Below are 142274 nucleotides of genomic sequence, written 5' to 3'. Positions count from 1 at the left end.
GCCACACAGAGTTGCATCTAACATTAACTGAATAAATAGACCATAAAGAGAATTCCCAGGTCCAGCCACCACACACATGGGTGCAGATCGAAGGGGGAAACCTAATAGAATTTGTTGCTCTGAGACAGGCACAATTCCACATGATGTATTTTCAAATTCTCTTCCATAATGTTTGGTTTTCATGCTGAACAGTAGGGGTGATAAGGGGGAAAGGCCCCCAAGGTTGGAAATTAACCCAGGGCTTCTACACAGGCACATGGCCAAACTCAGTGTGTGAACTCAAAATGAAAGCCAAGGAGCTGAACCAGGGAAAGGAGGGGTAAGTCAGAGTCCATTCAGGAGTGAAATGTAGACTTGACCCAAAATAGCTGTCATGTTCAGAGTCCGGATTAATCCTCCTGTTAGTTTATTGACATCTATGAAATTGATTCTCGCCACAGAATCACAACCTGTGGCCCTGGCATTGCAGTCGATAAAAAGCGTGACTGGGAAGGCAGTAGAAAGCAGCTGCTCCAAATATTTGCAGAGGGACACTGTAGTGGGCTTTGCTGAGGTTTACGTGTTCTCTCTGGGAAATGTTCCTGTGCATTCCCAGAAAGTAAAAGAAAGGGAGAGAGGGGAAGGGGAAAGTGGGAGGTAGCATTATGTGGGTAGAGGAGCTGGCAGGAAGGCCAGGAGAGCAAGTATTGTCTCCTCTCACAATCACCGTGGAAGCCTGGCCCCACTTTAAATTCCTTTCCTCACTGCAAACCCAGAAATTACTCCACACTCTTCAGATGAGGGGCTCTGTAGTAAAGAATCTGCCTCCCAAGCAGGAGACCTGGATTTGATCCCTAGGTTGGGAAGATCCTCTGGAGAAGGAAATGGCTACCCACTCCAGTATTCTTGCCTGGAGAATTTCCTGGACAGAGGAGCCTGGCAGGCTACAATCCATGGGGTCGCAAAAGAGTCAGACACAACTTAGAGAATGAACAACTTCAGATGGGCCCCACTGTTTGGTCTAGGAAGAGCTTCCTCCCTTGATCCTCAAGTTCTTCATTTGGAAAAAGAACTGGGAAGGGCACATCCCAAGGGGCTGGTAGAGACTCATGTTGACAAGGAGAACTGGGACAGGCTTGTGTCAGCCTTGAGCTACACAGCTCTGCTCATCCCCAATCAGGCTGCAGTTGACCAGGCTTCACTGCAGGCCAGGAAGGAAGGGGCCATCACATGAGCACCAAGCTCCTGCTGAGAGCAGAAATGACGGTTCTCCTGGATTCAGTGTTGCAGCCCCAAGGCCCAGCATCCCTCAACCCACCCAGAGCCTTCCCAGGAAGTCCAGCTGGGCACCAAGGTTGCCAGAGCAGTCAGAGTTCCCTGGTCCCCAGACACAGAGGCTGGTGGAGTTTTTAGAACAACCATGCTCCAGGATAGAGCATGAACCTGCCTGCATGTGGTTCTGACTGGTTGGTACCTGGCTCTGTAAGTGAAAGTGCAAGTGTTAGTTCAACTGTGTGACCCCAAGGAACCCATCAGTCTCCTGTGTCCATGGGATTCTCGAGGTAAGAATACTGGAGTGGTTTGCCATTTCCTTCTCCAGAGGATCTTCCCAACCCAGAGATAGAACCTGGGTCTTTCACACTGTAGGCAGAGTCTTTGCCACCTGAGCCCCTATTACGCTGAGCGTCACCCCAAAAGTGCAGGGTCTGGCAGGGAGATTGGACTGAACCTACTACGTCCAGCAGTAAAGCAGACCGCCTTGGCTTTGCCACACAGGAGCCCAGATTTCCAATGACACAGCTCTTAGCTTCCTTATACCCTAGCCTCGGGGGACCTGGTGGGCCAGGACCAACTCCAGATCCATAACCCTGCAGGAGCCTAGACCCTCTCCCATGTCTGCCTCATCTTCAGCACCTGTTGTGCAGCCATCACAGAGGGATCACCTCTCATGGGGCAGCAAGTTTGGGCACATCATTGAGGCTCCCCTGGCTGGAGCAGGCTAGCCTGCTCTGACTGTCCACTGGGATTTCTGACCTCACTGTAGTTCCCAGAATCAAGAGCCTGACTGATCACGGCCTGCTCTGGGTGATTTGTACATAGCACCGTGGCCACCTGTGTCCTCATCTGACCCTCTCCAGCCCCTAGTCCAAGCTCAAGCGCAGATGGAAGGTTCCAGGGTGTGGGAACCTCAGGGAGGTCTTGCAAACTTCCCAAACACTGCTTCTTCTTCTTCCATGATCAGAACATGGAAGGAGTTGAATGTCCCAAGTCTCAGCATCACACCCTGGGAAGGCCCTTTACTCCCTATGACTACTCCTGCAATCAACCTCCTGCCCTTTTGGTCCAGACGTCCAGGCTCAGGGCAGCATGAGGACAAAGGGTAAATCCATCCCAGCCCTTGAAGGCCCACGGGAAGGACGCCCCTCTGGAGCAAGTTGCTCAGGCCCTTCTAGCGTTGCATTACTACCCCCACATCTGCAGGGTGCAGCAGAAGCGGGCGGAGGGGCATATTCAGTTTGCAAAACCAAAAGCGGAGTGGCCGAGGCAGCCCGTAAGGCTGTCCTATTCAGTGTTGCCTCTGATGCCTCGTCAGGGATCTTCCCAAGTCTTTCTGATCACAGGCAGTTTATTGCCCTCGGCTTCCAATATTTTTTCCACGGGCAACGCTTGGGCAAAGCTTCTAGGGCAATGTTCACAGAAGCAAAGGGCCTTTGAATTAGAAAATCACAGGCCGTCAGCCACTGTAAGTGGAGCCAAGTAAGTTTGTCTCCACGGTGATGTTTATTTTCCAGCTCCCAGGATGAGGCACAGGCTGCTTGGATGCTCCAAAGCAAACAAAGGAAAAGGATGTGGACGGAGGCGCACACAGCTCACAGGAAGTCTAGGGCACCTGGCAGAGGGACAGGAAACTGCTTCCCCTCAGGGCAGAACCACTAGCTGACACTGAGAAGACTTCTTTCCTTCGCATTCATGGGGCGTTAGCTCAGAGAACAAGGGACTGGGTCCTCGGGTGAACTCATCTGATACCTGCCTCCACTCTCCAAGCCCCTCCTCTCGCCTCTCCCTGCCCACTCCTCCCTCCCTTCTTTCCGTGATTTAATGTCTCAGCTCCCACGTCTAGAGGTGACTGCAGAGGCCTCACCCACTGAGGCCCAGGCTCACCCACTGAGGCCTGAGCTCACGGCAGGCCAGCTTGGGCCCCGGCCATTTTCAATTCCCTGTCCTCTTCCTATGACCCAATTGCAAGAGTTTCACAGGTCCTGATCTAGCGTCATCCTGCTGGTTTCTCCCCACAGCCCTCGGTGAGTATTAGTCCAACACAGTAGCCACTAGCCACATGTGGCTATTTAGCTTAAGTTAAAAACTCAGGGGACTTCCCTGGTGGCACAGTGGGTAAGAATCCACATGCCAATGTAAGGGACACAAGTTTGGTCTCTGGTCTGGGAGGATTCCACAGGCCACAAAGCAACTAAGCCAATGTGCCGCAACTACTGAACCGACGCTTAGATCCCGCCACCCACAACTACTGAAACCTGTGCCCCCAGAGCCCGTGCTCCACAACAAGAGCGGCACTGCAATGAGAATCCCACGCACTGCAACACAGAGTAGCCTCTGTTCACAGCAACAAGAGAAAGCCCATGTGCAGCAACAAAGACCCAGCGCAACCAAGAATAAATAAATAAATAATTATTTTTAATATGCGATTTTTCAGTCACATTTCACGTTCCCTATAGCCATGTGTGGCTAGTGGCTGCCGAGGTGGATAGCCCAGACACAGAACACTTGCATCATCACAGAAAGCTCTATCGGACAGTGCTGCCCAGGGCCTCAGGATATCTTAGGGGCTTCTTTCACTAAATGCCTTCCCAGTTCTTCCCAGCTCTTCCCTGCCACCTGCAAGTCTGACAACCAGAGAGAAATAGAAAGGCCATCTTGTTGGAATCAGACAGACTGAGTTTAAATCTCTGAAACTTGGGAGCTGAGCGACTCTCAGTATCTATGAAATGGTAAAAATCATGGACCTGAGCAGATTGATGGGAGGATTGAATGAGCATGTTTAAAGCACCTGGCAGAGAGAAGTTCTCAAATGTATTGTTGTTGTTCTTATTAATAAGGCAGAGAGCATCACAGGGCCGAGGCCCAAGTCTGGCTGGTGGATGTAAACGCGGGCACAGCCACAACTGGGAAGCAAGGGCCATGCCAGAAAGAGTCTCGAGGAGTGTAGATCTGTCTCGGCCTCTTGGGGATATTTCTATGTGGGGTGCTATTTCCTCCTTGGATTGATTTTATATCAGTTGTTAGGAGCTTTCCATTGTTGCATGTTTTCTGAAGCCTGTCTCTCCCTCGGACACTCAGCAGCTGCCACTGGAAATGCCATCAGTGAGTCATGGTAAAAGTAATGGTGAGCTGCTAGGCCAGCTGGCTATCGAGGCGGCCATGGGGAAACCCAGAGGAACTTCCTGGTCTGATCATGAACTGCTTATCAATTTGACCTTGGCCAACCTGCCCACTGTTCCCTCTTCTCCCAGTGCCCTGTCCCCATGGTGACAGGGTTGCCGTAGACCAAATGAGGTTATCGAGTCAACATTCATTTCCTTGTGGGTGTACCTATGTCTGGCCCCCCTGGAACCTGTTTCTGCATGAAACTTTAGACACTCAGCACACATGTTGTCTGAATGGCTGATCATAGTAAAATCCTGTTTAGAACTATGCTCTGCACTTTGCAAAAATGGGTCAGGATGATTAGTGCAATAGATAAGAGAGCCTAAAATAGACCCTCTTTTATTTTTAACTTTGTTCTACTCTCTGAACTCTAAAGATTTTCCTTAGAAAAATCCAGTCCGTGGTCAGTACCAGGGGTCCCCATTCCTTTTTTGTCAAGCCCACCCCCTTAGCACTCCTCTGGGAACCCCCAATTGCCAAGTTCTGTGCTGGTGGTACATCCTCAACCTCAGGGACACATGTGCAGTTGCCGTCTTTGCAGCGTAAGACAAGAGAGGAGGGGCTGGCACCCCCAGGTGCGTCCCTTCTGGGTTGTGTGCACTGCCCTCACTCAGCAGGGCTGCCTGTTCTCCAAATCCTTGCCACTGGGCACTAGCTGGGGGTGGGCCTGGTCCAAACATCTTGTCTAGTATCCACCAGCCTCCCAGCATAGAGGAAGTCTTCTCACAGTTCCAACAATCCAAAGAGCTTAGGAACTGCTGCTTCCCACAGGGCCTCCAGCTTCCTGCCTCTGTCCACCCAGACTTTCGTTATGCCTTCTTCCCATCCTAGATCTGCTCCAGTGGCCTTAGGGGCCTCCCCTTGTTCCCCTGGCATCCAGCTGAATTTCCTCTCATTCCTGCCATGTCCCCCAGATCCAAAGGTTCTCTTGGGGAGATGAGGAAGCTGGTCCCTGTCCCTCCCCACTGGGGGAAACCCAGCCACTGACTCTTCACATGGAGTCTTTGAACCCTGTGGCTGGAAGGCACCCTCTTGGCCTGCAGGGCTCCTGCCTATACTACATCGGCCCCAAGCATCACTGTTGTTGTTCAGTTGCTAAGTAGTGTACAACTCTGTGATCCCACTGGCTGCAGCACTCCGGGCTTCTGTCTTTCACTATATCCCAGAGTTTGCTCAAACTCATGCCCATTGACTTGGTGATGCCATCCAACCATCTCATCCTCTGTCATCCCCTTCTCCTGCCCTCAACCTCAGCATCAGGGTCTTTTCCAATGAGTCAGCTCTTCGCATCAGGTGGCCAAAGTACTGAAGCTTCAGCTTCAGGATCAGTCCTTCCAATGAATATTGAGGATTGATTTCCTTTAGGATTGGTTGGTTTGATTTTCTTGCAGTCCAAGGGACTTTGAAGAGTCTTCTCCAGCACCACAGTTTGAAAGCATCAATTCTTTGGTGCTCAGCCTTCTTTATGGTCCAACTCTCACATCCATACACAAAGCATCCTACTTCTTTACAATAGAGGAGGTTCCCCTCATCAGTTCCAGCCTTGACTGTGGGCCACCTCTAGTGACATCCATGAGGATTATCTTTTTGTTCTGTGTGCTGAGAATCTACAACCAAGAGTCTAAAGCCAGAGTTTCTGATTCTGCCCCTTCGAAGCCTATTATTGTCTGATGATGTGGGGGTGGTATGCCATGATGGACAGCATTCTATCAGTTGAGGCCCAGGCCTCTCTTCCACCCTGTCTTGTGAGATTTCTGTACCTTTTATTGGGGACTGTTTTTTTAAGGACCTCCTCTGGTTTACAACAGAGTCACCAGGGCCACAGTTTTGCAGGAGAACTACATAGCATCTTTTGAGCTTTAGGGGGCCTGGCACAGTGCTAAAACATTCTGTGAGAATTTTCTCATTTCTTCCTCTCAACCATCTTACAGACGAGAGAACTGGGGTTCAGAAGTGAAGTTACTTTACCCAGTCATGGCACACTTGGGTCCAACCCTACTTCCATGATGCCACACAACCCTGGCACCCACCGCCAATGCTCTCCACGCAGTGTCCAGGAGTCATAAGAGTCCCCAGAGAGGCCTACTCCCCTGCAGCCCCCATGACACCACCTGGAAGGGTGAGCGAAGTGGGCAGTAGAGCAGGGCTGATGCCCTGCAGGAAGGTGCAAGATTCAAAGCCTCCAGACAGCATCTGCAGGACAGTGATATGTCATGTACACACAGAGTCGCTCTAGTGGTATAAGGACATGGAAGCACTCCCGGCCAAAGAGGGGGATCAGAGGAGACAGTTGTCCCAGTGGCAGGACAGGAGGGTGGTGATCACCGCCTGGCTCTGGGCACCGACCTGCCATGCTTCTGTGTGTGCTGGCCCAGCGTCTCCCCACCACCTCAAACCCACACCTGAATCCCTGAAGGGTGAAGCCAGGGCTCTGCAGGGGTTTCCTCTGATGGAGCAAAGGGAAGGGCTAGTAAGGAAGGCAACATCTGGAGAAGGTGGAACCAGATCGTCTGACTTTGTGCAGGAAGGGCCTGCCTCCCTTTGAGCAGCAGTGCTCCCCAGTCCCTGCTTACCTCGACCTCTTACCCTCACGCTTTTGGCCATGTCCACCCCAGTGTGGGCTGCTCCACCCTCTACTGAGGCCTCTGGGTGGTCCATCTTTCCAACGCCACTGAACAGCAGCCCCCACTCAGGCCCTGCTGGGCTCCAGGGCCACCCACGCCAGCCTCCATGACTTGCTGCATCTGTCAGCCTGTTTCTCCATGCTCGGGGCTCCCCAAGGCCTGGAACAGGGCCAAGCTCAGAAATATCTGATAGCAGGAAAACAGTGGGCTGGGCCAAGGGCCCCGTCCAGGCCTGAAGCAGAGGTATCCCAGGACAAGTTTGGAGCCCTGCCAGGTGTGGTCACAGAGCAGGCCTGAACAGGGTGTTCTTCAAGCTCCCTGCTGTGTCATAAGCAGGCCAGAAAAGCTCAATCAAGATTCTGGTTCTGAGGACTTCCATGGGGGTCCAGTGGCTAAGACTCCATACTCCCAGTGCAGGGGGCCCAGGCTCAATCCCTGCTCAGGGAACTAGATCTCACATGCCACAACTAAAGATCCTGCATGCTGCAACCAACACCTGAATAAATTAAAAAAAAAAAATCCTGGCTCTGACAACTAACTTGACCCAAACACATCACCTCTCTGAGCCTCGGTTTCCTCAGCTGCAAGATGGGACAATACCAGTTCCAGCCTCAGAAGCTGTGATCAATGAACTCTTAATTTTGCAAACAACCACAAGCCACCCCCCAACCCCAGGACAGTGTGAATGTGATCAATCATAACCAAAGCCCTATAAAGCAGGGCAGGTCCACGTATATGTACAACGGTAAAAGAAACTTCCTTGTCAAGGAGAATCTGACACTTTTAGCTGGAAAGAGGCCTCAGAAATCCTAACTGTAACCCCCTCACTTTGATGAAGAACCAGTGTGGCTCCACCCAGGCGCTCCCACCTCTGCCTCCCTCACTGTGGCAGATCAGCCCACAGGAGGCAGAGATTCACTCTTCTCTCCCTGGAGGTTAAACTGAGGGGAAGCAATCTGCCTTCATCTCAGATCCGTGCCTCAGGGGACACTGCCCCCACCCGTCTCTGTAGATCCTTGGCATCATCCACCTATGGCAGAGACCCCCAGTAGCAACTGGAACTCCTCCCCACCGCTTCTCCCCTTGCCGGGCACTTCAAGCCACTGGGGCTCATACTTCTGTGACAATGGCGAAATTCTCATTTTCCTCCTCCAAGTACCTTCCCATCTTCTGTCGCCCACACTCTTCTGGCCCATTTCCAGGGGGCTCATGCTTCTGTCTTGCCCAGGTCCCAGCTCAAATGAGGGCCAGACCTGGAACCCATGGCTTCCCCCATTCTGGGCAAGGAAAGAGGCTGATTGTGATTTTCTGTCGGCCTGGGCAGAATCCAAACAAACCTCTTCTCTTGTCCAGATTAAACGATACCTCCTACTGGGAACTTCTGATGTAGCTGGACGATGCTGAGGAATTTATTATCTCACAGTTTCAGAGGTCAGAAGTCTGAAATAAGCTTCTCTGGGCTCAAATCAGTGTCAGCTGTTTGTCACTCCTTCTGGAAGCTCCAGGGGAGAATCCATTTCCTTGCTTTTCCTAACTTCTAGGGACTGCCTATATTCCTTGGCTGATGGTGCCCTCCTCCATCTTTAAAATACATCACTTCTGCTTTTATCTGCCTGTCTCCTTCTGCCACCTTTGGCGTTACTACTTCCTCTTACAAGGACTGTTGTAATTACATCGGGCCCCCTGGATAATGCAGGGTAATCTCTCCAGGTGAAAATCCTTGACTTAATCACATCTGCAGAGTTTCCTCTACCACGTAAGGTAACGCAGTCACAGGTTTCAGGGATGAGGGCATGAACACCTTTCAGGGGCCACCACTCAGCCCAGGTAGGCAGGTCACTTAACCCCTGAGCCTTGGTTTCATCAGGTGGATGAACAAATGCCCACCCCCAGACTCATGTGAGTCAATTCAGAGGTGCCCTGGCATGTCCACGGCCCAGGAGTGGAGGCTGAGTGCTCAGTGCTGGGCCTCAATCCCTGGCCAAGCCAGAAAGGATGGTGCCTGGGAGACGGGAGGGAACTGCGAGGGGTTTGGGTCTGGTTGCTCCCTCCGACATGACTTCACTGGGGAAGGTGGGGGAGCCCATCCGCACTAACAATGTCAAGTTGGTCACAAGTTCCCTGAGCCCAGTGCTGGACACGGAGGGCATAACTGCCCAGTGGAGTGGGTCTGATAGCCCATAGGGGCATCTAGGGATCCTCCTCCTTCTTCATGCTGCCTCCAGGTAGTCACGAAGTCCTGTCAATCTCCTCTCTATCGACATGTACACACTGCTATATTTAACATGGATAACCAACAGGGACCTACTGTATAGCGCAGGGAACTCTGTTCAATGTTATGCGGTAGCCCGGATGGGAAGGGAGTCTGGGGGACAATGGATACACGTATATGTATGGCTGAGTCTTTCTGCTGTCCACCTGAAACTGTCACTGTTAATTAGCTATACTCCATTATAAAATAAAAAGTTAAAAATCTCCTCTCTAAATGCCTGTCAAGCTCCTTCCCTCCACTGACACAGCCCACTAGAGTCCCATCCCTGCTCCCCTGGCTCATCACCACGGCCTCCTCTTGGCCCCACGGCCTCTGGCCTCCCCCTCCCTCACCTCCCACACGTATCTCCCTGAACCGTCATTTCAAAGCATAAATCTGACCCTGCCCCTCCCTTTTGTGGTTCCCCCACATCCTTGGGTAGAAGCCCAAGTTTTCTACCCTGAGTTACGTGGTCCCTTCCCACCTTCCCACCGGCTCCAGATGTCAGAGCCACAGTAGGCAAGCGGCAGACATGTGAGGGTAGAACCGGGAGTGGAGGGTGGGGGGCGCTGCAGAGGTGGTGCAGGGCCAGGCCTGACCAGAAGGCCCCACGTACAGGCACAGTGGGTTTCAACACGCTGGAAGGTGCCAGCCGTGGGCTACATTGGCTCCCCGTTAACTGAGGTGGGCCAGGGGGTGGGCACCAGGTAGCGCCCAGCCAGGGAGCTCTTGGCCTGGACCTAACTCAAATGGGAAATGGCTTCTGAGTACTGGCTATTATTTTGAAGTCTGGAAGAACAAGCAGGAAGTCTTTTCTCTGCAAATGATTCTGGTCAAACCCCAGGGATGAGGAATGCCCACGGGGGCCTGGCCAGGCTGAAGGCCAGGGCTTGCTAGGGGAGAGACTTGGTGTCTTCTTGCATCAGCTAAAGACATGGAGAGTGAATCCAGGGCCCCCGCATACCTGAGCCACAGCCATGAAGCTTAATTAATGCTTGCAAAGTACTCGGAGGCCTTGGCTGAGAGGCCTCCCGTGAATGCAGAATGTCCTTATTAATCACTGCCGCAGCGCCAAGTGGGATGGCCAGGGGGGCAGCTGCCTCCATGCCCAGAACAATGGACGCAGCAGAGCAGTTAAATTGTGATTCTGAAGAGCGGTCCTGATCAGCTGGCTCAAAAGCAGCTCAGCCAGGGGAGGCAGGCCTGTGTGGGCACCACTTAACTCACCTGGCCGTTATCTCCATGCATTAAGTAGAAGCAGTAGAACCTCCTATCCAGCTGGGCCGGGATCACGGTGAAGTGCCACTTGTCCTGGTAACCAGGCTGTACAGCTTTGCAAGGGTGAGACCAGCTCTGTACCAGGCTGGGTATCTTTGGGCAAGTCCATCAACCTCTCTGAGCCTCAGTTTCCTCATCTATAAGGAGTGATAATAATAATATCTTCTCCCTTATAGGATTGTGAGATTCAAATGATATAGTACATGAAAAGGCCTCGTGCCTACAGCAACGATATCAATAAAGCTGGTAAGGACACTATCACGTGTCAGGCACCCATCTAAACACATCCCATAATTAGGCACTGAGCCCCATTTTATAGATGAGGGAGCCGGGCACAAAGAAGTCAAGCGACCTCCACTTTCCCACGGCCAGTGAGAGGTGGAGCTGGCCTTCAGACCCAGGCAGTCTGACTCCAAAGTCTGTTCTCTCTCTGACGCTCTGCTGCCTTTATCATTGTTGTCATCATCCTTGTTTGAGGAATAAGGCGGTGTGCTTCATTACCACCACCACCATCACCGTCATCATTGCTCGGGGTAAATGCACCAGCCACTGCTTGAAAACTGGACCCTGAGGCATCTGCTATGTCGAGCACGGGGGAGGGTCCCTGGTCATCTCTGACCCTCTACCTGCCATGGGAAGGGAAGAAACTTATTGAGATGGAGGTGAAGTATGTGGGTTTTCTCACTCATCAAAATTCTGGAGGTGCAAGGAAATGTGTAGGTAACAGGTTTTTAAGAAAAAAAGTCAATAGATGCTAAAGAGACTGAAAATGAAGCTCTGCCCCACCTGCTTCCTCAGGCTGTGCACTGAGGGGGACAGACAAGGGGCTGCCTGTGTGTGATAGAGTAGGACATCCCTGGTTCCCCAGGCATCAACTGTCCCTCTGCACTGACTGATCCCAGAAAGGAAGGCTCCTGAAGCCTGACCTGAAGGGTCATCAACCCTCAGCCTCTCCCCCTCTCACTAGTGGCCATAGCACCTCAGTGGCAGCTCCTCCCAGATTCACCTGGCCCCTCTCAAGCCAGCCTCAGGGGTGTGGCCTGCTACCCCTCACCCTGGAGTAAATGCCCAGCCAGGTACTTGCTGGGCCCCAGCCTCCGCCTACGTCTTTGATCCTCTCACCCTTCCTGAGGTCTGCTCCTACAAAAAGACCAACCGGGGCTTCCTCTGTGCCCACCTGCTCTCCATCCTGCCCTCACACCATCCCCGTGTCCTCCCTAAGAGGATGCACCCAGGAGGCCTGTCCTAGACCTGCCTGCGGGTGGTTCCTGCTCCATACACCTCACCCCCAAGAAAAACTAGCATCTCCAGTTTCACACCCAGTTCTGGATGAGCTCCAGGCCAAGGGTCAGGTCCGTGTGGCTTTTACAAGGGGAAGAGTCAGGGACCTGTTGACCTTAGGGACAAATAAAAGATTTTCCCAAGCCACCACCCTCTTGAAATGGGCTTTTCTGTTCCAATACAGGTTCCAAACTGGTTTGCAAGATGAATGCGTGGCACGCAGGGAGTGAGGGCAGACTACAAAATGCTCAGAAACCCTCCGAAGCTGGCTGGGGGAGGGGAATGTGGTGGGGATGTTATTCTTCACCTTTTCCACTTGCCTTTTGGGGAACGTGTCCCTGCAGGAAAGTAAGTCTCTCACCCGAGGGAAGATCTCAGCTTTAAAAAATTAAGTGCAATTTTTTTTTATATCAAGCAGTTATATTTAAAGTATTCAAAAGCCTAGATTTACATCGTCTTGGTTAAATTACTCATCACCAATCTCTCATCTACAACCTTTTTTTTTTTTTCATTTTCTGAAGGTTCAGTTTACATGAAGAGGTTCTAGTTTTTCTCCAGTCAAGTATGTGCTCATTTATATCATGAGTGTTTTAACTGTGTATCCACCTGCCTGGATAAACAGTCTGTGAACATCTCCACTGGCCCTGCTACTGGTCCACACAGTCTGCTGGGAGCTGTGGATGCCTGAGTGGGCATCCTTCTTCCACAAGAAAGTGTAAACTCAAGGGCCCAAAAATGCATCTTGGTTAACAGCCAGCATGTGACAGGGAGTAATGAAGGAGATCAGATTACCTGGAAGGACAGGTTTGCAAGAGCAACACAATTTCATTTAAAAAGTGTTATTAATGTCTTCCATTTATTGAACAATTGATATGTATTAGCCATGTGTTTACTGTATGCATCTTCAAAATAACCTGGTGATACAGGCATCAGGCCCACACTCTGGCTGAAGAAACCATGGTTCAGAGAAGTTGTGACTTGGCAAATGTCCCACCTGATAACCAGCAGCCAGGTCTGTCTGACAACACAGCCCTAATGCTGTGTGTATGTGCTTACTCATTTACACCTCACCTCGTTCCAAACAGACATGAAGGCAACTCTGAGAGAGTTGCATGATACGGCAAAGCAACCCAAATAACAATACTGAGGAAGGTGTGTTAAGGGAACTCAGAAGGTACCAGGGTGTCTTGCAACACACAGAATGGGCTCCAAGCTTCCTGCAGCCAAAGCAGAGAAAGCCCGATCGTGAGCCCAGTTGTTGATGTTGGTGGCATAGCTACAAATCAAAGACAGACTAGGTCTTCCCTGACCTAGTGGCTCAGTGGTAAAGAATCTCGGGTTCGATCCCTGGTGTGGGAAAATCTCACATGCCTCAGAGCAGCTAAGGCTGTGAGCCACAGCTGTACAGCCTGTGCTCTAGAGCCTAGGAACCCCAACTACTTAGTCCATGAGCTCCAGCTACAGAAGCCCGGTGCTCTGGAGCCCGTGCTCCTCAACAAGAGGAGCCACTGCAATGAGAAGCCTGCACACCGCAACTAGAGAGTAGCCCTTGCTCCCTGCAACTAGAGAAAAGCTTAGGACAGCAACAAAGAACCAGCACAGCCTAAATAATTGTTTTTTTTTTTTTTAAAAGCCCAGACCAAGGGCCCAAAGCAGCACAATTTTTTCTGACTTCTAGTCCAAAACCATGTATCTCCCAAGCAACATCTTAGGAAGGCTTGAGTGTAAGAACAGAACATCCGAGATGCCTCAGCAGCCCTGACGCAGCCCTGACACAGCCTGGCCAGGCAGGCGGCTCTGGATTGAGAGTTTGGGAGTGCGGTGTGTGCTGGGTCAGCCCTGCCTCTCTCTGAGCTCAGCCACGACAGCTCTCTTAGACTGGGTTCCCCGAGTTGTGTGCAGACTTGACAGAGAGTGCAAGGAAGAAAAAAAGGCAGGACCGAGCAGAGGGAGAAACTGAGCTTGACTGCCGTTGCACCTGAGCTCTCTACAGTTCTCCAGGGAACTCAGGAACTGAGATGGCCCCTCAGAGTTGTCCCAAACAGTGGCCTAAGGGCCTGGGCTTGGAGCCTCTCCCCCTCAGCAGGTCAAGGCCACAGGCCAACCTCTGGGAAGGGGCTTAACCTTGAGAGATGTAAGTCACCTCCCCCGAGGGCAATTCTAGGAAGGGAAGTGGCTGAGAGACAGTCCCAGCTCCATCTAGGGGATGGTGGTGCCAACCCTGAAGACTTGGCTAGGCAGACCCCACAGCAGCCACTGCACAAAGCCCCTGGGTACAGCCTTCGTGACTGAGTGCCCCAGCACTCCGTAGGGAGCTCTCCCGCCACAGAGCTCTTGGAGGGGACTGATACATCCTCCAAGGACACAGGCCTCTCGCCTGGGCTTGGACAAAGCGGACCCTGGGACCAGCCAAGGCGTCCCGGGAATATAGCATTGGCTGTGCTCTGACACACCAAGCAGACGGTGCTGGAGCCCCTGGGGCTGCTCAGGTTACGTGGGCAGCAATTAACTTCAGCCTGGAAACTGCTTAACACCCACCAAAGGTACACCTACCTACACATACGCAACTTCAGAAAGTAAAGGTCCATCAAGCACCCGCCTTTAGCAGTATTATTGTTTCCTGGTGAACTTGCCAAGGTAAACTATTTGCTAAGCATACGAGGAGGAGGCAGGGTGAGTTGGGTGGTGCCGGTGAGAGGAAACCTGCCAGGGCTGGGAGAAGGCAACAATGGCCTGAGGCTTTGCAGTTCGCTGGTGCCGTGCTGCCTGAGAGAGTCAGGAGGGACTGGGGGCAAACCCTGCTGGGGCAGCTGCAATGATTTGGGAGGCAAGAGTGGGGCGGGAATGTGGGCCTGGGACAGCTGAGGGTCCGAGGCCCCGGGGAGGGGTAGACGAGAAGGGCCTGGCAGGACACAAGAGAGAGATGAGGGCGGAGAGGAGCAAGGCAGAGCGAGAGAAAAGAGTTCAGCGAGGAGTCCTCCCTGATTGGGGTCCAGCAAGGCAAGAAGGGGATTGGGATCACCAGGCAAGAAGGCGACAGCAACCTGGAACCTGTCTTAATGGAGGTCTGCTCTTGGAGCCCCGCAGAAGGCAGAATCCACAGCTCCATTCAGGTTCCACTTGGTTCTGCCCAGCCTTGCATAGCTGCCCTTGCGGCGCAGCTGTTGTTGGTTTGAAGTCGATTCAATGAACTCTTTAAATAGCTGCCCTAATGGATAATCAATCATTTCAGAGCTTTAATACTAAATCGGGCTGTTGGACACATCTGGGGGCAAAGCTGCTGTATCCGAGCCAAAAACAGCCCTTTCTCTTTTACTTTGCAAAGCAGAGTGTGTCACGTTAAATACCTAATGGCCTAAGACAGGTCCCTGGTGACCTGAAATAAAGCTGAAGAGGTAGATTCTCTCTGAGAGCCTACAAATTACACACATAATTTGCAGATCTTTTAAGATTAGGCTCTTCATTGAAGAGCCTAAAGGACAGTAAAATAGAACCTCATGTTAATGTTTAATATAAGCATTTGCTATAAACATTTTTTAAGTCAGATTAAAATAATATAAACACAGTAGCCCTGGTTACATTTTAATCTAAATTAAAAAGATTCTGTCAGGGAGATAATTTAAGATGTGGGATAAAGTTTCCACTGAGAGATATCCTGGAAACTCCCAAGGAGCCCACCTTGAATCTTCTCTCCAGGAAAACAGACCATCTACAGAGCTAGCTGAAACCACAACATGAACCTTAGCATTGCTGGCTGAGCCAAATCCACCTCAATCACCCACAGGTTAACCCAACCAGGAACCCAGTCTCTAAGGCAACCCTCTTCACGGCCCTGACCCCTGCAGACTCTCATCTCGGGGTTCCCTGGACACCACACTCTCCCAGTCACCCTTCTTTCCACTCCTTAGGCTTCTCCGTGGAGTCTGTTTCCTTAAGCTTGATGTCCATCATTCCTGGAGCTTGTCCTGGCCCTCTTTAGGCCTCACCCTATACCCTCCCTGTGAGATCTCATCCACTCTTTGGCTTCAGTTACTGGCCACCTGTGAGCCGGCCTCATCCGCTTTTCCACCTCTCGCTTGACTCTCTCCCTTACTGTGCACGTCTATGTTCCATGGCACCTCAGTCACCGGGATAACCCTCAGGCACCTCGACTTCTACCTGCATGACTGACTCACGATAAACACCCACATCCACACCACCTCTTCCCGTGCTCTCATCCCATACTGAGCCCTCACATCTGTGCAAGTGGCCAGGCCTCCTCCCAGGCCCATCTGTCCCTTGCCCTCCATGTCACACCACCCCACCAGCTCTCCAGATTCATCATCTCTGCTTCCCCTGCCACCATGTCCTCGGGTGACTAAGGCGACCGGGTCCTGCTTCCTCTGAGTCCTTCCCCTCCCGCAGCCCGTGTGACCTTTGTAGAACACAAAGGAGGCATGCCACTCACTCCAGCTGATGGCTGTGGGATCTGGCTGTGGCCAGCCTCGTCTCCTGCCACACTCCAGTTGGCTGGAGCCGAGAGCCAGCACTCTCGTCTACAGATTTCGGCCCATGCCGTTTCTTCTGTTTCTCTGTGTGTGCTCTGTCATGTCCAGCTCTTTGCAACCCCATGGACTGTAGCTTGCCAGTCTCCCCCATCCTTGGGATTTCCCAGGCAAGCATACTGGAGTGGGTTGCCATGCCCTCCTCCAGGGGATCTTTTTCCCAACCCAGGAACTGATCTCCCACATCTCCTGTGTCTCCTGCACTGGCAGGCGGATTCTCTACCACTGCACCACCTGGGTTCCTACTTGGACACAAATCAAGAAACAAAAGTCAGCTCCCATATGTGGGAGCCTCCCACGTCTTGGAGGGTCTGCCACCAGGAAACCTGACTGCCATCTCCCAGATGCCATCAGTCAGGGTGCTAGTGTGGGAGAGAACAGGCTGGGCCTATTTCATGAGCAGGGCTGCACAAAATTGACCAGACATGGGGCCTTGACTTGATAAAGAGGGGACACAGCTGTTCCTTATCTCCCCAAAAAACACCCTTAAAGATCTTCTCCAAGTTTTTAATAAAGAGGAAAGCCAGGATTTTCCTGTCCAGGCTGAATTTTCAAGATACTCTATCATTCCCCCAACACTTGCTCAGCTTCACAAAAGCAGTTAAATTACCAAGTGCCCTTTAAAATGTCCTCGTGATGGGAATCTCATAGATACTTGTTTATCTTCTAGCTGCAAGGTCACCCAAGTCCATTTGGCAGAGCCCATCAGAGTCTAGGAATGTCCGGGGGGCCAGACGTGGGGAAGAAGGCCAGAGCAGGGGATTTGTCTCTGGGCCAGGCCGTGGTCCAAAAGCAGCCTCCATACTGCCAGCAAGCCAGGCCAGGACACACTTGTCTGCCTCTCAGGTGGAGAGCATGGACAGGCTAGTGGGAAGGTTCTCAAAGGCCCACAGGCCTGCACCTTGCCAGGCAGCACCCAGGCCACCAAGGAGAGCACTGAGACCAGGGCTCTTCGCCATTCTGCAGGTGAGGAAAATGAGGTTCAAGGGGTGAGGGTACTCACTCCAGGCTTCTGGTGTGGAGCGGCTGGTCAGAGATTCTCAGCCAGGACCCCAGTCTGCACGGCCCAGGCTCCACCTATTCAGTCACTTGCATGTCCTTGAACTTAAAAACAGAAACTTAACACACATCAGGGAGAGTAAAGAGGGGGTTATTATTATGAGCTGTTTCTGAAGGAGGATTAAATCCCTTTGGGGATCCATTTTAATACACCTCCACGTTTTCGTGACTAGCCTGGATTTCTGAGTCCACTTATCTTTTTATAGTTTGACCTTTACACAGGAAAAACCTCAGTGATTACGGAGATGGATGTATTTTTCTGAATGATTAGGGAATGAAAAACACAGCCTGTCAGCATTAGAGTCCTTCAGGAGTGATCTTCCCTGGAGGACGGGGTTCACAAAACCACCCCTTATGACGGGGCTCTCGCAGCTGCGATTTGTCTTTCAACTGCAAACACCTCGCTGCTCATGGTCTGCCCGTGGAGAGAAGGCAGGAGGCTTTGTCCCAAATTCAGGGGCAGGAGCAGGACTGGTTCCCCCACCACCACCCCTCAGACTTTCCAAGGCTGTGGAGGCTGAGGCAGGAACATCGGGCCCCACGTTGAGCGGATGGGGCAGTGCCAGCATCAGCAGTGCCCCAGAGGGCATCACCTGGGCTCCAGCCCAGGAGGCCCACTTGTTGTCAGAGAGCAGGCTTTCCACACACGCCCCTGCCAGGAAACTGCAGGAAGCCGAGGGTGACGTGGAAAAAGCATTAGCAGTGTGTCTGGGACAAATCACTTCAGCTCTGTTTTCTTTTCTATAAAGTGGTAAAGATAATAATTACTTGCAGGACTGTTAGGAGGTAAACGTATTTAGGTTGGTGAATATACAGTCAGGTTTCCCTGGTGACTCAAGTCAGTAAAGAATCTGCCTGTAATGCAGGAGACCCAGGTTCGATCCCTGGACTGGGAAGATCCTCTGTGGAATGAAATGGCAACCCACTCCAGTATTCTTGCTTGGAAAATCCCATGGACAGGGGAGCCTGGCAGGCTATCGTCCATGGGATCACAGGAGTTGGACACGAATTAGTGACTGAACCAGCATACACAGTAAGCACTCGATAAACGGGGTTTCATTCCCTGCTCAAGAGCCTTAACTTTTAAAAGCACTTCCTAACACGTACCATACACTGCCCTGCCTTCTTTTTAAAAAAATTAATTTTTATTGGGGTATAGATGATTTGCAAGGCTGTGTTAGTTTCTGCTGTATAGCAAAGTGAATCAATTATACATATATCCACTATTTCTTAGATTCTTTTCCATATAGGTCATTACAGAGAATTGAGTAGAGCTCCTGTGCTATACGGTAGGTTCTTATTAGTTATCTATTTTATATACAGTACTGCGTATATGTCAATCCTAGGCTTCCAATTTATCCCTCCCTTCCTCCATGGTAACCATAGGTTTATTTTCTACATCTGTGACTATATCTGTTCTGTAAATAGGTTCCCTTGTACCTTTTTTTTTAGATTTAGATTCCACAGCTAAGTAATATCATATGATATTTGTCTTTCTCTGTTTGACTCACCCCACTCAGAATGATAGTCTCTGTTGTCCACCCGCATCTCTGCAAATGGCATTTTCACCCTTCTTTATGGCCGGGCGATATTCCACTGTGTGTATGTGCCGCTTATTCTCTATCCATCCCTCCATCGGTGGACATCTGTGTTGCTCCCATGCCCTGGTTATCAGAAACAGTGCTGCAGTGAACACTGGGGCAATAATACATGCATCTTTCTGAGTTGCCCTGCCTTCTTAAGCAAAGGAGATGGAATATTACTCCACGATGTCTTCATAACTCTAGGATCCTCTTTATGAAAATGTGGCAATCATACACTATCAGTCTTTAGTGGGAACCGAGAGCTTGGCCAGGCCAAGGCCTCCCCATCATGATCTCACACGTTAGAGATTTGCACTGCCATTTACCTTGTGCTTTTTTCTCTTGATTTTGATTTTTTTTAAAAAAATTGAAACCAGGTTACAATGTTGATCAGAACTGTGTGTTATATAAAAGCAAGTCAGCTCTGGGGGGGAAGGATGAGGGAAAGGATAGTTAGGGAGTTTAGAATGGACAGGTACACTCTGCTATTAAAAGGATAATCACTCTGTTAAAAAAGGATAACCAACATGGACCTACTGTGTGGCACATGGAACTCTGCTCAACGTTATGTGGCAGCCTGGATGGGAGAGGGGTTTTGGGGAGAATGTATGCCTGTACATGCATGACTGAGTCTCTTTGCTGTTCACCTGAAACTATCACAGCATTTTTAATCTGCTATATCTCAATACAAAAGTTTAAAAAATAGTAAAATAAAATAGCCTGAATTGGAAAAAAAAGCAAGCTGGCTCTGAGTGAGGGTTTCAGGGTCCTCCCCTCTTATCGGGGGGCAGTGGCAGCCATTATGACTGATTACTTCTGGGTTCACAGCTATGTTTGGGGATTTCCAGCCACTGGGAATCTGTTGAATGTCCTGATCCTGACCTTTTATATGTTTGGTGTTAGGTGGTCTGCTCACTTGTGGGACTTGAGGGCTGTCACCCAGGCTGTGGACTTTCTTCCCGCCCATGCCCAAGGGCTGTGTCTGGCAGCCAGGAATGGCAAATATCATGGCACTGGGGCACTGGGCTAGTGAGGACTCATGGTTCTATGAGGTGCTATGAGGGGAACCTTGACTGTCAGTAAAATGTTCCTCTGTGTCCTCATCATCCCCTCATTCCTCGTAATCTGCATGTCATCCCCATCGCTCTGCCATTCCTCTCCAGCACAGCTCTGGCCCTGTCGCCCCAGCCTCCACGTGACGCACTTTCCCAGCGATCTCCTGCCTCATCTCCTCCCTCCTGTCACCTCTTCTAGATGCATCTCGATGCATCACTGCTTCGAGATGACAGCCCTCCCCACAGCACTACCTTGGCCTTGTTTCTCCGCTCAGCAAATGCCCCTTTAAGTCGCTCAGTTGTGTCTGACTCTGCGACCCCATGAACTGTAGCCCGCCAGGCTCCTCTGTCCATGGAATTCTCCAGGCACGAATACTGGAGTGGGTTACCATGCCCTTCTCCAGGGGATCTTCCCAATCCAGGGACTCCCGCACTAGAGGCAGATTCTTTACCATCTGAGCCAGCAGGGAAGCCCCTTGGCTCTTCATAAACTTCCTGTTGCAACCAACCCTCACCAGCCTCCTGCCTCTGTGGCTTCCTCGGTCCAGGCCCATATTTGCAGCTGCCAGTCACCTTGAATTCATCATGTCACAGAACACACTTCCTCCATACCCTTATTCCTACTCAAGGCACACTGGCCTCCCAGCCACCCTGTCTCCAAACCTGGTGATCAGACTCCCGAATTCCCTGGGTCTGCACATCACTTCCACTTCTACCCCCCAACTCCCACCCTCTGCACTTCCTGATAGCCATCCACCTGCCCTGGGGTCTCTGGGGTATCAAAGCCCCTTCCCGTGGGTACTACCAGGACAGAGCAGGGAGGGAGCTTCATTTCACAGAGTCAGAAGTTGAGATAAAGGTTGGGGCTCACTTTAGTCACCCAGTTGGTTTTAGAAGGATGCTCTACATGTTGGCTGTGCCTTCCTCTGCTGCTGCCTCCTCCTCATCTTTCATCTTTACCCATTGTCACTTCCACCTACCCCACCTTGCTTCTTGTGGGTGGCCCAGCTGGCCATCAGCTCAGCCTTAGTCCAAACCCTGCCCTTTCCTCTCTCACCCATCGCTCCCCACACCTCCGTCTGTGACTGTAGGGGAGGCAGAGGTGACTAAGCCAGGAGTCAAGACAGGGGCTTGACTGGGCCCCACAGGCCTCCATCCTGAACTTTAGCGGTCACATTGGCAGAGGATGGTGAAGGCTGTCAGGGAATTGCCCTCAGATTCCAACCCTTGGCCCCTACCTGGTCAAGTAGCATGACCCCTGTAACTGGAGCTCCCCACTCCAACCCCACAGCAATGCCCCAGTACCAAGTGCCCGAGGAGTTTGTGTGGCCTCTGGTCACTGGATTGAGGTGGTCCTGGCAGGAAGACAGGCCTCCAGGAGCAAGGGGACTGGGTTGACCCTCCCCACAGGTACAGCCACCCGAGGGACGGCACACAGGCTGGTGCTGTCTGGACACTGCCTGCACCACCCCCACCCCACCCTGCCCCATGACCTCAGGGGCATTCAGATCTTAGGCCAGTTCAGCCACATGGTCTCCTCCTGCCACTTTCTCATTCTGGTCTCTCTTCACACCTTCATGCTGAGCAGCCCCCAGTCTCTTGTGGCGGCTGCCAAGCTGGCCGACAGAATCCTCACTTGGGCAGAACCCCAGCATCTGCTGCGGAGTCTGAGCGACTCCTGACGGCACATTTCAGATGCCATGGTCCAGCTGTTAGGAGTCCTCACTCTGCCTAAACTCTCTCCGTCCACTGCAGACTCAGGGCCCACCCTTGCAACCAATACCGCTATCACTGTTTATTTTACCTGACTTACTTGTTGGCCCTTCCTCTGGCTTATAAGTTCTTTTCCATGTCTGGGCAACTTTGCAACTAACAAACAAAAGAACTAGGACCTACTCTAGTATTTCCATCCATGGTGGTAGAGAAACAGATAAAATGATTCTCAGTGGAACCCTGACCCTGAAATCTGCACCCGGAGCCTGTGGAGCAGGGCCTAATGCCTGTGGAGCAACACTAACGCCAGCCCTCGTGGGGCATTTGTGTGTACGGCTCTGTTCTGTGAGCCTTCTCTGGGGGCCTTCACAGCACTCAATTTGCAGCCCTCAGGGGACAGGCAGGGCAGTCAGAGAGCCCCACTTCTCTCACAGGGTCAGCCAGGCCACAACGCTTCCCTGAGTGGCTGATAACCTCAGCGTCTCCTCCATCGAGGGAGTGAGGACTTGCAGGGACGGAACTGGAGGGTCCTTCAGCCTCCAGGGGAGGGTCACCGGCACAGTAAACCACAGTTACGGGAGCCTTGGCTCCAAGCCAGATACTGCAACAGGACTTCGAGAGGCCTTTACCTTCCGGACCCCTTGATCCAGTGTTACTGAGCCACTATGCCAACCCCCGCTTCAGAGATGACCCCTGCCATCCTGCCCAGACAAGTGCTCCGACCTCAGACACAACTGCCCCCACAACACACACCCAGTGTGGGACCCAAGGGACCCACACAGCCTACCCCAGCCACAGGCCACATCCTGCTGGCAGAGGCATCCCCCTTCCTGGGGGCTTGACGTCCACATCATAGCCTCCCGAGTGGCGCCCCCAGCATTCCTGACCTCAGGGGCTTCCATGAGACCCTGCCCGTCTGAGCCCAGGGCTCCACCCTGTGGCAAAATCATTCTCTGCAGGGCCAAAACGAGCCCTCGAGGGACTCCTCAAAGAAAAGGGTGAAACAGAAAGGCTCTTCAGAGCGGCAGGAATCTGCACTGGGCGACTGAGGATAAAAGGCGGCTGCAAACTAGCTGGTGGAATGTGGTGCCTGTTCGAATCTCACCCTAAAGCCTGCTGGGAAGACAGCTAGAGACAGGTCAGCGCTGTCACTGAGGGTCCCTCCCCCACCTCACCGCTGGGAGGGCCACAGGAGAACCGACACAGCCTGCAGAGCCCTGCAGGCAGCGTTCTGTCAGAAGGGCCACAACGGAGCTTTTGAGAAAGAAGTCCAGCCTCACAACTGCACCCACTCATCCAACTCTTCATAACTACGTGCCCCCTGCCCCACCCCGGCAGGTCCATCCAGGAGTTCTCCACCACGAAAGCTGTCAGATTTGACCGCGGCCCCTGAGAGTTGGGAAAATGCTCCCACTAAGTTGCTCCCATGAACAGTGGTTGGCATTTTATGATACGTTTCCCATTTTTAGTTTGTGAGCTATTAGCATCCAACTCCATCCAGCTGAGTGGCTGCTAGGAGCCACTATTAGGACTAGGCGTCCCGGCGTGTTGGGACTGTGTCCTTGCCCTCCTGAAGTTCTCAGCCCTGGAGAAACAGAGCCATGGTTGAGTTCTTTATGTGCACGATGTACCAGGCACTGGTACAGAGAAATAGGACATGGCCTCTACCCAAGGACAGGCCAGGCACACCAAATGCCTGGGTCCTGGTTATGACCGTGGCTCACTCACCACTGAATTGATTTATTTAACAATAAAGTGACTGCATCGGAGCCACCCCAGGTTCACCCACCCAGATCTTAGTGAAAGCATCAGTCATTGTTGCCTAAGCTTTGCTTCTCACCCCAAAATTTCAAAATCCATCCTTCCTTTTCCAGATATTAAAAAAAAATCTTTCCCCCCATTTTCACAGACGTTTCCTCTGCCTCTTACTTTTATAAATTCACAAATAATCAAATACTCGTGAGTTGACATGCTTTGTCCTACACGTAGCTGAACCTATGTAATTGATTGCTTTCCCTCTTCACCTTGGATTCCAGGGAGTTCAGGTTTAAATTTAGAGCTTGATCACAGAAGGTTAGTCACTGGAGTTAGAAATTTTGTATTCTCTTTTCTGACTGGGTTTTAATTTCCCATTTCTATTTTAATAACTTCACTGTCATATCTTTTGTTATAAGCCTCCAAAACCCTTTTTTGATAAGAGGCAGAGAACGAACAAAGTCAATTTCTAAAAGGCATATACCCTCCAGGTATTCTTTCAAGAGGTTATTGATCATTTAAATTATCCTTTTCTGAGGAAGATGGCTTTAATTTATACCTATAAGGAGCATTCTCTGTACTTCCAGCATGCTGTCTCAGATGTGAATTTTATAAATTGATGAGGACTGTTCTCATTGCCTACATTCTGTTTTCCCTAAATGCCTTTAGTAACCTGTGTGTGAATCAATGCAGCCTGCCAAGCTCCATTTATGATTAAGCATTAATTATAATATGCCTGGCCCTGTACCTCAAAGGTTAATCTCAAGCCAAAATGTGTGTCCCCTTTCATCTTTTCCTGACCAACCCTCTGCCTCCTATCTGGCCCCCACACTCCATCCTCACTGGGAAGTAATCGGAAGACCATGTTAATGAACAAACAGCCTGGAACACCCATCTGATTTTAGAAGATTTCCCGCAGGCGAACATTAAATCCTGTGTCTACCACCAACCTCCCCCCCCCACCACCACCCCATGCTCTGCTGTGCTGCTTTGAGCGACTTTCATGCCTAACAGCTGATTCTGTTCAGCAAAATGTTTGTAAATGTCAGTGGCCGTGTCTCCTCCACGCTACGGTGAGCTCCCGCCCCCTGAAATTGTGTTTTCTGAAGCTTTTGTGTCTCCTAATGGCGCCTGGAACATTTTGAACATGATAAGGAACTCAAATAAAATGAACAATAAGCGTTCCCAACCAGCTAGAGCTTTTGACGAGGCCCTTAATGAAAACACTGAGCTGCATCAACGTGTGATAAAGGCAAACATCTGGAAATGCCAGCAGCAGATGTCCGATCCTGCTGAGGCTGATGAATGGGCACCAAGCTCTGTGGGGCTCAGCTGGGCCTGCTGCTACCTCAGCGACAGCCGTCCCCCTTCCCAGGGCACCATCTGGGCTGGAGAGAGCTGAGAATGCCAGCATGCCCACTCATTAGCCTGAGCCACCCCAGTCGACCACCGAGAGGGGATTGTGCCCAGTCTCCAAGGAAGAGGAGGGGCAGGTTAAATGTATCGTCTCTTTCACTTTTCCATTTCACGGAAATATATTTTCTAGATGAAATTGTTAACTATACCATAGGCACCATCAAATAGCACTAAGTGATAACTAAATGCTCAGAAGGCTGACGTGTATAGTGTTCCAAGTGGCTCTCTGATTTATTACCTAATTTAGATAAACGGCAAATAGTGGTATCGTAATAGCCCCCTTTTATTCTGGTTTACGCCTCATTGTCTCTGGGTGTAGAATAAGACATGAATCATCAGACAGGCCCCATGGGAAGAATGGCAGACGGGCTAAGAGCACAGGCTCCAGCATTAGACCCATGGGGCTTAAAACCCCAGCCCCACTGCTGAGCAAGGGCTAAAGCCATGACTGCTGAGGGCTTCTGGGATGGGACCAGGGTTAAGTACAGAGTGAGGTGAACCCCTTGGCCCCATGTCCAGCATAAAGCATGGGCTCCACCTGTGTTGGCTGTTTTTAAGTCTTGGATTGAGGGCTGAGGGATGACTGGATCTCCACTCTCAGAGGTGAGGGGCACTTGAGCCCCCAAATTGTACACAGCGCGGAAAGGGTATGAACCAGGGGTTTTACTATGAAAGGGTAGCCCCTGTGGAGTGCCATCCTGTGGCTGAGATGGCATCTCTCCAGGGCCCTGGCCATGTTTACTTACACTTCCGAAAGAGGAAAAGGCCTTTCAGGCTACATGTTTTGCTCCAAGTCACTATTTTCTTCAAGGAGTATAGTTTGGCTCCTCATGATGAGAGAGGAACATAAGGCCTCCCAGACAGAATGACTTTGTGTGTCTCCTTTCATGAAGGAGGCAGTCTTGGGAACCATGTGGTCCTGCCATGGGGACAGAAGACACAGGGCAGCCAGGAGTCCTAAGGATATAACCCCAAACCTTTATCAAAACACCTGCCTTGGGGGGAAGTAACCTCGCTGTCTCTACCCATAGTGCCTCAGATGTAGGTCTCTACTAAAAGCTACACATTCCAGAAATAAGTTAAAAATCAAATCATCAGAAGAGGGAAATCCCATTTTCTAAGAGTTACCAAGTGTCTGGGTAAGAGCCAGGGTCTCTCCCAGCCAGGCCCACAGGCCCTCACAAGTCTGCACACATGTGACCAAGGTCACAGCGATTGCCCCACTTCTGGTGTCGCCAAGAACAAGGTCTCCTGCAGAGTGTTCCAAGTTGCTGGAGGGGCCCCGCCAAGTATCCGTGCCTTTTCATTTCCAATTCAGGCAGAGAGCTTTCTTGTCTATGCTCTATTCTTGGAAACAGTGTTTCAGGCTGTCATGATCCCCCTGATTCTGTACTGGGCTGGGCTGTGCACAGCCTCTGTGGGCAGGAACCTCATGACAGGTGGGCTAGAGACACAGGTGCTCGCCTCCTGCTCCTGAGGGACTAGACTCGTCGAGCAGTCCCACTGCTAAAGGTTCCCCCCCACCCAGAGTCTCCTCGTGCCCCAGCCTTGCACACTCACCCTTGCATCTGCTGAGCTGTGATCATGGGTAGTCCAGGAGGAAACACGGTAACCAGGCCAGGGATGGCCTGCTGCCCCTCATCCCAGGACTCTTCCCTGCAGAGTGAAGCCCCTAGGTGTTCTGAGAGTTCCTCAAGGGCCTCGGCCCATTCAGTCACGAGCATTCTGTAAAAATGGGGATCTTCTCTCCTCCACTTGGGAGGATCCAGTGATGTATCCTTCAGGGTGCTGGCCCAGCCTTGGGGCTGAGGGAAGCCGGGGTGAATTATCCTGCAGACGATCAAACATCAGCAAATCCACTCTAATCCATTTCATTTAAAACTTTTGTTTTCCATAAAGAATTAAGCTAGGAAAGAATTTAATCATACCAAATCCACTTCCAAAATGGTTACAGATTCCATAATCAAGAGTAGTGATTAGGGAAAAAAAAAAGACTTAAAAAACTCAAAAACCCTGGATGTTGAGAACTCCTGTTTGGTACCTAACTGATCAAAGCAGCCTTCCTGACTCCAAGCAGTAGCCTTCCTCTGGGTTAGGAGGAGAAAGACAAATGGAGGGGAGATCAGGACACTTTTCTTTACACAGAAGGCAGTTCTGACCTGCAGCAAATTTGCACTGGTGTCTTCTATGAGCCTGATGACTCAGTGGTAAAGAATTCTCCTGCCAACGCAGAAGTCCTGGGTTGGATCCCTGGGTTGGGAAGATCCCCCAGAGAAGGAAATGGCAACCCACTCCAGTGTTCTTGCCTGGAAAATCCCATGGACAGAGCCTGACGGGCTACAGTCCACGGTGTCACAGAGTTGGACACGACTGAGTGACTAAACTGTCCTGGGTGATCATGGGGAACAAGACAGACACAGTCCCTGCCTTGATGGGTGTCACCTCCTGTTGGAGGAGGAAAGACAATACAGAACTGCACACTGTGTGAAATGGTGATATTCGGGAAAGGACAGTGGAGCCAGGTAAGGGCATAGAGAGTGGTGGAAAGAGTGTTATTTTATATAGGTGGTAGAGGCCATGTCAAGGAGATGATGTTTGAGCAGGGACCTGAATATAGTGGACAGGTGTGCTGTGTGGATAGCCCCTGGGACAGAGGCAGTGGTTACAAATCTCATCTCCAGCTTCAAAGAGGCAAGACTAGCTCCTCATCATTCCAGGAACAAAGCCTCCTCACCAGCAAGTCAGCAGAGCTGGTCTCAGTCCCAGGGAGCCATTCTTGCCCTTCCCAGCATCTTCCTGGAAGCCTCCTAATTCAACACACACTGGCTTCCAGGGGAATGATGTGCCAACTTGGGGGTGAGTCCTGGACTGAGATACCAGCATCCGAAAGGAAAGGCTCTACCCAGCCATTGCCTTTAACACTCAGTTACAGCACCCACTGGGCTGGGTAACCAGTCAGACCTTGGGAAGGCCACCCACACCATCCACCACCAGCATGACCACGTCTGCCGAGCTCACGTGAGCCCTGCTCTGCGGGGCTCCCACGACCGGAGCCAGAACACTACGGCCCAACTGAGAAATGATTCCAGCCTAAGCTTGTCCTCTTACTCCTCGTGCTCAGTTGTATCTGACTCCTCGCGACCCTACGGACTGTAGCCCACCGGGCTCCTCTACCCATGGGATTCTCCAGGAAAGAATACTGGAGTGGGTTGCCATTTCCTTCTCCAGGAGATCTTCCCTACCCAGGGATCGAACCTTGCATCTCCAGCATCTCCTGCACTGGCAGGTAGATTATTTACCACTGGCACCACCCGGGAAATCCTCAGCTTGTCCTCAGATGGTGACAAATGTACCCTCCAGGATCAATCCCAGGCCCACAGCCCTTAGCACCTGGATGCAGTCCTCGTCTAAGGCCTGGTATATCTCACACCACCCCCATTTGATGGGGGAGAGACACTGAGGGTGCTGTATCACTCAGGGCTCAATAGTGGTAGGCAGCACCATACAAGCATGATGGCATGAGATATTTATTATAGGAGTTAGACCTTACCAACTGTGAGAGCAGCTGGGGAAGCACAGTCCTAAAGAGGGACTTGACAGATCAGAGGAAAGTCGCTAGCTGGCCCCGGTGTGGGTGGAGAGTGTTCTTCCTTGCAGAGGGGTCTAGAAGGCAGGCTTCTGCAGCAAAGGGAGGCTGGGGTAGGAGTCTGTGGAACGTTGTTGGCTCTTAGTGGCCACCACCTCTGTGAGCTTGCAGAGAAGGGTCTTGGATCACTCCCTGGTCGTCAGCTGGGCTGGCAGTTGGGAACAAAGTGGGGACCAAAATTTCAGTCTAATCTGGAAGTAACAGATCCAATCAATCCTCACTAATCTGATTATGATCTGGCCTATGTGAATCCCAAACCACCAGTTAGCAGAGAAATTCTTTCCCACTCAGAGCTGGTCAGACATTTTCTATGTCCACGAACTCCATGGCTGAGAATTTTATAATCCTCAGGCACAGAAAGGGAAGGGCCAGTCCCATTTACTGGCTGATCTCCCAGCTTCGGTTTTGAACAGGGCAGTGTTCCAGGGGTCTAGGCACCTCTGTCAGGACTGGAAAAATGAGACCATAGCAGGATGAGGCTGCAGGTGTGCACGTGGCCAGTCTGAAAGTCACCCCCATCTACATTCGGGACACATGACTGTGTATACCTATAACATATGGCACTGAGAAAGTTTCTCTTCCACTTAATCTTTTTTAAAGCTCTCAGAAAGTACTGGTTGGTTCTTCTTATGAGTCTAATCCAACCATCACTGTTGTCTAACTCACTGGACCAGCTTCTGTATCTTGATAAATGTTGATAGAGTCTCTCCATTGAATTAGCAGCTGATTATATCTGATTTACCCTTTAACAGGGTTAGGTCCATTTCCTGGCATGTAGCAGGAAGGCCTGATGGTCACCAAGCTGATCACGATTGCTTCTTAAATTGCAGTCCAGATGGGTCACGCTATCAGGTCCCCCAACTAAAAAGGACAGCCAAGAGGACCTGGGCAAGACTTGACAAGAAGCACCATGGCTGCCAGTACCTCCATAGAGCCCTTGACCCTCACCCAGGACCACATCACCCCTGATGCTAACATCTGAGGGTGCCCCCTTCCAGAGACCACTTGCCAAAGGCAGGAGGTGAGACCAGGATGCTCTGTGACAGGATAGATTGAGAAGCTCTCTGGTTTCAGAATCAGATGGACCTGGGTTCAAATCCCAACTCCTCCCTTGTGATCTCAGGCAGCGTGCTTTACCTCTCTGGGCCTCAGTTTCCTCATCTGTAAAATGGTTAACAATAGTAGTTGACCTGCTACGATGTCAGATGGGGAGGTGTGGCGATGTCAGGAACTCAGCCTCAGACCCACAAAGCCGACGGCTTTGCAATATCACAGGCTTCACCGACCTGCTGCGTTTGTAACAAGGCGCTCCTCTCTGGATGTGGTCATTTCAGAAGCGATGTCGATACCCGGCTGCTGGTCAAGTCCTCTGATCAGTAAGGACAGGGAACTGGGCAGCCTGGGCAAGAAGCAGCCAAGTGGGCTCTGAGTCATCCAGGAGCCACGGGGACCACCATCTTCCCCCAACAGTGCAGTCAGCTATGTCTGGGGGAGTCTGGGCCTGGAGGGTCCTGGTATGTCAGTGTCCCCAAGATGGAATGGATATCATTTAGCTCTTCTGACTCTGTGGGACTAGAAGGGGTCCCCTCCACTCCCCCTCCCCTCCATCCCATGTAGCAGCCATGGTGGGGAGAACTGGGGTGGGGGGGACTCCACTGTCATCCTGTTTACATACAAACCTGTGGGACCAGGGACCAATACCCATTCAGGGGATGACATATGTATAGTGCAGCATCAGGCCACCGGGCAGCAGAAGCTGGCCCCTTCCACCTCACCCTCCCCACCTCCACCTTGAACCCAGAGTAGGAGCCCAGCTAGACAGAGAGGCCAGAAGTCCCCACCTGGGGAACATGAGCCTTACCCTGAAGCCCAGCCAGGCCTGATTTTGAATCCTGAAGTGACACCCCCCCACTCTGCAAACCCCCATCCAGGTAAATGAAAGCGTTAGTCACTCAGTCATGTCCAACTCTTTCTGATCCCATGGACTATATATATAGCCCACCAGGCTCCTCTGTCCATAGAATTCTCCAGGCAAGAATACTAGAGTGGGTAGCCATTCTCTTCTCGAGGGGATTTTCCTGACCCAGGGATCAAACCCAGGTCTCCCACGCTGGAGGCAGATTCTTTCATCTGAGCCACCAGGGAAGCCAGAGGGACAGGTTTCTTCCTTCAGTGGTCAAATGAGAGGCCGACAGCCCAGGCAACTGGGGAGAAGCTTCGAGGCCTAAGGAGGCCTGGGCGATCTGTTCTGTCTGTTCTGAGCCAGAAGCTACAGGCTCGGTGTTTAAAAACATTTGAATCAACAGAGGAACTGTTTATCAATATTTAAAAAAAGAAATGTAATTAGAGGTTGGCGCACCCTGAGGGCTCCAGGCCATATATGTCAGAGTTCCTTGATCTGGAGCCTGGGGGCGGGGGGGTGGGGGGAGGACAGGGTGAAAAGAGACCACAGACATGGGCTGCTATACCACAAACCCCACTGGGCAGGGCTCCCAGTCGAGGCTGATGAAAGCCGCCGTGGTTGATGAAATGGCATTTCACATGTGTCCACATTTTTCTCTTCTAGGTGGTTTTTCTTTCTAAACTTGGGAATATGGACATTCTATTTTAAAGACACTAATTACTGTCCAATTTTAATGTAACTAGTACGAACAAAAAACCCCAACTTTGAACCAAGGAAAGGAAACAAAAGTAAATTTATGGGGTGATTCCATGTTCACATCCCTCAAGACTGCCTGTGGACATTTGTCTAACGCATTTATTTCTGGTCAAGAAAAGTGAATACCTGGCATTTTGGTAGTGGTTTCTGGAGAACGAGCTGAGGGCTGGCTGAATCTGCCTCGGAGACGCCAGCTCGGGCCACCTCAGGCCAGGATGCCTCCTCCAGGCTCAAAGAGGTAGTGTGAGGAAGGTAAAAATAGAGAGGGACTCGGCAGCAGCTTTGACACACGGTTTTCTCATCCCAGGGACTGCCACGTAGGGCCCTCCTGTTTCAGCTATTCTAAGGGAAACAAAAAAAATAAAGACTATCTGAGAACTAAATAAAAACAGTGCTATATCTTAGCTTCCTTTTTTTTTTTTTTCTTCTGCATTCTTCCGCCTTTTCCCAAGTGCTCTTTTTGGCTCCTCTTTCCTCACTAAGCCAAAAATGGGATAAGTCTCCAGGTCTGTCCTTGACCTCTTTCTTCCCTCCCACTGCCTTCCTCAAGAATGGTGTCTACAGCTGTGGCTTCAGCTTGGGGTCCACGTGGCCACAGCCCTGCACGTTCCAGGCACTACCTGCCTCTTCAACAATCCCCCTCCCACCATAAGACCCCAACATCCTGCAACCAGATTTGGCATCTCCCTCTGGAGGGTCACACTTGGGGTTCATTGCTGCCCCCATGTGTCAGTCCCCTTGGCCTTATCAGTATGCAGGTGGCTAGGTCCCAGCCCCTTCCAAGCTCACCTGGGAGGCAGGGCTGGGAGCTTCCACAGGAGGCCCTAATACTGAACACTGGGGGAAATCAGGAGCGCTTCCCTGAGGAGGAGACTTTTCAGCTGAGGAGCTACCAGCCAAACAAGGTGGGGCGACTTCCAGCGCGAGGGGACAGAGTGAGGAAAGACCTGCCCTGAGAGAGACAGGGACCACAAAGGAAAGTCCTCCTCCATAAGCAGAGGAGGAGACTAGCAGAGAATGAATTGGGAAAGGACAGTGGGCTCAGGGCAGGGATTTTATTCTGGAGGCAATGAAAGTGTGTTAAGCTTGGAAGGTGCTCAGGTTTGCATGCAGAAAGATCACTTTGGTTTCTGGGTGAGAACAGATGGTGGGGGGCCAGGCTGAAGGAGCAGGTAAGATAAACTGAGCTTGGCCAGCATGTCCCCTCAACCCCTCCCTGGCCCCATGACTAGAGCTCTATCTGGCTCCTGCTGGCTCTATCCTTCCGAGCCTCACCAGCTGTCTGTCCAAGGCAACAGCCCCATCCACACTCTGGTGCTAAGTTCCCCAGGGACAGAGGATGAGGGCATCAGAGAGGGGAAGGTGGAGGCTACAATGCTTCCCAGACTCCTGGGGTGTTCGTCCCTGGACTGCACATGCCTCTGTGGCATTAGGGAGTCCTGGGTGGGGGGTCAAAACCTGAGCCATGAGGGGGCCATCGATAAGTCCTCCCCACAGAGTCTGGGCTCTGCAGCTCTCTAGCTGTGTGACTTGGACATGTCACTTACCCTCCTCAAGCCTCTGTTTCCCTCTCCAAGTATGGAAACAATAATACCCAACCTTCTCATACTGTTCAGAGAATTAAACAAGTGGTTCTGCATGCAATATCCTCAACACACTTTCCGGCCCACGGTGGGTGCCCCCTAAACGTGGGCGATGGTAATGGTGCGATCTCAGTCAGCTGCAGGAACTAGGCACTGCCACCACACACGGGAGTTCACATGGGTCCTTTCACCTTTAAGGCAGCCTAAACAATGCACTAGTTCAAACAGTGGGGAGTTTTCTCACAGCTCCTGCTGTGCCACCTGGAATATACAGAGGGAACTGAACCTTCTGGAACTTCCGGAACTGAACCTGGCTAGAAACCATTTTATTATTTCAACCAAGGTTCCCTGAGTGCCTCTCAGAGACTGGCTCAGTGCTTGCTGCTTTGGGGGCTCTGGGATGCCAGCACAAAGCCCAGTGGGGGTGCAACTGAAGGGAGGGGCTTGAGAGCTGCAGTGCTGAACCTTAGAGGCTGGGTGCCAGGTAGACCAGCCGGGGAGGGTGTTCCAGATACAGGGGACAGCATGTGCAAAGGCACAGAGGTGTGAAAGAGCATGGCATGTTCCAGGAAAGAGGAAAGCCACAGGTTGAGGCCATCCAAATGAATCATGGCAGAAGTGAGGCTGTGGAGGGCAGGGCCCCTAAATCAGGCAAGGGAGGCAGATTTTCTGGGTGTGGAGGGAGATTTGAGGTGCTGGCCAAGGGCGGGAGGAACTCAGATTGCTTGTGGTGGGGATCACGGGCTTGGACTTGGAGCGTGAAGGCACCACACGTAGGCTTGGGGACTGTGCCACCATGCTGGCAAGAAATGAGGAGGCCTAAGTGGAGATGACAGCCAGAGAAAGGGGAAGCAGGGACTGAAAATGGACCACAGAGCTGGGAGGGACTGCCTCCAGACGGGACAAGGTGAGGGAGAGGAAGAGGCCGAGGAACAAGTCTCTGCCCACAAGACTGCAGGGAGGGAGCAGGGAGGGCGGGGCGGGGGGGTGCGGTGGTGGTCCCTGGAGGCAGGACTCTGGCTGCTGCCTTCTCTCCACTGCTTTCAATCTCCTCTCTTTCTCTCTTCTTTAAGTGCCACCAATAGGAAAGCAAATACTTTTTAAATTGTTTAATATATTTCCTTGATTTTCAGTTCAGTTCAGTTCAGTCGCCCAGTCATGTCCGACTCTTTGAGACCCCATGAAATGCAACATGCCAGGCCTCCCTGTCCATCACCAACTCCCAGAGTTTACCCAAACTCATGTCCATTGAGTCAGAGATGCCATCCAACCATCTCATCCTCTGTTAACCCCTTCTCCTTCTGCCCTCAATCTTTCCCAGCATCAGGGTCTTTTCATGTTTTTACTACGTTTTCTATTTCTTCCTCAAACAGAAAAGCAAAATTACTCACACATGAGCATTCATGTGCATGAATCTCTTGATGTTTATGTTCCCTTGATGTATTAAAATAAAAGTGGGGGGGGCATCATTTCAGGCACCAGGATGAGGTTTGCCAACATCCTTTGGTGCCCAGCTGGCCCTGGGTGCCCTCCCCTCACCACAAGAGAGCCCAGGCTGGGGGCCACAGCCAAGCTCATTACTCAAGGGCTCGAATGAGACCCTGACATTACAGCTCTTTGCCTGTGGGATCTGCCAATCTTCCCTTGAAACCAGAGGGCAAGTTTTCAAATCCCAGGACGATGACATTTTGATAAAGTTAAAAAAAAAAACAAAACTGATTTCACTTTGCAAGACAAACAGCTAATAAAACAAGATCTTTTTTGGTAACCACCCATACAGCAATCAATCTGTCACTCGGAAGGCTGTTTCCTGAGAGGTGTGAAATAAGGCCACCCTGGCGCGCTATGGGAACAGAAAGCCCCCACCCAGAAGACACCTGCCACCCCAAAACAGGGAAACAATCCAATTTAGAGCACAGGAAATACACAGCTAATTAGCTGCTCAACCAATACTGACTTTTGAAAGACGAGCAGGAGGTATCTTCCAGTGTTTACATGCAGCCACTCACACGTCATGAATATATCTCACCTCTGTTTCTTTTCAACTCCATTCCTATTGGGAACAAAGCAAAAAAGCATTTCCCACCCTGGGGGCTTGCAGACTGAGCTGCACCAGGGAGCTGTTCTGTGCTGCAGCCGTTCAAGTAAGAACTTGAAGGGTCAACACCAACAAATATCAAAAGGACAGGTTTTAGTTATAAAATGAATCCCCTCTGTGCCCATCTGAGGTCAGAATCAAGACCCTCTCATTCACTCCATCCTCCCATCTCTGCTTCATGTTTCTTCCACCTTTATTTTCCCTTAGCCCTAATTTTCTCACTCCTTAAAAAAATAAAATAAAAAAACCTTAGTACATTGCACATAGAACATCTTTTCAAAAACAAGATGCGATAAGCCTTAGTTAATCAGAATCTCCCTCAAAGCAGCTCTAACCACACAGTTCTGAGTTAAACTTGGAAGGGAAGCAGTTACCACAAGCTAGGTGCTGAGCAGCAGTGTCTCCACACAGTGGGCCCTCAAGAAACATCAATTAACTTGTTTTTTCGATGATGGAATCTGCAAAGCCTCTGGAGCAAGTAAGGCAAACTTAGTAGTAACTACTTTGAAAGAAATACATGACCAAAATACTATTAACGGGAATGGATCACAACAACAACAACAACAAATGGCTGTAATTCCATGACTATAAAAGAACTGAAAACATCTGGATGTAGCAGTTTGCATAACTGAAACAACAGAACAAAGGAAACAGTGATGTTGAAGATAAAAGAAAACATCCAGCCAGAAATGGAGACACAGAAAACAAAGAGAGGCGTAAATAACTGATTTGAAAAATGGGAAATGGGGTCGAATCCCCCAAAATAGGAGAGAGAGTGATGAATGGGGTGGGGTATATGATGAGGGAAACATCTGGAAAGAAATAATACAAGAAAAGTTTCCAAACATGAAAAAACAGTTCAGCCTAGAACTAAAGTACACACACTGTGCCTTTCAAGTTTGACTCTCAAGGAAAGAAATAAACATTTGCCAGTTATATTTTTGAATGATAAATTATCTGGCAAGCTGAAATGGAGAGAGGGTCTTTTGAAATTAAAATGACAAAAGGACTCACATCTTGAGAGCTGAAGCTGAACCTAACGGGAAAATGTGCAATTCTACCCATATATTAGTTATGCTCTCAAACAAGATTTGCTCTGTTCAAGTGAAAAGAAGAAACAAACTCCTCTCACTAGCCACACCTAGTAGCTACTCTAGGATACGTCTGCATCCCCTCTAAGGTCCCAACCAAATGCACAGACCAGCCATCTCAGCTTGCCTGTCCAGCCATGCCTCTTCCCTTATCTCTGTTTTGGGTTTCTAGGGGTAACTCCTTCACCAGAGTTCAGTCAAGACATTTCCCCGAGGCCAGCAGTTGCTCCCTACCTTCACCTCAAGGGGTTTCTGCCAACCCAACTTAGTCTCAGGTCTGCAAGAAGTCTGACTCTGACACTCAGCTAAAGGGTTGTGTGACTGTGTAAGTTACCAAACCTCTCTGGGCTTGAACCTTGTTGACAGTAACCTGACTCCATCATCATCATGTGGATAAATAAATCAGCCTCTTAGGTGCTAGAACCTTTGCAAACATTATTTCTGAACCTATGAAGTCAGTGTTATTATCCTCATTTTAAGAAAGTAGAAACCGAGACTTGGTGAGATGCCCTGCTTGATGCCCACTACTTACTGGTCTTGGGAGCAGGTCCATCCAACTCCACAGTTGGTTCTGCTGCCCAGGCAGCCTGTGTCTCAGGACAGGAAGAGGTATCCAGGAACCCGGACCAAGCTCCGTGTGTCTGGGCATGTGGTCTCACTTAGAGCAGCACGTCCATCAGGGGTCATCCCAGGTGCTGGTCTGTGGTCTAGGGGCCTGTGGGCTTGAGGGTCACGGTGGACAAGCAGGCAGGCGCGTGCTTAGGACCACTGCTGGCTCGGCAGACACTGCCTGGCTGTGCTGGGTAAATGGCCCACTTTCCATGCCCGCCCCCCCCAGACCCTCCCACTGCCTATTTAAGCAACAGGCCCTGACTCCACTGGCCCCAGACACCGCCAGCTTCCGGAGCTAGGAGAGCAGTGCTGCAGGCCTCGCTCACTCGGGATGAAAGGTCCTTCTGTTTCACCATTTCCTACCGGTGCGTTCTGAATAATGATGCTGAGCTGGGTTGTAGTGGGAGCTGATTCTGCTCGCCTAGGAGTGTACTGAGATGTATAACTGGCAGAGGGAGGTTCTGATTGAATTTTTCCCATTTCTAATCCCTGACTTGATGTGATCTTATTTTCAAAGAGGGAGAAAGGCTGCAGTTTGTTAAAGGACAGAGGGGAGCATATTTCAAAACAAGGTCTGGCTCAGAATACTAGTGCTCTGACATGTTTTTCTTTTGAGAAAAGAAAAGGTTCTGTAATCTCAAGGTTGCAGAGATTCCACTTCCCCTCAGGAAACCCTCCCTAAATAGTTAGTTCCTGTCGATTAATTTTATTAAAAAAAAAAAAAAAAACCACACAGGGGATTTTTCAGAAGAGTCTGGTAGGGGAGAGATGCTATACAGCCTATAGGGGATAGTATGGGGAACATCTAAGGACAAAGACCCTCCTTAACAAATCTCTCATTGAGAGATGAGGTGGGAGCTCCTCACTGCTCGCGGAGAAGGCACAGGTTGGGAGAGCCGCACAGGCTGGGATGGCTCCGGAGAGGGATGCCTCTTTTATGTCCACTTCCAGATGCGTGCCAGCCTATTGTCTAGGGGCAGGTCAGCCCGATGAGAGGGTGAAAGAGAGAGGTGAGGGTGGGTTGTCAGCTTACTGAGGGTGAGGAGGCTGGCGTCCAGGGCACAGGGGACAAGGCATCCCCTGGAGGCCAAGACAGTAGGCCATCCTCTAACCTCCCGGCAGGGTGGACTCCCGACACCATAGGTGGAGAGGGAAGACTGGGAAGGAAATAAGCTCATCAGGAAACTCAGGAAAAAAAGCCAGGAAATAAGCCAGGGTGTCCACATGGAAACAAGGGCCCCCTCCTGCACAGTGAGGACCTAGGGTTCCTCCGCTTCTTTCTTCCCATTCTGATCTGGTAACATCAGTCCCTGTGCTCACTTGGTCCCAGCCATGACCATCCAAGACTCTGTAGTGACCCCCAGTGTTACAGGGGAGGGGGCATCTGAGGCTCAGAAGTTAAATGACTTGTCCGAGACCTTTCAGCCGGCTAGAATTCTTGTCTCACTGGAGCTTTTCGAGTGGAACCCTAATCAGGAGGTCGCCAACTATTTCCCAAGTGAGAAGACACACCTTCCAGCTTCACTCAGGCTTGAGGGCAGAGGGCTTGGGACACAAATTTCAGGTTCCTCTGAAACAATTTGGGTGATTTGCAAAGTAAGCGTAACTAAAGGACAGTGGCTGGTCCACAGGGACCCTGGGGAGTGAATGACTTGCGCCGACGGGCAGCAGGACTGCCTTGAGAAAGTGGAAGACCAACGAGCTCCGCGCGGGGTGCGGGCTGGGCGGAGCCAAAAAGCAAGGGATCCAGCTGGAAAGTCGGGGGCGGGACTTGCGGTTGGAAGGAGGGACTGAAGAGCTAGGACTTTGCCTGAGGCCAGGGGGCGCGGCCAGAGGGCTCTTGCCTAGGGCCAGGTTTCAGGAGGCGGGGCCAGAGAGTCAGTCCAGGCAGTGTCCCAGGCCCAGAGGCCGGGACCAGAACCCGGGGCGGGTCCGGCACCTGAGGCCGGGCGGGGCTAGAACGGCGGGGCGGGGCCAGAGAGCGAGCCGGGGGCCCAAGAGACCCTCCTGGGGAGTGAGTGTCAGCCCGCCCTATCCTCCGACTGGGTCAGCAGGGAATGCGGGGAGCCCGTGGCTTCGTGTCCAAAGGTCTCCGCGCACACGAGTGCCCTCCCAAACGGGCCCCCCTCCGAAGACCCCACTGGGTTCACGAAGTGTCCGCGCCGAGCCTTCCCTCTGCCGGTCTGTCTCCTCCACTCCTTATCTGCTGCCAAAAGGCTTCCTCCTCCCACCCACCCCTGTCTCAGTAGCCACGGTCCTTCTTTTTCCGGGTCTGGGTTCAGCTCTCCACCCCTCCTCCCCCCGCCCTCAGGTATCTCGTCAGGCTGAGATTATACAAAGCTCCTGGGAAGAGCTCTGATTGTTCTAGCTTCAGTTATCAGATCAAACCCTGGCCCCACTGCTGACGCTCTGAATTTGCCTCTCCCCGCCCCTCACCCAGCACAGCTCTGGCCTGGTCTGGGTCCAGCTGTTCACATGGAAGCCTCATGCCTCCCACCCACAGAGTCCTCCCCACCTGTCAACCCGCATATCCCCAGCCTGTCTATCCCACAAACCTCCGCCTGCACCCCTTCTGGCTGAACTTCGTGGGGACCGCGGGGCCCACACCCTCTCCTTGGCGACGTGGAGGGTGTGGCCATGCCTCCTGCACAGGTGCGGCCCCTAGGTCTTTGTACCTGGCTCACCTGTACTGGGCTGCTCGGTGACTGTTGAGTTCCGGGCACTTCTGTGAACCATTCATTTCTTTTCAGGTCCTTGACTCCGAAGTGAGTGCTCCCTCTTCTGCCAGAAAAGACTAGAAGCTCCCAGCGGCGCCTCCTCAGGTATGAGGGGCTTCTGGAAGGGAGAGGGGGATGGGAGAGGGCACTTCGGGCCTCCCTTCATAGATTACTTATTCACATTTTATATAAAGAGGTGCTGTCTGAGATTGAGATAAGGTTCTGCTTCTTGGATAAAAAGTTTGAAAACACAGCTCTAGGGTAAGCAGTATGGGGCAGTTTGCTCCCATTCTGAACCCATCCTCGTGGTTCAGTGCCTGCAGAAGGGTGCATGTCTGACACACGCAAATCTATGGAGACTGAAAATGCAAACTCCTTCAATAAGGAGGAAAAAGATTGAGGCAGTATTTTGCAAAAATGAAGGAATACAAATAAAATATTCTGGAAAATATAATCAGGTATCATTTCCCACTGAACTATAAAAAAAATTTTTTTTTAATGCTAAAACCTGGAGCTGGCAAAGATACTGTGAAACAGGCACTCTCAAATGACCTTCAAGAAAAGCAGTGTGGCAATGTGTATCAGAAGTTTTGAACTTTACCTTGTAATTGTAGTCTTGAATCCATCTCAGAGAAATAATTCAAACCATTGGAATAAAAGTGGAAACCAGAAACACAGAGACCCCTGGAAAGTTCGGAACCTCAGTCCAGTAGCCAGGACAGCAAGATCATTTTAAGAAGCTGCTCCCTCTCAAATACGCATGTCAGATGCTTTTCTGGTTTCTGGGGAGGTCACCAAGCTGGGGGAAGGGAGATATGGGGGTTCAAGGTGATGGTGACTAGATGGAAAAACAAAAAGGGAGCTGGATGAGGCTGGCAGTTCACATGGAAGATTACTGCGGTCTTCACTAAGGGATCAGTGGGGGTAGGTGACAAATGTAACCTTCAGGAACTGGAGAAGGGAGGGGTAAGAACAGGCAGGACAAGGGGGATAGTGTGGTGAACTTGTCCCACAGGTAGAGGGGCTTGGTGCTGGACAGCGCTCACTTGCATATTTTGCATGAGTTTGCATATCATTTGTATTTAATCTTGGTGGAAATGCAGAGAGGAAAGGAAAATTGAGATCCGGTGACCAGGCTACACCGCACAGGGACTGTTTACTTTTCTGAGTTTCAGTTTTCTCGTCTGTAAATGGAACCAATGGTATCTGGTTGGGGTGGTTGTACCGTGTAGATGCACCATTCAGTGTCAAGAGCTCATTCTGGGAGGTGCGTTCTGTGCAGCATCAGCTCAAGTTGTCCCATGAGGTGGATCTGTTCTGCCTCTCTGAGGCTCATTTCTAGTATCCCTCATGTCTCTGCCGTGGACAGGTTCATAGCCCCCGACCGACCCCACCCCCTGCACAGAGAGAGAGCATGGAAGGGAGGGAGGGAGAGGATGAGTTTGAGGTCCTGATGGGCCACCCTAAATGAATTGGATTGCTGAAGCCACCCAGGCCTGAAGGGGGCAGGGCTGTCACCTGTCAAGTCAGTCATCAGGGGTTCTAAGTATCTGCCTACTCTGTGCCCAACATACCGGTGATGGGATATAATACTGAGTGCCTACAAGGGGGAAAAGGAGCTCAAATTCCCCAGGACTGGAGGTTGAAGTGGGTGGCTGAGCTCCCAAGCAGGTGGGGTCACCATGTGGGCAGGGTCCCTGGCCCTGCAAAAGCCTCATTGGGCCACACACAATAAGCCCTCCCTCCCTTTGTGTGAGGGATGAGATTTGCCAATGTTGCTCAAGCCTCCCCTCTCAGTTCTGTGTCTAGTGTGGCAGATCTGAGCATGTGGGAGGCTGGTCATCCTTCTGGTGTGCAGCCAGCACATGGGCAATAAATGCACAGAAACTGCCAGCTGTCAGGAGAGAAACAGCTCATTTCAGCCTGGTCAAAGGTCTCTAGTTACCCCTGGGGCCGCAGAAGAGGGACTGGCTGGTTATATGATCATCGTGACTTCCAAACCCTGAGCGCCTCTGCTGAGGCTTTTGCACAGATAATAGCTGAAAGGAACCCACCTCAGCAGAGGCATGGAGCACAGGAAGGGCTTGGGGGGAAATTGCGCAGGTTGGGTGGTGGGGGGCATGCCCTGGGACTTCAGAAGTAGGCAGGGTCACTGAGCAATCAGGCTGCTGGGCCTGCCTGCTCTTTCCTGCCAGGTGCATCTCCCTGGGGTCAGCAAGGACCACTAAGAGTTTAGTAAGCAAGCAATGTGGTCCAATGTGTAGTTTAGAAAGATGCCACCAGCTGCCACAAGGACCAAGAAGGGAGGCCAGCTCCAAGACCAGGTGATGGCTGTCACAGGGTCTAGGTGGGACAAGGTGAGGCCTGAATTGGGTGTGGCCAATGGGAATGGATGCTAGGGATTAGGGAGGCAGAACCATGGGCTGGTGAGAGGCAGGGGTGGGTATGGAAGAGGTCCAGGAACCTAGGACTACTCAGGAGACAGAGCTGGTATTGGGGAAGTGGAGGAAGACAAATGATAAACTTTTAAGGGAAGATGGAGAGCTGGTCAACCACTTAAATTCATGGGACCAGAGATCAGGAGAGACACCTGGGAATAGGTGACCCACAAAAGATCAACCAAGAGAAGAAGGGGCAGGGGAAGGTACAGCATTTCCAGGGGGTGGGCCAGGGAGGAGGGAACAACAAAGGGCTCAGAGAAAGAGCAGTCCCAAGGGCAGGGAGGGAATGAGAACAGAGGTCCAGGACCAGCGGGAAGGGCTGAGGGACAGATGAGGAGAAGCAGCTGAGCTGTCCCATTGGGCCTGTATCTTAGAGCAAATCTGGTTGAAACTGCATAGACTGTTTTCTCAGTGGTGCTGACCTCTGTTCTGGAAATTTTCTTTCCAAATCTCTACCAGAAAGGCCAGTAAGACACCCTGTCCACCTTCTGTCTAGCAGTGCAGGGAGGGTGCAGGTACCCTAAAGTTGGGGGCTGCCCAGACTCCCAGCGTACCAGAGGGTCACAGCCAGAGGGTCACTCAGTCCTCCCAGAGCACGGCCAGCACGCACCGTGTGTTCTCACTATTCTGAGACCCAGGATGGGATGCTAACCAGACATTCTAAGCACTTAAGTGAAACAAACCCAATGAGGGTAAACTGCAAGTGAATGCATTGGAGCCCCCTCTCAGGGCCAGTTTCCACGGCTGCCCCTCCCCTGGTGTCTCCTCCTGGCCTGTAACCTGGGTCACTGTGGCCAACAAGGTGCAGGCTGGCAGGCCGGACTCCTGAGTGTCCCTGTCTTCCTCGTGCCTACTCACAGTTCTCTCCACCTCACCTCCCTCCCTTGCTCACTGCTTGCTCCACCCACCACCCACCACTTTCCTGTCTCCATCTAGAAGGACACCCCCACACTCAAATATACATACCTAGAAAGCAAGGCTCTGCCCCCAGGAATTCTGGGGCAGAGTGAAATACCCCAAGAAGTAAGGGTGCTGCCTCTGACTCACAGGGATGGAAGCCAAGCACCCCCAGCCTCCCGCCTTGACAGTTGCTGCCCTGCCCCTGCTCCTGCCCCTCCAGCCCTGGCAGGCACCATCAGCCAGCAAGACCTGACAGCGCCTGATCCCTGGGCTCTGACCCCACCAAGCTGCTGGCTTCATCTCCAAGCTCCCTCTTCCGATCCCCTGCAGGCCCAGTGTGGGCCCTGGGACCAAGCTGGCACACCTGCTGTGCAGTACTCTGGCCCCTCTGAGACACCCATCGCCTTCACTCACAGCTTGTGGGGCAGACCTAGTCACTCGATCCCAGCCAACTGCAAGGGGACCAGGAGATGCAGTCTTGCCTGTCGCCCACAAAGTAGGCCCAGAGGAAGTAAGGCAAGAGTCCTGTCCTAGGCTTGCAGGCAGGATACAGGCTAAAGGGAAGCAAAGCCTACCCAGATCTTCACAGAGTGCTTATCTTTTTAAGTCAGTCACTGTCTGCACTAGCACGTCTACACCAGCCAGCTGGGTACATGGGGTCTCCAGCCAAGAGTTCTTTTCTCCCTTTTCCGAAGTGTATGACTCAGCAGCAGGTGTAGACAGGGCACCACTACCAGAGAAGCAGGGGTTCATTGGAACCCAGAGGCTCAGAAGACCCTTGGAAGCAGGTTTGGTGGCAGCAAATAGAGGGGAATGGGGGGCTATAGACCCCCAAGACAGCTTCCCTGTTGGTCTTCGCTGTGGACAAATACTAATTCACAGCCTTATTCAAATGAAGCTCTAAGTCCCACTCCCTGGGGTAGCAGACAGCAGCCCGGAATCCCCTCCCATTATATCTTCTGGAGCAGGCCCAGGACAGCCCCACAGGCAGGTCAGAGACCTCCCTAAGCAAGTAGTCCATGGTTCAGCCCGAGCTGGGTCATCCTCCTTCAGGAGGTCTTCTGGTTGGTTCTCTCAGAGCCAAAGCCTCCTGTGGTACCCTGAGCAGAGGGAGGACCTGACGGGGGCAGTGACCAAGGGTCCAAGGTCTCTGAAGAGGCCCAGGACCAGGGCCTCAGCTCTCAGCGGTGAGTGAGATCCAGTCTCAGCCCAGAAACTCAGCCCTCGGGCCCAGCTGCCCAGGGCTATACTGGAAGGCTGGTGAGACACTGATGCCTAATTTTATTTACTCATCCGCACTGATTTGCTTTTTAATCTTTGCATGAATTCTCCTCTCTACGATTCAGTTTGTTAAATGTTCTCTGCATAGAAAACTTGAGGTTAAGTATGAAGTGATTACCTTCAGAAGAATTTTAGCAAGTCCCTGCCGTGTCAGGGAGGTGTATTGTCTTCATCTGTGTTCTCTGCTGCCTTGAAATGTCTGCACGCTGCTCAGCGGGCCAATCCATTCCAGGAGCAAGCGCTGTACTTGAAATGCAGCTGAACACTGAGTCTGCATAAATCCTGCCATTTTTGTGGACTTGTATTTAAAGCTCTACTCCCACAGAAAGTATGCTGTCACTTGTTCTTAAGTGAAGTGTGTTCCCAGCCTTGTTCAGCTCAGGAACCATTAACATCAGCTCTCGTGTCAGGGAAGCAGGGACTTTGCTGGGACGGAAGCCTCAACAGCAGAGCCTGAGAGAAAGCGAGGTTCCTCCTAGTGCTGGTCCCTGAGGAGGGCCTCTCCTGAGAGTGGAGGTGGTGCTGGGGAGCAGGGAGCTGGTTGGGGGCTGGTACTCAGTCAGTCAGGCAGCAGATACCCCAGGGTTCACCTGAGGCAGGTGACGTGACCTGTTGGGGAGTTCCAGGATCCCCAGCTTTGGGCCACTTGCCAGGTGAGGCTCAGGCGCAGACCTCAGCACACAGCAGGCTCAGAGCTCTTGAAATAAGAGGCCCAGGCCCATCCAGATGCTTGGCTGTTCGCATGTGGTCTCTCCAGTAGTCACAACTGCCTGCTCCAGTCCTGTCCAGTCAAAGCCAAGTGGAGCAGACCCTGTGAACGGGGCAATCTCAGAGCTGATATTCATCATGCAGGAAGCCCTCACCCACCAACACGACTACCCCAGGCTCAGCCACCAGGAGGGCACAGGACTGGTGGGCACATATGAGATCCAGCCCTCAGCAGACTCTAGGCAGACAGATCTGGCTGCAGACAGATGCTTGAGCCTAAGACAAGGGTAAATGGGAAAAGAGAAGATGCCACTCAGGATGGCTCAGGTGTGGATTTAGATATCAGCCATCATCCAGCCTTCTCCTTAATGGCCCCCTTTTCAGTTACCAATAGATGAATCTGGAATGGCAGGCCATAGAGGGCTGGGTGGCCAGATCTTCAAACTCAGCCCCTTCCCACGATGGAGCCCACAATCCCAGGGCAACTGACCTATGACCTTGCAGCACAAGGTCTTGAACCCAGATGTACCACAATTTTAAACACTAGGTGGTATGGGGCACCCCGGTGCATCTACCTCCAACCTCCTTAAGATTTGCTTTCCAGTCATGCAGAAATTGGCTCTATCTGGGCTTTCTGAGCTCTGACATGGAAATGCCGAGGCTGACTGATTGAAGGAGTGCCACAGAGCTGCTTGCAGCCTGTTCCTATTCTCAGAAACCACATGACGCATTAATAGCTCCCCTGGAAAGTTTCTTTTTGAAAATTTTATCACCCCTCTACCTGCATCTGGCTTCTGCAGAGGCCTGTGACTTGGGCTTGCACAAGCAGCCCACAACAGATAGTCCTGCCCGGAGATGGAGGCCCTGGCATCCCCTGCACCATCCCTGCCCCTCACATGGGAGAGCAGGGCATACTTTCTGTCAAGCAACTGACCACACAAGGAGGAAACTTTGAAGGTTCCAGCTGTATCTTCAGGGCCATTGCAACAAGGAAATTAACAGTAGTAGTAGTAATAAAATGGGCTTCCCTGGTGGCTCAGTCGGTAAAGAATCTGCCTGCAATGCAGGAGACTCAGGTTTGATCCCTGGGTTGGGAAGATTCCCTGGAGAAGGAAATGGTAACCCACTCCAGTATTCTTGCCTGGGAAATCCCATGGATAGAGGAGCCTGGTGGGCTACAGTCCCTGGGGTTGCAAAGTCAGACATGACTGAGACCACCACCACCACAGTAATAAAATATTACAGTCTTCCCTCAGTATCCACAGGGGATTGCTTCCAGGACCTCCCACAGATGCCAAAGTCCACAGATGCTCAAGTCCCTTAAGGTCAGCTCTCTGTGACTGCAGGTTCCACATCCATGGATATGGAGAACTGAGGAACCACAGAAATGGACGGCTGACTAGTACTGTACTAGAGATGTGTGAGGCACTGTGCTAAGTGCTGCCCATCTGTCATCTCCAACTACTCTGAGATGTTACTATGTGTGCTTAACGGATGAGGAAACCAGCTCAGAGTCAGGCAAGCACCCTATCCAGTACCGGCAGCAGGACTTGAACCTGGCACAGCTGACAACAAAGTCTGTGCATGGCTGTCTCTTGAGGGATACTCATGGGGCACAAACCACAGATGCCAGGTCTTGCCAGGCCTTCAGGGACTCAGGAGAGAGACTCCCCCTTTGCCCAGCAGGCAGGCCAGGGGGAACCACAGGAGGTTTGCACAGGAAGGGAAATGATGAGAATTAAGTTTTAAAAAGATCAAGTAGAAGGTTGATATTAGATCAGATCCTTTTAGTGGCAGAAACCCAACTGAAACTGTCTAGAGAGAAGAAAAGGGTATTTTGCCAACCCATTAATTAGAAATTCTGGGGGCTGTGTTAGCCTCAGGCACAGGGAAACTGAAGCTCAAAGGTGTCACCAGGACTCAGCCTCATTCTGCAGCCCTAAGGTCTATTTTCCTCCAAATTGGATTCACTCTCCAGGAAGGCTCTGGAAGCTTCAGGCTCTTAGTGCTTCCATCTCAGAGAAAATGCAGGCCTCTTGCCTGAGGGGTCCAGAAAGAGCTAGGGTTATGTGACCATGTAGTTGGGGGTCAAGAGGTTGTGGTGCTGAGTGGCCTGGTAGGGCTCACTGCCCCCCACCCAGATGGCTGCGGGGCAGACAAAAGTGGGTCTGTCACAGCCAGAGAGCTGGAGCCGGCTAAGATCTGGGCCTGTGCTGGTGCTTGAGACTCCACGAGGAGCTCTCAGGCTGGTGGGGGCTGATGTGCAAACTGGCATGTGCCTGATGAGATGGGCAGATGGGAGTTTACAAGGGAGGGCGAGTGTAGGAGGGGCAGGGTGGCTGGGGAAGGCCACAGAAAGGGGAGGCAGGGACTCTGGCTCTGGAGAGGTGAACAGATGTCTACCTGGCACCGCTGTGTCAGCAGAAGGCGTTGCTAAGCACATGTGTGGACACTGGACCCCAGTCCCCAGTTCTGCTTCTGGGACTTGGTTTGCAGGGATTAGCCCAGATTTGTCTGACCTGCTTCACTCGGAAAGGCATCCTCTTCCGTCGTTCTTTGTGTCCTCCCAGCCACGAGCTGACTCCAAGTTTCAGCAGCTCAGAGCTCATGTTGCCATGCCAACCCCTCCCAGCAGGCATCCAGGCAGAAATGGGCCGCCCCGATCTCAGCGCTGCCAGCTAGGCGAGCACATTCTGATAATTGTATTGGAGCAGTCTTCTCCACCTTCCTTGAGGAAACCTGGGGCTTGGCCCAGCTCCTGCTAGACATGAGCCTGTGGACATGATGAGGATGCGAGGAGATCCCACTGCTCCAGTACTCTCAGCCTTGCTGCCAGGAAGAGCGCTCAGCAGGCATGAGGGCCAGATGGAAGTGAGCAAGGGCCTGGGTCCAGACTAGCCCTACGTGGGCAACACCTGACCCTCACTGAATCCCCAGAAGTTCCCAGAGCAAGGCTTAGAGATCCCGGAAGATGGCGTGGGCTTCCTCAGAGGAGGCAGGGCTTGCCTTCACCAGCAGGACTGATCTGGCTTACTCACTTTCGCACTGCAGGAGAAATGTAATTCAAAGTCAGCACTCCTGGACCCTGTGGGCCTCTGTGCAGCTCATGGTGGGGGCCAGCACACATGCTAGGTCCATTTTCCAGGAAGCTGGAAGTGGGCTAGCATCTCGGTGCCAGTGCCAGAGCTGTCCACTGCAGCTCGCCCACAAGGGCTGTTGGGGACCTGTCTCTCTACCCCCCTATTCCCTGCATCTTCACCCAAACAGGACCAGGCCCTATTCCTGAGGATGCCCTCCCCAGGGGGATGGCGGATCAGTCAGCCCCGGAGCCCTGAGCACAGTGACTTTGATGGAGCTCAGGCCTCTGAGCAGTCTGAGGCCCCGTTCCTCATGCCGTGGTGGCTGCAAGTCACAGGTTAGCAACCAGGGGTCTCCATGGTGACACATCACCGCAGAGCATCAGTCACCTGCAGGAGCAGCTGCTGATAGTCAATGGCCCAGGCATTGCCTGCCTGGGAGTGGCTGGGCCTGTGACCTCCCAGGTCCTGCCCACTCACCTCTTCCTCTCTCACCTGCAAACTGTGGAGTTCTCTGCTCCTTTGTCCATCCTGGTTCCACAGCCCAGTCTCCTTGTCACAATCAGACCCAGTCCATTCCTCACCATGGTGGGAGGAACAAGTTAGTGAAGGCCACCCCTAAGGATCTGAAGGCACTGCAGGTCAGTGCGGGGCCTACAAGTTCAGTAGGTGAGTTCAGGCTTCCCACAGAACAGCACATAGAACCAGCATGTCTTGTCTGCAAACTCCACTGAGTTCATAGGTCGTGGAGAGCAAACAGGGCACACAGGGAACAGCGTCAGGGGAAGGGTGGTCAGGGAGATTCTACAAAGAGCAGGGGAAGGTAGGAAGGAAGCAGGGTCAGCCCTGTAGCCACGTGACCCCTCTAATCCTCAGGATGGTCCTGGGAGGCAGGTATCGTTACTCCCACGATGAGACAGAGCCTGATTCCAGTGCCAGGATTTCAATCAGGTCAGCCTGACCCTTGAGCCCGCGCTGAAAATTGAGCAATGCAGCCAGGGGTGAGGAAGCGAGTCAGGGGGTCTCTGCTTCTAGAACAGAGTCTTTGAGTCCTGGGAGCCCTCCCTTGGGCGCTGTGTAGACCCCTTCCTGAGCCCAGAGCTCAGAAGTGACTATGAGGACCTGAGGGTGTCTGGAACACCAGGTGAGTTCTGGAAACACTAATTTTAGGGAAGAGGTCATCCCAAGCTACCCTGGAAGCCACACACCAGGATTCACAATAGGGATAAGCCTGGGAGTGACTGTTGGCTTTATAACAGAAACCTCAAAAAAGCAACCCTGCCCGTGGGCTTGGATGGCCACAGCTCAGCACACAGGGCCTTTAAGGGACCCATCAACTCCATCAGAAATGGCCACAGTAGACTTTGCTGGGCAGAGGTGCCAACCCCAGGACACAGAAGCAGAGACCTGGGCAGGGAGGAGGGACGGGTATTCTCCCTGAGAGAAAGAACTCTGGCTGGGTTGGGCCGGGGGAACAGGCTGGATACCCGTGCCCCGCCATCCTGCCCTCCAGCCTGCCGAGGACTCTCTGGCTCCCTGAGAAGCTGCCAGCCTCCAGTGTTTAACTTCGCTCTTCTCTTTGGTGGGGAAAGTGTAGATCAGACTAATTAATGTGTTGTTGTTTGTTTACCCTCCTTTCATTTCACTGAGACAAAATAATTAACCACAAAGCTTTAGGAACCGGCTCCATTGGTGGCAATCCCTTCTGTGTCAACAGTGTCAGCAGCTCTCGTGCCTGGAGGCAGGGGCTGCGAGCGGCCACAGGGCAGGGGGCAGCACCTGAGGTCCCCTCCGTTCCGGACACTGTGGGAGGGGGAGGTGGGAGCGTTCTTAGACGGGACCCAGGGGAGCCGTGAAGGGTGGGGTGCTTGGATCTACCCCATCTTGGAGAAGCACTGTAATTCTCTGGGCTGCCAGCCCATCGATGCCTGAATGGGGACAAAACACATTCCTATGACCAACCCAGGGGAGGCAGAAAGGTCACACCTACCACTCAAGCAAGGCTGGGGAGGGAACTTGCCCAGAAGGGTTCCTGGGGCCACAGCAGGAGGAGGACCCAAGGAAGCTGCAGGGGGACACCCACCCCCCACCCAATAGCCCTGTCCCAGCCAGTGTTGGGGATGAGCCACACAGAACAGAAGGCTAAACAATTTCTCTCAGGAATTCTTTTCTGAAGTGAGGCTGCATTTACCTGGCCAGGGAGGGCAGGGGCATAGAGGACCCCTAGACAGAGACTGGGAGACTGGAATTTGTCCCCCAAGACAATGAGACCACCACTGGGAGAACATAATCAGATTGTTTCCAAAGCTCCACTGACTACTGTGCAGACTGTGGGTCTGGGGCTTGCAGTCTGAGAATGATGGTACCAGATGGGGCGGTGCTCAGGGGAAGATGGTGTTGGTTGGGTCAGGCTGATGACCTCAGGCTACAGAGGAGGAAAGAGGGGAGGGAGACGGGGGAGGAGGCCTGCTCTGTGACACTGGGGCAACGTCCTGGGGTCTCCAGGTGTCTGGCCTGGACCCTTACCCTCAGCGCCTTGGTACCAACCACAGGTGCTGCTGGCAGCTGGGGCATCTCTGGACAACCCACACCCTCCCCAGCCATAGAAACAGGACCTGCAGGCTCTTCCTCTGGGCTATGTCCTCTCCTGTAGCTCTCACTCCAGCCAGCCTGAAGTTGGCAGACTCCACACAGTGACGTGTGCCAGTCTGTGTACACACTGTGCACCAGAGGTGGCAGGGGCAAACCCATCAGGCTACATGGGCATGTAAGTGGGCTGTCAACCAACTCCAGGTTAAACTCACATGAAACTGCTGGGATTTAAATAAAGAACAAGTGAGTGTGTCAGATGGCAGGTGTGGCCTCCTTGGGCCACCAGCCCCTCCAAGCCTGAGCCACAGAGGTAACACTGTTCTGCTAGGGGGTGGGAGGAGATCACGGCACAGAGGGTCAGCAGTCTTGCAGCAAACCCTCCAATTTCAACCACTGTCGTTACAAAGTTGGTCTTGGGGCTCTAAGCCCACCAGTCTGGCCCAAGTTCACAGGACCCCTGAAATAGCTGAGGTCCTCAGGGTGAGGACATCCCCCAACCCGGGGTCTGGCCTACAGAGGCCAGGATTTGGGCTGGATGTGGGGGAGGTGGTGAAAGCCACTGGCTGAGTCCGAGGCTCCAGGCCCCACAGCAGCTGGCAGGGGGTGGGGGTATGGCAGGGGCTGGAGTGTGGGGGGCACTCGGGACACTGAGGCCAGCTCTCCGGCCTCATCACAGGGAGCCCTGTTGCTCACACCTGAGTGAGGGGCTCCTAGTCAGCTGTGGTTTGGATAGACAAACCCGCTTTGAAATGTAACCTTCCAGTGTTTGCTTCAAAGGGATTTTCTCTAAAGGAAGTAAAGATCTTTGTGAAACGCATTCTATAGAACCAGCTTAAGTTTATCTTTCGACATGAAGCTCTGTTCTGGGGAGAGCGCCTCACCCTCATGTCAGACGGTGGCTGCAGGACAGCAAGTGGGTGACAGAAACTCCCCCTCCTTAGACTGCAAGGCAGGTTGACCTGCATTTACTCACCCGTTTCCTGAGCTCCTGCTGGCACAGCTTCAGGGGCCCCGGCGGCTCTGTCTCTCAAGGAGCCCCCAGTTCTGCAAGGTGGCAATCTCATCTCATGCACAATTATGATCTAGAACTGCAGAGAATAGGCCATGCACAGGGGGCACGGGAGCCCCCAGTGGAGGTAATGGAGCCACCCGGCCGGGGGGACAGAAGGACCTGAGGAGGTGATCTTGAAGCCGAGTCTTAGAAGACAGGAGATGAACTAGACGACGGGCAGCGGAAACAGCCAGGCATGGGCAGGAAATCACATCTGGAGGCTGGGAGGCGAATACGAAGAGGGCTGGGGCCGCAGATAGGGGTGGGCCTGGCTGGGGAGATGCAGTGCCCAACAGGGCCTGAGTGAGGCTTCTGTCGGGCTGAGGTGTCTGCAACCTGATCAGATCAGAGTCCCTCCAGCCATCCTGTGGACGATGGCCTGATGGGGAAGAGGCCGAAAATGTGGGTGGCATGTGATGCAGTCCTGGAGCAGCAGGGGGCTCTGCAGGGGCTTGAGTGGGCAGCGGGGACTGATGGGATGTGGGAACTGAGAGAGAGGGCAGAGTCCAGATGACATCCAACTCCCAGCTGAGGTGAGCCAAGAAGGCAGGAGGAAGAGAGGGCATGGGGCCAGGATGGATGGCATCGGGGACACAGACCCCCAAGGGGCCACGGCAGCAGCCCGGCTGGGCCAGTGAGATGATGAACAGGAAATGAGTTCCCCAGCTGATCTGGCCATGGAAACTCTGGGTTATGCTTGTACCAGCTGCACAGCAGAATGATCACCCTGGGTCCCTGGAGGCTGGGTAAACACTCCAGAATCTTGTCTTTATTGATTCTATGTTTAGCACAATGAATGCACCTGTGGCCTCTCCCAGGCGGGGCCCTGGGCCAGTTCTAAAACCCATGGCAGCTCCCATATAGGCTGCGGTGGACTTTCTCTGGCAGTTCTGGGCCTCAGTTGGGCCCTGGGGCTTATCTCAGGGACTTAAGGGGGAAGTCACCGGACCATCAGGGTCCCCTGTAACTGGGTGACTCTGAGCATTCTGGAGCTTGGGAAGAGCCATGCTGTGTGCTAGGGTCCCCATCAGGCAGGGGTTTCGGCAGGAATGGGAAGGCAGAGGGTCTGATGCTGCAGGCTGGGGCACAGTGAGCCTGGTTATGGGGGGCCCTCCTCTCAGGGGTCCTGCCAACCACACTGCCCTCTGCCCCAGAACCCTCTAGCCCCTTTTCTCTGCAATTTGTTCCCTCACCATCCTGATCCAGTAGGCACCTGGTGACAGCTCCTGACTCAGGCTCACCCCTCGTCTGTTTTATACACACCCCTGGCTCCCGATGGGCTTCAGGCTGCTCCAGGCCAGCGTTCTGCACACCCACAGCCTGTGCTCAAATCCTGGGCCAATTTCTAAGCAATTAGGTCACAAGGTCAAAATGGTCACCTAGGGAATTACCTGGCAGTCCAGTGGTTAGGACTCTGAACTTCCAATGCCTGAGATCCAGGTTTGATCCCTAGTCGGGGAACTAAGATCCTGCAAGCCACAAGGCATAGCCAAAAAAAAAAAAAAAAAAACCACCACCATGAACTAGAGGCAGTCACATCATTAGTCAGTTTCCTCCAAGAGAACCAACAAACACTTTTGCCTGTGTTTACAAAGGCAAAGAGTGCCAGGCTGCCTTCTGGCCCCAAACACCCCCATGTGAGTCTGCTGGCTCCAGCCTGGTCCTCGGAGCAGTCCTGCTGGGGTCAGAGGAAGCAGGAACAGGGCAAACGGGGCAATGGCCCAGCATCTGATCTACCCCACTAAAGATGAATAAAAGCCCCTCACTTTCTGTGTTGGGCTTTCCTGATGGTTCAGTGGTAAAGAATCCACTTGCCAATGGAGGAGACGTGGGTTTGATCCCTGGGTTGGGGAGATCCCTGGAGAAGAGAATGGCAACCCACTCCAGTATTCTTGTCTAGGAAATCCCATGGACAGAGGAGCCTGGCGGGCTATAGTCCGAGGGGTTGCAAAGAATCAGACATGACATAGTGACTAAACAGCAACCACACTTTCTGTCTTGCAGGTTCTCCAGCAGGCCTTGGTGGCCTAGCATGGCCCACTGAAGGAACCATGACTGGCTGGCCGGCACACACCTCTGACCACCCAGAGTTGTGTCTCACCAGGAGGTGACCCTCCTCCAGCTGCTCCCCTACTCACCCGCCCCACCCAGGAAAGTGCTCTCGCTGCCAGGGACACCATGTAGTAGGGCTGGCCACGGTGCCCAATGAGCTGCGATGGTTTTGTACACGACCCCCTTTCCCAACAACTGTCTGTCCGCCCTGCACGCCGTGTCCTGGGCCCTTATCTTCCCGTGCTACTGGCTGGCGGACCGGCTCCTGGCCTCCTTCATACCCACCACCTACGAGAAGCGCCAGCGGGCGGACGACCCCTGCTACCTCCAGCTGCTCTGCACCGTGCTCTTCACGCCCGTCTACCTGGCCCTCCTGGTTGCCTCGCTGCCCTTTGCGTTCCTTGGCTTCCTCCTCTGGTCCCCACTGCAGTCTGCCCGCCGGCCCTACATCTACTCCCGTCTGGAGGACAAGGGCCCCACGGGTGGGGCGGCCCTGCTAAGCGAATGGAAGGGTACAGGTCCTGGCAAAAGCTTCTGCTTCGCCACCGCCAACCTCTGCCTCCTCCCGGACTCGCTGGCCAGGCTCAACAATGTGTTCAACACCCAAGCCCGTGCCAAAGAAATCGGGCAGAGAATCCGCAATGGGGCCAGTAGACCCCAGATCAAAATCTACATCGACTCTCCCACCAACACCTCCATCAGCGCCGCCAGCTTCAGCAGCCTGGTGTCACCACAGGGCAGTGATGGTGTGCCACGGGCTGTCCCTGGAAGCATCAAGAGGACGGCCTCTGTGGAGTACAAGGGCGACAGCGGGCGTCATCCTAGTGATGAGGCTGCCAACGGCCTGGCCTCCGGGGACCCAGGTGACGGAGGCAACCTTGAGGATGCCTGCATCGTGCGCATCAGTGGTGACGAGGGGGGTCGGCCCCCCGAAGCCGTCGATCCCCCCAATGGGGGCCAGGCCAGGAACGGGGCTGGTGGGGGCTCACGGGGCCAGACACCCAACCACAGTCAGCGAGATGGGGACTCGGGGAGCCTGGGCAGCCCCTCGGCCTCCAGGGAGTCCCTGGTGAAGGGCCGGGCCGGGGTTGATGGTGGCAGCGGGGAGCCAGGCGCCAACAGCAAGCTCCCGAACAAGGCCTCGGTGGTGAAGAAGGCGGCTGCGCGCAGGAGGCGCCACCCAGATGAGGCCTTCGACCACGAGGTCTCAGCTTTCTTCCCTGCCAACCTGGACTTCCTGTGCCTGCAGGAGGTATTTGACAAGCGGGCAGCCGCCAAGTTGAAAGACCAGCTGCACGGCTACTTCGAGTACATCCTCTACGACGTCGGGGTGTACGGCTGCCACGGCTGCTGCAGCTTCAAGTGTCTCAACAGCGGCCTCTTCTTTGCCAGCCGCTACCCCATCATGGATGTGGCCTATCACTGTTACCCCAACGGGCGGTTCTCTGACAGCCTGGCCTCAAAGGGAGCGCTATATCTCAAGGTAGGCGGGCCTCCACCAGCAGGCCTCAGAGTTTGGAGGGTAGGGGGGAGGCGGGCTGCAGCTGGTTAGGGGCGGGCCTCACTCTCTGGGAGGGCAAGGGGCAGACAAGGCCTTTTATGGAGCTAAATCGAGGGGCCCCTGGCTCAGAGACAAGGGAAATCATGCACGAACAGGAGCCAAGGCTCCAGACCGGGTAATCTCTGCACCACCATTTCCCTGTCTGTAAAGCAGGGGCAACATAGAGCCTACTGACATGGTGGGAGCCATGTGGGAGCGACAAGGCCTGGGAGCTTCTCAGGTGCCAGTGGTGAAGGTGGCAGACGGTGCTAAGAGGAGGTGGCAGGGAGCCCCTGCTCTGAATCACTGCAGATAAGCGGGTGCAGCTTGAAGACAGAGTTCTCAGGCCCGGCTGTTACCAAAGCTGCTCCCTTAGGCTACCAGCCCTCCCGGCTGGGATGTCCTCTCCCTCTTGGCTGTCATGCAGCTGCCATGCCAGGCACTCTGCCCACCAGCTCCAGGCTTCACTTCCGGAGTCACTAATTAAAGTGAATCATAATTATTTCTGCTAATTTGGATGCAATTGCAGGAGTTTTTAGACCATGGTAATTTGGTCATTATACATTATCTTCTCCTGAGCCTGACATGCTCAGCATGTCGACTTTCTGCTCCCTATCCAAAAGCTGCTCTTGGTGACTCCAGAGTTTTCTAAAGCCCCGTCTGGCCAGCTGTTACAGAACAGGCATTTCTGCCCCTAGAGGCAGCAACTGCTTCAGGTGTGGATTCTCTCCACACTCCCCTTGAGACTTCTCAGTTCTGCTAGCAGGGGTCCATGATGGAGGTGGCTGGTGAGGCTACCGGGGAGGCCCAGTGTGGGGGTGCTCATCCCCAGGCCTCAGCTCTGGCCTGTCCAGGAAGCTGCTGCCTTTCAGCCAAGGTCCTGCCAGGAGTGAGGGCCCAAACGGATCATCTGCACGGAGCCTGCCAGGGCCCCAGCCCAACACCCAGACCCCCAACTCCTGTGCTCAGGCCTCTTGTGTGGCTCAGCAGGTGCAGAGCTGGGGTCCCCGGCTCTCCATTCATAGCCTGAGATGCTGAAATTGAAGACACTCCTCTTACAGGAGACCAACCTCCCCATTCTGGCATGTGGTTCGTCAGTGTTTCATTCCACAGATGTATTTTTGTCTCAGCAGCCGAAGTGACTTTCTGGGAAAGGAGGCAGCATGCTGTCAGTTCGGGGGTTGGGAGAATGTACCCTTTCCCTTGCACCTGCCCTACTACAGATGGCTCAAAGGCCAGGGTCCCCCTTAACCCTGCTCCCAGCCCACATACCACCTCCTCCTCTTCTCTCCCCTCAGGCCAGCACCCCAACTATCATGCACACCAGGGCCAGCCCCTCTGCCACGGAATTTCCTCCCAGCCCCTAGCTCTCTGGCTGTTCCTTCCGGGCCTCTTCTCACCTGCTCATCCTTTAAACACTTGTGCCTTTACCTCCCGGATCTAAAACTAGTCTGCAGATATGTTTAATTTGGTTCCTGCCATTAAAAAATTTTTCATGTTGGCCAACATTTAAAAATCAAGCTATTTCACATAGAGCCCAGTTTGCAGCTCCTCTTCCCACCCTGGTAAATCTGGCAGCACCAGGCCTGCTGCATTCTGCCCAGCTCCCAGCCTGAGTTGGAGGTTGGCAGCTCCCAGAGCAGACAACCCCACTTAACCAGCACTCTTCACTGCTGAGTCGTTACCATGGGCAATCAGCCCCAGGAACCTGCCCTGGGGTGCCTCTGCAGCTCCCATTTCCAGACTTGCTGGGGACTCTCTAACCCTGAGCCCAGTGAATCCACGCAGGCTCCCAATTTCACTTCCCAGATACCTCTGGGTCCACCCTGTATGTCCAGCTGCAATGTCATGGCTCAGGCCACCATTCCTCTGAGATTTGGGACTGTCCTCCCTCATCTACCATCCTTCTGGTGTCGGGTCTGACTCTTGTCCCCTTCTTCCCATGCCTCGGGGAGAAGCCAGCCTCCACCTGCCACCCTCCCTGAGCTCTGCTCCAGCCGCAGTCTTAGGGGCCTCCATGTGTCACCCTATGTCAGTGGAACTTTCCTTGGTGGCATCCAGCACAAGCCAGTTTTCTTTTGCCGGTTCCTCAGCCCTGGCCCCAGGGCCTTGCAGCTCACCTCTCCTGTCAGGCAGAACTCAAGAGTGGAGTGGCGGTGCCTGGCACACCAGAGCCAGCTCATCTCTGTGGGTGACAGTGTGCCTCTCTCTCCATGTGGAGGAGTGAAATAAGTGAGATTTCAGGAGCCAGCCCCAGCAGGGCCTGGCTGCTCCCTTCACCTGGGGTTCCCCACCCATCCCCACCTCCCCTTTCACTCCTTGGAGCTTCTCATCCTTGAAGGGGGTCTGAGATGCCTGAGAAGGGAGGGAGGGACTGGACCAGCTTCTGCCTCCTGAGCAAGAGCCTGGTTCTGGGTCCTGCTCTGTTGACGGTCTCTGCCCACCAGGACTAAAGGCACAGCCTCTCAGAGTGATTGTTTGTTTTTGCAAGTGAAACACGAGCCTCTGCGGCTACCCAGGACTCAAGCCGGGGAATCAATAAGTCCCAGCACATAACAAAGCAGAACTTGGACTGACTGGAGGATGGGGGTAGGGGGGCTGCCATACCTTCTGCTGGGTGCCTCCCCTCCAGGAGGGATCTTCTCAGTAGCAGGGCCTCCCTGCACTTGTCTCTGTCCCCGCCCAGGGCTCAGCACAGGGAGGTGACTCCAAGCGCTAAGTGCAGGGCTCCTGCACTAGGAACATCACATGGCTGGCGGCCAAAAAGCTTGGCTCAGTCACCAGCTCAGAGAGTAGCTTAGGGCAGCAGGAGGAGCTGGGTGTGAGGATCAGATTTCAACCTGCCTCAGTCACCAGAGCCTCATGACCCCAGCCACCCGACAGTGTTAACTTTAGTGTAATCCTCATAGTTGCAAGGCTCCAGAAAGGCCGCATCCATGAAGCAGCAGGGCATGAGTATTACTAGTGAGAAGGGAACAGGCTCTTGGCCGGAGGATGCAGAGAGCACCATCGTGTGGCCCTTGGGGGCACTGTGGTTTTAAACTGTATTGGTTTTGCAACAAGGGGTACCAACGGTGTGTGATTTCCAAGGGATTCAGAGGCAGGGGTACCACTGTGCTGAACTGTGGGTTTGGACTATGGGCAAGAAGTGAATGGTGAACATATGAACTTATCAACAGTCCCAAATCTGGGCCCATTATCAAGTAACCAGACATCCATCCGCCTGGGCACTGGAAGATGAAAGATGTACACCTTGCCAGGCTGGGAAATGAGATGAAGAGCTGTGGAAAGCTCAAGGTGTTTAATAAAGAGAAAGTCCTCATGGAGGGGAATGCCAATCTGACTTCAGCAATAGAAGGATGGACGCCTCCCGAGGCTCTCAGAGCAGAGGGCCTGTGCTGAGTCCCGGCCACTGTCAGCTAGAGGACAGGCAGAACTGTGCTCAGTAGAAGCCAGGGCATCTGCCCTGCCTCTGCCACACCTCAGCTAAGAACTGGCCTTTACAGTCACGCTCCCTGGAGACTTCCCAGGGCTCAGGGTCTCGTCACAGAAAACCCAGGCCAGAATAGATTAGCAAAATTTGGGGAAGACAGCTGAGACTCAGAGGGAGGAAAGCCCAGAGAGGACGAGGGTGAGGATCCAATCAGAAGTCTCTGGTCAGGATGCCCCAAGATAGAGCCTCCAGCAGAGGGCCTGAGAACCCGAGGCTGGGTTGTCAACCCTCAGCTCCCAACCACAGCCTGACTAGGGCTCAGGCTTGCACCACACTCACCACTGGGGGCCGAGTTGTCTGTGCTGTACAATTGAGGTGCTCGTTTTCATTACGCCAACCTGTGGAGACGGTCTGCCAGGGTCACCTGTGGTTGGGCAGGGAGTCAGTGAGGAGCTCTCAGCCCCACTCCACCTGCCAGGGACTCTGTCTCCAGTGGAGGAGAACAAGAGGCAAGGACGGGTTGGGCAAGTAGAATGAAGAGGCCCCTGTGGAGGAAGGGCTAGGCGTGGGGTGGTGGTCACAGGGGGGCCTGGGGTGAGCCATGACAGGTGCCATGGAGACACCAGCCACGGCTGTCATCCCAGATCTGGGGACTAATGGGGACCATGGCCAAGAAGCAGATAAAATAATTGCTCATGAAGTCAGAGAGGCAAAGACTGGGATGAGAAGACAGAAAGCAAGGTCCAAGGCCTCTCACGGGGACGAGGGTATTGAGCTACGTGGCTGGGCCACATCCTGGAGGGAGTCTGACTTACACTTCAGAGGAACAGGTTCCACATCATCAGGTCCAGGGTGTGACTGAGGAGAGGGAAGGAGCCCCCGCGAGTGGACAAGGCAGCGAGGGACATTTGTGTGGACACTCTGGTCGTCAGGAGATGGCAGGGGTTTGGGGAGGTCTGTGGTGGTTTCTGCATCTCTCCCCCACAACGTGCTGCATGAACTGTTGGTGGCATTCACCCTGCCATAAAGCGGGTATTTCCTGAAGCATCTGCCTCCCACACTGGAGCAGAAGCTCCTAGAAGCAGGCAATGTGCTGTTCTTCTCAGGCCCCAGGCTAGCCAGAAGTCGACAGAGCTGGGTTTCTGAGGGTTAGACCTGGCTGGGGTCGGGCATCACCAGCGTCCCTTTGTGCTCAGAGCAACGGTAACTCTAGGTCTCATCACCAACACTTCCTCCCCATCACAGGTGCAGGTGGGAAGCACACCTCAGGACCAAAGAATCGTCGGGTACATCTCCTGCACACACCTGCACGCCCTGTCAGGTAGGGCCCAGGGGCCCGAGCTTCAGTGGGTGGGATCCTCAGAGGGGTAGGATTCGCCTGGCAGGGGTCCTGGGAGCAGCCTCATCACCTCTCTGTGCTTCCGCCCCACAGAGGACAGTGACATCCGGTGTGAGCAGCTGAACATGCTTCAGGACTGGCTGGCTGATTTCCGAAAATCTACCTCCTCGTCCAGCGCAGCCAACCCCGAGGAGCTGGTGGCGTTTGACATCATCTGCGGAGATTTTAACTTTGACAACTGCTCCTCCGGTGAGGCGGGCTCCTCCCCATTAAGGTCGACCACGGAGGAGGCATGGGCTCTGCTCCTCGGGAGCACGAAAGTGGGACATTTAGCGAGACTATGATTTCTCTGCCCTCAAGAAATCCTAGAATAAGAACCCCTGCTCTGCCCAGAAAGCTTAGAGGCCACCTTGCTGGAGGTCAGGAGATGCCCTGCAAATAAACCTCTGGCAGTGAAGGCAGGGAGCCTCTGAAATCCAGATTAATGGGGTTAGCTCATGATACTCACCAGGTCTGTATTCAGCTCTTACTTTGTACCAGCCACAGTTCTGACCGCTGTTAGAGGGGGCATTCTCAAGGACACAGAAAGCCAGTGACAGATGAACCACAGCTCCATCTGTCCGGGAACCTACCCAGAAGCAGCTGCCCGAGGGACAGGGATCTGGTGACTCTGGTCAAACCGGAACCAGAGGCAGGTAGTCCTCCAGGGCATGCCAGACACCCTGAGCCCCATAGCATTCCTTCCCTCCCTGCACAGACGACAAGCTGGAGCAACAGCACTCCCTGTTTACACGCTACAAGGACCCCTGCCGCCTGGGGCCTGGCGAGGAGAAGCCATGGGCAATTGGTGAGCTGGGGCTGGGGGCAGGCACAGGGGCGGGAGGGGCACTGCTGAGGCCTGACACCCCATGGACTTCCTGAAGAGACCGCACCATTGTGGGGAGGGGGGCACTGAGCTGCCCAGCCGGCAGAAGCTCTGGGCTTGCCCCTCCTGCCCACCGTAACCTCTCTCACCCCCTTGTCCCCAGGAACTCTGCTGGACCAGGACGGTCTCTATGATGAGGAAGTGTGCACCCCTGACAATCTGCAAAAGTAAGTGGCCAGCATCCACAGTGCCATGGTCAGGCGGGTAGGCAGACCCAGGTTGCTCTCACGTCTGGGATGAGCACCGACCCAGACTAGGTGTGGAGAGGTGGGCTGTGTGGGCTGATGAGAGCCCACAGCTCCCCAGGACGAGACGCCTGTTAAGAGCGTCAGGGATGCAAGTTTGGGGTGGGCAGAGGCTGTGGTGGGGACCTCATGCCCCAGGGGTGTCCTTACCAAGAAGAGGATCCCGAGGAGCCCTGGGGTCTCAAGGTGGTTTTTCCTATACCAGCACCCCAAGTCTGGGCTCATTCTACCAGAGCCTGGCCTGCTCTGAGCCCCAGCCTGCCTCAGGCACAGGAAAAAGGACCATAACCTCCCAGGGCGAGGCCGGGCGCCGCAGAGATCCCTGTCAAAGGGCCCTGGGGATGGCATCCGTGGCAGGGGACCAGCAGGCAGCAGCCACCAATCAGACAAATAAAAACACAGAGCTAACACAAGCCAGTCAAAGTAGAGACAGATCCACCCCAGCCAAACTGTATTCTTCAATCTGAGACTTCTGAAAAGGACACATTTGAGAGGCCAGCAGCAGAGCCAATTTATAATTCACAGCCCGAGACAGCCCAGAGCCCCAGCGATGGCTCCCTGAAGCTAATTTGAGCCAATTAATTAGATTATAGACTAAATTTGAAACATCATCCCAGGCCGAGAAAATTATCTTTTTATGAGATGACGATTTAAAAATGACTTATCAGTAACTCTTAGATCACTGATGCTAGAATTAATTATCAAAGGCAAAGGACAGGAATGGATTACATTTCTGAGATGGAATGATGTTCTGTGTGTCATCAGTGTATATATCTCAAGGCTGATAAAGACCTTGCAAAAACTTGTTTGCTGCCAAGCCTGTCCAGGTGCCCTGTTCATGTGTCCAGGTGTTAGTTGGGCGGGCGGGCCTTTGCAGTGTCTCTTGGTAGCTGTGCCTCTCGCCCCAACACTGCCCTCTGAGATGGGATGTCCCTTGAAGGCTCATTCCCAGTGGTGCTTAGACTCTGGAGGAAACTTGGCAGGAATCAGAAGGTAGACAAGGAGTCAGAAGAAACCTGGACTCAGGGCATAATGTTCCACCTGAGCGCCCTGTCCTCCCTGTAGAATTCTGACCAGCAACTGTATCAGTTTCCTTCCTCTGAAAAATGGGGCGACAGCCGCATCCCACCTTGTTCCTTTCTTAACACACCTGGTCCTCAAAGTGTCCTGAGGTCTTGGGGACAGACTGACACAGGAGTCCGGTCCTGGGATGGGGCCTGGGTGCTTTCCTGGCTCCCCTGCTGACCTGAAATGGGAGTCATGGGGGGGTCTGGGGACTTTCAGAAGAGAAGGGTCTCTGGGGTTCACTGCAAAGATCAAGTTCCCCCCAAACAGGATCCTATTAGCTCAGAGCACAACACTACCCTGAAGAGGGGGTGGGCAGTTCTGTCCCCAGCTTGGTTACAGGTTTTGGGTGGTGCCAGCGTTCTAGTTCAGAAAGGGAATATGAGTGCTGCTGATCCCAGGTGGGCATGGGACACTCCGGGGCAGTGGCTCAGTCAGACAGGAACTCACAGGCTCAGACCCAGTCTCTATCCACCCCAGTCCCTTTCTGGGCTCACGGAGAAGACAGATCTTAAATGTAGGGGTTTGGTCTGACTTTGGGGACAGAACGTGGCTCCACCCTCAGGACCTGGGGCTGGCTCACCTTGCCTTTCTCTGCCTTCTGTGTGAGCAGGGTCTTGGAGAGTGAGGAAGGTCGCCGGGAGTACCTCGCCTTCCCCACCAGCAAGAGCCCCGGGGGAGGCCAGAAGGGACGCAAAGAGCTTCTGAAAGGCAACGGCAGGCGCATCGACTACATGCTGCACGGGGAGGAGGGGCTATGCCCGGACTGGAAGGCCGTGAGTCTGGGCTGGGCTGGGCTGGGCAGCCAGGCTGTGCCCGTAGCAGGACATTCTTGCTCTACACCCCTTGGCAGCACCGAGCTCTCCTCTGAAAGTGGAACGTGCCAGCCCAGGAGGCCTTTGAGGGCCCCAGGGACGCTCCCACTCTGCCTTCAGGAAGGTCCAAGCCAGGCCCCTGCTTTATAGGATGCCCTCTGGGTCTAACAGGGATATTTCTTCTTTCTCCCCTCCCCACTCCCGTAGGAGGTGGAAGAATTCAGTTTTATCACCCAGCTGTCAGGCCTGACAGACCACCTCCCGGTGGCCATGCGACTGATGGTGTCTGCAGGGGACGACGAGGCATAGACCAGCCCAGTCACCACGAGCAGCGGGGCCTCCACCAGCCCTTGAGTCGCAGTCCCTCCCTGGCCGTGTCCCCTCCAGCAAGCACCGCTGGTGCTGGTGGAGGAGGGCAGGGGCCCGGGGGAGCCGCGGCCAGTCCTAGGTGAGCTGGAACCAGCGCTGCCCGGCACCTCTGGGCACTCGCCATGGACAGGAGTCAGGCCGGCCTGGGGAGTCCTGGCTGCCCAACCAGTGCCATTCTTTCAAATCGCTGATTTTCTACAAATCTACAGCACAACCTAGTTTATAACCCGTGGGTTAGTATGAGATCCGGGTTTCTGTACTCTTTGTATCTCTTTTCAAGCTTCGTTCAGGGTTCATTATTTCTGTCTGCTGCCATGTTGTCTCGCATGCCTGCACCCTCGCATGCACGCTGCCCGCATGCCACGTGCCACACCGTAGCCACAGACCCCTCACTCGGGCCTCACCCAAGGCCAAACTCCAAACACAATCAGAACCAGCCAAAGAAGCATTCCTGGACACGGGACCGCCAGCTCGCCGCCTCCAGCCTGGACAGCTCACGAGCAGGGACCATGAAGGCTGTGTCCAGTTACCAGCGAGCCCGGGCTCTTTCCCAGGGTCTTGCATTCAAGGGCGATTACATTTTAAAAAGAAAAACAGAAAAAGAACAAAAATAACCCTTAAAGGGTCTGCAAGCCACAAGGGAGAACGCTGTTCTTCCTGAAAGGGGCTTCCTTCCCTGGCACAGCAGAGCCCGGGGCCTCCCTTGGAGGCTCCAACGTGGGCCATGGAGCCATAGACAGGATTCTAAGGATAGAGCATCCTTTTTTTTAACAGGAAGAAGGGCCACTCAAGGTTTAAGGGGGGAGGGGGACTTCTTGTTTTGAAAACGGTTAAGATTTGTAGCTTCTGTTCTGTCAGAACCAACACATTCTCTTTCTGCCTGATCCTGTCTCCCCTCCGGACACCCTTCTGGTTCAGGACCAATCCTCCCTTGGTGACTGTCCCTATCCACGTGCTGGCTGAGCTCAGGAACCGACCCCCTGCATCTGGGGTTGGTGGGCGGGGTGGGGGGGGCTGCGGCTCTGTCCTCCTAGGCCCATCCTCCACAGTGACCCCAGCCCTGGATGAAGGGACTTGGGGGTCAAGGCGCAGAGCAGCCTGTCACCTCACCAGTGTGCAGGCTGAGGGTGGCAAGGCTGATGGCCACTGCTCGTCCCACATAGGAAGCAGTACTGGTTGGTGTTCAGGTGCACAGGCATCCAGTCTGCCACCATGCAACCAGGGCCAGCCCCAGTACCTGCGCAGTGTGGCAGAGCCTGCAGGGGAAGCCCATAGCTCCTCATCCCATGGCAGCACTGCATCTGCCCACCTGCCTTTTTAAACACACCTGGGGACACCCCCCCACCCCCACACAGGGAGGGCTTTGTCTATTTCCAGGTGCAAGGCCCCTCCAATTCAGGGGGTTACTAACAACCCCCGACTGATCTCCCCTCCTCACAGCGTCCCAACCAACGTGCCACCTGGCTTGAAGCCAGTTTCGCCCAACGAGGCTGGGGACATACCAGGACTCTGCCACCAGGAGCCTCCTGGTGCCAATATGCTGACGCTGTGCCTTGTCACACACTGAGCTGCAAGAGGGACCAACAGGGGTAAGGTCAGAGGCCAGGCCCTGCACTGGAGGGGGATACTCCCAAGAGCTGCACTCAAGGCGGTGTGGGCTGGTCTGAAGCCCCCTGGCCAGGGTAGCAGCTGGGCAGAGGGCTTCACTGCCTGGAGCACTCCCCTGGCCAGGCCCCCAGCCCCACCCTCTACATCAAGCCAAGAGGGCAGCTCACCATCCAGGGTCCAGTCCTCCCTGGCTCTCCACTGCACCCCTCCTCCAGGGCTGTGGCTCCTGGGGCCCTGGCTAGGCTTCCCTGGGTCAGAGGCCTCTAATCCTAGGAGCAGCCAGCAATCTGCTCGCAGGTGGAGCTCAACGGGGCAGATGTGATACCCAGACGTCTGGGCCTGAGCCAAGGCTCCAAGCTGTGGGCCAGCTGTGTGCCCAGGAGAGCCGCAGAGGCAGGGCCTGGCTCCTGAAGTGGAGTGACTCTAGCACAGCTTCCAGCCCTCAGAGGGGCTGCTGGCCTCCAGGGCCAGCTGGAGGGGAGCCAGGGCATGGGGCACATGCTTCTCTCCCTACTCATGGGGCGGCCTTAGGCAAGTCATACCTCCCTGTGCCTCAGTCATTCTCCCGTCCAAACAAAGTCGCCTCTGCCCAGCCTGCCTGGTCTCCAGAGAAGGGCCTGCCTGCCTCCCCACTCCCCTCGCGCTGCCCTCTGGGGCCTCAGTGCTGAGGCCGTCATCGCTCAGCCACGAGTTTCATCAAACCTGTGTACCCCCAGGGCTGTGTACAAGCTAGACTTTTCCATTTGGATTTTTAAAAAAGGAACATCTCAGATGTTTCTGTGGCATCTAGGCCTGGAAGGACGGACACAGGTTGTCACTTAAATCCCCAAGGCCCTGCACCTGCCCCGGGCCCAGCCTCCTCCACAGAAGCCAGGAGGCAGAGGTCAGCTTCAGAGAAAAATGGTCACTTCATCTGTCCAAACCACCTTCAGTTTTAAGTATGGGTATTAATCTTGATGCTTTTTAACTATTGTATTAACTTGCTGAAATTTAGAAATACTGTTTTAACAAAGGAAAAAAAAACACTTTTTTTATTTCTGTATTTTTTTCTGTATTGTATCCTCATGGGACATTAGGGGTTTTCTATGGTAAGCACACCTAAGGTTTTGGTAAACATGTTATCAAATATATTATCCAAACGATTCTTCCCTAGAAGAAAAACAATCTTTACACCTGATAAAGTATTTTGAAAAGAGAAGTGTTTTTTTTTTTCCTTTACTGGTGCTGAAAAGAAGGATGGATAATGAGGAAAAAAAAAATAAAACTGTGAGGCTCAAGGCTGGTGTTCTGCACTTATTTGAGTGAAAAGCTGGTCTGGACCCTGTTCTGACTCCAGCAGGCGAGGTGGCCAGGTGGGGCTATGGGGAGACCGCCGTGGAGGGCCTACCTTTCCTGCCCTTCCCCATGGGATAAGCACAGTGTGAGTCTGCCCTGAACCACTCAAAAACCAGGCCACTTGGGTTCTCTTACTTACTCCCTGTGGAACTAGAGTAAACAGCAGAACAAGACCTTGTGTGTGGGAAGAAACCAGGCTGGGCCTCCTTGGGACTCCCTGCCCTTCTCTGGCAAGGTGAAGCTGGGGTGCCTGCACTAGTACCTACCCATCTGCTCAGACTGCTGTGGGATAAGGTCCTTTTGCTAGAAGGGGGCACGTGGGAAAGGGCTGTACCTTCGGGCTCCCTCCTCCTGCCGGCTGGTATCCTGGATCTGCGTCTGAACTGCTCTGGGACAGCCTCCTCCCTGACTTCAGAAGAGCAGCATGGTGTCCAGGTGCTGGTCTTGGTCACCTGCTGCTGCTGCACATAGAGGCCAAACCTTTACAAATGTGGATTGGGGCCATTACCTAGCAAACAAAAAGAGTCTGAACTTGGTCCTCAGTCTGGCCCTACCAGGGTCTTCAAGACCCAGAGCCCAGCCACATCAGTAACTCTGCCCATAGTAGCCTCTCTGAGCTGGAGTGGGCAGGTGGACTCAAAGGTCCCCAGAGCGCAAGGCCAGGCTGGCCCAGCTCCAGAAGAATAGCAGACCCACCCAGCCCAGTCAGCCCTGGCTCCCTCCCAGGGAGCGCAGGAGCGACACTGTGGCCAGGAAGCTCTCTGAACACTTTAAAAGCCACTGCGGGTAGGCTCCTTGGCGCCTTCTCAGTTCCAAAGTAATCCCCACTTCCTGCCATTTCTGGAGCAAGGACCCAGCAGTGCAAAAACACAAAACGGGAAGTGGTCTCCTCCAATCCCCGAGGCCAAGACGGATCCTGAAAGGCAAGGTGTCTTCACTTTTCTCCACGGAAAGCCATCATTCAGAGCCCAGAGCCCTCCTCCACTTTATTTCTCAACAAGTGAGGGTCAGCACCCACGGTCCAACGCATCTGAGAGCGTGAAATCCATGGTGATATCTCCAGTGTGGGGGCGGAACTCCACAGTGTAGGTGACGGTCTGTGGGCCACCCAGCGGCACTCTGAGGTCGAGTGTGGTGTTGAAGAAGTACACGGCCTGCTTACAGTGGGGGTTCCAGCAGCAGTCCCCCTGCAGAGAAAGCAGCAAGAAGGCAGTGAGGCTTCTGATGTCCCAGCCAGCCCCCTCCTGGCAAGCCTCCAGCCTAGGCAGCTCGCAGTGAGAAGCTGCTGTTCAGAGCTGGACGACCTAGGACCCCTGAGGAGTCTCTACCCGGAACACCCAGAGCACATGCGAGTGGCGTGATGGCCCCCGCTCTCAGGGTCCGCCAACTCGGGGCCTGCGCACAGCACTACCTCATCCTCTGCAGGCTTCAGGAGGCCGGTGCTGACTGTGCTGTCCGCGGTCAGGTGGTATTCCATCCACAGGACAGCTCCGTGGCTCCTCCCGCGCCTAGAGACGGGCCGGGGGGTGGAAAGGGACCAGAAACAAACAGCTGCACGAAAGACTGGCATGGCCATGGCTGCCCTCTGCTTTTCAGAAACCTTTCATTCTCCCTACTTCCATCCTGCCCTGTCAGGAGGCTTCTAAGACTCCACCTGAATGAAGGCCACTCAGTAAAAGTGGCCTTCTTGCTGAGCAACCAAAGTGCCCACTCACTCCCCAGAGTCTGGCCAAGTATTCAGAGTAACCCTGCTCAGCTGGCTGCCAGCCTGGCCTCCTCCGCCTGAGATCATGGAAAGGTTGGCCCAGAAGGCTGAGAGAGCAGTCCAGGCATCGAAGTCTAGATCACTCCCAGATAACTCTGGGCGTCAGGCACAGACAGGCAGCTGCCTTGGCTCCTCCTTGTCAGAGGAGCCCCAAGGGGCTCTGGGCTCATGCCTTCCACCCAGTTATAAGACGAAGCTTCCTCCAGTAAGCAGCCACCCCTCCCCGTGAAGGGAGCTGAAGCTGGATGGGCCTGACCATGTTGCACGACAGCCCCTGCCAATTCCTAAGCTGCTTCAATTCCTAGGAGGGTTCAGGAAAGAATATGGCCCAATGGGTAACCATAGCAACCAAATTCACATTTCTCTGCAGCTGTGTGTAACATACTGCTGAGCTCAAAGGGAGCCTCAGATGTGGGAGGATGAGCAAGCCCACTCTGGCTTTTTCCCCCACCCAGAAGCTATGGGGACCCCCACACATTTCAGGGTCACTTGAAGAAGGGCAAGGCTGAGATAAGGACAGCCATCCCACCCACATCAAAGTGACCAAAGTAAGTGCTTATAAGCCATTCGGGCAGTAACTATCAGAAAGCAAGCCCTGCCACTTCCTTCCCCACTCCCTGACCCTGGAGCCTCCACTCACCTTCTCAGCTCGATGGTGCCCTCAGCATGGACAGGCTGTAGGGGGACTGGCTGCCGAAAATCAAAGGTCAGGATCTGCTGGGGCTTGGAGAGGCTGCGGCACGGGTACTCCCACAGAGGGTGAGGCTCAGCCTCCTTGCTCTCTCTGAAGTCCAGGGCGCGCTGAGAAGGGAAGAGGAGAAGTTCTGCAGAGATAGAGCCAGGTGGCCAGGAAACAAGGGGCTCTTGTCCCCATCTCCAGAGTTTATCTATGCCAGTGGTCCCTTATCACCATGGCCCTGGTCCCTCAGGGTAATTGCCATGGTCATGTGGGGCAAGTGAGCCCCCATAAAAGACCACAGGCACCTGGCCAGACCAGCTGGCTTCTGGTACCACTCACAAGCAATCTCCTCAGCAAGGCACTCTAAGCTTCATTTTCTGCCTTTTAAAACTCAAAGCCATTGCCCATCTCACAAGCTACCTTGACCAACTGCCTACACTGGTGAAATCACCTATCACTTGGACACTTGCCCATTCAGTGACCCTTACTGATCACTACAGCTGCCAGATCACCACCCTACAAGGCTCCCAGTCTAGAAGGAGACAATTGGGGAGCAACTGCAGTGTCCAGGGGACATTGACTGGCTAAGAACAGGGTTGGGCAGGAAAGCTGCCCGGAGGGGTGACCTCTAGGCTGCCTCTTGAAGGTTACCCAGGAGCTGTTAGCAAAGAGTAGAGTGTACACAGCCCAGCAGGGAATGGTCAGAGAGCAGAGCGGAGCCAGCAGAGTGGCGGGGGCTGGCTGCAGGGGTGAAGGTGGGGGCTCAGGGTTTTCCCGCAGAGGACAGACAGGGCCAGACTTCAGATCTACAGATTCACTTGAGCTCCCTGTGGAGAAAGGCTGACGGGAGAAGCGGGGCACATGGGCAGACATGAGATGCAAGTAGCCCAGATGAGTAACAGCAGGGAAAGAAAACTTGTTCACAGAGGACCTGATGGTTGTGGAACCCAACAACCAACTGAATGAGAAGGCGAAGGCTTGTCTGGGAGGCTGCCGGGGCCCTGAGCCCAGCTGGCAGGTATGAAGTAACAGCAGGTCTAGAAAAGCAGCACTGGGAGGGCCGGACTAGGGGCGGGGGAGGAGCAGGTGGATTCTGGAGGCAGCGGGTAGGAGCGCCTGAAGACATCTCAGCGGAGTCACTGCTCTCAGCTATTTGGTCAGAGCTCAGGAGAGAGGCAGGCAATGGCCAGCAAATAGAGAATGGAGACAGCCACAGGGGTCTGGGCAGGGACCTAGGGGAGCTCCAGAGCACAGGACACCTCAAGGGACAAGAAGAGGGGAGGAATCCAAGAAGGAGCCTGAGACGTGGCCAGAGAGAGCTAGAGTGTGTGGTGTTCCCAGGGGCATGCAACAGTCAGTGGTCTGCTATGGACAGGCAGGTAAGATGAAAAACTGCAATGTTCCCTGGATTTTTTTTACTTAAAAAATGTTTACACAAGGAATCCACAATCACTGTAGAAAATGTAAACAGAAAGAAGCAAAAGGGAGGAAAAAACTAACCACTTCCTAACATAGAACTAACATTTTGGTGTCTGCAATCCACTCCTTTTTCACTGTATGTGTAATTTTTTTATAATTAAAAAAAAATTTTAATGTTGTATTGTACAGGTCACTTTCCATTTACAGTTATTACATGTGTGAATTTTCTTAATACATAAAAATGTGATGGTGTCCTGCCCTTCTCACAGGGCTCGTGACTCTTCACATCTATCCTGGCCAAGTATCGTTGGCACTTTCACGAATGCCCTCGTTTCTGGGAGCTGCAGACCCTGGTGGCTGACTGGATCCCCTACTAATGTACAGATAACCCTGCAGGAACCCTTCTTCTACATCCCACCCACCTCCATCCTCAAGCACCTTCCCCTGAAATTGAGTCCCCAGAATGAAAACAGCTGGCTCAGGTTGCCAAAATAGCTTTCTAGAGAGGCCATCCCAAACAAGAACTAGCTGCTGACACTGGCAGGAGTATTTCCAGTGGTCTGGTGACAGACAGGCCCCAGCCCAAAATTCTGATTCAGGGATTACAGCCCCAGGCTGAGAATGGCCTAACACCAGCCAGACTTGGAGATGCAGTGGCTCTCAGGTCATGCTCACGGTGAACCACGCGGGACAGATATGGCTGCCCCTGCTGCCCCCAGTAGAGGAACTCTCTGCATACTGCCCACATTGCCCAACCCCGGTCCCTCCATGGAAGCCAGACATCCCCTTCAGAAGCCTGTGGCCCGATGGAGTGTGGATGGAACACTGTGGCGGAAACTGTGGCCCTGCATACCTTAATCATGTCATCCATGATGTGCACATCGAAGCCTTCACAGTCACCACAGGGGCTCCGGATGCGCCACAGGTCCTGAAAGGAAGGCACAGCCTTGACACCCACCCGCCAGGGCGCGCCAACCCCTACACCCACCCAATGGGGATGGGTGGGCAGGCATGGCCACGGTTCTCTGGGACAGCACACAGATGTCGATACACACTCAGGCACACGCAAGTGTGGTGGCAAGAGTAGGAAGGGTAAGAGGCTGGGGCTGCCCCAACTCCAAACCTGAGGCACATCTTGCTGCTCCCACAGGCCTGGAAGAGACTCCCACAGCTGAAGGGACCCAAAGAAAACAGAGACCCAGGATGGTTTCTCAGACCTGCAAAGCCTCTCATAATCCCAAGCCTTCTCCACTGAGGGACAGCTGACCAGAGCTACTCAGACAGGCTCTCTAACCCCTCCCTGTCCATCCTGAACACTGATTCATTGGGAAGAACTCTGTCGACCACTTCTTGAGCCTCTATGCCCATAAAGAGAGTGTGAGGATGACAGGATCCTAGGAGGAGACCAGAGGTTACTCAAGCCAGTCAACTCAGTATCCTCTGTCTTTTGGACATATACCTGAGAGCAGCATCGTTCTCCACAGTCACTCACTGGCCATGAAAACCAGAATTCCTGTGGAAATCTGGTCAAGTAAATAAGTAATGCAGAAGAAATGGCCAAAAAATTAAGTGACAGAACCACTAAGCTACCAAGGGATAAAGCCATCCTTATCAAAGAAACATCAAATGAAGTTCACTCTGTATTTCAGGTTAAAAGCATTTCAAAATCCTTTTAATAAAAAATATCTTTCCCAAAATGACTTTTTGACTATGGTTCTGCTTTGATGAGAAAATGAAAATGAAGCTTTTCAATTTTTCTTGCATAAGGAAGCTGACTCGCCCATCTCAAAATGCTTTTAACAACTGGAGCCTCAGCTCTTAATAAGAGCAGAGCAAGCTGCACAGCTTGTCTTCTGAAATTCTTAATTTATATTTTAAAATTATTCTGATAAGCCGTAATTGTAAAATGACAACACACAACCATTTCCATTTCATGTGCTAAATTACTTTATTTTTACAAAGGCGAGCCTCTTCTATTCAGCCCTGAGGTGTGCTGATACAGAAAAACAGAGCTTCAAACCATTAAGACCCTAGGTGCTCCACCTGCATCCAAGGTCCACACAAGAAAACAATCCCCCACCCCCTGCCAAGAAAACCTCTGGGTGGCCCTACCCTGAACTCCACGACCATCATGTGCAGCGAGGCGGCCTGGGGCATCACCACAGCGCCAGGCCCCAGGTGTTGGTCCACAGCAGTCCGCACATACCAGAAGTACAAGTTGTGCCACGGAAGCAGGCTGGTGGTGAAGAATGGCTCACCCAGGAGGAGAGAAACCTGCCAATCAGAGAGAGAAGCAGGCCCAGGTATCAGAAGGATTCAGCTGAGTAATAAAGGACAAGTCTCACAGGCACATTCATTCTTTCATTCACTTACTCACTTGGTCGGTCAGTCAGTCCACACGCACGTCAAGGCCTGCGCCTACCCTTGAGGGTACAAAGATGAGAAACAGACATGAGCCCTGCCCTCAGGAGTGCAGAGTGGAAAAAGGGAGCAGACGAGGCTAGGCGCCATCCTCAGAGAGTGTGGTAGGAGCAAGGAAGGAGCTCACAGAGGGACCCTAGAAGTAAGAGCTTCAGCAAGAGCTTCCAGGACAGCATCTTGGAAATCCTACTCAAAGCTTTATCCTGACAATTTATTGTCAGTGCTAGTCTGTCTCCCGCACCAGGCTCGGAGCCCAGAGAAGCGGGAACATTGGCAGACACAGTATTCCCAGCACAGTGCCTGGCCCAGAGCAGACGTCAATGAAGGTTTGTTGATCAGATGAATAAATGCATGAACAGGAGACAGAAAAGCAAAAGAGTGGGGAGTCCAGGCAGAGGTGTGGGCAGAGGCCAAGGCAAGAGAGTGAATGACAGTGAGAGCAAGGCCCTTCTGGGAGCTCGCCAGACGAGCAGGTAGGATAGGATGGTAAAGGATGAGGCCAGAGCAGTGGAGAGGAGCCAGGTCACCCAAAGGCAGCTGATGACAGGAAAAGGAGACTGAACTATGCCTTGGAGGCAAGGGGGGAATCACTAAAAGCTTTAAACAGGGCTTAATATGAGAAAGGAATGTGCTTTCGAAAGATTCTCAGGAGTTCCCTGGCGGCCTAGTGGTTGGGACTCCGGGTTCTCACCACAACCTGGGTTCAGGAGCAGTGCTGTGACAGAAAAAGGGAGGGGACACTATGTGTCTCTGTCCATCCCAGCAGAGCCGTTCTGCTCTTGCTGAAGGAGCAGCGATTGGAGAGCAATGCAAGTATTCATTCATCAAGCATCTCTGCAAACCTCATCACACCCTGAACAGTGGGGGACCCATGGTGAGGCCCAGAGAAGGGGGCAGTCAGGCCATCTCAGAGCTGTGCTATCTAGAGCAAACGCACAGCACTCTCTACTCACCTTTTTACCCTCCAAGTCTGCAGGTGTTAATAATTCAGGCCGTTTCTCTATTATATTAATTTTGTCTTCCAAGTGGTTGGCCCTGAAGATCTTAAAGAGAGAACAAAAGTGTTGGTTTCGTTGAGAAAAAGTACACATCTCAGAGTTGCTTTATCTGTGTGCAGTTCTCTGGCCAAACGGTTCTGGAGCACCACTTTCAGCTACTCTGCTGAACTTCTCCCCTCCAAGGGCCTCCTACAGACTGCAGGTGACATCATGAGCAAAATGTCTCAAGAGCAATAGAAATTTCTCTTGCAGGCACACTGAAAAGGCTCAGAAGTAGGCTTGTAGTCCTGGTGGGGTGGGTTATTCTTCAGAAAGGAAATCAAAACCAGTCACTGGCCAGGATGTGAAACACCATCACAGAACCAAGCAGTCAGGACAGCTTGTGAGCAGTGACTCCCCAGGTGCTGGTGCCCCAGAAACAAAACTTAACTTTAGTTCTATCACTGCAAGGAGTTTTGGTTTTTCAGTTTTAAGTGAAGTGAGGAGAAAAGGCTACACTTCTTCAGCCACAAAACACAAAGTAGAGTCTAAACTTTGCTCGCTGCTATCCAACGACAGCTCCAGAAGACTTCCAGGCCAGCTCTCGACTCAGGAGTCACGAGAGTCACTGGCAGCTGCTACTCCCCCCAGTTCCCTCGGCACTGACACTGATTCAAAGCATTCGATCCCAGACTCAGGAAGGCAAGCCCCACAGGTTCCCACATTATTTCAGTAACAATAATCATCACTTACTTTTTTCATCAGTCTATGAGAAGCTGCTGAATTCTCTACTGTAAATACCTAAAGGGCATATCATATTAGTTGTAAGAGATGCACTTAACAGAGAAAGTAAATACAGATTAAAATGCAACTCCAGGGACTTCGCTGGTGGTCCAGGGGTTAAGACTCCACACTTTCAATGCAGGGGGTATGGGTGCCATTGCTGGTTGGGAAACCACAATCCCACATAAAAAGCAACTCCAAAGCAAAGGACAATACCTAACCAACTACATCTGTGCTCACGATCCCCCCGGATAGTACAACATTCTGTGCTGACCCCAGATTCAGACTCAGGAGCTGCAGCTACATGGCAACAGCTATAGCCTGACTCCTGCCTACACCTGAGGCAACAATCCCTCAGACACCAACCCAAGCACACCCACAACGTATGTGGCAGCTGCACTTGCAAAGAGTTTTAGTCACAAAACTGTGACTAAAGAGCGCCATCAGGAAGCCGGCAGAAGGCACATGGCCAGTACCTGCTCCGCCCCAAGGTGATAGGCCAGCATGGACAGCAGACTGCCATCACTGATGCACAGGCAGACACTATCCGGCTTCAGCACCTGCAGGAAAAGAGCAACCTCAGCACAGATTTTCTTACAATGTTGAGAAAATTCTTGTTGACAACTGACAGGCACATTTTCCATCTGACCCCTTAACCCACTCTGTGATCATTCAATCCCATCTCCTCCTCACTCCTTTGCCCACATGGCCTGGCTGCATTTTCCCATGCCCTAACAACAGTCAAACCTGCCTCCCAGGCCCTGGTGGCAACTAGCCTCACCCTCCAATACACCCCCTGCCTCACCTCTCCCCACTCAGACCCCACTGTCAGGAGACTCTCCTCAAGCCATCCTAGAAGGCCCCACAGAAAGCCTGCCCTGTTTATCGGAGGCAACCCCCCACACAACCACAGGCCTCTTCCCTGTGAAGTCACAGCACAGACAGCCACAGGCATGTCAAATGACTCCTCACATCAGGGAAGCCTTTGAGGGTCACAGATCCCTCTGAGAGAAACTCAGAATGTCTGGGATCCTCCTCCCCCCTCCCCAAAATGCAGGCATGTGCATACAAACACATATTTCTGCATACAACTCCAAGGGGTCCAGAGACCCCCATCCAAACCTTGTGGTCCCCAGGCTGAGACCTCTTCTATAGGCAGCAGGGAGCAAAGGTTTTTCAGAAGAGCTATATGACCAGATTTACAATCTAGAACATTTTAGAAAGAAAACAGCAAATGAGAGGAATAATGAAGTGGCTGAACCCACAAGGATCACCAAAGGAATTGCTGGTGACCATAAAGGCAAAGTGTCCAGAGGGATAATAGCAAGGGTCAGAGAGAGGCTCCTATAGAAGAGCAAGAACAAGCCCCTACTGATCCAGAAACAAGCTCCCAGCCTCGGCTCAAATGCCCACCCAGTAGGAGCTGGTTGAAGCCACTCATGGACAGACAGGAGAGCACAGAAGACAAAACCAACTGATCGTAAGTGAGCAGTGGGCTGGGGTCCACAGGACAAACCCCTTCTGGCCTGTGACCACCCAAAGGGCTAGACACTTACCGTCCTCAGGGCCTGGATGTATTGCTCAGTTCTGTTCCGATCATTGATCTCTCCAAACCGAGGCCGGTTCCAGAGCAGGTGAGCCTGGCAGTCACACACGGGGCGCACTGGGTGGACTCTCTCATTCTTTTCAGGACTGGATCAGAAAACGAACAGATACAGGGTGATGACTTGCTAGGCAACGGCAAGCATGAAGGCACAGCACAGGGACCCGCAGCAGGGAAATCGAGGTGGACAGGGGACACATCCATGGTCCTCTAGGGGACATGAGTCTAGGCACTGGCTTTCGAGTGGGCCTTAGAGGTCAGAGGCCCTCCAATTCAAGACTTCTCATATATATATCTGCCCCAAATGGGGGTCCTACCACCAGGGTAGCCTCTTCTCAGTACACACAAACAGGTACCCAGCCACAAACTTTTGCCCTTATTTGGTTCAGATACAAATGTGCCCACTCAAAACCTCTACAGGGTCCGTGGAGGGAATTTACACAAACGCACAATGTCACAAGCCTAGTGTCCCACCCCACAAGGCTGGAGGCACACCTGGTCTTCTGGAGGCTGTACCACACACAGTAGTCGTCGTGGTGGGCTACCAGGCAGAGGGCTGAGCCCTGGACAACGGGCTCCTCCTGTGGCAGGAAGTACACACACTGCATCCAGTGGTCCCGCCACTGAAACAGGAAGAGAATCAGCTGTCACCAAGCTGCAACAAGAGCAATGCAACAAATCCAGGGGCTGAAACCCAGGCCAAAACCCAATTTGCTGGGAGACCACTGTTGTGAACTACACATAGCTACTGTGGCCAAAGAGGTAAAGGAAATTTTCAAGTTAGAAATGCTAAAGGCCCGAAAACTTCATGCAACACTGCTGGCTTTAGGAAGACAGAATGTAGCTGATAGCAGTGGTCTTTAGGGTGGGCTCAGATGAGGGGACTTCAGCCCCTGCCCTGTGTGCGTGGGGGCGGAGGGGGAAGGGGTGGAATTGGAAGGAGGGAGGGAGAATGCAAATATGGTAAACACTGACAACTGGTCAACTGAAGTAGAGGGCATACTGATGTTCATTTTCACTTATTTTATGGACTCAAAATCTTCAAAATAAAAAATTGAAAAAATAGCCAGCACCACTTCTCAGGAGGGCATTTAGCAACTAAATATTGTTTGTTTACCACTGGTTCTATAAGAACGAAGTAACTAGCCATGCAGTCCCTACTTTCAACATATCTTGAAAGGAGTTTAGGGTAGAAATCAGGAATGAGAGAGCCAGTGCTCTGGGAAAAACTCGCAGAACAGGGTTTCAGACAGTTATTTTCAGAAAATCTTATGAACCCAATTTCTTGTATATTCTCATATCCAGAAAAGCACTAAATTCATTAACAGAGATACTTGCACCTGATGACTAACAACCACCCTCTGCCAGAATGTGTACTTAACTGCAAGTATCTCCCTTTCATTAAAATCACATATATACTGATCTTCACACACACACACTCCTCCTCCTCCTTCAGAGCAGCTCCTCAGAGCTATCTTAGAAGCTATAATCCTCACTTGGCTTCAAATGAAACTTAACTTACAACTCTCTTGCTGCATTCCCCCGCGCCCCCCCACCCCGGTTTATCCTACCCAGTCTTGAATTTAATGTAAAGTTCAGTGAATGCCATTCCTATCTCTCTAAGATGTCTAGTTGAAGGTGAGAGTCACTCAGTGTGTCTGACTCTTCAGTCATGTTTGACTCTTTGCAACCCCATACAGTCCATGGAATCCTCCAGGCCAGAAAACCGGAGTGGGTAGCCTTTCCTTTCTCCAGGGGATCTTTCCAACTCAGGGATGGAACCCAGGTCTCCTGCATTCCAGGTGGATTCCTTATGAGCTGAGCCACAAGGGAAACCCCTGAAGGTAAAAGCTAGGAATCAAATCTAACCAGATACACTCTGGGGATAATAAACAGTAACAAGGAGGGGAAAAAAAGATTCTCTAAAACTTGTTATTTATCCTTTACTATGCCCTTCCTGACCCCTCCCGGACTCCCGCGATACTTCCCTGTCACCATGTCCTTCCCACACACCAGACTCCCAGGTCCGAATGCTAAAGAGCTGTGACAGAAGCCACTGTCTGAGGCTGATCAAGGGCAGCTCAGTGAAGTCCTGAGGGAGATTCACTAGCAGCTCTTCAAACTCTAAACAGTCCAAAAGTCACCACTGGCAGAGGGAGGACACAAGCTTCACAGCCAGGAGACCTGGGGACAAGCACCCACCACTGCAGCCTAGACAGGAGGTCCTGCTCCCCGCACTGGGCCAGGCTCTCTGTGCTTACCCAAGGGGTCTTATATGAGGATTCAAGGAGAAACTACACATAGGAACACTCTGAAGATATGCAAATGAGAATCGTTAACATTTTTATGAAATTCTTATGCTAGTATTGCCAACTACCACAGTCCTGGAGAAGAAAGCAGCCCAGTGCTGATCTGAATTCTGTGGGAGATTTCTCCCCCACCCCCAACCCGTACCACACACACACACACACAGAGACTCAGCCTGCAGTAGACTGAGGCTGTGAAGAATCGAGCTGGGGCAGCTCAGGGCCCAAGAGGACTGACTGAAATCCTGCAGCAGTCATGACCCTGTGGCCTAAGCAGGAACTCAGGAACTTGGCGAGATGCTAAGGCCTTCCACGAAGTCACCATGTGTATAACCAGAACCATCAGCTGAGCAATCAAAACAAAGCCAGTGCCCAGCAAGTGGTAACTGAAATCAGAATACACGGAGGATGGTGCCCAAGGCCTCCCAGGTAGAGGGAAGATTTGATTCCTTGGCTCTAAAGCATCTTTCCCACTTTCTTCCCCATGTGTATAACGCTAGTCGTCTCCGACTCTTTGCAGCCCCAGGGACTGCAGCCCACCAGGCTTCTCTGTCCATGGTATTTTCCAGGCAAGAATACTGACATGGGTTGCCACTTCCTACTCCAGGGGATCTTCCTGACCCAGGGATCAAACTCAAGTCTGTTGTGTCTTCTGCACTGGCAAGTGGATAATTTACCACTAGTGCCACCTGGGAAGCTCCAATGTGTATAGAGGGGTGGATAACATGCACATGAAAGAAAATTCAAAAGATATAAAAGACTCATGGAGAAAAGTAAGCCTCCTTTCCATCAAGCAACCTTTTTTTTTTTACCAATTTCTGTGAATTCCTCCAAAGATACCCTCACATACACACACCACACATATATACTCAGAAACACATTTATTTTTTCCCCATGATCTCACTACATGCACTATTATGTACCTCTCGTTGTTTCACTTGATCTGTCCTTGAGACAGTTCCACACCAGGGCAGAGAGAGGCACCTTGCCCTCTGAGTATGCAGGAAAATTGACTTAGCTAGTCCCTGCTGGTGGCCTCTAGGCTGTTCCAGTCTTTTGCATTAGAGTAGGGCTGCAGTGAGCATCCCAGTACACATGCCATGCTAAACATATGCAGATCCAACCAGAGCCTAAATATTTAGAAGTGGCGTCACTTTCCATCCTGCCATACTGTGGGCCTCACTGCACTCTGACACTCTGACCATCATTTTCCTGCTCTGCCCTACGGCTCCACCAATAGTCTACAGACTCTGAACTTTATTCACTAACAGGTGAAAAATGGTATTTCATTGCATTTTAAATCTGCATGGTTCTTATGAGTGAGGCTGAACATCTTTCCACACATTAAAGAGGAATAAAATATGGAGTAAAATATGTATTTCCTTTTCTGTACGTCATATCCTCTCCACTTTCCATTGAACTGAAGGTAGATTTTAAGGTCACAGAAAATGAGGCTGCAGACAGGCTGTTGTTCTCTGCTGTTCAGCTGCTAAGTCGGGTCTGATTCTTTGCAACCCCGAGGACTGCAGCATGCCAGGCTCCTCTGTCCTTCACTATCTCCCTGAGTTTGTATCTCCCAGAGTAGTTCTCTACTGCAAGCTAATCTGAGGTCCCCTGGGATTACTCTAGGGGCCAGGCCTAACAGTGGCTGTGCCAAGACACAGGAGAGCCAGCACACAAAAGCTGCCCTGTGGTTCACTGTGACCACTGGTGCTGGCCATGAACTCAGTCCCTTGTCTCTAAATGTCTGTGAATCTAAGACCCAACATGCTCCTTTCCCAGGACCAAAAGTGAACGACAACTTGCTGATTTCCATGAAAATGTGTTCAGTTCCTGCCTCTTACCTGGAGCTCCTCTGGATTTGAGTGTGCCCAGAAGGGAGCCATGGTGCACTTGATCTTCCCCTCAGGGTCCATTTCAATGTCCCACCAGGAGAGAACCACCTGAGCTCGGCCAGACACTAGCGGTTCAAACTGCCTGCTATGGCAGGCTGCTGAGCTACTGACTTGCTTGCTGAAGTCCACACTGTAAAGAACATTCGGGAACTGAGGCAGATTTTAAGCTCACAAAGTCCATTTTTAAGCTTTTATGGTGACCTCATCTGCAATGAGACCTGTTTGCAATGGACTCCTGATGTCAAAATGAATACAAAAACGATTGCCAAAGACCCAATTCCACCAAGTGTCTCCAAGCGCCATGACCCTAGGTGGCTCCTTGGTACCTGAACATAGGCAGCACGTCACTGAGGATGGTGAAGTCAGCAGGTGACACCTGGTTTAGCTGAATGTCGCAGACTGAGGGCGCACCAGGGCACCTCTCCAGTTCCAAGGGGGGGATGATGACCCGCTCTCCTCGGCTGGTCTGAACACGGATGGGAAACAGCTTATTCCACGACCACATCCTCCTGGACTCTACCAGCTGCGCATAGACGGTTGCTCTGTGAGGCACTGCTTCACAATTTGCCTAAGTTTATATTCAAAAAATATAACAAAAGAACAAAAAAATAACCAATTACACTGACCCACAGCAATTCTCATTGAGCAAAAAAGATTTATTGCCTAATACGAGGCAAGTTTAGTAACATCTACTGCCTTATCACTATTAGGACAGTGAACTGTTTTCAGCCCAAAGCCCTTGGGAAAGGAAGAAACTAGACTGCAGAAAGAACACACATTATTTCTAAGATGTCAGCTAAGTTCCTAGTTACCTGACACTCTTGAATATTTCAAAAATAAACCTTAATTGTCATCATGCTGATTAACTCCCACACAGACTTGGAAGAAAGAGTCTAAGTCTTCCTGTTAAACAGAAATCCTAGCACTAGGCTCAGAGCTTCCCTTCAGCGCAGCTCTCACCCAGACACTAGAACCTTCTTATGGCACAGCCCAGTAGCCAAGTGTCCATCCTCAACCGACCTGACCTCCTGGCCTCATTGGGCAATGCCGACTTGGCTGTGGCTGCAGTCCCTCATCCAGTTTCCCTCCAACACATTCATCTGACACCCTCTACACACCAAGCAATAGGGGGTCTCCCCACCCTCCCCCAGCAGGGTGGGCAAGACCTCACCCCACCACCCACCATCAGAACGGACCTCAAACCGTACTGTGACCATCTGCCCACCTATCTGCCTTGCCAGGAGCTCACCTTCATATTCTTGGTACCTAAAAAGGGACCAGCAAAACCAAGGCACCAATAAAGGTGTCTTCTGAGACCAATTCCTGGACCACTGCAACACCACATGGCCTGTCAGACGCCCCAGTGCCCCAGTTTCATGACCTCCAATGTGGCAGGAAGAGGGACAAGGTACTGGAGACCATGATGCCATAGCTCCTTCAAGTTCAGGCTGGGCAGATAGGGACAATGATTAGAGTGGACAGCAAACACCTGGCTGCTATGGGCCAACTGGGAGAGGAGGCTGAGGATAGCTGCTAGTGCACCTTTTAATTATGAGATGAATCAGAGAAAGACAAACTGGACAACATTAATATAACTCTAAATATCCTTGTTCTCTATTTCAGGGATTCATCTAATTGATGGCTTTAATGTAGAGAAAAAATAATTTCAAACACAGAGTTCTGTATTTTGGAAATGACGAGACATCTCACACAGTATGGGAAACTGCAGGACAATTACCTCACATGCTGACTGTGTGAGCATGTGAACTCTGGCCCCAACTGCATTGGGAGGAGCCTCCTTCCTCTCTTCAGGGGCCCTAAGCACCCCTAAAGAGAGTTCCAGCCTAGGACAGTTACAGGTTCATGATAGAATGCTGCCCATATGCAGGTGTTGGCAGAAGCAGCAGACAACCATGACTTCCCAGCTGGCCTCTGCCTCAGTCTCTACCTCCCCGTTTATGTTCATAAAAAAACGAGGCCAACATCTCTGAACTAACATGTTCAGTATATCTTTTCCTTCTCAAAACAACTGTCAAAGGCTATCACCACTCAAGGTTATCAACAGCCCGGCATTCAAGGCCTTCTACCCTCTACCCATTCTCCACTGTGAGCTTACAAGCACCACAGACCGGTGCTCTCACTGCCCACTAAACAGGTCCTCTGCCTGGGACATCTCTCCTTTTCCTCAGCGCTTTCCCAGATTCCACCCTCCCCACGCAGGCCCTCATCTCGCTCCTGACCCTTGACTTTTTCCACTGGCCTTAAACCAAACATCAGCAGTGCTTCTGCCTACCTCTCCATTTGGCCCATCAAGTCCTCACCACTGTTGACTGGTGTGGATCTCAGAAGCAAGAAGGACATGTTATACTTCTCCCTGGATGCTAGAAGACTTTACACACAGTATAAGAATGCTTGTTGAACGGAATATTAAGATAGTTTCTAGTCTTTTGACTCTAACCTACTAAGACTAGGCATTCAAGAGGAAGTCATGACTGAGAACCAAAATCTCGTAGGAATCAAAGGGTGCCCTAGGGGATACAGAGAGGTGCTGGGGCTGGGGCTGTGCAGAGTATTGTGCAGTGATAAGAGCCGTGTGAGATCACACCAATTTGCCCAAGGGAGGCCGTCAATCCCCCACCTGCACGAGGTGCCTGTGTGCATGCTCATAGGAGGGCAGGGCTCCCTCCCCAATCAGTTCCGTGTCAAACAGCTCCGTGATCAGGATGTTGGCACGGCATGGCATGTCACCATCTGAGAAACACAAGGGAAGAGTCAGAAGCAAGCAACAGATTAGAGCAAATATTTACAACAAATATGTAAAAAAAAAAAAAGGTTAATAGGTCATTATAATTGAAAGCGCACACATATGCTAAAGTGTTTAGAAGTGTCATCATGTCTGCAACTGACTTTCCAACAGTTCAGAAAAAAAAAAATCCACCTTGGTATGCATGTACATGTCAAAATGCCAACAACTGATTAAGAGAACATGGGTGTTCACTGTACTACTCTTTCAATTTTTCTATTTAATATAGCAAGGGGCTCATAAAACTGATTTAAAACAAACAAACAAAAAAGCCTACAAACATTCCAAAAGAACACCAAGCAAAAATAGACAATTCAAAATAGAAAGCAAATCAATCAACTATATGAAAATGTTTTCATTTTTATTAGCAAATTGGAGAGATACAGTTAAACTATTAACTATTAAATTAGCAAAAATGATTTGAAAAGCAAAGACTGAATGCTGGTACTTCAAATATTTCTAGGCTGCAGAGAAGGAGAAAAAATCAAAGTAAGAGAGAGGTTGATTCCATTGATACCCAAAGATACAACTGAGATCTAGAACTCAAGAGGCCCCAGTTCATTATATTAAATCTCCCTGAATCAAGTTAGTTTCTTGCTGCCAAACAATCCCCTAAATAAGTTTTTTTCAGATAGCAGGATTATGGAAGGTCTTTCTGCTTTTCTACTTTTTAAACCTTCATAATACAATGTAATGTTACTTCTACAATTACAATTTTTAATGAGCCGAAACAAAACTGACTTTGGAAGGGGTATTCATCATGGAGAATTAACTGTAAATACTCCTAATGGCTCATGAATTATAATTTGACAAAGCCCACTCATCTTCCCTACACAGAGGACAAGGACAGGTGATGCAAGAAAAGAACAGCATTAAGAGTTCAAAGGCAAGTATAACAGAGACAGCATGAGCCTTGAGTCATAGAGACCTGGGCCTGGATCCCCCTTTCTAACCTTGAACCTCAGTCCTGACCATCAGTCACCTCATCTGTAAAAGAGGGGTTGGTCATGACATCTACTTCACATGGTGGTGGTAATTAGATAACAAAGGTAAGCCTGTCCAGTTCCTATGAAGTACATGTATACAGCACGACATGAAAAGAGGCTGAGAAGAAATTTCTATCTCCAGGCACACAGACCACCCTCCAAGTCACTGCCCATTCTCTCTGATATCAAGGGAGATTCCAAGTGAAATACACTGTCCCAAACTAAGCTGACCAACCCACTTGCACACACGTGCTTCTCTGTCCAATGTTTCTGCTCAGTGAATGGCACCACCAATCACACAGTCCTGAAACACGGGCATCACTGGCCAGCTCCAGGATGGTTCCCTGACTGGCCTGGTGACCTCTGCACCCCAGGGCCTAGAACAATGCCTAGCAGCACCCCAAAACAGTCAACAAACGTCAGCTAAATGCTTGAACCCTACCTCTTTGTCACCCTACATTCCAATCAATCACCAAGCCCTGACAATTCTACCTTCTGAATACTTTTTAAGCCAATTATGTAACTTAAAATGATTTACTGTCCAAATCTGCTTCAAAGATAAAGCTCTATGATCCAATGGATTTCAAGAAATACATCTTGAGAGCCTGTGAATGCTACTGTAGAAGGGGACAGACATGCAGGGGGAGCCTGAGCGGGGGCGGTTACCCCCACCCAGACATTTTCACCAAATGACTAGATGGACGAACAAATGCCACCCCAAGTCAGCCACTACACATCTTGGTGCGTAATCCATCTCGGGGGAACAGGTAACAAACCCAGATGCCATTTTTTAAAAGAGATCAGAACAGAAGCTTGGAAATAAGCATTTGGGAGTAGGAAGGAAGCTGCAAAGGAGAACAAAGACTGGGAGACATCCCTGAGACCTGGCAAGAGAGAGTTTTCAGAAGGCCTGAACCGCAGCAGTATCGAAGCTGCAATGTTTCCCATTTACCACGGGTTAAGGACCAAGCAAAGTTGACAGTCTACTCACTAAACAAATATGACTGAATTTTTCCATGTGCCAGGCCCTGTGCCAAGTCATGGAATGGAATAATTAGTAAGATCACACAGCCCATGAGCTCAGGATGCTTCAGCTGTGTGGCAACAGAAATGTTAAATACATAATTACATAATTATTTCATTATTGAGGTTAAAATCACTACATAGAAAGATATTAAGAAAGCTGTGTGTGTGAACAACACACAGCCTGGAGGTGGCACAGGACAGGGCACAGAATAAGTGACATGGCACACGTTCTCCACCTCAGGTCAAAATGGAGTAACTGGGTTCAGACTTATCTATCATCATAATCAACTAGAAAACACAGCAAAATTTATAAAACAAGTGTTTTCGGACACTGAACAGCAGGAAACCAAGTGAATCCCTACTGCCCTGGCTCCCAGCCGGCGCACTTCCAGACCTTTGTTCACATAGAGAGAAGCCAAGCAAAGTGTCTTGCTGGATGAGACAGCAGAGACAAGTTCAGGGGGGTGGAGGCGGCTGGAATGTGCAAAGGAGAGAGTCAGACAGGAAGCTACATGGGGAAAGGGCTTCAGAAATCTGCACAACGCTCCCCTCATGTCTCTTGCTGAATACACACACACACACACACACACACACACACACACACACACACACACACACACGGTACACACACACACACACACACACACACACACACACACACACACACACACACACACACACACACACACACACACACACACACACACACACACACGGTAAGCCTCTAGAAGGCTGGGCAAAGGATGACCATGTAGCTATAAGCTGAACAACTGTCAGAGCTCAAAGGACTGAGCAACATTCTAGCAACATTCTGATCAGCCATGACCCAGGCACTCAGCAGAGACCCCAGAAAGGTCATGCTCTACTAGTATAGCCGAAGCAGCTCTAGAGCAGGGGTTCTCAACAGGGTGAGATTTTGCACACATACACCCCACACCTGGCACTTTCGGCAATACCTGGAGACATTTCTGATAGGCACAAATGGTGCTGAGGAAGGAGATGCTATGAGCTTCCACCAGTTAAGAGGCCAGGAGTAAACATTCCACAATGCACAGGACAACTTTCCCAGCAAAGAATTACTAAACCTACAATGTCAACAGTGCTGCAAGTAAGAAACCCTGTCTTAAAGCTATCCTAAGCCTGAACCAACAAAGCTTAAAAATAAGCCTTGTAAGGATCAACCTGATCTGCAAGAAACCCAACTGCATGCCAGACAAAGCTTTTAAGGGAAGACAACAAAACTCAGCACTTACCAATGTAAATCTCCCAATATACACAACATCTGAATAAAAATTACTAGACAGGCAAAGAAGGAAAACAGGACCCAGAACCAGGGTAAAAATGAGTCAAAACAAGAAACCCAGAAAAGACAAAGACAGGCAGTGGAATAGAAGGGATGTTAAAACAGCTAATATAAATCTGCTAACTATTTAAAGGAACACACGAACACGTAAGAACAACAGAAGTTATAAAACAAAATCACAAAGAGAATTTTAAAGATGAAAAATACAGTATCAGAAATGAAAAGTTCACTAGGTGTGCTTGACAGCGGATCAGACACTGTAAGAAGAGGGATTGGTGAACCAAAAGACCCATCCAGGAAACTACCCATGTCCATCAGTAGGTGAAGGAATGAACAGATTATGGAATGTATCCACATGAAGTGATGCTCACTAACAGAAAGAAATGAACACTTCATACATAAAACACTGGACAAAACTCAAAAACACTGTACTACAGGAAAGAAAGCAGACACAGAAAAGTACACACTACGATTTCACTCAAAATTCTAGAAGAGGTGAATCTACTCTACAATGGAGAAAGCAGATCAGTGAGTGCCTAGGGCCACAGATATGGGTGGAATGCCTGTAAAGGGTCATGAGGAATCCATGAGGGCACGATGGAAACATTCTAGTATCTTGATGGTAGAAGTGGTGACAACTGTGTTTACATTTGTTAAAACTGAAACTATACACTTCCAACGGGTGAATCCACTTTATATAAATTATACCTCAATAGCAAATTCCCTAGCAGCCAGTGGTTAAGACTCTGTACTTTCACTGCTGAGGGCCCGCGTTCAATCCCTGGTCAGGGAACTAAGATCCCACAAGCCATGTGGTGTGGCCAAATACATCAATCAAAGAATCGTACCTCAGTAATGATGATTAAAAATGGGATGATCTGTGCACTCTTTTGTATGTATGGTACACTTTAAAAATAAATAAAGGAAATATCAATCCCTTCTTTTGTGCACGTTCCAGATCTTCCATAAAAAAATGCTTTTCAAATGCGAGACAAATGCTGAATTTAGGTAGATGCTTCTTTTAAAATACTGCATGTTAATATCCATAACCTCATGCTAGAAGTTTCTCTTGTAAATCTTTTTCACTGTGCTCTCCCAGTATCAGTAGCATGCGAAATGTCAAAAGTCTGATTCAAATTCCCAGACTATAAAAAATATTCTGAAAATCTGAAGACCAAGCTACACAGGCAAATATCTTACACTGGATACTGAGACCAGATACTGGAACTAAGAGAACCTCTCATTGTCAACCTTTTACTGTTTTGCTTCTGTCTAATAAAACTCAAAACCAGATAAACTGAGCCAGACAAGTATTTCAACTTGCTTAAGCAACAGGTTTCATTTGTTTACATCAACACTTGTATACTTGATTAGCTCTGGTTTACTTATTCCTCATTTATTTTAATTAGTGGAGAAATAAACTAAGAGAGAAGTGCTTATCTTCAGACCAGCACATGGAGAAGTCTCAATTCTGTGCAATTACCTGGGTATGTCTCTCCCAGAAATCGGAATAAACCTTTTCCTCTCTCCCACAAGAGCAAGCAAAGCTTTTGTCACAAGATGTGTTGCTCTCACCTGGTCCTACAGTCACCTCAGTGGAATGCTTATTGATAACCTTAATCTTATCACTGAAGCCGTTTTTCTCCACAATCTTCACAGAAGCATCAGCCATAGGCTTGAAAACCTAGAAATTAGTGAAAACCCAAATAAAAATAAGCAGTAAGTTAAAGAATATTCTAACACCCCGTTTTTCCAGTAGTCATGTACGGATGTGAGAGTTGGACTATAAAGAAAGCTGAGTGCTGAAGAATTGATGCTTTTGAACTGTGGTGTTGGAAGACTCTTGAGAGTCCCTTTGACAGCAAGGAGATCCAACCAGTCCATCCTAAAGGAGATAGTCCTGGGTGTTCACTGGAAGGACTGATGTTGAAGCTGAAACTCCAATACTTTGGCCACCTGATGCAAAGAGCTGACTCATTTGAAAAGACCCTGATGCTGGGAAAGATAGAGGGCAGGAGGAGAAGGGGACGACAGAGGGTGAGATGGTTAGATGGCATCAACGACTTGATGGACATGGGTTTGGGTGGACTCCAGGAGTTGGTGATGGACAGGGAGGCCTGACGTGCTGCGGTTCACGGGGTCACAAAGAGTCGGACACGACTGAGCAACTGAACTGAACTGTAGTTTAATGTTCTTGACTTCTTGCTGGACTCAGGGGCCTCTGAGCCTCTCTGATTTTTAGTGTCATCTCCAGAGAGGGTCCTTTTTGACCCAGCTTCCAGAGGGCTGAGCAATTGAACTGAACACCTGGTTAGCAACATTTACCTTGATTCTGGTCCTATGATTTGAAGTAAAAGAGGCCTCCATTATGGAATTTCTTCCTGAATACAAAAAATGTACCTTTGTTACCATTTGATACAGGTAAAATATTTTGTTGGGCTGTTTTGATCTAAATACACAAGATTTCACCTATGTAATTTAAATGCATCTCCAAATGTGTGTCATGGAAATGAATACAAAAGGATGAGATTCTGTTAGGTTTATCTTGCAGCTAGGTGTTCCCATTACATGTCAGGCAAAGGAGGGATGCAGGGGACTTCCAAGGAGACTGCACCACCTAGCAAGGATGGCAGGTATCAGTGCTACGCTAGAGAGAGATGCAAAGGGGACGTGCCTCACAAAACCATGACTGGGGACCTGGGATGTGAAGTGATGTGCTCTCTAGGGGAAGGTGAGACTATAACTATAGTAGATATGAAGTGTGAGCACGTCACCCTCCTGCTCAAAACTGTCTCAAATCCCCCTTGCTAGTGGAACACAGCCTATATTCTCTTATGGTATCTAAGGCCCTTCATACTATGGACCACCTTACTTTTACCCAGCGTTCCTCCCCTCCCACCACCACCCCCATTACACACATGTACTACCAATGCTACAGCCACACTCATCTCCTCACTGTACAGGCAGGAGGCAAGCCTGAGCCTTCTCTGCCCTACTACCACCTGCCAAAGCAAACCCAACTTTTCAGGGCAGCACAAATCCCCTCCTGAAGGAAGTCTTCCCGGAACCCTTCATGTGTCCCTAAACATAAGCTTCTCTACCTCTAAATTTCCCACCTGCCCAATTTAGATTGCATAGCTCCAACCACATCACTGCATGAAACATACAGATGCAGATGCAGCCATACGCACATAGAGGAAATTTTCACCTCAGGTGGTCAGTCGTGTCTGACTCTTTGCAACCCCATGAACAGCAGCATGCCAGGCTTCCCTGTCCATCACTAACTCCCAGAGCTTGCTCTGACTCATGTCCATCAAGTTGGTGATGCCATCCAACCATCTTATCCTCTGTTGTCCCCTTCTCCTCCTGCCTTCAATCTTTCCCAGCATCAGAGTCTTTTCCAGTGAGTCAATTCTTCACATCAGATGATCAAAGTATTGGAGTTTCAGCTTCAGCATCATTCCTTCCAATGAATATTCAGGACTCATTTCCTGAATATTCAGGAAATTGACTGATTTGATCTTCTCGCAGTCCAAGGAACTCTCAAGAGTCTTCTCCAACACCACAGTTCAAAAGCATCAATTCTTTGGCACTCAGCTTTCTTTATAGTCCAACTCTGACATCCATACATGACTACTGGAAAAACCATAGCTTTGACTAGACAGACCTTTGTCAGCAATGTCTCTGCTTTTTAATATGCTGTCTAGGTTGGTCATAGCTTTTCTTTCAAGGAGCAAGTGTCTTTTTAATTTCATGGCTGCAGTCACCATCTGCAGTGATTTTGGAGCCCCTCAAAATAGTCAGCCACTGTTTCTCCATCTATTTGTCATGAAGTGATGGGACCAGATGCCATGATCTTAGCTTTCTGAATGTTGAGTTTTAAGGCAACTTTTTCACTCTCCTCTTTCACTTTCATCAAGAGGCGCTTTAGTTCTTCTTCACTTTCTGCCATAAGGGTGGTGTCATCTGCACATTTGAGGTTATGGATATTTCTCCCAGCAATTTTGATTCCAGCTTGTGCTTCATCCAGCCCTGCATTTCACATGATGTTCTCTGCATATATGTTAAATAAGCAGGGTGACAATAAACAGCCTTGACATACTCCTTTCCCGATTTGGAACCAGTATGTTGTTCCATATCTGGTTCTAACTGTTGCTGCATACAGATTTCTCAGGTGGAAGGTAAGGTGGGCTGGTATTCCCATCTCTTGAAGAATGTTCCAGTTTGTTGTGATCCACACAGTCAAACGCTTGGTGTAGTCACAAAGCAGAAGTAGATGTTTTTCTGTAACTCTCTTGCTTTTTCAAAGATGCAGCGAATGCTGGCAATTTGATCTCTGGTTCCTCTGTCTTTTCTAAATCCAGCTTGAACATCTGGAAGTTCTCAGTTCACATACTGTTGAAACCTGGCTTGGAATATTTTGAGCACTACTTTGCTAGGGTGTGAGATGAGTGCAACTGTGTGGTAGTTTGAACATTCTTTGGCATTGCCCTTCTTTGGGACTGGAATGAAAACTGACCTTTTTCAGTCCTGTGGCCACTGCTGAGTTTTCCAAATTTGCTGGCATATGGAGTGCAATACTTTCACAGCATCACCTTTTAGGATTTGAAACAACGCAACTGGAATTCCATCACCTCCACTAGCTTTGCTCATAGTGATGCTTCCTAAGGCCCATTTGACTTCACATTCCAGGATGTCTGGCTCAAGGTGGATGATCACGCCATCATGGTCATCTGGGTCACGAAGACCTTTTTTTGCATAGTTCTATGTATTCTTGCCATCTCTTCTTAATGTCTTCTGCTTCTGTTAAGTCCATACCATTTCTGTCCTTTATTGTGCCCATCTGTGCATGAAATGTTCCCTTGGTATCTAATTTCCTTGAAGAGATCTCTAGTCTTTCCCATTCTGTTGTTTTCCTCTATTTTCTTTGCATTGTTCACTTAGGAAGGCTCTCTTATTCTTTGGAACTTTGTATTCAGATGGGTATATCTTTCCTTTTCTCCTTTGCCTTTCACGTCTCTTCTTTTCTAAGCTATTTGTAAGGCCTCCTCAGACAACCATTTTGCCTTTTTGCATTTTAGAAATGATTTTGATTTTAGAAAATGATAAAGTGACCAGTCAAAATGACAAGATTTCCATTTTTTTCTAAGACCTCTTCTGCATCCACCTTTATTTTCTGCCACAAAAGCATATTTCTATTACAATCAAGAGGAAAATGCTATATACTTCTACAAAGAATATGTGCTCAGGTAGGGTAACAAAACCTTCACAATCTGTTTCAAATTATCTCAAGGCTCTAGTTTGATGGTTTTGATGTTGTTGGAGGGCCTCAGACCCTCAATTCTCACCAATCAGTCTGCCTCTACCCCAGAAGTATCACGTGCTCTTACCATCCTCTCAGCCCTCCTGCCCCTTATCATTCATGTCCTCTGCTGACTCTGTAGAGTCTGTCCTTCACAGCCTCTTCCTCAGCCACCAAGAACTCAAGAACTCACCTCAAACACTATCGAATGAAGCCCGAAGCTGATTTCTCAACATCATCATCCTGTGTTCTCCCCTAGCCCTCAAATCAGTTTGGAGAACTAATCTTCTTTCAAGGGATGTACTGTCTGGTCTAAGAGCAAGTGAATCTTTCTTGCCAGGTAAATGAAATAAATTAAACAGCATTTAACCTTATTTTGGTCAATGATATATCCAAGGAGAGGTTTGCTAGAGATTCCTGGGAATGTTCTTTTTGCCCTTAAAAAAGAGAAAGAAAATGAGGAAGCCAGGATCATGCTTGGTTTTCAAGGTGTTTTGCCATAGAAGTCACTATAACCAATACACCTTCCCCAGCACTCCTTCCTTTTCAAATGTACGAAAAGAGAAGCCTGCAGACAATGCCTGTGATTTCTTATATTCCATCCAATCCTCAACCCTACTCTCCTGAAAATATTGCCTAAAGGGGGTCACCAATAACCTCTTGGCTGCCAACCCACAGCTTTCTTAGTCCCCATTCTGCTTAATTTCCATACCTGTACTAATACAGTAGCCACATGCAGTTATTTAAACGTAAATGGATTAAAATTAAGTAGTATTTTAAAATTTCAGCTCCTCAGGCCTACTAGTCACATTTCAAGTACTTAGCAGCCACATGTGGGTAGGGACCATGATACTGGACAGCACAGTTGTAGATTTTCACCATCACCAAGTTCTAATAGTGCTGCTCTAGTAACATCCACACTTGCTGATCACTCCCTTTCTCATGGCTTCCACGCCATCTGCACCTGCCTTCTAGGGTCTCTTCATTTCTGTCTGGACTTGACTTCATGGCCACTCTTGTTCCCTCAGCCCCTGAACACATCCCGCCTTTGCTCTTTTCAGTCTACTCTCTCTCCCTGAACAACCCCTTACACTGCCAGCTTTACCTGTCATATCTTTAGCAAGTGAGTCCCGGATCCACTGTACACGCCACCCTTAAAAGGTTCAGATTCCCGTCTCTAGGGACCATCAGGTTCTCTCTCACTCATTCTTCTGGACCTGTCTTTCCTGTTGCCATGCAGTTCCGGCAGAGCTGCAAACCACAGGGCAATTCGAAGACAGGAAGACCAAAGAATCAACCAGGTAGTCACTAGAGCAAAAACTGGGAGGCTACCATAAAGATCTGAAGAGTCAAATGGAAGAGGTCTGAGAATCACAAGCCAGAACAGCAAGAGAATTAGAAATCCAGGTAAATGAGATGGAAATATGGAAAAACCTAAGAAAACTGTTCTACCAATTCTACCATGAAGTATGTTCTCATCCTATATTTTTCATTAGCAGTCCACAAAGGTACCGGCTCCTGCCCCACCAGCTGTCTCATATGTAACACGTCCAAAATGAAATGCAAGGTCTTTCCCATAAAATAAGTTACTGGAAAGAGGAACTCCTCTTACCAGTCAATGGCATCCTTGCCTCCACCCTAGACACCCACACTAGCACTCTCTCTCTCACACACATACACTGTCCTATCAAAGCTACCAGTGTGGACTGAGCACCAAATTAGGAACCAAAAGACCAAGATTCAGCTCTAGCCCTCCTACTTATTAACTGTGGGACTTAAGACTTTAACGTCTGCGTCTTGACTTCTTCATTTACGAAGATAAAATCTACTTGAGGCTATCAAGGCAACTATCCGCAAATACTGATTTCTCTGTATCAGCTCGGAGCCTTGATGACGGCCCCAAAGGCAAAGAATGACCCTTAATCATTTTAATGAAATCCTGAGACAAGTGTACAGAATTGCAAGTGGGTGCACGCACACACACACAACCTTATCACTATCGTTGGACTATCACAGAAACTTGAAGCTCATTAACACCTAACTCACGATATTAAAGTGTTTAATGTGACACTCAGGTCTTCCAGAGTCTGGCTACAATCTACCTTTCTGGGTTTTTCTACCATGACACCATTTGCCACAACTCTGGACAACACTGTTCCCAAATACACCATGGTATTCCCTCAGCCTGACCTGTCACCCTTCTAGACCATAAGCTCGAGGGCCACCCTGTAGACATGGGGGTGGGGGGTAGGTGCTGGAAGGAGTCTAGGCAGAACACCCTAGAGTGCTGACCCCTATACTTTAAGGAAGAAAGCAAAAAACTTCTGTTTAAGCCACTGTTATTTTGGGACTTTGTCATCTGCAACTTAATCACCATATGAAACAAATATTGTAGGGCAAAATACACCAAAATTTTAACAATGGTTAGTTATATATGGAGTCAATACACTTCTTTCTATTTACCAAATTTCCTATAGTGGTATGCATTATTCACATTGCGTGCACGCATGCATGTGTGCTAAGCTGTTTCAATCTCGTCTGACTCCTTGCAATCCTATGGACTGTAACCCACCAAGATCCTCTGTCCGTGGGATTCTCCATGCAAGAACACTGGAGTGGGTTGCCATGCCCTCCTCCAGCTCCAGGGTACCTCCGATCAAGGAATCCAACCTGCGTCTCTTGCATCTCCTGCATTGGCAGGCAGGTTCTTTACCACTAATGCCACCTGAGAAGCTTATTATTTGCATTACCAGAAAAATAATTTTAATTTTTATTAAAGGAGTGAAATGGCAGATTGCCAAACTATGGGTAAATGCAGTAAGATAGCTAGCTCTGTCAGGACATTTAAGGCAGTAGAGCTCAACCTTGATGCACTTTAAAAAATCCCAATGCTCAGGTCACATCCCAGAACTATTAATTAAAATTGGGGGCGGGGGAGTGCAGGACGACTGACTAGGCGTTAGAATTTTTTAAAGCTCCTTGGTGATTCTGACACTCAGTCAAGGCTGAGAATCACTGTTTTTACGGAAGAAAACAAGCTCCTGGAGGAAAGAATGGTGTCTGACTCATCTCTGTGTTCTCGGAACCTGGCACTGCACTTGGCATGGAGTGAACACTCCATGTATGTCTGTGAAGAAACGGACGGGGAGGGTGCAAGGGACACAAGAGACTTTCCACACAGGACATAGAACATACACATGAAGAGTGTGGCTCACCTCAATGGCATAGCAGAAGTCGGCACCAGCTGTGACCGCCATCATTGACAAGAGTCCTGTGCCAGTGCCAATGTCAAGAACCAAGGCCTTCTGTCCTCTGTCCTTCACCCGGCTCACAGCAGCCCGGATGCCCTGGTAGTATTTCATATTCTAAGAGAAAGGGAGAAAACAACTGTTACTTCATACCAGTTATTGTAAGTGCTTTGTGAAGTTCTAGAGTCACGGTTGGCGCAGCAGAGTTAGGTCCCGACCCTGTGGCCTCTGTGGCTTGCACTAGTTGAGTTGGACAGCCCTCCCGAGGCTCTGGGAGCACTGGGTCAGCCTCTTAAATTCATAAAGTAATTGCCTCTCCCCTCCACACCCACTCTTCCATACTCTGCTCAGAGATACTGAGGCTCACGCTCTGCAAACCACATTTTCCTTTTTCCAGCTTTTAGATGACTGGACAACAGGGGAACTAGAGGATGGAAAAAGCTTGTTCCCTCCCACATGCGCACTCTCTTCAGGCCCTTCAGAGCTAGGAGCAGCACTCAAGCAGCGATTCCCTTCAGAGATCTGAGCATCAGCTCCACAGGACCTTTCCTCCACACGTCTAGGTTCTGGGAACTCCAGTCTTCCCCCTTTGTATCTCCAGGTAAAGGAACTGCTTCCTGCAATTACTTCCACAAGGTTACCCTGGTGCTTCCCAGTCCTTCCATACCTCTGTAACCAACTCCTTCTCTTGAAACAGATGCATATGCTTGTGTGCCCAGTGGTGTCTGACTCTTTGCAACCCCCTGGACTATAGCCCACCAGACTCCTCTGTTGATGTACTTTTCCAGGAAAGAACACTGGAGTGGGTTGCCATTTCCTCCTCCAGGATATCTTCAGGACCCAGGGACTGAACTCATGTCTCCTGCATTGGCACGGGGATTCTTTACCATTAAGCCACCAGGGAAGCCCATTGAAACATATAATGTGGCTTCTGGTTTCCTCACTAGACTCTTAATTCATACGGCTTCCTGGGCTAAAAAATATTTTCTTCTCAGGAAATTGTTTCTTTGTTTTTAGTTCAGATCCTTAGTAATTTAATCAGATATATATATATTTTTTCCTCTGTAACACTTTGACTAATTAAGTACCTGGCCCTAGGATCTCACAGGCTGTACGGTGCAGCCAAAAAAAAAGAATAGTACTATATTTCAAAATAGCAACACTGAACTCTAAAAGCAAATGGAGTGATATTGTCAAAATTATGAAGTGAAGTGATTTCCAAACTAGAATCCAGCCCTTAGTGTGAGGACAGAATAAAGAAGTTTTTGGATAAGCCAAGCCTCAAAAAGCTTCCTCTCCATGAACCCTCTCAGAGTAATGTGATAAAGGATGAGCTTCACTAAAGAGGGAGGGAACCAAAGAGGAACACAGGGGACCCAGGAAACGGAGGACTCAATACAAAAAGAGGAGCAAAGAAAATCTACAGACAACAAGAATTGCAGGTCTAAAATGCACCTAGTCCAGACTGAGGCCGGGGAAAATGACCCCAGAAACAATCTCTAAGATGAAACTGACAGAACAGCCGACTGTTTTGACCTTCCTTTGGAAAGAAATTTTAGACTACTGAGAGAAAGTCTGGGCATAAAAGGATGACTACATAAAACACAAAGCAAAAATAGGTTAATTATTAACAAAGAATAATGCAAGAAAGGAAAAGCAATCAAAATTATCACATAGCTCAACTGTGAACAGTGTTTACACATGCCTAATAATAGTCAACATGATTTTAACTAACACACGTTTATATAAGCGTTTACCTCATCACAAAAGGAGGTATTATTCTTATCCCTATTTTACAGATGAGAAAACAGAGGCATAAAGATTTAAGTGATTTGCCTACTGAAACACTGAATATTAATTTTGCAAAAATTATAACTGTGCTGGGAGGAAAGGAGAACGAGTGGGAAGGAGGAGCTGAAAGAATATCAAATTCTTAGCTCTTACAGTGGGGAAGTCAATAGATAATAGTTATTTAGGTCTGGAAGTAAACATAAAACAAACAGCTCAAAGAGAAGAAAGGAGGTTGCCTCTGAGTATAAGCATAAAAATGTTCTGTCTGGGGGAAATGATACACCAGGGGACTGTTATTTTTCACAATAAGCCTCACAGAAATATTTGACTCCTAAAGTAATTACATTTTTGTCTTGGATAAAATCAGTATGGCATTTTACGTTATGTGCTATTTATGGTGAAGAAAGAAAAAAAGTTAAAAAAAAATCAGGATGGCAACTGATAGAATTGTTGAACTAGGAAAATGAACATCAAATATACTATCTCCACAAAAAGCAGGAGGGTGCAGATTTCTCTCTGTAGCTGTGGCTGTCAGGTAATGGAAAGAGAGCAGGTCTAAGAGCTGGTTCAGGAGCTTCAATTCAATCTGTGAGCTGATCACCTGAGAACCCTCATCAGCAGCATCCTCAACAGGAAAACAAGGGTTGGGAGACATGCCAAATAAACAGCATCCATTAAATGAGCTATCACTTTTAAAATTTTTTTAATTTAAAAAAGTTATATTTTCTATACAACAAATACTAAAACACCTGCAATACTTTTTCAATTTTCTTAACATACAAAACCATCACACAACGCAAAAAAATACCAAATGTAACTTGGAAGTTATTGACTGTTGTCTGAAGGTGACTGACAGCAATGACTAAATTAGTCATGCTGCTAATTTACCTCCACATGTTTATTTAGCACATCAGAAATATCTTTTCTCCTGACATAAAGAAAAAAGACAATGAAATGTGCACAGCTCTCACTTTTTAATTATCCAACTTTGAAGCTACTACTGGAGCCTCTTAAAAGACAACTGGCAGTATCCATAGAGTCCTATGTGAGTTCATAATCCTAGACTATGCTAAAGATGACATTTGGATGGCAAATCAGCACATAAAATGATGTCTGACACTATTAGTCATTAGAAAAAATCATTTCATGTGCTTATTTGCCTTCCAAATATATTAAAACTACAAAGCTAAATAACATACACTCAACATATAGACCCATATATATGTACTGATATATTTATATGAAAGAAATGAAAACATGTCCACACAAAGACTTATATGTGAATGTTCAAAGCAGGACTATTCCAAACAGCCAAAAACTGGAAACAATCCAAATGTCTATCAATTGGTAAATGGATAAAATACAGTATATCCATATAATGGAGTATTACTCAGCAATACAAAGCAATGGATACTAACACACTCAACATGAATGACCCTCAAATGATAAATGAAGGAAAAAAGACACATAGACTACATATTATATGATTTCATTTCGATGAAATTTCCAAAAAAGGCAAAAACTATACAGACAGAAAATCTATCAGTGGTTGCCTTGTGGGAGGGGGAGCAACCAGAAGCTTGAGTACCAGGACTGATTTTATGGGATACTAGAAGTGTTTTAAAACAACAACAAAATGTAAGGAACCATACAAAAGTACAGAGAAACATGTTTTTCTTGACTGTCACTAACCAGCAACTTCTGACTCCATTTCCTCATGTGTAGAACTGGGAAGGGGAGAATAGAAGAGTTAAATAATGAAGACTCAGGAATATTCCATCAAGGAATTTGAAGTTTATCTCGAAGGCAGCAAGAGGGAGGACACTGAAGGGTTTTAGGGCTGCTGTACAGAGAAAGGAAAAGAGGGGCCGACACCAGTCAATGAGGGCTGCACAGGCAGTGGGGTTGAAAGAACAATGGAATTTGGCGGTCAATCAACTACAGGCTTAGATAAGGGAAAGACATCATCTTTCTGGCTTGGCTGACCGGATAGATGACAATGCCATTTGTCCAAATCCTCTGGAAGCTGGGTAAAAAAGGACCCTCTCTGGAGACAACACTAAAAATCAGAGAGGCTCACAAGCCCATGAGTCCAACAAGAAGTCAAGAATATTAAACTACAGAAGATTAGTCAAAAGCCAACAATGTTTGTTCCCCATTCTGTAATTCCTCAGCAGATCAGCAAAGGCACTCAGGTATTTGACAAAAATGAGGGAGGCACCTAGCCCCTGTGGTGTAGTCTGAACACTAATGGTGCGTAAGGAGGCCCTTCTGTCACAGTGTTGCCAAGAAGCAGGCAGTTAATCCAAGCTGGGTGAAAGAGACACTGCCACCGACACAGCCTCATGACCAGACCTATCATGTGCCCTGATCCTTCTGCCAAGCACTGCTCAGTTTTTAAGCCTGGCCCTACATCCCTCTCCTTCAAGCCTCCCAATATCTGAACGATCTGGATGAGGCTGACTAGCTAAGCACTCTGGGAGACCAGGAAATCCTGGGTTGCTAACCATGATAAGATCAGAATTGTAACATAATTCAAACAAAGAGAACTCAGATGAAACAAAAACGAAGGAGAAAAGCTGAAATGTAATTCTGCAGTGAAAGCCAAATATACTTTACAAAATACAGTCTACAGTGACCTCTAGAGATTCTATTTTAAAATTACAAAGTAAACATTCCAAGTAAAACTGTATTTTTTATCCAGAGATCATGGAAATCAGCTAGTATGGCCCACTCATTATAAATTCTAATAAGTGAGGTCTGCAGAGGTCTCATGTTTTCTCCAAGGTCATGCTCAAGTCAGTAACAGACGAGCAAGAAGGACCCAGACTCCTGCTTTCCTAAGCAGTGCACCCTACTGCTGCCTCTCTGCATCATTCTAACAGCGTGGCTCTGGGGGCAGTTTTTAACTGCATAGTGGAAGGTTTCAAACACTACTTTAAGATAACAGTTTCAAAAAGATAAATAAATAAATAACAGTTTCCTCTTACACTTACCCTATCTTTGTCATGCAACATATCAGCATAGGATGACCTAAAAAAAATAAAAAGACAGGTTAGAAACCTCTGCTAATAATGATAAACATCAATATATGAGAATATTCACATACATAAATGCATTCCTACATCAGATAGAACAAACATCTGGTCCATTTTAAACTATTTTAACAGAGCTATAAGCTGTCATTCTCTCATACTGCAGGAAAAAAAATCTTAGAGAAACATTTTTATTTTTAGTAAAGAATCTTGGATTGAATCTCCTGTGATAGTTGGCCCTGTCACAGTAATTCCACAGTCCTAGCATACTGATCATGTTATAAACATCATCTAATTTTTTTCCTCAGGAACAACTCAGATGTGTCTAACACTTCACATAGTCTTACATACATTTGTATACAGGGATAACCAAAGACGGAAGGAACACCGAGGAGAACAATCCGGGAAAGAGAATCCATATGCCTCCTGTGTATGTGAAGGCACTTTCCCTTATGTTATCAGGGACAACTAAGAAGAGCTCGTCAAACTACAGAGAAGAGGGCTGCTTATCTGTATGTTCTACCACAGTAATATAGAAATCTGAAAAATCTCTGGCAGGGTTAGGATAATCCCCAGAACTCAGCAGATTCAGCCCACAGATGCTTTCTGAGAGTTCCAGGTGAGAATTAAGGCACTCTCACGAAAGAGGGGGCCTCCAGCTTCCAATCAACATCAGAATTAATGGAGAGGTGTTTTTTTTTTTTTACATGTGGCTTCCCACAATGCAAAGAACTTCTGATCCAGAAGATGGAGCTGGAGTTTGGAAATCTGCACTTGAACTGGTGCTCCAGACAACTGTGACACAGGCATTTCCTACTCCACATTTTGAGGAGCACTGCACCAAAAACAAACAGTTCTGCTGCTTCTTTTTTTAAATGACATACCAAGGTTTTTAATATGTGAACCTACCTATGAGTGTTTAGTTGAAATCTGGTCCTTTCTACTTTCCTTCACTTCAAAAGGGACATTTTCACACCCGATCTTCCCTGCCTCATCAGCCATCCACTCCTTCCACTCCACTGACATCACTGTCCCTAAGCACCACCAGCTCATTCCCATCACTTAACAGCTAGGATTTCTCTGACCCTGCTGGACATTCCCCTTTCTGAAATGTTCTCTTCCTTTCTACTCTCTGGCCATCCACTGCTGGTTGTCTTGCCTCACCAGATATTCCAGGATTCTTTCTTCAACCCTCTACCTTTCTCATCCCACACGATCTCTGAAAGCCTGCAATCTCTTCCAGCTTCAACTCTCACTAATAACTGCAAACTGTCCAGATCCATAATTTATGTGCCCACTGGCATTTCCATCTGGATGGTCAAACCCGATACTAATCTTCATCTCCCAACAACATTCATTCCTCCTGTGTTCTCCTTGTGATGGAACTGTTTTCCATCCACTTACTCAAATCAGAAATCTTGGTGCTTCTTCAATTTTTTCTCTTTCCATCATTGCACCCAAGAGTTACCAAACTTAGGCTCCCTCAAAGCTTTCTCCTCCTCTCTCCACCTCTGCTGTCTCAGCCATGGGGCTGCAATATCTATCCAAATGCCCAGAAGTTGTTTGCTCCCTCCAACACTCTTTCCACACTGCTCTCAGGGAATGTTCCAAAATGCAACCTCATCTATTTTCTTCCCTATTTAACATCTCAATCACTCAGAAAATAACATCCAAAATACTTAGAAAGTAATGTGTTTGAGCTCTTATTCTGTACCAAACATTGTACTTCATTCAATCATCAAATGATGGTAAGAAAAGGGTATCATACTATGGGATAAATGTTATTATACTGAGGCATGTACTGTTATACTGTACACGGGGCATATATTACTACTTCAAGGCTCAGAGAAGTTTAGAAGCTTGGCTGATGTCACAGACTTAAGTGGCAAAGCTAGAACTTAAGACAACCGTGCTCCTCTTAGAGCATTTTGCTCCCACCAACTACAACATGACCCCACCTATCTTTTCAGCAGCCTCCCTCACCACAGTGCTACTTTTGCACCATACTCCAGTCACAATGACCTGCTAGTCATTCCCCAAACTAGCTCATCTGCAAGTCTGCACATAATCCCTGCTGCCTGGAAAGCAATCACCCTCTCTTTAGATTTGGGAAATCATTCAAATTATCACTCTCCCAGCACAGCTGGTTCTTGATGCTTCCATGCACTTTTGTGCCCATTTCCAATGACCTTCATGTCATGGTGTCATAATTTTTTATATATCTGTCTCTTCCACAAATCTGCATGTTCTTTGAGAACCAGAACCTCATCTTCTTCATTTTGATATTCACAGTCTTCACACAGTGTTGTATACACTTAATGATTGCTTAATAACAGTAACTCACTGACATACTTTTAAATATCCCTCCAAAGGAAAAAATTCACTTTCCCCCACGTTTTCCATTAAAGAGAACTTAACCATATGATAAATGTGTCATCATTTCATGACACAATAATTAAATTTCATAAGCTCGTCTATTGCTGTTACTACTACTGAACCCTGGGTCCTCTTTGGTCCACTAGACAAATCCTCTGGGGCTCTGGTATGGCTGCTACACAACATCTGACTCTCCACAGAGATATGACTTTGTGGAACTCCCACACATACCTACCCGGCTGAGCAGACCTGCTGGTGAGCAACACTGCCCCCGTCAGCAGCACTTGGTGACAATCTATGCCCCACTCAGACTGGATTCCAAGGCATCTGCTTTGAGATCAATGGCCCTACCCAGCTACAGTGAACTGCGGGGAAAAAAAACAAAAAAAAAACCCGTTACCTTGCAATCTCCTGGTGGTAGTCATAATGCTCATCCTCCTCCAGCCACTCCACAGATCCTGTGGTCGGATTGGCCCGCCCGCAGAAGACTTTCATGATGTCAATCAGCTTCTCAGCTTTAGCAGAGAAAAGCAGCCTTGCTAGCTGACTTCTTGTAGACAAGTCTGATCATCAGAAATCTATTCAAATCATAATGCCCCAAAATATAGAGGAAAATGAATTTTTAAGACAAGGGGGGGGAAAAAAAGAACTCATGAAATGGATGAAAATGTCAAGACACTGAAAATATTTGTTCATCAGAATTTCGATCTTCCTATCAAGAGTTACTTAGTTTTATATTCCGCACACAACATCAAAAATCATTAAGACAAAAATTCAGAAAGCTATCTGGAAACTTCAGCAGGCCTCCATGGTTTCAATGGGGTCAAATGAGCCTGAGAGTTGCACCTGAGTACAGCCTCAGGTGAAGGCAGGTGAGAAGAGAAATAAAGCAGAAGAAAGGGCTAGAAGGAAAAGGGAGAACACAAAGAGACTGAGGTGGTGGTAAAGGAGTGTCAGCAATACTGATAGTAAACATTTAGTTTAAGGAAATATGCAAAGAAATAGTAATTCAAATCACCTAAGTAAACCTCACCTGAGCAAATAAATCACAGCTAATATTCAAACATGAACAATCCCCAAAATATAACACCAAGCCAAAGAATAAGCAAACCACAGAGTATACATGATTGTATTCACATGAAATTCATAATTATGCAACAGAAAATATAGTCTTCAGGGATCACACCAAAAGCGTAACAGGGAATGATGACAGTGGTTACCTATAGGAATGAAGGGAAAAGGATGGAATCCACAAAGGCCAGTAATAGTAATTGTCCTTTTTGTAATTATACTGCCATTCTTAGTGCCTCACTATTATGTTATATTATTATATTATTATATTACCGTTATGTCAATTACTTATCTACTCAGTATTGAATTTTAAAAGCAATTTTAACTTTCTTCATCTAAAATAAAAGGCTTCGAATAAATGAAATGTCACCAGATAAATGTCTTATATGGCCTGTTTCCCGCCAAAGATCTATTTCTGAGAGAAATACCACAGCTCAAAGTCTGAAGGTACTTCTTAGCAGACATGGCCTCTCACAGTGCCCTGCGTCTTACTATTCAAAAAACAGCAAGTGTTCCACACTTTCCTTCATTCCTTGATAAGCACTGATCCATCATCTGTAAACATTAGAAAGAATGCCTACTCCGCAGGACCCTAAACATTTGTAAGGCATTTTACTGGCCAGAGTTACTGACTTTCTTCTGAAGTCATGTAAACTAAGTAAACTCTGAATTCTTATACTAGAGGATGGGGAACAATCTTTTCTGAAAAGACTCAGTCACTAGCCTGGTTCAAAGTAGTCAATTAGTCCTTCAGCAAAACTCTACTTTAGTATATCTACTCTCTAATTTAGTGGTTATCAAGCTTTCTGACAACCCAGTAAGAAATATATTTTACCTTGAGACACAACACACACACGCAATATAAAGTTTCACAAAACCATTACTTAGTCTTCATGTAGGCAAGACCCTCTGATATAGTCCACTATATTTAATTTTTATTTGTCATGCAGGTCATAATCCACTAAATTGTTTTAATAACTCACCAAAGGGTTTCAACCTACAGCTTGAAAAGCACTACTAGAATCAGCTCTGCATATCTCATAAGCTAATGTCATTAAAAGGGAGAGTATCTAGAACTACCATAATCTGTAATATGCTTTAGAAAACACTTCCAACAAATGCTGTAGTAGAAAGAAGTTTAAAAGATGGGTAGGATTTAGACGGGGGAAGGGAGAAAGTACTTCACCAGATTAGATAGGCTTAAAAAATCATGCACAATGAACCTTTAATAAATTAACCTGAAGTTCCATTGAACAAGAAGTCAAACACGTTGATGGGGTCCATATTGTGGAGACTCCTAAAACCCTTATCCTCTGGTCCATGTGTAATCAATTGTGAAGTCACTTAAAGGCTAAGGGGAAATAAAGTACTGTAATTTACGGAATTCTCTTTGTATCTATGATGTTGCAGAGGCTGTAACTAGGACCACAGTGTCTTTTCAGAACTGTAAAGAAGTCACTGGTTTTATATAAATCTAAATAAATGCTTGAGGACAGAAACTATGTCCTGTAACCTCTCTGGGTGAACACTACATATCTTCCACACATGAATCCCCTCATGTATTACTATGACTTGTCCTCTCTCCCAGAAGTAGCCCACAGTCTAGAGTCAGGATAAGGATACTCTAATCTCCTCCTCATTCTCCAAGAGCTGTGTAATCACATGGTTATTTACGAGAAGGGGATGGAAATCAACTGCCAAGCCTTAATTGCTTTACTAGTCAGATTTCAGAGTAGACCTCTGGTTCAGTCACTCAAAATTTACTAGGCACCTTCTGTATGCCAGGTACTGTATTAGGACTGGAGGACTACCATAAAGAGAAAGGAGGTTCTTGTCCTCCAAGAATTTATAGATTCTAATGAGAGAAAAAGAGTAAATAAAATAATTAGACTACCTGAGGGCAAGAAAGGAAATGCACAGGGTGCTATGAAAGAGAACAACAAAGTTATGGAAAAGCTTTCTGAGAAAAACAGTATCTAAGTTGAGGCCTGAAAGATAAGTCGGGTTAAAAGCTATGATAGTGTAGTGCTCATATTTCAGGAATCCTTACCCCAACTTTTCCAAGAACACGACGTAAAATGTCAAGAATTAGGTGCAGAGTTACAAAAGTCTGAGTGACTGAAGCACTTTGAACAGAGGAAATGATGGGAGATTAGGCATGTGGGCTTCTGCAAACCGTTGTGCCATGCTGACTTTGGAAAGGTGTTTTGATTTTGTTCTAGATGCACTCAACGGTTTTAAGCAAAGGAGTATCTACGGCGGGTGTCGTAAAGAGTCGGACACGACTGAGCGACTGAACAACAAACGGTGGGTGTACGCTTTTACAGGGACTCTCTGACCAATATGTGGTAAACAGACTGGTTTCCAACTACTGAGAACACTGTGACTGGGAAAGACCTTGAACCAGGGGACCGTGGACCAGCCAAGGTGCGATAGCCGAAGCTCCCAAAGACTGAGGCGCGGGTCTCTGTCGCTGAAGGGAGACGCCAGGTATTCCCCGCGAAGGTGCTCAGTCACAAGCCAAGCCAGAAGCAATTACCCGACTGAATGGCAGAGGCGGGGACCCCCTAGAAACCCGCACTACCGCCGGTTCGGGAGCTCTGAGCCTCCCCATGAGGACTCTAGAAGTTCCTTCGGAGTCCCGAAGAGGTGTGTACCTCAGTGTTCAAGTACGACCGAGGCCGTGGGCTGAGTACGTTTCTGGCTGCATTCGAGCCTTCAACCGCGACCCCACCTTCCCAACCCGTCCAGCGTCTCACCCGACGCGGGAACAGCTCCATTCACTTCGTGCGCCACCGCCATCTTGCCGCGACAGGCGTGGGAAGCCAGGACCTCCCTAGCCTCGCTGAGTGTGCCGGGGGCGGGGCCCGGAAGGGGAACTGAAAAGCTTTTCCGTCACACCCAACACATTCCCACAATGCTTCACGGCAGCCGCTATGGAGGCTGGAAGTACAGCTGTCCTCCGGGTGAAGCGGAAGCTCGGCGCAGAGCCCGCCGAGGCTTTGGTCCTCGCTTGTAAACGCCTCCGCTCCAGCGCAGTTGAATTGGAAACTCCAAAGACGTCTCCAGAGGATCTGGAGAGAGCAGCAGAAAATAATATCTTCCAGTTGGTGGCCACCGTGCGCTCACAGGTATTGGGCCGGGAAGGAGCCGCTGTGAAAGGGATCTTAGGGTACAGCTGGGTTGCATCCTTATCCGTGACCCTTTCACCAACCCCTGTTTATGCCCCCCCACACCTCTGCTTCTCCCCCCACCCTAGGAGGAGCCAGTCCAGCCGCTCCTGCGGGCCGCCCTGCGCCCGTCCCAGGGCAGCCAGCAACGTATCCGCCATCATCTCCGCGCCTCTGCTCGGGAGATCCGACAGGAAGGCCGCTACAGAGTAGTCTCTAGCCACCGATCCTCGGGAATTCCCTCGGACAGCTTGGAGTCCGAGGATGCGTCAGGAACCCCAAAAGCCGCCGACGACGCAAGCTTTCAGCTATTAGACCTGGTCCACGAAGAAGATGCAGAGGTCGCCGCCGCCGCCGCGATCTCCTGCAAAGTGAGTACAGCCCCGGAGTCGAGCTCTGGGCTTCTCTGGACAAATAGTGCCCAAAGTCAGCACACAGTTGAAGAGGGTACACGTGGCCTCACTTCAGAGATGGATGATCCATCCAGCTTGATAGCCACAATTTTCAGGTTAGGTTATCCATTCGACATTTACTCAGCGCCAGGTTTGATTCTTAGGTTCTGTGGGTACAGCAATGAGGACCCAGCATTCAGGTGGAGAAGAGAAACATCAAACATATAATTTCAGTATCACATGGTGATATGGGCCATAAAAGGGGCAAAGAAAAGAGGAAAAGCGTGGTCCTATTTCAGTGTCATTTTCACTGAAATAACTTTTGAGTGAAGACTTGAAGGAGGTGAATGGCTAGGCACTGCAGATGTCTTGGGGAAAGGGATTCCATACTGAGGAGCTTTAAGTGCAGAGACCCAGAAGCCAAATTTGTCTGGTGTTTGCAAGGTCAATGTGCCTGGAGCCCAGTGAGTTGGGAGAAGATAGTAAGGAATTTTGGAAGAGGGTATCTGCTAGATCCTGTCAAGTCAGTACTTGAAAGGACACCTTGCCTTTCACCCTGAGATGGGGAATCCCTGGAGATTTTGACCAATGTAAAAATAAAGCCGATGGGAAAACTCATGAAAGAAAGATTAAAGGCCCAGGCCTGGGTAGCATACCAAGTTTGAGGCAGATTTAGGATTAGAATGCACGTCTTCCTCACATTTAATTGTGTTACTTTCTACTAATTACATTTTCTAAATTAGTACCTCACTTGCAAAAAAACAAAGTCAACTACATGCAATAAGATCAGAGAAATAGAAAATTCTCAATAAGGTATGCCGTCTCTTAATAAACATTTTTCAAATATGATTCCTTTTAATGGTTTCTGAAGTTTAAAAAATGAAAAACAAACAAAACAGTTTTTGGCTATGTTGGGTCTTTGTTGCTGCCTGGGCTTTTCTCTCGTTGCGGTGAGTGGGGGCCACCCCCCAGTTGCAGTTCACGATCTTCTCATTGTGGTGGCTTGTTTTGTTGCAGAGCACAGGCTCTAGGGCACACGGCCTTCAGTAGTTGCAACACGTGGACTCAGAAGTTGCAGCTCCCAGGCTCTAGAGCATGAGCTCAGCAGTTGTGGCTCACAGGCTTAGTTACTCCAAGGCATGTGTGATCTTCATGGAACAGGGATTGAACCCATGCCTGCCAATGCAGGCAGGTTCTTTACCACTGAGTCACCAGGGAAGCCCCCCAAAATGAAATTTATATTCAAAATATATCAAGCAAAAAATGTGTAATTGTATTACTAGTATACCTGGACATGATAGTCATCTGTTATACCAAAACTAATTCCAGACTGTGTCATAAGTTAACACATTTTAAAAGTGAACCCATGTTCAGTGGAATCAAGTCAGTTAAATAGCCCATTAAATAATCTAAGAAAAATTAGTAGATAAGCTAGGAAGGATCTGAACACAGGTTTTCCCGACAATGCAGTACACACTGTAAACCCATCAAAAATGTTTGCAGATTATTAAAAAACATAAATTTAAACTGAAAGCACACTTGAGGTTTTATGCTTACTAGATGACTGGGAAAAGGGTTGCTGATAACACTGTTGGCGAGGCTCTGATTAAAATTGTACATGATTGTAGTGCTTAAAATTGATGCATTACAGTAATATCAGGCATCCTAAAAATACACTGGAGCCTATTTTTCAAACTATTTTTATTGTTTGCACGCTAAAGCCATCCAAAAATCTAAAGAAACTTTAAAATTAGTGATAGCAATCTCACCCCCAGGATTTATCCTAGGGAAATAATTCCACAGAAGCAAATAGCTATGGTATTAACAAAAGCTGCTGTTCGTATACTAAGTAATGTGTCCAGTACTATGCTAGATTCTTTTTTTTACTTTAACTCATTTTATCCTCACAAAACCCATATAAGGTAGGTACTCTTATCTCCATTTTTCAAATGCAAGAAATGACACGTTCATCACAGTGCTGTGTATGTAAGCTAACAATTATGTATAGAAACTGACATATACAACAGGTTAGACCATTAAATTGGTAACCAGGAGGACTGGCAAGATGGAAAAATACTTTAACAAACAGTATGTAGCATAATTGAAAATATAGGTAAAGAAACAGATAGACTAGATCTAAAATTTTTTTTCTTTTATGAAGAAAGCAAAATAAAGGGAGGGGCAGGTAACTTCCTTAGCAGTGCAGTGTTAAGGCTCCTTGCTTCTACTGCAGGGGGTGTGGGTTCAATCCCTGGTCAGGTGTAGCCTCAAAAAATAAAGTGGGAGAAAATGCATTCATTTTACCCCCGTCCCAAAGATAACTGGAATAAAACTGGTTTATTTTCTTATGTCTAGCATTTTTGTTTTGCTAACTTCTGTAAATTTTTTTTTAATATTTAATGGCTGCATAATTTGAACTGAGGTCTGTGGACTTGTGAGTTACAGTCAGAACTTTTCTTGTAAACAGCTTTGAGGTTGGTCAAGAGTCTTCACAAAACGTGACATGTCTAGTTCTTAACTTTGGAACAAGTAAGAATTAATTCTGTTTAGCTTGTAAAAGATGAGAACATTGCTCTCCCTCTATCTGCCTTGACCATGGGACACACCCTCTTCCCCCCATATGGTGTTTGGTTTGAGCTGTACAACTTTCAGTGATGAACCTGTCAAGAGTGACTTGCAGCATGTCCCTCTCGTTTCCAAATTAACCCATGCTACCCTGGATAACACAGCCTTTTGCCACTGGAGCACATTTTACCTGGGCAAGTTCTGTTCTGGGGCAGTACATCTCAAACTATCAGAAAAAGGATTATCGAGTCCCCTCCTAGTTTGTGAGCAAAAGCAGCATGTCAGTGTGAGCAAGCTAGTGGTGGGTGATGGCTGGTACTAGGCACCAGGTATTAGTCCAAGAAACGCCCTTAGGGCCCTAGAGGTGGTCACACAAAATACAGACCCATTTGATTGTCAACTAGGGGTGCTGCAGGGGGCCTGTGGCTCTCCAAAGGGAGAACATCATATCAAAGGAACTCAGAGAAGACCTGCAGAAGCAGAGCCTGGGTTGAGATGAACCACTTGTGCTGGCTCTCCCCTTCCCTCTAGTGTTCCTGTGGGCTCTCTTGTGTCAACCCGCAGAAGAGTAGGACACTTATCTTGTAAGCTTCTCCTGTAAAAGTACTACTACATGTTAATTTTATAGACTGTTTGTTGTTTTATTTCATAGATAAACGAAAAGAGACTAGTTGGCCATGGGGATAAGAATCTTGAATTCCACATAGAACTGCAGGAAGGCTTCCTTCACCAAGCTCTTAGGTTCTTCGTCTTGGGACATCCATATTTTAGGTTATGCACGTGTCATCTGCTGTTCACTTTACAGAAATCTGACCCAGATGTGATCCTCTGCAACTGTGTAGAGTTGATCCGTGAGGGGTTGAATGTCTCTCAATATGGACCAAGTTCTGGGCATCAGAAGGAACAAAAGGACGACTTTGTGTATGACATTTACTATTTGGAAAGGGCGACTCCAAGATGGATTGAGAACATCCTCTCTGTGCAGCCCTACAGCCAGGAGTGGGAGTTGGTAAGGGGCCCCATGAAGCAGCCTAAGCTTATGACCCAATCCCTTGCTTTGCCTCCCTAGGTTGTATTCATGATCATTGTTCTTACCCTTGCTTAAAAGGAAAAAATTATTATAAATGCCTGAGGTTACTATAGCCACTAGCAGACTGCTCCGTTTTCTCTTTTTCACACATCACCCTTAAATGATGTCTCTCCAAGTTGGTCTGCTAATAGCTTCCCTCAGAGCATACCTTTAGAGGTTTTGACTTACACTCAAATTTGTGTCGAGATGTGCAGGTGAATGACGACCAACAACCAGAGGACATTTATGATGATGAAGATGACGAAAACAGTGAGAATAACTGGCGCAATGAGTACCCAGAGGAGGAGAACAGTGACGAAGATTCCAGAGGTAGGTAATAGCAGCCCTGGTTGGTGAGGGATTGATGGGATCTGGGACTGAGGTGGGAGCAAGATTGGCAGGTATATCTTAGCTGGTTTTCCTTTTCTGCCATTTGAGCTCCACTAGCTCAACCACTGGAGAAGGCAGTGGCACCCCACTCCAGTACTCTTGCCTGGAAAATCCCATGGACTGAGGAGCCTGGTGGGCTGCAGTCCGTAGGGTCGCTAAGAGTCAGACACGACTGAGCGACTTCACTTTCACTTTTCACTTTCATGCACTGGAGAAGGAAATGGCAACCCACTCCAGTGTTCTTGCCTGGAGAATCCCAGGGACGGGGGAGCCTGGTGGGCTGCCGTCAGTGGGGTCACACAGAGTCGGACACGACTGAAGCAACTTAGCAGCAGCAGCAGCAGCAGCTCAACCACAAGCTGTTGGAGTGGTAGGAGATGCAAGGACCGGTGTTTCCATGGGGGCTGCTGGAGGTATAATGTCAGTCAGGCCTGGGTTCAAATCCTTAGTTCTGTCATTGCCTACCAACAGTCCTTTTCCCTTCTCTGAATAAAGTGCTGGAGAGATTCATCAGTAGGAGTAGTCCCAGGGTTTTCTCAGGTACTTGTAAATTGGTGCATTTACAAATGTAACAACACAGACTAGGTACCTCGGGGAAGAGAAAGGAAGGATGCGCTGGCACCACCCTTGAATTGCTTGGTGTTTGGTAACAGAGGAACAATTCAACTATGGAATATTCTACTGGGGAAGTGGCAGGGAACAAAATTAGATGTGCAATATGACTACAACTGTTATAATAAAAAAAAAGTCCCATACTTAGGGGAGAAATGATGAAACACTCCATTGTTAAAGGGCTTGGTTTACATGGTAAGAATTTTATTGCTTTTTTAATTGTTCTATATTCTAGCAAGTATTTTATAATACAAAACACTTTTTTGAGAAGGGAAGGGACTTTTGTGGTCATTTAGAAAACCATACAATTAGAGCCCATTCCTATTATCTTATTCTAGGCTCTGACAATTACAGCAGCGTCAGCGAAGAAGAAAGAGACAACAGCAGACCACCAATGTGGAGCAAATACCCTTTGGATGTGCAGAAGGAGTTTGACTATGACAGCCCCCATGACCTCGATTCAGACTGACGATCCTGTGATAACCACGAGGTTCTACAAGCCCCTGGGGGATCTGTGACTGCAGGGTCCACCACAGTAGTTAGCATCCTCCTAGTCTAGTATAGGGAAAGAAAAAGCATATCCACCAGCACCATTCCACCACAGGGAAAACATGCACTAAGGGAATGTCCTTTCTACTATCTGTAGGGCCTGTTTATCTTGATCAAAAATCAACCCTAAAAAAATAAAAAATAAAACAACCCTACAGTCCACAGGGGGGAAATGCTATAAAAGCGAAGCTTCCTGGCCCAGGCATTTTCCCAGCATTCCCATTCTCCTCCTCTGCTGAAACCAGTTAAGTGGAATAGAGTCTCTCATTTTATCAGCACTAAGACTGGGCTTTTCCAGGTTACCTGACTCTAGTAAAAGCCAGTTTCTTTTGATAGAGGGTCTCTAGAAAGGCTGCAGTGAGTCCCTTGAAGTGGCAGACTGGACAATAATGGCCATTAGGAAAGAAGTAGAATCTGCCTGTGATGTGAGGTTTTAAACAGCTATCCCTACCTCCCTGCTTCCTACTCTGATAACGTGTAAAGATTGCTTGTTTCCTCCGGCAGTGGTGCCAAGGAACAAGGTATGTATAAATGTATTTAATAAAAGCTTTGAACATTGGGAGCAAGTAAAATCTGTCTTACATGTTTTCCTGCCATATTCCCTGCTCCCCCTAACATCTGCCAAAAGGGAGTGAGAAGTTTCAAACACCGAGGACTTAAAGCAAGTGGCTTTAAACTTGGCTTTCCACTGAGAAATGTTTTAACTAGTCACAGCAGTCACTGAAAACAAACTGCCGTCAAAAGGACCAATATTGTTACCAAAACTGGTATCTCTTGTAAGCAAACTCTGTCCCTACTCCTTTCCAAACCACAAATGCCTTAACTCTGATTAAGCTGGCATTTATTCTGTAATGACGAATATGTTCTCTATCTGCACTGTGCAGTAGAACCCATTAGCCACATATGGCTGTTGAGCATGTGAAATGTGACTATTGCAATGGAGGAACTGAATACTTTAGCTCTTTTTGAATACTTTAGCTCTTTATGGCTGGTAGCTACCATGTTGCACAGGTCTAGGGAAACAGTACACAGAACCTTCAATTCAAGGTGTGCCTCCTTGCCCTGGGGCACAGACTCATTCTCATAGGGAAGATAAACAAGGAAATGTCTTCCTGCCCATTCTAAGATTGCCTAAGCATTTCTACTTTTCTATCCTACCTCTACCCATTTCACTTTATGTGTATCTTTGCCTATATTCTTAACTACATGAAGTTGTTAAACCTCCTAAAGTTATTCACTTCTGTCCTACTCCTGCAGTTATAAAACCAACAGACAGACTTGGTTTCCTATCCTAAGTATCCACTAAGATGCAGTTCAGTGCTGCAAGTAACAGGCAACAACTTCCAGGTTTAATACCAGTCATCTCAGTCTTCTGCAGGCACAGAAGCAAAGGACTGAAAACCACTCTGCTATTATAACGTGCTCACTGCTCTTATGTACACATTAAAGTTTGCCAATATTAAAGGGCTGATAGCTTCACAAACTACCCACTACAGAAGGATTAGCATACCATGAGAAGGACTGAATGAGATCAACAACAAAGACCTCGAAGAAATTAATTATACTACAAAGCTGTAGTGCTGTAGGGAGTCTCTGGCCTTCCTCAGAAGGGCTCCTGGGAGAAGTCTGTATACAACAGAGGGGAAGAACATGGTCACCATCCGGTAATGAGGGGGTGACCTGGCTCACTAAGCAAGTATGAGGGAACCTAGAGCATGAGGCCCTTGCTTCCCTGGCAGCCACTGGGAGACAAGTTCCTGAGATAAGCTGGTCATTTACTTCAGTGAAGAAAAGTATGGGTGGGGGATCCTTCAAGACAAGCGTAGTCAAAGGATTAGCTCCAGAGGATCCCTGGGAAGGTGCCAGCTTGGGTCAGACAGGAGTAATATTTACATAGTCCGGGCAAGTCAGCCTTTGCAAAAGACTCCCTGTTGTCAGGCAAATCCACAACCCGTGACAGGAGGAATGTACTCCTGTGTTCTCACAGAGGCATACCCAGAACCAAAGGCAGCTGTGAGCACGCTCCCCTCAATTGCCTTAATTGAGCAATTATGACCAAGGTCACTCCCTTGTCTGCAGCTAGGGCCAGCATGGTGGAGAAGAATGCTCGGAAAGGTAGATTGCCTCAGTTCTTCCCTTTATCATTGATTGATTTCAAAATCTAAGGACAAGAACCCCATGGGAGCATACCAAGCCAGGAGGTTCTTCTGGGTCCAGGATGGGCTTCTGGAAGCAACACTGGACGGCTGTCCAATCCAGTGCAGCCTGGCGGCCCATAAAGGAACATCCATTACGTCAGATGTACCACTGGCCACACCTGGGTGCTAAAGCACAGCCTGAGCACCAGAATTAGTTGCTTCTGATTTTGAGTCTGCTGAAGAGCCAGGTGGAGGTGGAAGCAGCTTTATTCCAGAGTCGTCACTGATGTCCACAGGGAGAAAACAAGTTCCCACAAGTACCAAGCTCTTCTTGAGACTGCAGCCTCCCCAAACCTCAGGCAAGGGGAGGCAGGCAGAAGAGGAGTGCATTGTCCCAATGACCCACACCAAGGTGGCTCAGAATGTAAACAAAGCCTGGTGTCGGGGACAAGGAGGAGGATGCAGCCTGATGTGAGGTTTCCAGGAAAATGACCACTTCTAGCACCACAATGGGCTTGCAAGGGTCTGCACAGCAGCCCCTCATAGCAGCCCTTACAGAGAGGAACAACTTACTTGTCAGCTTGGGTCCCGGAAATTGTCTCTAAGCCATTGACAGCTGAAAGAATTCAAGTGACTCACCAAATCCTAGGACAGTTTCTGCCTTCTTAGACTTCATACCAGAAACCAGGGATATGCCAACTAGAGCAAAGAACTAAGGTCTCAAGTAAAATAAAGATTAGCCTTCAAAGTAGCAGTTTTACCAGGCTTCTGACTTGCATTTGTTCATCTGTCCTTGCTGGACTTGAGCCAGGTGATCGTTAACATGTGGCCTATCTACATACTAAAGTGTAACTGGTACAGGAGTGAAAAAAAAAATCTTTACAGAAGACTGTGCTAAAACTAAGCAAAAAAATCTGTGGTCAGAGTCTCACCAACCACCACATAGATACCTCTAAGGTTAGAGGGACTCACTTTGGGGTACTTTCAATTTTTAAATACAACCAGCCTATTACATCATGTAAATTAATGAAGACAAACGCTTTGCTGGAACTGGTATTCTGGATTAAATAATATCAATAAATAATGGAAGACAACCCTCTCCCCAAGGAAGGATTCTGAGCCAGAGGAAGAAATGGTAGCATTTCAGACCTCTAAAGTCAGGTGCTTGGACCTGGTCAGAGGAAAACTTCCCATAGAGCAGCCCCTTCAGAGAAACTCCTGGTTCAAATGTCAAATTCAGAAACCAACAGCCCCAGCTGTTAACCTAGCACTCCCTCTTCCCCCAGTGCAACTCACCAAGTAAGTGTTTGGAAGGGCTGTACCTACTCACCAGAACAAAACTGAACCACCCTTTCCCTACTGCCCAAGTCCTCTTCTCACCACCACCCTCTGAAGTCCCCACCTTCAGGCTGGCCCCAAACCCTGAGATTCCTCCCATAGCTTACCGATGAGAGTGAACACCTGAGCAGGCCATCAGCCCTGAGCCCCCTTACATAATGTGGGCCAACAGCCCTCCTTTAGCACAAAAGGGTTGGGTCCACACAGTCTTGTAATCTGGACTTTGGTGGCTGTGGCCACAGGTAGCAGCCTTCCAGGCCTTGGGGGATATCACCTCTGGCCTCTACTCAGTTTTCCTCTCAACCTGTCTCTCTTCAGCTACATCTAGCTCAGTCAGGACGCAAAAGCAAAGCTTCTGGGTGACTTTGGTGATAGCAGCTAAATGAAAATAGAGAAGAGAATTTAGCAAACTGATATTCAGTGACAGAATGACAGCCCCAATCTAAACAACACAAGGCTGACTGAAGTACGTGGTTCCTCCCACCTGTCCCCTGGGCACCCTGTGCCAGGCTCACCCCCAGCAAATCTCACTGTTCTCTACTCTATACCCAACCAGAGGGTCTGATGCGTGACTCCTTGTCTTGCTACATGGACTGCACTTTCAGGGAGGGGGTGTTTAACCACAAAATAGGACTCTAAAGTTAGAATTAAAGTGATCATGTCAAGATCAAAAGGGGCAGCCAGGTCTCCAGCATATCACTAGTAAGGGGAAGCCATTAGCCATCACACCCACCTGTGCACACATCTTTGTACAAACACACACACACACACACACACACACAAAGCCAGTGTGTAATAGGCAAAGAGAAGCTCACCAAGGACATTCCGAATAAAGAGTGGCCTCCGAGACTCTGGCAGATAAACACCCAGGAAGTAGACAGGGACCCCAGAGAGGGTGATTCCAATGCCAATGAGGGAATTGACGGTGTCACTGAAGAGGGGCACGATCACCAGAAACAAGGAGCATATGCAGAACACGATGGGAAAAAACAGGCTCAGCTGAAATGGAGAGAGGTGAGATGTTAGGTAAAGTGTGATGAGGGAATGAGGGAATGGGAGAGGGGCAAGACCTTGGAGAGATGGCCCACCCCTCCTGGTCTGCCCAGAGTCACTGACCTTGAGAGGTCGTGGCCGATCAGGCTCCTTCCAGCGAAGGTAGAGCTGTCCAGCGACAGAAAGGCCCACAAAGAACCAGTAGCTGAAACTGAAGTAGTTGATGAGCAGGAAAACATCCTCCACAGTGAGGTAGATGAGTGTCATGGTGCACTGGAAGGGGAGAGCAGAGGAAAAAGGAGCGGGCACTGTTACCACCGCCACCCGGAGACTCTGTCACTCAACAGTCAGCACCAGCTCGGCTGAGAGCTGACTCAGCTTCACCAATGACCTCCGGCTCTTTTCAGTCACCCCCTTGGCATCAGATAGGTTCATTCTCCAGACTGGCCTTCCCTCCTGTCTCTGTGGGGGCTCTTCCTGCATTCAATGCCTCCCTTCTTTTCACAAGCACTTCAGTAACAAGCTAGACTCCTTTCCCCTTCCTTTTTTTTTAATTTAAATTTAATTGGAGGCTAATAACTTTACAATATTGTATTGGTTTTGCCATACATCAACATGAATCTGCCACGGGTGTACACGTGTTCCCCATCCTGAACACCCCTCCTACATCCCTCCCCTCCTTTCCCCTTCTGATGGCAGACAGTGAGGCCCTCCTCACTGTGATGTACAAGCCTCAGCGTGAATCACCCAGTGCCCTCTGAGACTGTCATACATGGGTCCCAACTACCTGGCTGAAAGAGGAGGAAGTGTCTCCAGAACCATCTCACTATCCTGGAGCCTTAAAAATGCAGATTACCAAACAGACCCATACCCCTGGGGAGAAGTATAATAGGATTTGCCCTCTGGAACAAGAGTTCTGGAAGACAGGAGTAAGGGGCTATAGAGTCTGAGGAGAAGGTTAGATTTGCTTTAACTTCAAGGATATGGAGTTCCCTCTACCTGTCTTTTCAGATTATCAACAAAGGATTGAAAACAAAAAGAGCCCATTCTAGAGAGAGAAGGAGACCCAATACTGAGAGGAGAAAAGTAGGGTGCAAGGTGATTAATTTAAAAGCTATGATATCAGACTGCCCTAAATGTATACATTTAGTGCTATTCCAATAAATATATTAAGGATATTTTTTATTTTGATAAAATGATACCACAGTTTATCAAGACAAATAAACAGGTGAGAACTGTCATGAAAATTTCAGAGGGGAACTGAAGAAGTACCCTCAGCCCCGCTTTAGTTCTCAAATATTCAGTATAAAGCTAAATAGGAAAGCTTGGTGCTGATGGAAGGATGAATTGAGATGATTATACATTTAAGGGGCAAATCACTGTACATGGTACATAAGCACGCTAAAAAATTATCATATGATAAAAATTTGAAAACTGTGGGGACTTCCCTGCCCAGTGGTTAAGATGCTGCACTTCCACTGCAGGAGGCACAGCTTTGATTCCTGATCCGGGAACTAAGATCCTGTATGCTACAAGGCACAGCAAAAAAAATCCTAAAAAAAAATTTTTTAATTTGTTTGGAAAATGTAGAAAAATGGACTATTCAACAAGTGATATTGGTATAGTTGGCTAGTCATGTAAAAAAAAAAAACTAAGTAAATCTCTTCCTCATTCCATTCACCAGATATAAACTCCAGGTGAATACAAAAAAAAAGTAATAAAACCATAAAAAAAAAGAAACTAAATGATAAAAACAATGAACTACATTTCAGATCTTGGAGTAAGGCTTTCCTCAGGGTCCTTGCTATCCTTTACATCTAATAACACCTCAGTGCAAATTAGAAAATGACAGTTCTTCTTCAGGACTCCTTCCATCTGTCAGAATACTTCATCATTTACTAATTTTGTTGAAAGAAAACACTGTAATGCCATCTACTATATAGAAATCTATGATGCCTACAATATGAACAGAGGCTCCTAGGGTAGCTGGTATACACTGGCCCGGATTTCCAAGTATGATTTAAAAAATAAAAATGAGGAGCTAGAAGGAGTAGGAGGAGAAAAAAGAAGCCACTGAAAGAAGAGATAGATAAATCTGACTGATTCACTTTTATACTCTTTTATAGCATTTACCTTCTCTATGTTTTACTTTTACGTTTTTAAAAACTGTGGGAAAAAGAAACACTGAGAGGCTCAGGAAGTATCCCAAGAAGCTAGTATACCTCGCCCCAACCAGTCCTGTCATAGACTCAGCAGGAGTACAACACAGATATGTCCAATGCCCACACTCCCCAGCACAGCTTACGTTAAACAGTAAAGCAGGGATAGGTGTGAAACGCTCAACGTGGATCATGGACAGGAGATCCGGGAGGTGGCCCTCACGGGAGCCCACAAAGAACAACCTGGAAGGACAAGAAATGTGTCAGGAGGATCCTTATACTCAGTCATGCAGCCACACTCCTCATTCAAACTAGGCTCAGGCAGACCCAGAAGCCTGCAGGGGCAGTCTCTCAGGATCCTCCCATGTTCTCTATGCATGACCAAGCCAACCTTCACCTCTTTTATCCATGGATATCTCCACCATAAGCCATGACCCACTCTTACCCACTGACACCCCCACGCTTCTGCGATGCAACTCACCATCACCCAACTGATACCTCACCCTGCCATCACCCACTGGCACCCCAATCCACTCCCCTGGGGTACCCTACTCTGGCACCCCACAGACTTCCTACTTAACATAATGGCTTTTTAAAGAAAGGCACCCAGACTTCTGATTGTCTGACCTCTGTTCATCTTCCCTGAGCTCTAGATACATAAAAGGTCAGGGAGAGCCTGGGGCTCAAAGAGACAACTCAAGCTTCCTCTCTGCATCTGAAGAGCTCCACTGACTGGAAACAGAGCAGCAGAGGCGTGAAAGCATCCAGGTAGTCAGCAGCATCACGGTACACATAGCACCTGGCTCGGGGTGGGCTGGGAAACAAAAAACTCCTTAGATGACCACAGCTGCGCTGGGAAGATGAGCTGGGGTTTTCCAGAGGATGAGTGTTGGATGGGGACACAGTATAGGCAAAGGCAAAAGAGGTTTAGAGACAATGAAAGGGTGTAGCCTCTTTGAAGGTTGATACTAGAATGCCCGTAGTTCCAGGATAAGGTATGTGAGAAGTGTGCTGGGAAGAACTTGCTTATGAGGCCATGCTGTGGACACTGAACTAACACCAAGAGCCAGCAGTGGCTCTAAAGTAAGGGCCACTTGACTGGAGGAGTAAGGGTCTTGACTGGACTTGACACAGAAACTCTGGTGGCATCACTGAGGCCAGCTAACACAGGGAGGGGCCAGGGTGTGGGGGAAGGCCAGACAAGAAGGTCATCTGGGACAACAGTCCCATAAGAAAGGGGGCCTGAATGAGGGCGGACACCCTGGCGGAGGACACATCTGGTGGTCTTCTGTGCCTGCGCACGTATTTGAGGCTGGGAAATGAGGGTGGACACCAAGGGAAAAACCAGGAGGCCAAGAGGCTAGGAATTCCCTGTGGTCCAGTGATTAGGACTTTGGGTTTCCCTGCTGAGGGCCCAGATTCAATCTCTGGGTAGGGAACTAAGATCCCACAAGCTGTGTGACATGCTCCCTCCACTGAAAAGAAAAAAAGAGGCCAAGTAAGGAGGGCTGATGGATCACAACTGGAGACAAGAACAGGTAGAGTGCATGTTAAGTTTGAGATATTTATGGGCCATCCAGGTGGAGCCACAGGAGTTGCTGCTATCATCTGGAAGGGTGTCAGAGGTTCACAAGGCTAGTAGCTGTACTAAAGTAGAGAAGCAGTAGAGCAGGTGGAATGCTGGAGAGGACGTGTAAGTGAGGCAAAGGTAGCTAGTACAGAGCCAAAGACAGCAGAATGGGTAATAAAGAGAAAGTGAAGAAGGTAACACAGGCGGAAACAGCTGTGCATTATCTTGACATGGCTGCAGTCCACTTTATGTGCAGGTCCACACTCTGAGTCCCCTACCTTCATCCTGTCAATGCCACAAGATAGCTCAGGATGTACCTACTACCTAAGTATTTGGGGGCAACTGGCAGAGCCAGAACCTGGGAATCCTGGGATCAGGTAGCAGAATCAGCCTGGAAAGGCAGAAACAGTCCTCTCTCTGAAACAACAGGGCTCTATCAGGTAAGTCTCTGTGTGGGGAAGAGAGCTGGAGCCCACCTGTTGGCCTCAGTGTTTTCCATGACATGAGGGGCAGAGTTGTCCTGTACCAGTACAGGTACACAGCAAATGCTCAATAATAATTCATCACAAGAATGAATCCTGTGCTAGGCCTGCAGCATAATCCACAGGAACATAGAGTCTGGTCCCCAAGAGGATGGCTACTGTCCAAACTACTGCCTTCCTCCCTTAACCTCTTACCAATCTGTCCTCACCTCAGGCGAAAATGTGAGCTCCCAGCATACAAATGTTTGCACAAAGACAAGCACGTGTGCACACCCGCATACACAACACAGAGTACTAACCACTACATGATCACATATACACTCTGCAAGTCCCAGAGACAGAGAAGGGAAAGGGGCTCTGATGGACTCACCTAGACCCTCAGAGAGTTAGATACTGTGGTGTGTTATTGGTGAAGGAGAGACACAGTACCTTGATGAAGCGAAGATAGATGCGTTGAGGCCCCCAAAACAGGACAGGGCAACAGCAATGGGAATGGTCCAGCTAAACATACCAAACGTCTGGTCAGCAAATGTCTGGGGACAGAGCACAGAAGGGCACTCAGCACAGGACAGTGTCCACAGCTTCCTGAAATGCCATCACTGCTGCAAAGCTTACCCTCAGGCCCAGACCCACCACGTGGAGTGGCTGCAGAAACAGAAGGTTTAGCCATTCAGTATCAGAAGATGACAAGCAAATGGGATCCCAAGAGACTCACCACAGCCACAGCATCACTGCCAAGGACATCAGAAATGCTCAGCACTGTGTAATAGGCCACGTTGGTCAGGATGTAGATGAGCGTCACAATTGGCATAGAAATCCCAATGGCCAGGGGCAAATTTCTGTCAGAACAAATGAGACAGGACTACCTGGAACCAACCTCTCCTTGAGGGTCAGAGCTACCCAGGAATTCCCTGGCCTCTGGATCTTTGAGACTGACTCCTCCTTCCCACATGGCTTAAGAGCAGGATGTGTCCCATGCCCCGGGCTCTTTCTACTGAGAGAGAGAGGAAGAAAGCCCCTTCTCTGTGAAGACGACTCAGGATGAACACTTGATCCTTGTCCCAGTGGGACCACTGGGTCCCTCTGAAGGAATAGCAGTGTCCTTTAAGGACTGAAGGACAGGCTGGGGACCTGGCTGCTTGGAGTAAGCTTCTGGTTCCCCAGGCTTCAGTGTCGGCACCAGTGCAAGGTCTTAACATCTCAGCCCCAGCTGGGTTGGCTGTGGCCCACCGAAGGACTTCTCCTCCAGGAAGGACCTTGGGGATCCTCCAACATTAACGTGAGGCTGAGGAGCCAGGGGTTTCCCTCCTTACTCCCATCCTAGCCCCTCATTCCTCCGAGCTGGAAAAGGGGGGAGTAGGGAGAAGTGATGAGAGATGAAGGAGGAAGGGTGGGAGGGGGCAAGTGTACCCACTATCAGCAGGAGTTTCAGCCAAGTTGAGGAGAATAGGATCTCGCCTTTACCTTTCTGGGTTTTTGATTTCTTCTGTTACAAAATTAAGGGTGTCCCAACCTGAGTAAGAGAAGAGGGCAGAGTAGAGGGCAAGAGAGAGGTTTCCCACATCCCAGGAGGAACCCTTAAAGGCATCCTGAAAGTGCTCAGAGTGTCCTATGGGGGCAAAGGCAGGCGGGGGTGCAGAGAGGAGAAAGAGGAAGGAGGAGGAGGCCAGGAGAGATTGAAGGTGTAAAGAAAAAAAGGAGGGGGCACAGGGCAGTGAGAAAGAGGAAGGGTAGATGGGGAAAAAAGGAGAAAGGAGGAGCATCAAGAAAAGAAGGAAAAGCAAGCAGGCAGGGAAAAGAAAAAAAAAAGAAAAACAATTTAGTACCAAAAGAACCACCACCTCCAGCTCCCTGTACTTCACCATCCCACCCACTCCTTGTGAATCTTTCATTTTCCTTCAGTAGAACCTGACAATCTCAGAAAAAAAAAAAAAAAAAAAAGGCATTCCTGGCTGCCTTCTGAAGTGATAACCCCTCTTTGAAAGCTCTAAGGAATTTCCATTTCCTGCAAGAGACCATGCGGTCAGCCACAGCTCTTCCTCCTATTTTTAGAAAGAACCCTCTTTCACGTAAAGGAATCATTTTTTCATTAACAATTAGATCTTCCTGTGGAACTACTTCTCTTGGCCCAGACCACTGCCTATTTTGGTTCAATGGGTTTCTCAGTCTCACGGAAAGAACTCTGTTGCTCTATTCGCAGTGGTTATTTCACAGGAAATGGTAGGCTCTGTAGGAACTGAGATCTTAATTTTCATGGGGTCTGGGGTTAGGTATGGGCCACCTCCACCTTTGGAGAGCCTCCTTGAGGCCTTCAGAGACTGCACACTTGCAAGCCAAGGGAACAGCACCCCACTGTCCAAGAGACAGATCTTCTAGACACTCTAGTCTTATCTTTCAACAAGACCCAGACTTCTAAGGAAGCCTGCTGTGACCTCCTCAGAAGGCCTAGACCCATCCCTCAATGTGGCCAAAAGGGTTGGGTGTGCAACAAAGAGGAAGGAAAACAGAGACCCGAGAGCCCCTGGCATGCCAGCCATCATGCATGGCAGTTATTCCCTAGGGCACAGATCTTGGGGGCAGAATTACTCAACTACCCAATTTGGCCCCAAGATGTTTCAGAGACTCTAGGAACATCCAGATGGCTGGCTATACTAACTTGCACACAGGCACAAAGGTTCTAGGTCAGCTGCCTAAGATTCACCCAGGGCACTTCTTAAAAACATACCTTTTTCTCTGTTTGATTTTTTTAGCTGAACCACGCAGGGTCTTAGTTCTCTGACCAGGGATTGAACCTGGGCCCTCAGCTGTGAAAGCACGAAGTCCTAACCACTGGACCACCAGAGAATTTCCCAAAACACACTTTTTTCAACTCCAAACCAACCAGAGTTGGATGGGTTGAGATGGGAGCCTCAGCTCTTCAGGTGACTGTAAACACAGCCAAGTGTAGAGAAAGACGCCCTAGAGAACTGGACTGTCTAATGATCAAGACATCCTTGGCCAAGGACACCTCAAGGCTTCTCTAAGGGGTCAGGGAATCTTAGGAGGTCTGTAACCCTCATTACCAACCTGCTGTGGTCTAGGAATGAAAAGCTCTCTAAAGTCAACATGCACAAAAGTCAGTGCCATCTTTGCAATGTTTTAATTTTTGCTGAGAGCTGACTCTGGGAGGGAATGCTAAATAAGAGCAAGTCCAGATGAAAAGTAAAGGCTGTAAAATAACCACTCATTTCCAGACCCCATCTCCCCACCACATACACCTCTCACCCCTCTCAAGAAGGGCTGAGACCTCCTCCCCACTGCCTGCGGTCACACCACCAAAAACAGGAACCAAGACTCACTTTATCTTGATCGCTTTTATGACCCAATTACAACCCAAGTTTCAAAAGCTCCTAGGCCCTTGGCTCACATCTTGCAATACTCCCCACCTCCACAAAGGGGTGGAGGCCCAAGAAACCGGAGAACAGATTTCTCGTTCTCACTGACACAGTCTAGCAGGTACACAGAAAGAGGTGAGCAGTAAAGCTAATGGAGTCCCCATATTCCATGTTTTTCTCAAGGAACCCAGGGGAACTCCCAGAGTCACCCACCCTCCTTCCCACCTGGGAGTCTCCTTACCCTGGCACAGTTTTACAAGGCCCATGACAATGATGGCAATGAGTGCCAGGACCTTGGCGTAAGTGAACATGTCCTGCACACGTGTGCCCCACTTGACGTAGGCACAGTTCACAAATGTCAGCAGACCTAGGAAGAAAACCACAAAGTCAGTGGCAGGTGTGAGATGAGGGCACCGAAGCCCAATCTCTCTTTACAAAGCACATCATTTGTATCCTGTCTGCCTAAGGCAAAGAGGCCAAAGGACTGGTCAGAACGAGGAGAACAGGCAAACGAGGTACATCTTCTATCTGCCCCAGCTGAGAGGAGAACGTCCCACCACTGTGGACAAGATACAAAGGCACGTACTACCGAATATTCATACATTCTGACAGCCAGCACCATTTTTGGAAATTACCCCAGGCCCAGGAATGGTGAACTTTACCCACTCTTTCCCACTGAGACTCCCAAAGTTTCAAACCCCCTGGGGCATTAGAAAATGGGGACAAGAGAGGTCCAACAACAACAAATGAGGTCAATTTAAATGCAGGTGGCAGGTCACCGAGGAATTAGGCAATGTTTTCATTTTTAAAAAGTTTGTCATGTGCCTGACAATTTCATATACATCCTCTCAATTAATTCTCACAACCACAACAGACATTCCCATTACCATTTTCTGGATGAGGAAACTGAGATTGAGAGAGGCCAGCTACCATTTCCAAGCTTACATGGCGCCCCCACTGATCTCCCCCACCACCATTCCTATCCAAACATCCTAATTCTCAGATAAGCCCGTGGAGACGTGGACTCGCGTCGGCACTGCTGGCTCATGTTCCAGCTCCTCACGTACCGCAGTGATGCCTGGTCCTGTTAGGGCTCCTGCCACCTCACCCTGGCTATACAGGGACTGCTCTAATTCATGGAGAGAATAGGAGAACAATATTAAAGGGGCTCCACAGTGACACCTCTAAGTAACGCCCCTAGCCTCCAAAAGTGACTTTCATGAGAACCTCAAATGTTATTACAAAATTTGGGGGCCCATCCTCCTGGCCATATCTGCCTACTTCTACCCTCGCTGTGCACTCTCCTTCAGCAGACCCTCTCTGTACTGATGCTGTATATACACATAAGAGAAATGTCCTCCCCTCCTCCTCTTGCCTTAACCAACAGCAAGCCCCACTTTCAAGGTCTAACTCAGTCCCCACTCCCTCTGCAAAACCTTGCCGAAACACATCAGCCCGCGCCTGCCTGAGCTCTCTCCCTGAACCTACCACGTCCTCACTTCATAGCACAGCTTAGAACTGTGTGCTATGGCCATAGGGCCACCTGTCACAGCAAGGTCTTTCTCTCTTCCTCAGGCATTTGGTGGTACTTCCAAGGATATCACAAATTCTTAGTGGGAAACAAAAGCATATGGTTTTCTTAAGCTTATTGCCAAGCAAATATAGGAACTGATGAACCGTGGTTGGAATCAAGATGGTGACGACTTTCATTTAACTGCCAATCCCCTGGAGCAAGGCAACTTTCAGAAAGTTGGACATTCCTCCACGCAAATGGAGAGCAGAGCCATCAGCCAATGTGTGGTTATAAACATGAGTGGCTGAACAGCCTCCACAGGGCACTTAAACAGCTTTCACACAGTACTCTGGCAAATGACACAGGTGCTTACTAGTCAGTCATAAAGATGTGTGGCAGCAGTGGGTCAAATAATGGCCAAAAGGGAGGGGAGAAGACCAAAAGAATGCACACTGCCAGGCAGGTCTTTCCAAGGACCTGCCCTGCTAATCCAAGTTCATTGTGGGTAGCTAAGCCTGGATCAACTAGTGAGGATTAAACTAGTTCACAGCCACCAGTAATCCAGACTCCTGTGCAATAGAGTCAGCATATTTTGAAGTACCTGCCAGGCCCCTTCTTGGGAACTGCTCCCCCTACCCTATTCATGGCTGGTAGAGCCCAACTGCGGAGCCAAGCTGAACCTATTTGATCATCTCTGCCAAAAATATGAGTTCAGATGCCAAGAGACTGAACCTAGCGAACAGCAGCTGGGTCAGGAGCAAGTAAAAATCACATACAAGCCCTTGTAATAGACGAAGAAAAGCCACAAAAAGCAGAGGAAGGAAGTGGGACTACAAAAAGAAGCAGAAGTGACAGCAGTCTGTGAGGAGCTGTGCAGCTTGTGAGAAAAAATAGACTGATGAAAAGATGCAGAAATATACACAAAACAGAGGTGGAGAAGAGACAATGAGGAGGAGGCAGAGACGAAGAGAAAGAGACAAAAAGAGAGACAGAGACAGAAAGATGGCCACACACATGGAGAACAAGGCTGTCTTACAACGTCCTGGCTGCGCTTACTGTGCTCTGGTTTCCACCACCAAGATGCGACTGCAGGATGGGGAGAGAAGCTCACACATTCCTTGGCCAGCTGACAGGCACTCTCTCCTCTGGCTTCTGCTCCTTCTCCTTCCCTCCATCCTGCTACAAACTGCCCCCATGGCTTGGTCCTCTGTGCACACAGTGGGAATTCAACAAGTAAAAGCATCGCCTCATGGCAGCACCTGCAGAGCCCCTACTCAAAGGCCAGCTGGAAGGACACAGAAGAGCCTGATCATAGCAGTTGCCTCAGGGAGGAAGACTAAAGTTCAGAGGCAGATTTTTTTCACCGAACACCCTTTTATACTTTGACCTATTTACCATGCACAGACACTTCTTTCTCAATAGAAGTACTTCATTTAAAACAATGTGTAGCCAGGGAGCAGGGCCAAGAGTAGAGTAAGGTGAGTAAGGAGCCTATGACATAAAAGTGAAGCAGGCACTCACTGTCACGGGATGGCTTGGCAAACCTGCGAGTACTGGCCCCAGGAGCCTCGCTTGCTTCACCGGACCCTCAGCCCTGCCAGAGAACACAGAGCTCCAAGAATAGCATACCAAGCAAAAGCGAACTACCTCAAATGCTTTCCTGATTCTAACTGAGAAACAAAATTTCACCATCTGACCCCCACCTCTCCTGCCTCCCAGAACCCCCATTCCCATCCAACACCAAGGACCCCATCAGAGCTCAAGCACCAGACAACCAGGCTGAGCCTGGAGGCCACAATTCAACTACCACAATAAAAGCACCCAAGTCCTCGCTCTTCCCTGATCTCATTTCTTTGCTGAAAACCTGCACCAATGGCTGTGGGACCCATGTGAGAGTCTTTTCAGGCTCTCTAGGGGCTTGTTGCTGGCAAATACTCAAATAGCAGATACAGACCCAACCCCTGTGTGTGTGTGTTGGTCATTCAGTCGTGTTAGATTTTTTGTGATCCCATGGACTATAGCTCACCAGGCTTCTCTGTCTATAGAATTCTCCAGGCAAAAATATTGGAGTGGGTTGCTATTCCCTTCTGCAGGGGATCTTCCCAACCAAGGGATCTAACCCAGGTCTCCCGCATTGCAGGCGGATTCTTTACCACCTGAGCCACCAGGGAAGTCCCAGACCCAATCCCTAAGCAGAAACAATCCCCAAAGGCTTTGTGGCAAAGATGGCTATGTATCTTCTAATATCTGTTCTTCCATCTTCTCTTAGTAATAGAAATTTTAACTGGAGTCCGGTTGCCCAAAATAAAGATGACATTTCCCAGCCCCTTTTGCAGGCAGGTATGATGGGGAAACAGTGGAAACAGTGTCAGACTTTATTTTGGGGGGCTCCAAAATCACTGCAGATGGTGACTGCAGCCATGAAATTAAAAGACGTTTATTCCTTGGAAGAAAAGTTATGACCAACCTAGATAGCATACTCAAAAGCAGAGATATTACTTTGCCAACAAAGGTCCATCTAGTCAAGGCTATGGTTTTTCCTGTGGTCATGTATGGATGTGAGAGTTGGACTGTGAAGAAGGCTGAGCGCCAAAGAATTGATGCTTTTGAACTGTGGTGTTGGAGAAGACTCTTGAGAGTCCCTTGGACTGCAAGGAGATCCAACCAGTCCATTCTGAAGGAGATCAACACTGGGATTTCTTTGGAAGGAATGATGCTAAACCTGAAGCTCCAGTACTTTGGCCACCTCATGCGAAGAGTTGACTCATTGGAAAAGACTCTGATGCTGGGAGGGATTGGGGGCAGGAGGAGAAGGGGACGACAGAGGATGAGATGGCTGGATGGCATCACGGACTCGATGGACATGAGTCTGAGTGAACTCTGGGAGTTGGTGATAGACAGGCAGGCCTGGCGTGCTGCGATTCATGGGGTCGCAAAGAGTCGGACACGACTGAGAGACTGAACTGAACTGAACTGATGGCCAAGTAACTAAGTGGTTAACCCAGGGATATATGCAAAGTTTCACATAAATAAGACCTTAGAGGAGTATCTTTGATGGGTGAGAGGTTCCTTTTCTTGTGCTTCCCGTTGGCCACAAGCAGACATGATTCGAGCTTGAGCATCCATCCTTGACTACCAGCCAAAAGTCACATGTTGAGAATGGCAGAGCCATAAAATAGAAAGAAGGAACCTGACTCCCTGAAAAATTATGAAGTCATTCTACCAGCCCCTCACTGCCTGCTTTTAACATGTGAGAGAAATAAATTTCAATATGCCCTGAGCCATGTTCCTTTTGGCTTTCAGTTGTTTGAAACCCAAACTAATCCTGATTAATCCATGTGCCCTCAGACAAAACTGCACCTCTTGCTGATAAGGAGATGGCCTAGCATCTGAAGCTGTAGTTCTAGTTATGCTGATTATCACAGCTTCTTTCTCCTATAAGCACTGGAAGGAGAGGGAACCTCCCAATTCCTCCCACAAACAAGCTGGGTATGACAAAGGGGCGTTCAAGGATAGAGGAGTACAGTCCTGAACAACAATGACAAAGTGGGAAAAGAAAAAGAAGCAGAAACAAACATCTTAGGAGAGAAATGTTCTACAAGAGTCCAGGAGAAGTAAACCCTTCCAAATGGAGCTCCCAGAATCAGAAGCTGCCTCTGGGCATGTGTATGGATATGTACCTACCTGCCTTCTAAAAAAAAAAAAAAAAAAAGCCTTTTTTTAAAATTACACAAGAATACACATTGAGTCTTATTATCAAAACGTTCAAACTGTATATAGAGTTAGAGTCCAGGACCTTTGAGCAACTGTTGTCAAGACCAGTCCTCCTCAGGCCTGTAACTGTGAGAATATGAAAGCTGTCTATGTATAACAACAGCTGACCAAAATAGGAGAGAGCAGCCTTCCCGCTCAGAGTAGAACCTTGCCCAGAAGAAAAAAAAAAAAAGAACCCTGCCCAGGCATGAGTCCAAGGCAGCAAAAGGCAATAGGAAGCCATTCAGACATCACACAGTGCTTCCTCACTGCAGTCTCACCCTTGACTATCTCTCTTTCCTTCTTCTTTCCCCTCCTCCTCCTCCTTCCTTGTCAGCCTTACCAAATAAACCCTTGGGGACAATGGAGTCTCAGCTGTGAGCAGACCTCTGCTGATGCCATGGTGTCAGTACTGAACTGACTTCCATGTCAGTTCAGGGCAAATACTCTTCAATGATGTATTTGAGTTTACATAACAGGATCCCACAAAGATAAATGCACCAAGACCTAAGCCAGAAACACACACTTCCGTAGGCAAATCAAGTACTCCTTCAATGCTGAGCAGCTGGGTTACTAAGGATACTGCTCATCACCTGGCCAGAAAAAGGAACTATGAAACCTCAAGAAGTGCCATTTGCCCCCGCAGTCCCATAAGTGAATTAGAGCCCCAAGCATACTGAGTTCAGTGGGCAGCCTAAGGTCCCACTAACCACAGAAGAGCCCAAGATCCCAGAATATATATGATGAGAATGACAGTTTCTAAATTTCAGCACAATTGACATTTTGGGCCAGAGAAGTCTGTTGTGCGGGGCTGTCCTGTGCGTTATAGGATGTTCAGCAGCAGCATCCTTGGCCTCTACCCATTAGATGCCAGCAGCATCCCTTCCCAGAAGTTGTGACAAAGAAAACTGTCTCCAGACCAAATGGCTCCTGGGGAGCAAACTTACCTCCAATCGAGAACCACTGTTCTGATATAATGAGTAGCTAAGACAATCTGAAATTAAAAAAAAAAAAAAAAAAGCTGCTTGGATCTATCTCCCTGCCAGTGTAACCTGGGACTGGGGTCGGGGGTTGTTGGAAGACACGATCTAAAATAGCAGTGCCTTCAGGACCCAAGAAGGTAATATAAATGAGCAAAGACAAGTATGTCTGGATATAAAATAAGAGGGAGTGGAGGACTGGGGTGAACGAGAGACTATATGCTTCATTTAGAGGAGTAACCACTATTCAAATGCAACTGATGGTGTCAGGATATAGGTCCAAGTTTGCCAAAACTCTGGATTTTTCAAGAGAAAGGGCAAGTCCTGGTGTTTAAATGTTGGCAAGTAATTCAAAATTATTTAGAACACTGTATAGGCCCAATACATGTGTGGACCAAGTCTGGTCTGTGAGCCATAGGCTTGCAGCTTCAACCTAGAGTTAGCTACATGGAGACTGCCTGGACCCCTTCTTCTAGGATGGAACCTTAATTGTCTACCCTGGCATGGATATAACTTCTTTAGGCAATCTTCCAATAAACAACCTGGATCCCTGTCATGTCTCAGTTTCAAGACTGACTTAATTCTCCTACCCAAGCCTCACAGTGGATTCAGTGCAGATCTTTGTTTTTCGCCCTAATTATGACATAATCGGTTTCTTGCCATGTATGTCTCTTGAGACCAGGCTGCTTTCAGTGCCACCCCTGCCCAAGGAGGCTCCTTCCAGCACACCCCAGCTTAGCTGGATGATACCTCAACCTGATTCTACACCCTAATTTCCAAAGAGAAAAGTAAACTGAGCCCTAAAATCTAGTCTGTTAGGATGGGTCAAGGTTTTAACAACTTGGCCGCAGCTTTGACAGGTTCCTGCCCTCTGGCCTGCTTTATGGAAAAGCCTTAGTTTCTAGAAAGCAAGTTTTCAGGAATTCAAATACTGAGTAATTTGAGTAAAGGTACATTTGAATGGAAGAAGTTATATAACCACATTTTCTAACAGGTAAAGACTCTTCTCCAATCAAAAAATTAGCTCCTAGTGTGGAGACAGACTTCCTAAGCACAAAAAACAATGGGAAAAATGATAAAGGAAAACAATATTTAACAAATAAAAATCTTCTTTATATGAAAAATGATGTACAGAAGTGCCCTTTGACTTAGGGCTTCCCAGGTGGCACTATGTAAAGAATCCTCTTGCCAATGCAGGAGATGTGGGTTTGACTCCTGGGTTGGGAAGATCCCCTGGAGAAGGAAATGGCAACCCACTCCAGTATTCTTGCCTGAAGAATCCCATGGACAGAGGAGCCTGGCAGTCTACAGTCCATGGGGCTGCAAAGAGTCAGACACGACTGACCTCTCTGATTTAGTTATTCTTGGAATTCATCCTAAGGCCATTACCAAACCAATGCACAGACACTTACAGGTGCTCAGAAAGAGTACGGATTCATAAAACCTTCTAAAAACCAACATAAAGAAACTTAAAACAGTTTAATTCTTTAGACACAGGGTTTTCTCTTATATAATTCTACCCTATTAGAATATGAAAAAACTCTGAAAATGATTTCTACACAAAGATTTCCCATAGTAGGATTATTTTTAATAATAATATTATAAGGCACTCATTACATGCCAGGGAGAGAGAAGTATTATATGTGTACTGATTCATTTATTCCTCACAACAATCTTTTCAGATAGATACTATCAACAAACTGAAAAAAAAAATTGCCTGCCCTATCAGCCAAACAACGGATGCTGCGGCCATCAAGCCATTACAGCTGCCCCTCGGAGAGCCCCAAGGGAACTCAGGATGAAACAGGATGCCCACCAACTAGCAGGCAGCCACTCCCTGACAGAGTACCCTGAGGAGACTCAGGATGAGAAAGCAGAGGTATATATCAAAGGAAGGATGTCAGTGACCCTTGACTTTTCTCATAAATAGAAAAGCACTGAATTCTTTAACCTGGGATATCTGGTTTTCTTTAATTAACAGTAATCTTTCGGGACTTCTCTGGTGATCGAGTAGATAAGACTCTGAGCTTCTACTGCAGTGAGCATGGGTTCAATCCCTGGTCAGAGAACTAAGATCCCACATGCCTCAGAGCAAAAAAACAAACTAACAGTAATCTTTTGATGTTCCAACTACTGGTCTTTGCTGCAAAAATTCCTATATATCCTGGCTCCTCCCTTACCTCTTCAGAAGCTATCTTGAGATGCTGTGCCCCAGGCTTAAGTCCTCAGTTTTGTCTGCCAAATAAAACCTAACTCTCAACATTTAGGTTGTGTGTTTTTTTCCAGTCAACAGTACAATCAATATTCCCATTTTACAAACAAGAAAATTAAGGCAATAGTTATATCTCCTCCAAGGTCAATAGCTACTCAATGGTAAAGCTGGAATCAAACCCAGTCTAGCATGGGAGCCTATGATTCCCCAGCCCCCAACCCATAATTCCCCCAACCCACTCCCCTCCCCATGGCATGCAGGATCTTAGATCCTAGTTTCCTGATCAGGGAGAGAACCATGCTCCCTGCGGTGGAAGTGAGGCACCTCACTGGACTACCGGGGAAGCAGCCCCTCCACCACCACCAGTGCCGCCTTTTCTCGGCCAGGCAGAGCAGCTTGCAGGATCTCAGCTCCCCAACCAGGGACTGAACCCAGGCCAGGGCAGCAAAAGCCTAGAATCCTAACCACTAGGCCACCACCAGGGAACTCCTAGGGAGTCTATGATTTTAACCATTACACTGCCTGGAAACTACTTCAGTGACCCAAATCACGTTTTCTAGCAATATTTGATGAAAGGAATTTAATATTAAAAAATTTTAAATACAGTATACAAACCACAAAGAGTATGATCATAAGGGTCGCTGTGTCCAACCTCTGCCAGGTTCCTCTGTCCATGGGATTCTCCAGGCAAGAATACTGGAGTAGGTTGCCATTTCCTTTCTGACCCAGGGACTGAATCTACGTCTGCGGCATTGCAGGCTGCATTGCAGCCACCAGGGAAGCTCTGATCTCAAGGGTACTTTTTTAAAATGATGAATAAGCAGAAAAAGAAAAAATACTGGGAAGTATTTCACACAATATTTATAGTTCTCTCAGAGGTAAAATCATGGGTGATTTTAATTTTCTTTTTTCTTTTTGCATTTTTCTAATTGTCTGTAGGGCCTATGCATTATCTTTTAATAAAAATAATATATATATATATAACAGAAGATATATATATATACTACTTAAAAATGTTTCTTTTAAACATTTCACAAAAGGGAGGGAAATTCATGATATACTAAGTTTAAAAAGTAGAATATAAAGTTATATACAAAATATGGTTCCAATTCTATAACAGAAAGAAATGTGACTGAACTATTAAAAGTACTCCTGTCTTGGGGTAGATTACAGGTGATTTGAGGCTAATTTAACTTTCTCCTTAACAAACATGTTTTATAATCAGAAAATTACTGCCTATTTTAGAGATCTCAGTCAGGCTAGAGACCCCTGATGAAACCCTATCAGATACATAGCTGAGTAACCACCTTCTCTCCTCCCACAGGTATCTGTAGAAAAGTTTCCTTTAGTATCTGTCTTTAATAAATTCCTTAAAGTCAGGAAACACAGCATATTGTACAATCCTTTACTGCTAACTCCAAGGTACTGTCAGTCTATTTTTAACACTGGATAAACCGCATATACTGCCAAAGTTTTGCAAACAAAGATATGGAAAAAAACAGTATAATTAAGTGCCTCTGGCAGCACCATGCTAAGAGACACAGGGATTTCTGGGTCACTTCTCAGCTAAAACACTAGCTTTCCTGGACTAAGTTCACAATAATCTTCTCTCCCATCCAGTGATTTCACACAAAATTCCTCCTTACTACCTCATAAGAAAAAGGAAGATAGAGATCCACTGGGATCTCTCAGGTTCTGTCCTCAGAAATCCAAATACAGGGAAGAAGCCACCTTCCTTACTGGCTGCAGAAGGAGCTTGTTTACACAGTCTGCATAAAAGAAATCTGAAACACCAACGGGAAAAAGCCATTTTGGTGTGGTGCCTGCTCCCTAGATCAGCCTGCAGAGAGTAGAAGTTGCAAGAAGGAGTGGTTTCACCATGAGCCTACAGGATAGAAAGTCTTGGGACCCCCATAGTCTAAAGAAGACCATTTCCTCACTGATGCCTTTAAACTGGTTTAAGATTAAAAGAGAGGAAGCAAAATAACTTTTTTTGGGCGGGGGGGGCGGGGGTAGCAGAATAAAAGCCTCAGCACTGAGGGATTTTTCCTGGGTCAAGTTTCAACTAGCCAAATTGACACCAATCTAAACATCTGACAAGATAAATATAAGACATTCACCAACCTATCACGTAGACTAAGTGGAAGGAAAGGGAGGCACCAAAAGTCACAGACAGGTTCAAACTTCCCCCATCCCTATCATTTACCCTCACTGATCTCAGGAACAAATGACTTCGGTAAAACTGCTTCTTCGAAAAAGTTAAGATGCCTCTCTTCCCAATACATACACAAAAAAGCAAAATAGCCTGTTCAAATATAAATTACCATTAGCATTATAAAAATCACCCCCCATACACACTCCCCCACCCAGCCCTCAGACTTACACATGCAGGCTGCAGCGAGGAGACGGCAGGCCAGGTACGGGGGCTCACAGGTGGGAAAGGAAGGCTGGATGATGTAGTTGGCAAAGGTGATAGCGATGATGGCCTGACCGGTGGGCTCAACAATTAGCAGTGAGGCCCAGAGGCGGATAAAAGCAATGAAGCCCCCAAAGGCCTCAAGAATATAAGCGTAGCTGGCTCCAGATTTGGTGATGGTGGTCCCCAGTTCTGCATAGCAAAGGGCACCCACAACGGAAAAAAGCCCACCAATAGCCCAGATGACCAGTGACAACCCATAGGAGGCAGTGTAGACCAGCACGCCCTTGGGTGAGACGAAGATTCCTGAGCCGATCATGTTGCCCACCACCAAGCTGACGCCATTCAGCAGAGAGATCTCCTTCTTCAGCTGCATAGTTTCTGTGGCCTGCTGAGGCAGCATGCGGTCACCTTCTTCCTCCCTAGGCTGGCTGGCCTCAGGAACGAGATGGTATGTGGGTGTGGGACTCTCCAGCTCCCTGGCTTCCATGGCAACTGCTTCTTTCACCTGTGTTTACTACAGCCTGCAAAGAATATAAGTACTGTCAGTCTAGGGTAACGGCTGATAATGCTCTAGTTTAGACGTGCAAAGTAGGCCGATTTCCCTGCCCACCTCTTATGTAGGGACCGTGTGACTCATATACAGACCTACATACAATAAGCCTGTCTCAGTTCCCACCACAGGATACAGAGAAATGGAGGCAGGCTAACCTCCACTGCTCTAAGACAGACACCAAAAGGGCTCAGGCACCATATGCTGGTGACTTCCAACAGGATGCCCAGGGTAGGCTAACATTAGGTTTATCCATAGCATAAATTCTCCCTGAGATGTAGGTTTTGCTCTGTTTTTTGGCTTTTTTTTTTTTTTGCTGTACTGCCCAGCTTGTAGAATTTTGGTTCTCTGACCAGGGACTGAAACTGTGCCCTCAGCACTGAGAGCCTACAGTCTACCACTGGACTGTCAGGAAATTCTCTATTTTGCTCTGTTCTTGCCAACTTAAAACCTGCAAACTTGCCCTGCAGAGAAGACCAAAGTCCCAGCACTAGCCAGCCTGCCAGGGCTCTTACTTTCCATGCCCACTTACCTCTGCCCGAACATAAACAGGCACTTCTGCAGTCTCTAGCCACATGTGGAGAGGTCTATAGCTACTCTCAGGCCAGTAAAGAACATGAAGATGTGATGGGAAGGGCTAGGAAGATGCTAAAGATAGGGCATAATGCTATTGCAGAGACTGGACCAAGGAGAGAAACGCCATGAAAATATACACCCATGTGTCGCTATGTCCACAACACTTACCTTACTTCCCACACTGCTGCTTGCCTGTTCAACCTTTCTTTTTCAAAAGTGCCCTAAAGAGAGGGATAACATAGTTAAGACCAGATGGAGAAAGAGCATCCAGGGGGCACCCTAACGTGAGACTCATCTGCTATTGGCTTATTTGCTTTCCTCCTCAGCACACCCCTCACTACCACCTGGGGGTGCAAAGATTCCCCCATAACAGGACCCAGAACTTTGATAGGCAAACAATAACTGTAAGACTCCTCTTATCCACAGATATGGCATTGGAAGGCAACCTGTAGGGAGATGGTGTGCACATGCACACACACACACACACACACACACACACACACACACACTGCTACTTTTGGATAACGACTGGGCCAGTCCAGAAACCTCAAGGAAGTTGGATCCCACACCAACCTACGGATGAAAAACCTAGAATCTGTCAGAGGAAGGCAAGCACCTTCCTGACCTTGCACTCAGCAGGGCCTTCTCGCTCCCTCCATTCCTGTGCCCCAGGAACTGGGAATTCAGATCCCCAACCCCTAGTTCATCTTCCTCACCTTCAGGAGGAAAGAATCTGATAGGCAACTTGACTCCACCCAGGAGGAGTCAGTCCTTTAAGGTCACAGAGATAACTTCCAGGAATAAGAATGGGAACAGTACATCATCTTCCCAGAAGCTTCTCATCTAGTCACAAAAATGGGTATGCTGGAGTCCTACCTCATGGAGCTCAGAGCAAGTGAACCACAGCCACTCAAGAGGGAGTAGAAAACTCCAATCTCCACAGGCCCCACTCAAAACTCCTGCCTTACCTGCCCCAGCCCCGCTCCAAAGTCTAGACCTCAGCCCAAGTGAAAAAGCTTCTCTGGGGCCATTAATAACCCTTCCCCCATTCCCAGAGGAGCTGAGCCAGCCTACTTCTGCTTATTATGAGGCCTGGCTTTAAGGCAGCACCACTTTGCCTTTCATTCCTGGCACCAAGCCATGAAGGTGACTCTCTGCAAGCATGTGGGAAAATATTTGTTTTCACGTATCTGTCAGGTGAGCTCAGATATGCTTGAAAACAAAACTAGGAAACACCAGAGGAGCCTACCGACTCACATAAGAGTCAGGTGAAGGGTCTTCATTCATCAGTGAGTGCTTTCATGTGTACGCTCTATGCATATTAATAAACTTGACTGTTTTTCTCGTCAGTCTGTCTTTTACCAGTGTAATTTACAACACCCACCCAAGGAACCTAAAGTGGGTGAAGGGAAAAGGTCTTTTTCTCCCCTCCCTTACATTCCTTAAAAAAAAAAAGTGCAAAGATACTTAGGTGGCACTTTTTCACTCACCCCAACATGGAGGCAAGCAAAGAACCTGGCCTTCCCCTATTTATCACCTTAGCTGGCAGAGAGAGGGCTGGGGCTTAGACTTCTGATACAAGACGTGTATGTTTTCCACCAAACAGTTCTGCAACACCAAGCAGATCTGGTGTCTGCCACAGTTTAATCAACTCTTACACCACCTACCTGAAGGCAGCAACAGATTCCCCAGGTTAAGTGCTCAATCCTACTAAACAGCCCTTTTCCACCCAACTTGAGAGGCCAAATTCCAAGTCTAGTTGTTCCTTTGCTTCTGATCAATTAGCTATGAATCAGAAGTTCTTACTACTCCCTCCTCAGGTTCAATTAATTTGCTAGAGCAACCCACAGAACTCAGGAAAAGTTTATTTACTAGGTTACCAGTTTATTGTAAAGTCTGTAACTCAGGAACAGCCAGATGGAAGAGATGCAGGTGGCAAGGTAAGGAGAAAGAGGCATGGGAAGATCTCCAAAACTTGCCCTTTTGGTTTCCTTTTGGATGCTTCATTACAAAGGCAATACTAATCAAATCACTGACCACTGGTGATTGATTCAACCTCCAGACCCTCTTCCTTCCCAGGAGGTCAGACCTTAACTAAAACTTCCAACCATCCAATCACAGGGTAGGTTCCTGGAGCAAGCAACCCCCATCCTCAGAGGATCTAGATGCTTCCAAAAATCACTTCACTGACATAGACTCATGAGTGTTGAAAGAGGCTTGTTATATAAATAATAAAAGACATCCACTTAACCTTTATTGATCTGGAGCTATTTGAGGAACTGGGAACAAAACTAATATTATAACAAAAGATGCCTCTATGGCTCTTATGAGGAAATTTCAGGAGGTGTGTAACAGGAACAGTGGACAAAGACCAAATAAATATTTTATCACGGGGTCGGGGGAGAAAGAGAGAGAAGCTCATTTCACTGGAAAATTTTAAAACAATATGAAATGTAATTGCCTTGACTTTTAACTTTCACTTAAGATATAGCAAGCTGAGAAAAGCATCACTCCCACTCCAATGTCAAGAAAAAACAGATAATCTACGGAACTATAACTTTTCTTGAACTCATTAGCGAGATGAGGATACAGGCCAACCAACGAGACTGAAATTTAAGGAAAAACGAGTATCCCCAGAGAGATGCAAGCTCTGGCTTACCTGTGGCAGAAGAACGATGGAACCACTATACAGGCAGGAAAGAAGAATTCAGGTACAATTTTTAATAAATTACTAAAGGTCAAGTTTAGAAATTTATAACTAATAAAAGTTAATTAAGAGCCATAGACACTCCAAGGGTTTTCTCCAGTGAGACCTCCGTGGGTGCTCACGGGAAATACAGTGCCAGAGAAAGCCTCTCAGGCGGGCTGGCCTGGAGAAGGAAAGCAGCGACTGCTCTGGGAAAAATACAGAGGTCCACCTGCTCCCTTCTCTAAAGAATACAATCTTAAACCCCTGGGAAATGGGCAAACTCTGTCACTTCCAAAGCAGCTGAGACCAAGTGAAAGAAAAAGAAAACCACCCTCTTTGGCTGGGGGAGGGGCAGGAAATTCTGGTCCAGACCATAGGAGGTGGCAGGCTCACCCAGAAAGATCCACTTCCCAGACCCAGGGCAACAGGGCCTGCTTAAGGCTGAGGCTGATCCAAGACAACAGAGAAGCCCTCTACTCCCCACCACCCGGGGAGCAAGCATCCAGCAACAAGGCTGTGGGAGAGTGTGCACTGAGGCACAGGTGCACAAAGAAGACCTAAAGCTGAGGGTGGAGCATAAACACCGAAAAATCCACTCTCAGGGCCAGGGGGCACTTCCCAGGTGGCTCAGCGGTAAAGAATCCACCTGCCAATGCAGGAGGCACAAGAGACACAGGTTTGATCCCTGGGTCGGGAAGATCCCCTGGAGTAGGAAATGGCAACCTGCTCCAGTATTCTTGCCTGGAAAATTCCATGGACAGAGGAGCCTGGTGGCTTACAGTCCATGGGGTCCCAAAAAGTCGGAGATGACTAAACACACACACACACACAGGGCAAGGAAACAGCAGAGCAATTTGAAGCCGCTAGTGCGCCTAAGGTAACCACAGCAACAAAAACCCAAACCCAACTCATTTCTGACTCAAACTTCCACATTAACAGGCTAGCAAAAGAAGACCTGTACCCTCTGCCCAGAATAAAGTATATACTTCATTCTCTGCTTTCCCACATATTTTATCTGCCAATCAGTAACAAATCACAAGCCACCTAAAAAAAGCAAGAAAAACAACCCACTATCAAAAGGCAAATTAATCAACAGGACAAGACTTAGAAATGATCCAGATACTGGAACTATGAGACAGGGAACGCATGTACACCTGTGGTGGATTCATGTCAATGTATGGCAAAACCAATACAGTATTGTAAAGTAAAATAAAGTAAAAATAAAAATTTACATAAAGAAAAAAAAAAGAATTTTCAAAAAAAAACAAAAAAACAAACAAACAAAAAGAAAATAACTATGATTAATACATGAAAAGCTTTAATGGAAACATTAGCCAACATGTAGGAACAGAGGTGGAATTTCAGCAGAGAAATGAAAACCTTAAGAATCAGAAGTAGAGGGAAAAAAAAAGAGCACCTAAGAGTTGTATGACAGGGATTTCCCTGACAGTCCAGTGATTAGGGTTCTGCACTTCCACTGCAAGGGACATGGGTTTGATCCTTGGTCAGAGAACTAAAATCCCACATGCCTCCAGGCACAACCAAAAAAAAAAAAACAAACAACCCAAAAAACAGAAAGAGAGAGAATTCTATGACAATATCAAATGGTCTGAGATAAATATTAAAAATATAATTTATGCTTATTTTAATTGCTTTAGAATATATCTAACTACCTAAAGCAAAAACAGTAGCAGTACAGTGTTAATGCATTTGTAAAAGTAAAATGTATGACAACAGTACAAAGATAGAAAAAAAGAACTGGGAGTTAAACTATTGTAAGGTTCATATATGTGAAAATGATGTAATATTATATAAGGTATATGTTGGGATATTACATATAAACTACAAAGTGGACAAATTCTAACTGCACAACTTAATACTTATATATATGTACTATGGAAAGATATTATTTAAGATAGACTGTAATTAATTAAAGATGTACATTGAGAAACTAGGGCACCCACTAAAAAAATAAGTATAAATAGTAAGCCAACAGTACAGCTAAAACAGCTCAAAGAAATACTCAGTCCAAAAGTAGGTAGAAAACAGAAGCAAAGAACATATGAAATAAATAGAAAACAGAAAACAACTAGCAAAGCGGCACATTTTAATCCAACCACATCAGTAACAACACAAAATGTAAATGATCTAGACCCATCAATTATAAGACAGACATTGGAAAAAAAAAAAGACAGACATTGTTGGATTAGATAAAAATGCAAAATCCAATATGCAACTTATAGGAAGCCCACTAGCAATATAAAGACACAAATAAATCACAGATAAAAAGATGGTAAATAACCATATAAACAGTAATCAAAACAAACGGGGAGTTAACTATAGTAACATCAGACAAAAGACTTCAGAGTAAGAAGATAAAAAGAGACATTATATAATGATAAAGAGGTCAATTCACCAAGAAGAAAATTCTGAAAGTCTATCTCCTCCAACAGGATAGCTTCAAAATACATGAAGCAAAAACTGACAGATCTGAAAGGAAAAATAGATAAATCCATAATTATAGTTGGAAATGTCGAGACACCTCTCTGTCATCAATAGAACAAGTTAACATAAAATCAGCAAGGATCTAGAACACCTGAAAATGGAAGGCCCCAACATAGTTCTTGGCTAAAATTATGTGAATTCTGAGCGGGAAAAAAAAAAGGGCCACCTCCATGAAGGAGATGGATGTAGCTCAGGAGTAGGAGACAGACTTACAACAGGAAAAAACTGCTTTGGCTCCTCAGTTTCACCACAGAATAACCTTATTATCTACTGAGCTGGTTGGTATCAAAGCACAGTTAGAAACCCTCCCTCAGTTGCTGCCTGAGAAGGTTCAACCTTCTTAGCAGGGCCTTATCACTAGACCCCCTGCTGCAGACTAGTCCCTCCCATGGTCCAGTCACAGTGAATCATTTGCAGTTTCCAGAAACCAAAGGAGTCCAGGGCTTTCAGAGCTTATCAAACAAACGTCTTCAGAGGTTAGAGCGTCTGCCTGCAATGTGGGAGACCTGGGTTCGATCCCTGGGTCGGGAAGATCCTCTGGAGAAGGAAATGGCAACCCATTCCAGTATTCTTGCCTGGAGAATCCCATGGACGGAGGAGCCTGGTAGGCTGCAGTCCACGGGGTCACAAAGAGTCAGACATGAGTGAGCGACTTCACTTTCTTTCTTTCTCTAACATACACCTTTGTCTCTAACACTGTTCTCCCACCTTTTTCCTCAGCATTCTGGCTGACATCTTTCTCCACACATTTCCTTGTGTCCCTGAGTGTGTATGTCTCAGTTTCCCTTTCTCTAAAAGTCTCTAAAATCATTGTTAAAGATAAATTCCATTAAACAATTCCACGCACCCATTCTTGTCTTGAGAAACTAGTGTTAAACCCCACTTGTAAGGACACAGATATAGCTTTCTGATAGCTTTTATCCTATTTCCCAAGTTCCTGAGGCAAATAATAAAGCAATTCATCAGACCACTAAAATTTCATGAAAATTTAACCATGAAAATAATATATGCAATTTTGGGGGGGAAAAAAGTGGATCTTTCACAGTTCAATTATGAAGAATATTTTACAAGCTAGATTTGAAAACTTTTATAATTAATGACTATGCCAAAAAAATTGCTGTCGAAAAAGATAAAATCTTAAATGCAGTGATAACACAGAAGACTTTTTTAAAAATTCTTTTGAGTTTTACAAAACTTCACGATGAAAATGCGTTGCTTTTTTTAATGCTTAAACTTAAATTATATGTGTATATATTTATTATTTATGTATATTTACTATTGTACTTTATTATTTCATAAATAATGAAAATTATGTGACTGTTTA

At 48.9% G+C, this 142274-nt stretch overlaps 4 protein-coding genes and 2 non-coding genes across 6 annotated transcripts; 2 read left to right on the top strand and 4 right to left on the bottom strand.

Annotated features, from left to right (window-relative positions):
• Nucleotides 1-53652: 53652 nt before the first annotated feature.
• On the top strand, nt 53653-63160 carry SMPD3 (sphingomyelin phosphodiesterase 3). Its single transcript, XM_068993502.1, has 7 exons — nt 53653-54972; nt 59708-59783; nt 59895-60050; nt 60559-60648; nt 60830-60893; nt 62650-62812; nt 63059-63160. The coding sequence occupies exons 1-7, from the start codon at nt 53653-53655 to the stop codon at nt 63158-63160; spliced, it is 1971 nt and encodes a 656-aa protein (XP_068849603.1).
• Nucleotides 63161-65927: 2767 nt separating this feature from the next.
• On the bottom strand, nt 65928-105790 carry PRMT7 (protein arginine methyltransferase 7). The gene is made up of 18 exons (XM_068992115.1): nt 105712-105790; nt 102282-102459; nt 99467-99503; nt 94647-94796; nt 87705-87813; nt 82650-82762; nt 80338-80579; nt 79961-80141; nt 76306-76433; nt 75764-75899; nt 74684-74767; nt 74178-74225; nt 73401-73490; nt 72139-72300; nt 70880-70954; nt 68569-68729; nt 67575-67671; nt 65928-67350 (listed from the first exon to the last, which is right to left on the bottom strand). Exons 2-18 carry the CDS (start codon nt 102374-102376, stop codon nt 67171-67173), a joined length of 2088 nt encoding a protein of 695 aa, XP_068848216.1. The 5' UTR covers nt 102377-102459; nt 105712-105790; the 3' UTR covers nt 65928-67170.
• On the bottom strand, nt 97304-97432 carry LOC138097241 (small nucleolar RNA SNORA19). The gene has a single exon (XR_011146447.1). It is a non-coding gene; the product is annotated as a small nucleolar RNA SNORA19 (small nucleolar RNA).
• A 98-nt stretch (nt 105791-105888) lies between the features above and the next one.
• Nucleotides 105889-112244, top strand: SLC7A6OS (solute carrier family 7 member 6 opposite strand). The gene is made up of 5 exons (XM_068992633.1): nt 105889-106083; nt 106212-106493; nt 109885-110088; nt 110364-110478; nt 111489-112244. The coding sequence occupies exons 1-5, from the start codon at nt 105889-105891 to the stop codon at nt 111617-111619; spliced, it is 927 nt and encodes a 308-aa protein (XP_068848734.1). The 3' UTR covers nt 111620-112244.
• Nucleotides 112245-115444: 3200 nt separating this feature from the next.
• Nucleotides 115445-135117, bottom strand: SLC7A6 (solute carrier family 7 member 6). Its single transcript, XM_068992806.1, has 9 exons — nt 134595-135117; nt 123995-124120; nt 121844-121988; nt 121095-121218; nt 120809-120912; nt 118474-118570; nt 116292-116441; nt 115991-116174; nt 115445-115553 (listed from the first exon to the last, which is right to left on the bottom strand). Exons 1-9 carry the CDS (start codon nt 135115-135117, stop codon nt 115459-115461), a joined length of 1548 nt encoding a protein of 515 aa, XP_068848907.1. The 3' UTR covers nt 115445-115458.
• Nucleotides 123151-123223, bottom strand: TRNAE-UUC (transfer RNA glutamic acid (anticodon UUC)). The gene has a single exon. It is a non-coding gene; the product is annotated as a tRNA-Glu (tRNA).
• Nucleotides 135118-142274: the final 7157 nt, after the last annotated feature.

Source organism: Capricornis sumatraensis, chromosome 20 (genome assembly GCF_032405125.1).
Source record: "Capricornis sumatraensis isolate serow.1 chromosome 20, serow.2, whole genome shotgun sequence".
NCBI lineage: Eukaryota > Metazoa > Chordata > Mammalia > Artiodactyla > Bovidae > Capricornis > Capricornis sumatraensis.
The sequence above is the reverse complement of the archived record's forward strand: the minus strand, read 5'-3'. Positions and strand labels throughout refer to the sequence as shown.

Bases quoted from the DNA above. Each gene is read 5' to 3' on its own strand.
- SLC7A6 (XM_068992806.1), bottom strand. From the start codon at position 135,117: ATGGAAGCCAGGGAGCTGGAGAGTCCCACACCCACATACCATCTCGTT. The intron at 121,989-123,994 runs GTAAGGAGACTC...TTGCCCCCATAG, and splicing joins CCTTGTAAAACTGTGCCAGG to GACACTCTGAGCACTTTCAG. The intron at 120,913-121,094 runs GTGAGTCTCTTG...CTCTGTCCCCAG, and splicing joins GCAGTGATGCTGTGGCTGTG to ACATTTGCTGACCAGACGTT.
- PRMT7 (XM_068992115.1), bottom strand. From the start codon at position 102,376: ATGAAAGTCTTCTGCGGGCGGGCCAATCCGACCACAGGATCTGTGGAG. The intron at 75,900-76,305 runs GTGTGCCTCCAG...TTTCTGATCCAG, and splicing joins TACAGCCTCCAGAAGACCAG to TCCTGAAAAGAATGAGAGAG. The intron at 74,768-75,763 runs GTAAGTGTCTAG...CTTTTCCTGCAG, and splicing joins ACATCCAGGCCCTGAGGACG to GTGCTGAAGCCGGATAGTGT.
- SMPD3 (XM_068993502.1), top strand. From the start codon at position 53,653: ATGGTTTTGTACACGACCCCCTTTCCCAACAACTGTCTGTCCGCCCTG. The intron at 59,784-59,894 runs GTAGGGCCCAGG...TCCGCCCCACAG, and splicing joins ACACCTGCACGCCCTGTCAG to AGGACAGTGACATCCGGTGT. The intron at 60,051-60,558 runs GTGAGGCGGGCT...CTCCCTGCACAG, and splicing joins CTTTGACAACTGCTCCTCCG to ACGACAAGCTGGAGCAACAG.
- SLC7A6OS (XM_068992633.1), top strand. From the start codon at position 105,889: ATGGAGGCTGGAAGTACAGCTGTCCTCCGGGTGAAGCGGAAGCTCGGC. The intron at 106,084-106,211 runs GTATTGGGCCGG...CCCCCACCCTAG, and splicing joins TGGCCACCGTGCGCTCACAG to GAGGAGCCAGTCCAGCCGCT. The intron at 110,479-111,488 runs GTAGGTAATAGC...ATCTTATTCTAG, and splicing joins CAGTGACGAAGATTCCAGAG to GCTCTGACAATTACAGCAGC.